This window comes from Hyla sarda, chromosome 6 (genome assembly GCF_029499605.1).
Source record: "Hyla sarda isolate aHylSar1 chromosome 6, aHylSar1.hap1, whole genome shotgun sequence".
Taxonomy (NCBI): domain Eukaryota; kingdom Metazoa; phylum Chordata; class Amphibia; order Anura; family Hylidae; genus Hyla; species Hyla sarda.
Window position 1 is genome coordinate 199,054,592 of NC_079194.1, and position 144,179 is coordinate 199,198,770.

General features: G+C 44.1%; 2 protein-coding genes across 10 annotated transcripts; one reads left to right on the forward strand and one right to left on the reverse strand.

The window, feature by feature from the left end:
• Positions 1-39,146: 39,146 nt before the first annotated feature.
• CMC2 (C-X9-C motif containing 2) lies at positions 39,147-62,759 on the reverse strand. 7 transcript variants are annotated; one of them, XM_056526148.1, is made up of 6 exons: positions 62,735-62,759; positions 56,752-56,782; positions 52,501-52,547; positions 49,504-49,574; positions 41,307-41,378; positions 39,147-39,341 (listed from the first exon to the last, which is right to left on the reverse strand). In XM_056526148.1, exons 1-6 carry the CDS (start codon positions 62,739-62,741, stop codon positions 39,258-39,260), a joined length of 312 nt encoding a protein of 103 aa, XP_056382123.1. In that variant the 5' UTR covers positions 62,742-62,759; the 3' UTR covers positions 39,147-39,257. The 7 variants fall into 7 exon arrangements, with proteins under 7 accessions (XP_056382123.1, XP_056382128.1, XP_056382124.1 ...); XM_056526153.1 differs by lacking the exon at positions 62,735-62,759 and adding an exon at positions 62,300-62,438 and having other exon boundaries at positions 49,504-49,601; positions 52,522-52,547; XM_056526149.1 differs by lacking the exon at positions 62,735-62,759 and adding an exon at positions 62,300-62,438.
• On the forward strand, positions 62,139-118,798 carry CENPN (centromere protein N). 3 transcript variants are annotated; one of them, XM_056526144.1, is made up of 12 exons: positions 62,537-62,621; positions 62,666-62,692; positions 73,303-73,483; positions 80,920-80,965; positions 96,744-96,803; positions 103,943-104,019; positions 106,621-106,791; positions 106,901-107,002; positions 114,547-114,604; positions 115,385-115,497; positions 115,721-115,838; positions 115,942-118,798. In XM_056526144.1, coding segments are annotated over exons 1-12 (1,068 nt in total). In that variant the 5' UTR covers positions 62,537-62,619; the 3' UTR covers positions 116,055-118,798. The 3 variants fall into 3 exon arrangements, with proteins under 3 accessions (XP_056382121.1, XP_056382119.1, XP_056382120.1); XM_056526146.1 differs by lacking the exons at positions 62,537-62,621; positions 62,666-62,692 and adding an exon at positions 62,139-62,229; XM_056526145.1 differs by having other exon boundaries at positions 62,557-62,692.
• Positions 118,799-144,179: the final 25,381 nt, after the last annotated feature.

Sequence of the window (144,179 nt, forward strand, 5' to 3'; positions counted from 1 at the left end):
AACTCAGGCCTCTCGCTGTGACTCCTGCTGCAGCCCCTAGTCTGCTGCGACTTCTGCCTCAAGGATTTAGGCCTCTGCCACTCCTCTGTGCACGTCCTGGCACTTCTCTGCCTGACATACATAGTGTGTATATGAGGGGAGTATAATACGCTACAATAGGCCCAAAAACTGTATTTTTTGGTAAAACACCAGCCAGTACTGTTGCTTGGACTTTCACAGTATGTAGGCCCTTGACAGATTAACAGGTAGAAAATGGTACACTACTTTATTTTTTTATTTACACAGTTTTTTTTTTTTTTTATGGGAAAAGTGGGGTGATACAAACTTTTATTAGGAAAGAGGTTAAATCATCTTTATTAACCTTTTTTTTCACTTTTTGTTTTGCAATGCTATAGCCCCCATAGGGGGCTATAACATGCAATACACTGATCTCTCACACTGATCAATGGATCTCCGGCACGGAGCAGTCATTTGGCAATCGGACGCTGAGGAGGGCCCCGAACAGCTCGACTGAGTTGCCGGGAGTGCATTTTTGTAACTTTAGACACGGTGATCGACTTTGATCGCCGCGTCTAAAGGGTTAATAGTGCGCGTCACAGTAATCAGTGACACCTGCTATTAGCCACGGGTCCCAGCCATTGTTAGAGTCTGGGCCCGACCCCCCCTGTGTCCATAAGGAGTTAAATGCACTCAGGTGTGTAGTGTGTTACTGATGGTAGCCTTTGTTATTTTGGTCCCAGCTCTCTGCAGGTCATTCACTAAATCCCCTGTGTGGTTCTGGGATTTTTGCTCTCCATTCTTCTAATCATTTTGACACCACCGGGTTAGATCTTGCATTAAGCCCCAGATCGAGGGAGAATATCAGTTGTCTTGTATGTCTTCCATTTTCTAATAATTGCTCCCACAGTTGATTTCTTCACACCAAGCTGCTTGCCTATTGCAGATTCAGTCTTCCCAGCCTGGTGCAGGTCTACAATTTTGTTTCTGGTGTCCTTCGACAGCTCTTTGGTCTTGGACATAGTGGAGTTTGGAGTGGGCCTGTTTGAGGTTGTGGCCAGGTGTCTTTTATACTGAAAACAAGTTCAAACAGGTGCCATTAATACAGGTAACAAGTGGAGGGCAGAGAATACTCTTAAAGAAGAAGTTTCAGGTCTGTGAGAGCCAGAAATCTTGCTTGTTTGTAGATGACCAAATTCTTATTTTCCACCATAATTTGCAAATAAATTCTTTAAAAATCAGACAATGTGATTTTTAGGGAATTTTTTTCTCATTATGTCTCTCATAGTTGAGGTATACCTATGATGAAAATGACAGGCCTCTTTCATCTTTATAAGTGTGAGAACTTGCACAATTGGTGGCTGACTAAATACTTTTTTCCCCACTGTACATGGATTACTGGAGCCATATCCAGTTGTATGATGAGACCACGATAAACTTATTTAGTTCAGATTGTGTCAAGCATGTGTGTTGCCTACAGTCAAGCATGATGGTGGGAGTGTTATGGTCTTGGGCTGCATGAGTGCTGCTGGCACTGGGAGCTACAGTTCATTGAGATCCATGAACGCCAACATGTACTGTGATATACTGAAGCAAAGCATGATCCCCCTCTCTTCAGAGACTGCGCTGAAGGGCAGTACTCCAACATCAAAAATGTCTCAAAACACACCTTCAAGATGGCCACTGCCATGCAAAAGAAGCTGAGGGTAAATGTGATGGACTGTCTAAGCATGTCTCCAGGCCTAAACTCTATTGAGCATCTATGGGAGATCCTAAACAAAAGGTAGGCGGAGCACCAGGGGGGGAATATTCAAAGATTTATGTTATATTAGCTCTTTATTTTATGCCTTAACGACCACGGATGTAAATGTATGTCCTGGTGTGGAGGTAACTACATTTACGCCCTGTACATGACAGTGAGCATCGGAGCGGTGCTCGCATCATGCACTGCAGGTCCTGGCTACTATGAGCAGCCAGGGACCCGACAGTAATGGCCGACATCCACGATCCCGTGGATCTCTAGCATTAATCCCTCAGATACCGTGATCAATACAGATCACAGCATCTGCGGCAATGTGCACATTTAAATGCATGATCAGATCGCCCGCATCACTGTCGCGGGAATCCGATCATCTAACATCACGGACAGAGGTCCCCTCACCTTCCTCCGTCCGTCTCCTGGGGTCTTCTGCTCTGGTCTGAGATTGAGCAGACCAGAGCAGATCGACGATAACACTGATTAGTGCTATGCCCTATGCCCTATCAAGTGATTGCTATAGATAGTTCCCTATGGGGACATAAGAAGTGTAAAAAAAAATAATACATTTATTATTTTTTTTTGAAAAATCCCCTCCCTCAATAAAAACATAAATTGTCCCTTTTTCCCCATTTTACCCCCAAAATTTTTATAAACATATTTGGTATCGCCGCGTGCACAAATGTCTGAACTAGAGATGAGCAAAGTTAAAGTGATTCGATTCGTCACAAACCTCGCTGCTCGGCAGTTGCTGACTTTAGCCTGCATAAATTAGTTCAGCTTTCAGGTGCTCCGGTGGGCTGGAAAAGGTAGATACAGTACTAGGAGACTCTGTGTACAGTGAACGGCGTAAACATAAAAAATAAAAGTCCAAAATTTATGCTTTTTTGTCACATTTTATTTAAAAAATAATAATAATAAAAGTGATTAAAGAGTTTCATATACGCAAATGTGGTATCAATAAAAAGTAAAGATCACAGCGCAGAAAATGAGCCCTCATACCACCCTGTATATCAAAAAATGAAAAAGTTACAGGTGGTAAAAATAGCACGATTTTAAACATACTGATTTTGTACGAAAAGTTTATTTTTTAAAAGCAATAGACTAATAGAAAAGTATGTAAAGATGGGTATCATTTTAATTGTATTGACCCACAAAATAAATAAATCATGTCATTTTCACTGTAACATGTACAGTGTGAAAACGAAACCCTCCAAAATTAGCAAAATTGTGGTTTTCATTAACATTTCCTCAATAAAAAAATATTTTTGGGGGTTCACAGTACATTTAATGGTAAAATGAGAGGCGTCATTACAAAGTACAATGGGTCACGTAAAAAAACATGCCCTCATATGGGTCTGGGATGGAAATATAAAATAGTTATGGATTTTAGAAGATAAGGAGGAAAAAACAAAAATGCAAAAAAAAAAAATTGGCCTGGTCCTTAAGGTCAAAACGTGTTAAAAAGTGTAAACTGTGCCTCATTTTCAGAAGTGTGTTTGGTCCTTTGGTGCAAAAAGCACAAATAGCAAATCATTTAATACCTGGTATACTTGGTATTAGCTGCAACACTTTGTGCGCCAGAAAGTAGTGCTAAACCTTTGAAAATAGGGTGCTAATAGCACAAAAATCCTAACTACGCCCCTTTTAAAAAATAAATTGGCTAACAGGACGCTACATCAGGTGCTAATTATCTGAATATGTGACACTAATAGTGTGCGCTACATTTTAAAATGTGGCACAGCTAAAGCAAAAAAAAAGTGGTGCTAAATTTGTTGAACACCCCCCCCCCCCTATGGTCTCTTACATCCACCATCTCTGTGATGTCTTCATGGAGAGGTGGAAGAGGACACCAGTGGTAACCTGTGAAGCTCTGGTAAACTCCAGGCAATGCTGTAAAATAATGGTGGCCACACAAAATATAGACACAAAGGGGAGATTTATCAGAACCTGTCCAGAGGAAAAATTGCTGAGTTGCCCAAAGCAACCAATCAGATCACTTCTTTCATTTTGCCGAGGCCTTGTTAAACATGAAAGAAGCAATCTGGTTGTTATGGGCAACTCAGCAACTTTTCCTCTGGACAGGTTTTGATAAATCTCTCCCTTTGGGCCCAATTTGGACATTTCCACTTATGGGTGTACTCACTTTTGTCGCCATTAATGGCTGTGTTGTTATTTTGAGAGAACACAACATTAAACACTGTTAGGGTGGGTTCACACTACGTTTTTTCCCATACGGGAACGCATACGGCAGGGGGGAGCTAAAACCTTGCGCTCCCGTATGTCATTCATTTCAATGAGCCGTCCGGAGTGAAACGTTCGGTCCGGTCGGCTCATTTTTGCGCTGTATGCGCTTTTTCCCCTGACCTAAAACTGTGGTCAACCACGGTTTGAGGTCCGGTTGTAAAAGCACATACGGCACAAAAATGAGCCGACGGGACCGAACATTTCACTCTGACCGGCTCATTGAAATGAATTACATACGGGAGCGCATACGAAGGCATACGGGAGCGCAAGGTTTTAGCTCCCCCCTGCCGTATGCGCTCCTGTATGGGAGAAAACGTAGTGTGAACCCAGCCTTATACAGTCTGTGCACTCACTACTTTACATTGTTGTGTCATTTCTTCAGTGTTGTCACATGAAAAGATGTAATAAAATATTTTCAAAAATGCGAGGCATACACACACTTATGTGAGATACTGTGTGTGTGTGTGTGTGTATAAATATATATATATATATATATATATATATATATATTTTTTTTTTATATATATATATAAATTGTTATATCACCATAGTGCAGATAACTGAACCTTCAGTCCATAAGTCTATCTAATTTGAAAACGCCCATAACAAACTTTCTGTGAGTACACATGGAGATACCGCATGAGATGGATGGTAACGTATGTGCACGTTATCGCAATATGTCAAAGCGGACCCACCTACTTTTCAGGCCTGACTGAAAGTTTTGTTATCTGCACTGCATGAATGATGCTCTGCGGGCAGTTAAGAAAAAAAGAACATCAACCGGAGCTGAATGCAGGAATGGCTACAGAACCGTTTTGCGGTCTCCCTCTTTCTCTGGCCTCTGCCACCTATTTCTTCCCACTGCCACCTCTTCTTATCGCGGTTCACCACATCCTGACACTGCAGACGTGATTGCAGGTCAGTACTGCTAGAAGTAACCTGCCTCCTGTCCCTGCAGACTGTTATTTACAAGTTAATTATCATACATAGAAAATTGTCATATAGCTATGTTACTATAACAAAGGAAAGCGCTCCATAGTGTGATAACCTAAACCAAAGTATGTAATGAACCAGAAGTTCTGGTGCTCACCAGCAATGGTTGTACTGGGCCGCGTACAACAATGGTAAACGCAAATAGAGTTGTAATGACCAGGATCCAGCAGCCGCTTCTGAGGCAAATTCAGCAGCCAAACAACCACCTCCAGGGAATTCTCAGGATCGAGCAGGTGCATGAATCTCATTCAAAAGGTAGGATAGTTTATTATCCACAAAGCAACGCATTTCGCGGACGACCGCTTCATCAGACATATGCGTGATGAAGCGGTCATCTGCGAAACACTTTGCATTGTGGGTAATAAGCTATCTTACCTTTTGAATGAGATTCATGCGCCTGCTTGATCCTGAGAATTCCCTGGAGGTGGTTATATAGCTATGTTGTCTTGGGGAAACATGTGTATATCTTGTATTTTTTGGGTGGGATGGGATCAAAATACCTGACCCTGGTTTATGACATATTTCGTGGTATGTCTGTGTGGTGATCCATGAAGACAACAATTGGTCTTTCTCCTGACTTGGAGACCCATCTGCAACATTTGTGTTAAGTTTTGTTGTACCTAAAGGAGAATAAACTTCATGCATTTTTTTTTTCAAAGGGCTTATCCAGGAATAGAAAAACAGAGTTATTTCTTCCATAAAATTGCTTCAGGTTGTGTGTGATATTACAACTTTACTTGATACACTTCAATTGAACAGAGCTGCGATAACTAACACAACCTGCGGACAAGTGTGGTGCTGTTTATTGACATAAACAGCTCCTGAAAAACCTCTATAAAGTTAATGTCTTCAGAAAATAACCTGTTTATTTTTGTCAAACATATTTAAGAATTTGTGGTGATTTTATTTTATTATTTTTTTTTTTCAATCTATATTATATACAATAGTCCCCAGACATACGATGGTCCTGACATAAAATCGTTTCAACATACGATGGCCTCTCAGAGCCAATCTTATGTTGATCTTATGTTGATGCTGCCTTCAGAGCCCATCTTATGTTGACGGGCCATCGCAAAAACGGCTATCCAGCAGCACTGACTGTTTCAGCAGCTGCCGGATAGCTGTTTAACCCCTTCCCTCTGGGGCCATTTTTCATTTTTGCACTTTAGTTTGTCATCTTCTGACCCCCTGAAACTTTTTTTTTTTTTCGCATACGGGGCGTTTTTTTGCGCCGTGATCTGAAGTTTATATCAGTACCATTTTTGTTTGGATGGGACTTTTTGATCGCTTTTTATAAAAAAAAAATTTTTTAGGGTATACAAAAATACGCAATTTTGGACTTTGGAATTTTTTTACGTATTGCCATTGGCCGTGCAGTTTAATTAACATTATATTTTTATAGTTCGGACATTTACGCACCCGGCGATATGTTTATTTTTTACATTTTTTTTTTATGGGAAAAGGGGGGTGATTCAAACTTGGGTTAAATCCCATTTATTAACTTTTTTTTACACTTTTTTTTTTTACACTTGTATAGCAACCATATGGGACTACATAATGCAATCTACTAATTGCAGACACTGATCAATGCTATAGCATAGCATTAATCAGTGTTATCCATGCTCCACTGCTTCTGCCTGGATTTCAGGCATGAAGCAATAGAGCAACGATAGGACAGCAGTGACTTTTTAATCACTTTTTATAAAAAAAAATTGTGAAGTGATTAATGTAATTTTATTGGGGGAGGGGCTTTTTGCATTTTTATTTTATTTTAATTTTTTACTTCAATATTTAACTCTCTTTTGTCCCCATAGGGGGACTATCTATAGCAATAATTAGATTGCTAATACATATGCATAGGCATAGCACTGATCAGTATTATCGGCAAACTTTTGCTCTGGTCTGCTGGAAGGCAGACCAGTGCAGAAGACCCCGGGAAAGGGGTCCCCTCACACGGAGGCCTCCCCCTGCCATCGTGGCTGATATGATTCCCACGGCCATGCCGAGGACGATCAGATCAGCCATTACAATCACTGCACTGCCACTATCTGTATTTATCACTACATCTGAGGGGTTAATGGCGGACATCAAAGCAATCGCTGACGTTCACCATTACTAGCAGGTCCCCGCATGCTGAGAGCAACTGCTAGAATCTGCCGTGCATGACGCGAACACTGCTCCAGTGCTCAGGTCATGCATAGGGCTTAAATGTACGTCCTGGTGTGTGAAGGACGTATCAGAACGTAAATTTTACATTGATTGTCGTTAGGGGGTTAAATTCAGGGACTTGGTCAAACACAACCAGTGGTCAGGACCCAAAGTAGGTACTTAGGAAAAGTTGAAGTCAGGATACTGGAAGCAGCGTAGTCAGGTTCAGGAGCCAGAGTTGATGTCAGCCAGGACAAAGTCATATGTGGAATCACAGGAACACTCTTGGAGATCACAGACCCCGCAAGGGCAGAGGCAGACTGAACTGTTGCAGTTTAATTAGCCAGGGCCCAGCAGGGAAGGGGCTGGCTAATTAGCAGGTAGCCAGGGAAACAAGGAGCTGCTTGTTAGTATCAGCTGAAGATTGCTGATCAAGTAGTTGCTTAGAATCAAAAAGTGGATCAGAAGTGTGGTAAAAACTTATTATTTGTGGCTTTTCTTTCCCCATGATGAGAAGGACTTTGATGAGAGGCCTTGTTTTGCACATCCAGGCTGGAGCAGCAGAGCGCCTTGAGATCCAGGCTGGAGCAGCAGAGCGCCGACAACACTGTTCAATGCTATGCTATGGCATAGCATTGAACAGTGTATGCAATCAGCAGATTGCATGTTATAGTCCCCTATGGGGGCAATACAAGTGTAAAAAACTAAAATGAAAAAAAAAAAGTTAATAAATGTGGTTTAACCACTACCCTAATAAAATTTTGAATAACCCCCCTTTTCCAATTAAGAAAAAAATATGTAAACAAAAATAAACATGTTTAACCTTTTGGGGATGCAGGGTGTATGAATACACGCTGCATCCCCGATCCTACCTGTACACCCTAAGCATTTCTGGTCCACGCTGTCAATTCAGACCGGGATGCCTGCTGAATAAATACAGACCGGCGATCTGCGGTGATTCTGGGTCACGATGACCTGGATAATGATGATGATCGGTGGTGCAATATACACCACCAATCATCATCCGTACAGTACTGGAAGGTGGCAGTGTTGCCCCCCCGGTCGTAGTGTATGAGGAGGGGAGGAGGAGAGCAGGAACATGTCTGTATGAGCCACCAGCCACTGTTCTGGCTGAGTGGCCAGACCCCACCACTGACTTCTGTGCTCCCTGCTACCACTAAGCGCTAATCAGTGTGCACACCACTGATTAGGTAAAAGCTTTTTTGGGTGCAGGGCTTTTTTTGCACTAGAAGTCTATTTTTAAAAAGAAGAGAGAATTTTTTCCTTTTTAGTTTATATTTTTTCTATTAGCGCAGGTTTAGTTAGGTTAGGGAGGTAGTATTGCACCACACGCAGCACACACGCCAATAAAGTTTTTCCCCCACACATATATATATACACTTCACCCCCCCCATTAGAGTAGGGAAATGGCCCGCATGGTGTTTTCAGAGGAGGAGGCATATGCCATACTTTCCTCCAACACTGGTCTGACGAAGTACGGAAGTACGACACAGCTGTTACCTGAACGCTGAGGCCCTCAGCGTTCCTACCCCTGCACCTCTCTGATACCGCCACCGTGTTTATAGAATAAAGGATTTTTGAAGCTACAATCCTGGGTGAGTGCCGTTCTCTTTTCTTATTACTTGGATTAATTTACAAATCTGTTTAACTTTCTGGAGCCAGTTGATATAAAAAAAATTTTTTTTTCCTGGAATACCCCTTTAAGTTAAGGGTGCCAATATATGTGTATAGCAAAACATGTGTTACTGCAATCCTTTTCTGTGAGAAATATTTCATTTTCTTGACAAACTTCAGGGGTGCCAACAATTACGGCCATGACTGTATTTTTAGAGTTCGGACATTTAACCCCTTAGGGACTCAGCCCATTTTCACCTTAAGGACTCAGCCCTTTTTTGCAATTCTGACTACTGTCACTTTATGCATTAATAACTGTGAGATGCTTTTACCTTTTATTCTGATTCCGAGATAGTTTTTTCGTGACATATTCTGCTTTAACATAGTGGTAAATTTGTCATTACTTGTATCCTTTCTTGGTGAAAAATCCCAAAAATGTCATGAAAATTTAGAAAATGTAGCATTTTTCTAAATTTGAAACTCTCTGCATGTCAGGAAAATGGATATTCCAAATAAATTATATATTGATTCACAAATGCAATATGTCTACTTTATGTTGGCATCATAAAGTTGACATGTTTTTACTCTTTGAAGACATTAGAGGGCTTCAAAGTATAGCAGCAATTTTCTAAATTTTTACAAAAATTTCAAAATCAGAATTTTTCAGGGACCAGTTAGGTTTTAAGTGGATTTGAGGGCCCTTTCTGTGAGAAATACCCCATAAATGACCCCATTATAGAAACTAAGCCCCTCAAAGTATTCAAAATGACATTCTGAAAGTTTAACGCTTTAGGCGTTTCACAAGAATAGCAGCAAAGTGGAGGATGAAAATCAAAATCTGCATTTTTACACTAACATGTTCTTGTAGCCCCTTTTTTTTTTCATTTTTAAAAGTGGTATAAGGAGAAAAAGCCCCACAAAATTTGTAGCCCAATTTCTCTTGAATATGGAAATACCTCATATGTTGACATAAAGGGCTCTGCGGGCTCACAACATGGCTCAAAAGGGAAAGAGCAACTGTGGGATTTTTTTAAAGGAAGCATTTAGGAAGCCCCCACGGTGCTAGAACAGCAAACAAAAAAAAAACACATGGCATACTATTTTGGAAACTATACCCCTCATGGAATGTAACAAGGGGTATCGTAAGCCTTAACACCTCACAGGTGTTTGACGATTTTGCGTCGAAGTTTGACGTGAAAATGAAAAATTAGATTTTTAACACTAAAATGTTGGTGTTACCCTAAATCTAACAGCTGTGTCGTACTTCCGTACTTTGTCAGACCATTAATGTCTGACGAAGTACGGAAGTACGACACAGCTGTTACCTGAACGCTGAGGCCCTCGGCATTCCTACCCCGGCACCTGTCTGACACCGCCACCGTGTTTATAGAATAAAGGATTTTTGAAGCTACTATCCTGGGTGAGTGCCGTTCTCTTTTCTTATTACTTGGATTATTGGATATATTTGCTTCATCTGGACTGAGCACCATATGGAATTGTTGTGGCTTCTGATAACCACCTGGCAGCTTTGCTAATTACCACATATACAGCAGTGCCGGATTCTGTTTCTACAACCCATAGATTTGTAAATTACTTCTATTAAAAAATCTTAATCCTTTCAATAATTATCAGCTGCTGAAGTTGAATTGTTGTTTTCTGTCTGGCAACAGTGCTCTCTGCTTACATCTCTGCTTGTCTCTGGAACTGCACAGAGTAGAAGAGGTTTGCTGTGGGGATTTGTTTCTATACTGGGCGGTTTCCGAGACACGTGTCATCAGAGAGCACTTAGACAGAAAAGAACAGCTCAACTTCAGCAGCTCATGAGTACTGAAAGGATTAAGATTTTTTTATAGAAGTAATTTACCAATCTGGTTAACATTCTGGAGCCAGTTGATATATGTAAAAAGTTTTTTTTCCTGGATAACCCCTTTAATATTTGGTTGCACACCCTTTGGAAAAAAAAAAACTTAAATCAGTCACTTCCTATAACCATCAATAAGCTTCTTACACCTCTCAGCCAGAATGTTGGACCACTCTTCCTTTGCAAACTGCTCCAGGTCTCTCTTATAAGAAGGGCGCCTTTAAGATTTCTCCACATGTGTTCAATGGGATTTAGATCTGGACTCATTGCTGGCCACTTCAGAACTCTACAGCGCTTTGGTGCCATCCATTACTGGGTGCTTTTTGATGTATGTTTGGGGTTATTGCGGGAGATTTATCAAAACCTGTCCAGAGGAAAAGTTGCTGAGTTGCCAATAGCAACCAATCAGATTGCGTCTTTCTTTTTTCACAGGCCTTTTCAAAAATTAAAGAAGCAATCTGATTGGTTGCTATGGACAACTCAGAAACTTTTCCTCTGGACAGGTTTTGATAAATCTCCCCCTCCTGGAAGACCCTCGGACGCAAACCCAGCTTTCTGACACTGGGCTGTACAGTGCGACCCAAAATCCTTTGGTAATCCTCAGATGTCATGATGCCTTGCACACCTTCAAGGCACCCAGTGCCAGAGGCAGCAAGACAACTCCAAAACATAATTGAACCTCCAAATATGTAAACCTACAATATGCTACAAAGAGCGTAAACCTTATGCCCCAATAATGAAATACAAGTAATATAAAAATATATATGTAAATTTTATTAAGTACAAAGACATAAATTAAAAATATATGATATAAAATAGGAAAAGAAAATTCATACACAGTTAATATAAATCCATAGATATAAGTTGATAAAAATTCATCTCAATTTACAACATGTAATAATTGATGATAATAAAAACAGGATAAAAAAGGTATATATAAAGGGAGAGTTGAGTCCGGTAGATGGATTAAAATGTATATATATGTATTAAATCTATATGTACATACAGGGGATAGGATTAAGTGTACAGAAGTAACAAAGAATAAAGTGCAAGTGCTAAAAAACTGTAAACACTTCTTACATAGTGAAAAATATCACACAGTAAATAACTAAGCAAAGTGCAACGTGCTAGGAAAGCAGTGGTGTTTAAGCAACATAACATGTGATGTGTTAAATACAAAAACAAAAGTGCACAATAGAAGTGACAGTTAGATAAAATAGAAGGCAGAGGACATATAGATACCGGACTGGACCCTACACCTGCTATGAGTCTACGACGCGTTTCGCCCGCAACCGGGCTTCCGGTACACTTAATCCTATCACCTGTATGTACATATAGATTTAATACATATATATACATTTTAATCCATCTACCGGACTCAACTCTCCCTTTATATATACCTTTTTTATCCTGCTTTTATTATCATCAATTATTACATGTTGTAAATTGAGATTAATTTTTATCAACTTATATCTATGGATTTATATTAACTGTGTATAAATTTTCTTTTCCTATTTTATATCATATATTTTTAATTTATGTCTTTGTACTTAATAAAATGTACATATATATTTTTATATTACTTGTATTTCATTATTGGGGCATAAGGTTTACGCTCTTTGTAGCGTATTGTAGGTTTACATATTTGGTCTTCTGTCTTTTTAGACCCCTTTTCCACTTATTTTGAGGAGCCATTTTTTTGGACTCTTTTTTAGGTTGTTGTTATAATTGAACCTCCGCCATATTTCACTGTAGGTACTGTGTTCTTTCCTTTGGAGGCCTCATTCCATTTTCTATCTTTTCCATTTTCTTTCTTAGTCTCATCTGTCCACAAGACATTTCCCATAAAGATTTTGGCTTACTCAAGTTCATTTTGGCAAAATGTAGTCTTGCTTTTTTATGTCTGTGTCAGCAGTGGGATCCTCCTGGGTCTCCTGCCATAGCGTTTCATTTCATTTAAATGTCGACGGATAGTTCGCACTGACACTGATGCTCCCTGAGCCTGCAGTCCAGCTTGAATATCTTTGGACCTTGTTTGGGGCTGCTTATCCACCATCCGGACTATCTTGCGTTGATACCTTTCATCAATTTTTCTCTTCCACCTACGCCCAGGGAGATTAGCTACAGTGCCATGGGTTGCAAACTTCTTGATAATGTTGCGCACTGTGGACAAAAGCAAATCTAGATCTCTGGAGATGGACTTGTAACTATGAGATTGTAAATATTTTTCCACAATTTTGGTTCTCAAGTCCTCAGACAGTTCTCTTCTTCTGTTTCTGTTGTCCATACTTAGTGTGGCACACACAGACACACAATGCAAAGAGTAAGTGAACTTTTTATCTGCTTTCTGGTGTGATTTTTATATTGCCCACACCTGTTACTTGCCCCAGGTGAGTTTAAAGGGGTATTCCAGGAAAAAAAACTTTTTTTTATGTATCAGAAAGTTAAACAGATTTGTAAATTAAAATGTAAGTCCCAAACAGACAGGTCATTTGGGGTCATCAAGCTTCTTTTAAACATGCATGAGAGAGCAGACGGAACAATGTGGGTGGGGGGGAGAGGGTTGGGCTGTCTTTATTGTCTGTTTGGGACTTACATTTGCGCTGTCTTGATGTGAGCACTAGGTCAGATACTGGAGAAGAGCATAGCGGATTAGTGGATTGCGAAGTAGGGGTGCCGGGTTTCTTCTGTTTGGGAATGTGTAGATTTTTAAATTACTTCTATTAAAAAATCTTAATCCTTCCAATAATTATCAGCTGCTAAAGTTGAGTTGTTGTTTTGTGTCTGGCAACAGTGCTCTCTGCTGACATCTCTGCTTGTCTCGGGAACTGCACAGAGTAGAAGAGGTTTGCTATGGGTATTTGCTTCTAATCTGGACAGTTCCCGAGACATGTGTCATCAGAGAGCACTTAGACAGAAAATAACTCAACTTCAGCAGCTCATAAGTACTGAAAGGATTAAGATTTTTTAATAGAAGCAATTTACAAATCTGCTTAACTTTCTGGAGCCAGTTGATATATATAAAATAGTTTTTTTCCCTGGATAACCCCTTTAAAGGAGCATCACATGCTTGAATCAATCTTATTTTTCCACAATTTTGAAAGGGTGCCAATAATTTTGTCCAGCCCTTTTTGGAGTTTGGTGTGACATTATGTCCAATCAGCTTTTTTTCCTCCCTTTTTTGGTTTAGTTCCAATAGACACAAATGGAGTAAACATGTGTATAGTAAAACATGTGTTACTGCAATCCTATTCTGTGAGAAATACTTAATTTTGTTGAAAACTTTCAGGGGTGCCAACATTTACAGCCATGACTGTATAATGTTAATTAGACCGCACGGTCAAATTCCCCCCACAAAGTCCAAAATTGCGTATGTTTGGTCACTTTGTATACCATAAAAAAATGTATAAAAAGCGATCAAAAAGTCCCATCAAAACAAAAATTGTACCGATAAAAACTTCAGATCACGACGCAAAAAATGTGCCCTCATACCCCCTGTATGCAGAAATATAAAAAAGTTAGGGGTCAGAAGAGGACAAATTTTAAACGTACTACCGTAATTTTCATGCAAACAGTAATAATTTTCACCAGAAGTAAAACAAAATCAAACCTATATAAGTTGGGTATCATTTTAATTCTTTGGACCTACAAATAAAGATAAGGTGTTATTTATACAGAAAGGTGCACTGCGTAAAAACGGAAGAAACTTTTTTTTTTTGTCTTAGATATTTAGGTAAAATGACTGATGTCATTACAAAGTACAATTGGGGGCGCAAAAAACAAGCCATCATATGGGTCTGTAGTAGAGATGAGCGAACTTAAAATGATTTGATTTCTCACAATCTTCTCGGCTCAGAAGTTGCTGACTTTAGCCTGCATGAATTAGTTCAGCTTTCAGGTGCTCCGGTGGGCTGGAAAAGGTGGATACAGTCCTAGGAGACCCTCTCCTAGGACTGTATCCACCTTTTCCAGCCCACCGGAGCACCTGAAAGCTGAACTAATTAATGCAGGCTAAAGTCAGCAAACGCCAAGTTTGCTCATCTCTAGTCTATAGGTACAAAACTGAAGAGGGTAATGATTTTTAAAAGGTGAGGAGGAAAAAACGAAAGTGCAAAAACGGAAAAACCCTGAGTCCTTAAGGGGTTAAGACGTACCTGACTATGGGAAATACCATGGCTTATACAACACAAAATAGGAAAAAATTTATACTAATTAAAAGTGCCCTGGTGGTCCAATGAACTGGAGATCTAGATTAATGTTTAGTATTTTATGCAAAATTTTAAGTACCGTATTTATCGGGGTATACCACGCACCGGCCTATAACACTCACCCTCATTTTACCAAGGATATTTGGGTAAAAAAAGTTTTTTACCCAAATATCCATGGTAAAATGAGGGTGCGTGTGTGCGCGTGTATACCCCGATATACCCCCAGGAAAGGCAGGGGGAGAGAGGCCGTCGCTGCCCGCTTCTCTCCCCCTGCCTTTCCTGGGGTCTAGAGCGCTGCTGTCAGCCCTTCTCACCCCCTGGTTATCGGCGCCGCTGCCCGTTCTGTCCCCTGACTATCGGTGCCGGCGCCGATAGCCAGGGGGAGAGAAGCGGCGCCGACAGCCAGGGGGAGAGAAGGGGCAGCGGCACCCATTGCCGGCGCCGCTGCCCCGTTGCCTCCCCCCATCCCCGGTGGCATAATTACCTGAGTCGGGTCCGCGCTGCTGCAGGCCTCCGTCGTGCGTCCCCAGCGTCGTTGCTATGCACGGCGCGGCGCACTGACGTCATGCGCCGCGCCGTTCAGCGCATAGCAACGACGCCGGGGACGCACGACAGAGGCCTGGAGCAGCGCGGACCCGACCAAGGTAATTATGCCACCGGGGATGGGGGGAGGCAACGGGGCAGCGGCGCCGGCAATGGGTGCCACTGCCCCTTCTCTCCCCCTGGCTGTCGGCGCCGGCACCGATAGTCAGGGGGACAGAACGGGCAGCGGCGCCGATAACCAGGGGGTGAGAAGGGCCGACAGCAGCGCTCTAGACCCCAGGAAAGGCAGGGGGAGAGAAGCGGGCAGCGACGGCCTCTCTCCCCCTGCCTTTCCTGGGGGTGTATCGGCGTATAACACGCACACAGACTTTAGGCTAAAAATTTTAGCCTAAAAAGTGCGTGTTATACGCCGATAAATACGGTATTTATTTCCTCTTTTTTGTTTACATTTTTTAGCTACTAAAAATCAGTTGTTCAATTAATGAAATGATACAGGATCAGTGATCAGGATACAGGATCAGGGATTACAGCAACAACTTGTAATGACCACACATCCTATGAACAACATACACAACACTACTACACTGAGTAACTACAACTACAAAAAAATGTCAAATCAACTGGTGCCAAAAAGTTTAACAGATTTGTAAATTACCGTATTTATCAGCATATAACACGCACCCCCATTTTAACAGGAAAATTTAAGTAAAAAAAATAAAATGTAAAATAAATGACTTGGACTAAATGCCACATCATCCCCCCAACTTCGTTTTCTTCTGCACCTCAGTTTGGCCCCGTCCCCTCCAGTGCCACATCATTCCTTCCCTTTTATCCGTCCCTGTGCCACATTTACCCCTCTCATCGCCCCCCCACCCATGTCTCATCATCCCCCCATGTCTCATCATTTCCCCCTGTCATAGACCACCACTAGCCATACAGACATTAAGCATGTAGTGCCTCCCCCCACCATCATTTCCCCCTGTCTCATCATCCCCCACCCTGTCTCATCATGTCGCCCCAACATTCCCCCCTCATCATTTCCCTCTGTCTCATCATCCCCCACCCTCTCTCATCATGTCCCCCATCATTCCCCCCTCATCATCCCCCCACCCTGTCTCATCATGTCCCCCATCATTCCCCCCTCATCATCCCCCCACCTTGTCTCATCATCCCCCCCCCAACCTGTCTCATCATCCCCACCAACCTGTCTCATCATGCCCCCCATCATCCCCCCCTCATCATTTCCCCCTGTCTCATCATCCCCCCATCATGTTCCTCCTATCTATGCTATTCTTCCCCTGTCTCATCATTCCCCCTTTTCCCTGCTTTTCATATTTTTTTTATTTTCCTTACCTGGCCGCGCTTCGGCTGTCTTGTGGGCTGCGGTCAGTGAAGCAGATGAGTGACGTCCTCTCCCGGCTCCTCTGCGCGGCATCAGGGATGTCACTTTTCGGCGGCGACTACAGGAAATGAAAAGTGATGTCACTGATGCCACGCAGAGAAGCCAGGAGAGGACGTCACTCATCTGCTTCACTGACCGCAGCCCACAAGAACCCCCCGCCTGACCTGACCTGCCAAAGCGCAGCCAGGTAAGGAAAATAAAAGAAATATATGAAAAGCAGGGAAAAGGGGGAATGATGAGGGAGGGGGAGGTAAGAAAAATTAAAAGTAAAACTGTCACTTGTTTTCTCCCGCACTATCCACAGGTACTGGTCGATAGTGCGGGAGACGCTGATTAAAGGCTAGGGCAGATCCGGACAAGGTAGGGCTCATTTTAATCAGCGTCTCCCGCACTATCCACCAGTACCTGTGCATAGTGCGGGAGCAAACAAGTGACAGTTTTCCAAAGCGGGGAGGAGAAGCCGCTGGTCACTGAGGAGTCCTATAAGACAGGAGAGAGTACAGAGGAGTCCTATCAGACAGCAGAGAGCACAGAAGAGTACTATCAGACAGGAGAGGGCACAGATGAATCCTATCAGACAGGAGAGGGCACAGATGAATCCTATCAGACAGGAGAGAGTACAGAGGAGTCCTATCAGACAGGAGAGAGTACAGAGGAGTCCTATCAGACAGGAGAGAGCACAGAGGAGTCCTATCAGACAGGAGAGAGCACAGAGGAGTCCTATCAGACAGGAGAGAGCACAGAGGAGTCCTATCAGACAGGAGAGAGCACAGAGGAGTCCTATCAGACAGGAGAGAGCACAGAGGAGTCCTATCAGACAGGAGAGCACAGAGGAGTCCTATCAGACAGGAGAGAATACAGAGAAGTCCTATCAGACAGGAGAGAGCACAGAAGAGTACTATCAGACAGGAGAGAGCACAGAGGAGTCCTATCAGACAAGAGAGAGGACAGAGGAGTACTATCAGACAGGAGAGGGCACAGAGGAGTACTATCAGACAGGAGAGGGCACAGAGGAGTACTATCAGAAAGGAGAGAGCACAGAGGAGTCCTATCAGACAGGAGAAAGCACAGAGGAGTGCTAGCCCACCCTCACTTACTGGACCTTGTCCATGCCTGTGCTTCAGCTTTGACAAAGCCATGATTTTATAAGCCATGATTTCTATAAAAATGAAATAAAATTTTCTAATGAAGTAAATTAGAAAAGTTAATGTTTTGCCAAGATATACAATATATAAAAAGTTTTTGAATCTGACAGTGCCCATTGACGGCCAATGTTATAACATGATTTATAAAAAGGGAACTAACAAAATAAAGAAAAAGTAGCAGGACTATAAAAAAATGTCCTGCGACATAAGTAAATATAACTAGACACAAAGTAGTATGCCAGATGTCCCGGGGAAGAGTAGGGAAACAAGAGCGTAAAAAGTGGGGGAAGATAAAATCCAAGTACTTCGAAAATTATGTATAACCTATCCTTAATAGTTTATAAATCTTTCAAAATATATTCATTTAAGGTACGGAGGTTCTAATATATGATATAGAGGAAAATTGGATAACAATAAGAAAAAAAAGAAGGGAGAATAGAAACCCTAATATCACCTAATGCCTCAACTGGTGAATTATTACTTATTGTAAACCCTAAGGCTCCATATTGACCCTGGCGGAGGGGGGGGGGGGGGGGGGGGTTGGTAATTACCCTAGAAGCCCTTATTTTTCCCTTAAGAGATCTAACCATAAAGCACCCACCCTAAAAAGGGCAACCTAGTCAGAAATCTTACACTATAGTTCCCTGGTAGTCCTTGCTCTTTTGTGGCAGATGATTACGGACCAATGCAAGGAAGAGGGGTGGGAGGGAAGAAAATATGGAGGGGGATAGAAATGGGAAAAAAAGGGGGACACTGGGCATACATTAGAGGGAGTAGCAGCAACAGATAGGAGGACCATAAATAAAAAAAATGGAAAAGAAAAACCGATCTGATCAATGACTAAAATGGGAGGGAAGGCAGTGGATTGACATCAATGCCTTTTAATGCTAGATCCCTATTAATAAAAGGTTGGAGTTAGGACCATTTGTGTACCAATAACCCTAAAGGCAGGAAAAGGTATCCAAGTACTTAGAACAAGAAGGTGGCAAAGGTTTGCTTAAAAAAAAGTGTAGTTTAGTCTCCCATTAAGGCCAACAGATTGTTATGAATGGAATTTATAGATCCAAGATGCCTCCTTGCACAATATTTTTCTGTCAAGAATACCCAGACCCAGGTCTGATGGAAGGACAAGCCTGGCAGCTAACACATCTGCCATGTTGCCAAGATGGCTCAGGTTCAGGACACATGTAATGACTGTGCACCAACCTATCATTTAAGCTCCTAACTTGACAAAAGTAACAGTTGGTTTCTCAATTTCTACCCTACAAATAGGTCAATATTTACCAAGGATATCATAGACCTGTTCAGAACAATTATCAAAGGCTCCAATAATTCTGATAAAGTTATTGTGTAGTCCTGTCATTTCTGAGTAAGGGCCAATTTATATGCCTGATTAAGTCATTTTTTCTCCTGTCTGTAAAATTCCCTATCAGAAAAATAAATGTGAAATATCTGAAAATATTGACTCTTTCGAATACTTCTACAAAGGGCTGGAGGAAAACTGTCCCCAAGTACAGTGACTCCCCGACCTACGATGGCCCCGACATATGATAATTTCAACATGCGATGGCCTCTCAGAGGCCATCGCATGTTGAAGGCAGCATCAACATACGATGCTTTTGTATGTCGGGGCCATCGCATAAACGGCTATCCGGCAGCGCTGACTGCTTCAGCTGCCGCCAGATAGCCGTTTACGGTGCCCCGTGTGGTCCGCTAACGATCACTTACCTGTCCTCGGGGCTCCGGTGCGTCCTCTTCGGGATCCCCTGCATCATCAGCGCTCTCCATCGTCGTCATCACGTCGCTGCGCACGCCGTCCCGTCATCCAATAGGAGCGGCGTGCGTAGCGACGTGGTGACGGAGAGCGAGGATGCCGGGGAAGCAGAGGCCTTGCCAGAGTGGCGACAGCGATGGAGGGCGACATCCAGGGCAGCGGTGACGGTCTAGATCGGCGAGGACAGGTGAGTACAACTTCCTATACCAGTGGTCTTCAACCTGCGGACCTCCAGATGTTGCAAAACTACAACTCCCAGCATGCCCGGACAGCCGTTGGCTGTCCGGGCATGCTGGGTGTTGTAGTTTTGCAACATCTGGAGGTCGGGAGGTTATAGACCACTGTCCTATACTTTACATTGCACGGATCACTCAACATACGATGGTTTCAACAAACGATGGTTCATTTGGAACGGATTACGATCATATGTTGAGGGACCACTGTATATTATTGGCCACAGATGGTTTGCGATAAAAGGTAGAAATTGTAGAGTGAGGCTGCCTGGGCCTTAGCGCACCTCTTCATACATTTCTGTCCTGTTAGTGGGGAGTTCTATGAAGTGAGCTGAGCTGCTGACACTCACCAGTAAGGCATCAGTGATCGCAGCTTTTAAAGGGGTTATCCAGGCAAAAACTTTTTTTTATATATATATCAACTGGCTCCGGAAAGTTAAACAGATTTGTAAATTACTTCTATTTAAAAATCTTAATCCTTCAAATAGTTATTACATAGTTACATAGTTAGTATGGTTGAAAAAAGACATACGTCCATCAAGTCCAACCAGGGAATTCAAGTGAAGGGTTCTGAAGTTTTCTGTCTAACTGCTCAATGATGATGTCACGTCCCGGGAGCTGTGCATGATGGGAGAATATCCCCATAGGAACTGCACAGCTCCCGGGACGTGAGTCATCAGAAAGCAGTTAGACAGAAAACAGCAACTCAACTTCAGAAGCTAAAAACTATTGGAAGCATTAAGATTTTTTAATAGAAGTAATTAACAAATCTGTTTAACTTTTCGGAGCCAGTTGATATATCTAAAAAAAAGTTTTTGCCTGGAATACCCCTTTAACGATGCAGGACGTATATTTACGTCCTGCGCCGGCTCCCACGATATGAAGCTGGGTCGCGCTGCGACCCCGCATCACATCGCGTCGGTCCCGGCACTCATCAACGGCCGGGACCCGCGGCTAATACCACACATCGCCGATCGTGGCGATGTGTGGTATTAACCCTTTAGAAGCGGCGGTCAAAGCTGCTTCTAAAGCGAAAGTATCCTGGCTAGTCAGTCGGGCTGTTCGGGACCGCCGCGGTGAAATCGCGGCGTCCCGAACAGCTTACAGGACACCAGGAGGGCCCTTACCTGCCTCCTCGGTGTCCGATCGACGAATGACTGCTCGGTGCCTGAGATCCAGGCAGGAGCAGTCAAGCGCCGATAACGCTGATCACAGGCGTGTTAATACACGCCAGTGATCAGAATAGGAGATCAGTGTGTGCAGTGTTATAGGTCCCTATGGGAGCTATAACACTGCAAAAAATAAGTTTAAAAAAGTGTTAATAAAGATCATTTAACCCCTTCCCTAATAAAAGTTTGAATCACCCCCCTTTTCCCATAAAAAAAAATAAAACAGTGTAAATAAAAATAAACATATGTGGTATCGCCGCGTGCGTAAATGTCCGAACTATAAAAAATATGTCATTAATTAAACCGCACGGTCAATGGCGTACGCGCAAAGAAATTCCAAAGTCCAAAAAAGCGTATTTTTGTCACTTTTTATACCATTAAAAAATGAATAAAAAGTGATCAAAAAGTCCGATCAAAACAAAACGATAAAAACTTCAGATCACGGCGCAAAAAATGAGCTCTCATACCGCCCTGTACGTGGAAAAATAAAAAAGTTATAGGGGTCAGAAGATGACATTTTTAAACGTATACATTTTCCTGCATGTACGACAAAATCAAACCTATATAAGTAGGGTATCATTTTAACCGTATGGACCTACAGAATAATGATAAGGTGTTATTTTTACCGAAATATGCACTGCGTAGAAACGGAAGCCCCTAAAAGTTACAAAATTGCGTTTTTTCTTCGATTTTGTCGCACAATGATTTTTTTTTCCGTTTCGTCATGAATTTTTGGGTAAAATGACTAATGTCACTGCAAAGTAGAATTGGTGATGCAAAAAATAAGCTATAATATGGATTTTTAGGTGGAAAATTGAAAGAGTCCTTAAGGGGTTAATAGCTCCTGTGACAGGATCGGCAGACCAGTTTCCATTGCAACTAAAGGCCTCTGCGCCTGATACACTGTGATCTGCTAATAGCCTGCCTCTAACTTTTAACGTGTCTCTGTAGCACGTCAATTGTTTTCTGAAATTACAGTTACAGTTTCTAAAAGACCCAACTATTGTAAAAAGTGAAAACATTCCTGTCACTCTGTATTCTGACTTAGGAGTAATAAGGATGTTTTTTTGGATTCATATATGGAAGTAAAAATTACCCATTATTTGCATACCTGTAATGTTTTCTGGTTACTATTGCACCTTAATTGCATGTATTTGCTGTACCGCCAGCAATAACTCTACAGCATAAGGACCCTGACAACAGCCTGAACATATGTCAGCGTATCATTTTTGTTCAAATTAAAGGAAAATGGTCATCCTGTTCACCTTCAGTCCGAAGATATGTCCAACCAAAGATCCCCTTCTATCTTCTCAAATTGGGTGCTGGAGGCGGGCCCACCGGGTAAATTTGGGTATTCATCGTAGCTGGTCACATGAGCGCTCAGTCGGCGCATGTGCTCACGTGACCAATGACTCCACATCACTAGGATGTAGAATCACAGACAATGAATATTTAAATTGACCCAGCGGGCACACCTCAGGCACGCAATTCAGAGAAGATAGAAGCGGATCTTCAGTGGGACACATCTTCGGACCTTTGGTCCGAAGATGTGTCCCACTGAAGATCCGCTTCTATCTTCTCTGAATTGCGTGCCTGAGGTGTGCCCGCTGCCCCCTTGGGTTTAGTGTGGGTGAACAGGATGACCGTTCTACCTTTCATTTTAATCCTGCCCCTCATAATGAGACAAATACTAAAAAGTGGTCTGTGCCTAGTTTAGAGGTCACTATAAACACAACAAGATTTCAGGTTTATTAAAAAAAAAAAGTAAAGTTGCAGAATGTCTAATGTTCCAGGAACTGGTGATTGAAGTGGCCTAACTGCTGATATGATGACTTTACTATACAGGTGCAGACAAAGCAGAAGTAATTCAAGAGTGCATGTTGCGAGACTTCTTTAGTCTCTAGTGAAAACAAAAGGATTTGGCATTAAAATTTAACCCGCTGGATCCTTCTACCAACATAATCTGTTGAACACTTTCCATATGGTGATGGGTCGCTCCCAACCTCGCTGCCTGCGTTGTGCTCGGGGTAGCGTCTCCCCTCCTTTGGTACGAGCAGCCAAAGAGCAATCTGGCACCAATGGCAGGTAAAAAAAGGTTCCACTTTATTGAAGCATATGTGTAAAATACAAGCTGGGCACTGTGGCCTACACGTTTCGGACAAGCATGTCCTTAGTCATGGCATAAAATTAGCAATAGCAAGTTCCTTCTTATATATCCAATTTTCAGTCACATGGTATTGCTGTCTGGAAAGAGCTAAAAAATGAGACCTGGAATCCTGGAGCGGGACTTCCCTTGAATAAGTCAGGAAGCTAAAGAGCTGATTGCAGTATGTCCATATGTGTATAGTACAGTTCCACAATACCAGTCCTGGACTGACCTGTTGATACAGGTTAAGACTATATAGAGTATCTAATAGATCACATTTTTTTTTTACTTTTCCCATTAATCACTCTTATAGATCTCAAAACACAATATCAAATCATATAGGGACATGAATACAATGTTAGATCATATAGGGATACACACATGCACTTATTTACTAATGCACAAACATAATCTGTTGGGCGACAGTCAGAGGGCCCTATATATATATATATATATATATATATATATATATTAGATAATCGGCCAATCTTTCAGAAACTGGTGGGCTCAGCCAACTTTTCCTTAATTTGTATGGCCTTAAAGGGATACTCCACTGCCCCAGCGTCCGGAAGAACATTTAGTTCAGAAGGCTGGGTGTGGGCTGCGCCGGTCATGATGTCACGGCCACGCCCCCAGGGCTTGGCCGTGACATCACGACCCCGCAGCCCACACCCAGCATTCGGAACTAAATTATCCGATCGCTGGGGCAGGGGAGTACCCCTTTAAGGCCTGCTGCTTTCCCAAGTCCATATGCTCTGTTCATTATAGTGGAAGAAGTAGAGGGAGACAAAATAATAAATTCAGGGAAATGTATAGTATATTTCCCTTTACCTTCCTCCCACTGGGATTACAATTTAAAAATAACTTGATCATTAAACATGGAGATGTAATGGTGCCGTTTGCTTTTTGTTGTGTTCCTTTTAAATTAGATGTGTTGTATAAAGATATCCCATAGTATGAAGAATGTAATAATTTGGCAGGGCCTTTCTCTACATCTACAGTATTATCAGAATTTTTTTTACAACAGTGTTCATGGAACAAGCTAAATAATAAACATGGAGATATATATGACTGTATGATGTCAGTTCCTTCTCATTTTTCATTTTCTTCCACACATGGTCCTAAGGGAGAAGGGTCTGTATTGTCTCTATTTCAGACGGGTACATGTTGATCGTATAATTACTCCTACTCAATAATACTCTTATGTGTGTTAGGACTACATCTGTCCTAAGGGTACTGTCGTTGGTATCTCAAGGAACTCATCAATTCATCTCATGTAATTACAAAGTATCCAAACCTCCAAAGTCCAACGGAAAATAAGTATTTCTCTCTATTTAGGATGAGATTTTTATTTTATTTCATTTGTGTAAAAAGCGTAGTTAAAAAGCATTCAGAGCATTTGTGTTTAATATCTTGTATAGAAATAACATCTGATTTCTAAATTCAAGTTCCCCGGGAGAATACCATCTGAGAGTCCAATTTCAGTAGACAATTATCTAAGTAAAGATGGTTAATTGCAGGTGGCGTTGACTCCCTATGGGGTCCTTTTTTCATGCACCCTGCTGTTTTGCTTGTATTCTAGCTAAATAATAGACCAAAATCCCCACTGGGAATTTTTGTAAAGCGTTCTTAGAAATATAAGAACAGATATATAAAAACAGGAGGCAGTCTGCAAAGTAATTTACAGCAGACTCCTCTCCTTAGAGCACTGTGCCCACTTGTGGCAGGGCAGCTATACCTGCCGATTAGGAGATCTCTGCATCAGTTTGTTGTTGAGCATCTATATTAGGCTAAATAATATGATGTAATGGCTTATAGAATTCCATTAAATGTATGACTGGAAGGACACCTCCTGTAAAATGTTACACTAAACTATTTGTTGTATATAACTATTTGTAGTTGAACATGGTCATTGTGGTAACTGGTTCTTCATCAGTTGGATTCTGTTATAGGAAGTCTATGGAGCCTGTCTCTTGCAGCAAGGAGAGGGATGGAAGGAGAGAAGAGCCCAGCTGAACATTCTAGCAATTGGTGGGGGTCTTGGCTCCCATATCTTCACTGATCAAAACTTTTGACATTTAAAGGGGTATTCAAGGAAAAAACTTTTTTTTATATATCAACTGGTTCCAGCAAGATAGATTTGTAAATTACTTCTATTAAAAAATCTTAATCCTTTCAGTACTTATGAGCTTCTGAAGTTAAGGTTGTTCTTTTCTGTCTAAGTGCTCTCTGATGACACGTGTCTCGGGAAACGCCCAGGTTAGAAGCAAATTCCCATAGCAAACCTCTTCTAAACTGGGCGGTTCCCGAGACACGTGTCATCAGAGATTACTTAGACAGAAAAGAACAACCTAAACTTCAGAAGCTCATAAGTACTGAAAGGATTAAGATTTTTTAATAGAAGTAATTTACAAATCTGTTTAACTTTCTGGAGCCAGTTGATATATATATATATATATATATATATAAAAAAAGTTTTTTCCTGGATAACCCTTTTAAGTCACATTGATACTTTAACATCTATCCATTCGTATCAGGAGTATTATCTTCCATGTTCAGGATCTAATTGGGTTCCAGATGGAACCTTTAGAACAGCTTTTTGCACAAAGTGAAGCAAAAAACGTTATTTTCTAAGTGCTTGTTCTTGTGATAATAAGCAAATATTATTTTTTTTAAAAACATTTTATGTAAGATAATAAAAATGGAAACATTTTAAATGGCTTCTCTGCTAACAAAAAAGGATTGTTCACAGCAAAGTCCCCAGACAATAAGATGTAAATATATGGAAATAAAGGAATTAATTTCCCTGCAGCACCACTACAGGAAATATTAAGGGTATGTTCAGACTGCTGAATCTCTGCTCGTGGAATTCCGCGAGTGGTGATTCCGTCTAGCGGCCGCCGCCAAAAATACTTCAGCAGTAGGACCGTGCGGCACTGTTGACGGCTATGCAGTGCTCGTGTAATTCCGCGCAAAGAAAGAACATGTTCTTTCTTTGCGCAGAACAATTTCTACGGCGGAATCATCCGCCGCTAAAATTCCTCAATGTGAACGGGTCTCGCGGAAGACCCATTCACACTGATGGTAATGTTCCCTTGAAATCAATAAACTATTTGTTTATTGCAAGGAAAGGCTGAGTCCTCAAATGCATAAACCACTTCTGTTCTAGTAAGATGAGGATAATAAAGGAGACGCCTATTAATTCTGAATCCCCTAATATAGTATTTGAAGACTATTTTCCAAAACCACCACTTTAAGTCAACTTCAGTTATATTTTACAGATTTTATTATAGGAAATCTGTCTATGCGTTATGAGTGGGTTAGGTTGCCATGGAAATAGAACACTATGTGATAGAACTCTGCTATGTTCTACAATGATGTTGAGTTATCTCTTGGTATTTTCATTTGTCATTATTAATGTTCTTTTGTTTTGCTGAAAGCGCTAAAGAGATCATGTGACATGTTCACCTCTACACTACTGTAAAACTGGAGTCATGGAGACATTTGTCTGAAAGAATACTAATTACAATTAGGAATAACACTTCAGACGAAAATTTTACATGATGAGGTCAGGTTCAGTCAGTCAAGTTATCCAAAGATTAAAAGCCATCCCTTATTCCCATAGTCAATCGGTGGGGGGCTGAAATTGGGGTCATTTTTGCAACTCAGTCCAGTTAAAGTGAATTGGGATGGGTTGCAAATACCACACATAGCCCAAGAGTGTTACTGTTTATTTTTTTTCTTATCTCAGACAGCCACTTAAAGGGGTACTCCAGCGCTAAGACATCTTATCCCCTATCCAAAGCATAGGGGATAAGATGCCTGATCGTGGGGGTCCCACTGCTGGGGACCCCCGTGATCTTCCACGCCGCACCCCGTTAGAATCAGCCCCGGGAGCGTGCTCGCTCCAGGTCTGATTGCTGGCAATCACGGCGACGGAGCATAGTGACGTCACCTGTGTGATGTCACGCTCCGCCGCCCTCAATGCAAGCCTATGGGAGGGGGCGTGACAGCTGTCACGCCCCACCCCCTCAATGCAAGCCTATGCTCCGTCCCCGTGATCGACAGTAATCAGTCCTGGAGCGAACACGCTCCGGGGACTGATTCTAATGGGGTGCGGCATGGGGGATCACAGGGGTCCCCAGCGGTGGGACCCCCGCGATCAGGCATCTTATCCCCTATCCTTTGGATAGGGGATAAGATGTCTTAGTGCCGGAGTACCCCTTTAAAGGGGTATTCCGGGCAAAAACATTTTATCCCTTATCCAAAGGATAGGGGATATGGTGTCTGATTGCAGTAGGCCTGCTGCTGAGACCCCCCGCGATCTCCCTGCAGCACCCGCATTCTATGCGAATTCTATGGGAACCTCCGGGTTTCTGGGACTGGGGACGTGACGTTACGCCACGCCCCCTCCATTCATGTCTATGGGAGGGGGCGTGACAGCCGCCACGCCCCCTCCCATAGACATGAATGGAGGGGGCGTGACGTCACGTCCCCAGTCCCGGAAACCTGGAGGTTTCAGAAACTGGAGATTCAGCACCTGCATAGAATGCGGGTGCTGCAGGGAGATCGCGGGGGGTCTCAGCAGCAGGAACCCCCGCGATCAGACACCTTATCCTCTATCCTTTGTATAGGGAATAAAATATTTTTGCCCGGAATACCCCCTTTAAACTAAAACTATGAGATCTCCAAGGAGAAACTTTAAGTCCACTAAGAAGAACTAATGACCAAAGTGTAGTTGTGTAGATTCTGCCATAAGAGGAAACTAGGATTGAGCATGTTGGATTTTCCCTAGTAGATGAGCACTGCCAGAAGAATGGCCAGCTCTAGTAACATCCACCAGCAAGTCAGTCATAGTTGGGTTCAGTGCAGATGCAGCTGACATTTTCTGCTAATGATTTCCTATTGCAAAGGGAAACATTTGCATTAAAATGTACAAAACTATTTTGTACATGAAATACCATGCTCTCGTTTGTTTTGTCCTACATGTCAAATTGGTTCTGAAAACCCTATCCACATATATTGTACTGTAAATTCGTGCATATTTACTTTTTACTGTGGGTATAGTAATGTAACAACTCTAGCATGTCTTTCAGTTTGTTCTATCTGTGTAGTATGTAAACACCTCTACAGATGCTACATGAAAAAAGTTTAAATCTGTCATCAGCATCACCCGCACTAACCTGTTGGTACAGACAGTAGTGCGGGTGACACTGATGGCAAGGGGGTTAACCCTTTTGCGCTTCATGGCTCCGTTCTGTTATGCATGCTGGCTGGGTGCACTCAGGGCGTTCTCAAGCCCCAAGTGTACCCTGACATCTAGCCCACTCCCTCCTCCGCCTGCCCCGACATATGAATATTCATAACTCTTCTCCTGTGAAATCTCTTGTGAGAGGAGAGAAAAGAGAGCACAAGAACAAATGCAGCAGTGAAAAAATAGGGAGCGCTTCTACCCTGACACCAAACACATGATGGTGATGAGAAACAAAACACAACTCACCCGGTGTATGTGGAGGTTGGTGTAACAAATGCATACAACCTACCACAAAATGTATCCAATGCCAGTGGGAACAAAGTGATGCAAGGGCCATAATGTAAGTTGTATAAATAGTAACATTATTTGAAAGTTTGTTATGCTTGAGAAAGGAGGATAGTTAAGACCTCCGAAATGCGTTGCATGTACTGTACCTTAAAACTTTAATAAAAATAACCTGTATTGGATACATGAGGACAGCAAAATACATAGGGTTGTTCCACATGAGAAGAAAGGTAAAGACCCACTGGGTGCCTATGGGTGGAACTGTATGATAGCTCTTGGAGAGTTTCTTATGAAACCATAAGAAAAGGTTGTTCTTTTGTCCCTCCAAAGTAAGTTGGAAACCGGATATATAACATAATTTTTGTATAGTATTCTACTCCTTCTCTGAGCGCTGGTTTTGGATTTTCTTTGTTTTTATACATCGTCAGAGGAGAGATTTTTCTTTCTGCCCCCTTTTCGGCGAGTAATGTGCATCCACCACTTTCAGTACACATGCGCAGTACTTGCCAAAAGGAGGCAACAGGGCCGCCATCAGGGGGTACCACCAATACCCCTGTAAGGGGTCCGGACCCCAAGGGGGCCCGGCCGGTTCCGGAATTTTTTTCATTTTCTTTCAATGTCAGTGAGTGATTGTCACTCACTGACTGCTGGGGGCTACATATTATACACTGACTGATTGACTGACTGTACTCTGTACAGTCAGTCAAATCAGTCTCAGATCACACACAGCAGCGGCGACGTACCTCCGGGGCTCTGCAAGCTGACACCGGCTCTGATGTCACGTGACCGCAGAAGCGCTGTGGCGGAGTCCAAAAGAGGAGGCCAGCACAGTGGTGTGGAGCAGCAGTCTGTCTGACAGAGCGGAGCAGTGCAAAGGAAGAGCCTGCCCTGAGGAGGACTGCGAGCCGGCACAGTCGCACAGAGCAGAGGTTAAGTTAAAAAAAAAAAGGATAAAAAAATGTATAACTGGAGCTGGGGCAGAACTATGTGGTGGGGCCTGCAGTCTGGGGGGCAAGGAATGAGGCCTACAACTATATGAGGGCAACAATTAGCAGCAGAGAGGGGCCTACAACAACTATATGGGGGCAAGTTGCCCCCATATAGTTTTTGTAGGCCTTTTTTAGCTAATAGTTGCCCGCTGATATAGTTGTACGCCCCTTTGAAAGGGGCCTACAACAACCATATGGGGGCAACCTAAACATGGGGGCCTACCCAAACTATTTTGGGCCCCCATAAAGTTTGCGTAGGCCCCTCTTCTAATAACTGCCCCACCATAAAGTTTAGGTAGGCCCCTCTGTTAATAGTTGCCTCCATAATGGGGGAAACTATTAAAGGAGTACTCTAGCGCCGACCATTCCTCCTCCGTTGTGCACGGGCAGAAAAAAAAATTTAAATAAACTTTCACACCCCTTCCTCCGCTCTCCAGGAGCACTGCTACAGCTGATCGGTCCTCCGGTGCCGTCTTCTTTGTGTGCATGGATCGTCCCATGGCGCTCAGTCTATCACCGGCCGAGGTGGGACATCGCTGTGGCCAGTGATAGGCTGAGCTAAGTGTGACAATCTGTGCACAGGAAGAAGATTGGACCGGAGGACTATCCGGAGGAAGGTGAGTGAATTTTTTTTAGCTCGTGTTTCAGCTTGTGCACAATGGAGGAGGAATAGTTGGCACTAGAGTACTCCTTTAACAGAGGGGCCTACCCAAACAATATGAAGGCCTTGCCCTAACATTTCTGATGGCAGCCCTGGGAGGCAAAAAGTAAAGTCTCTCCTTTCACAAGGAGGAATGTCATCTTTTATTCTCTTTTCCCTGGAATTGTGAATGTTAGATATCTGGTGGAATCTGTCTCACAAAAAGAGGATATTTTTGTGCTTTAGTAATGATAAAAAACTAAAATATTATTACAAATCTTTGTCAGATCATGAGCAGACAAAATGTTTTCAAAATTGTCTTACCCTGTTGGATAAGCCTGTGATTTTCCCATTAACGACCATGGACGAAAATGTACGTCCTGATTTGGCGGTACTTCGCGCACCAGGGCGTACATTTACGTCCTGTGTATGACCGCGAGCAGCCGGGGACCCGCCGGTAATGGCCGACATCCGCAATCATGCGGATGTCTGCCATTAACCCCTCAGATGCCGTGATCAGTACAGATCTGCGGCAATGCACATGTTAAAATAGATTATCGGATTGCCCGCAGGGCTGCCGCGGCGATCCGATCATCTGTAATGGTGGACGGAGGTCCCCTCACCTGCCTCCATCCGTCTCCCGCTCTGGTCTGAGATCGAGCAGACCAGAGCAGAAGATAACCGATAACACTGATTAGTGCTATGCTATATGCATAGCACTGAACAGAATTAGCAATCAAATGATTGCAATAGATAGTCCCCTATGGGGACTTAAAAAGTGTAAAAAAAAAAGTTGAAAAAATGTAAAAATAAAAAAAAAGTAAAATTGTCAGTTTTTCCCATTTTTTTCCCCCCAAAAAGCGTAATTTTTTTTTTATAAACATATTTGGTATCGCTGCATGCGATATCAAAATAAAATGTTAATGATCCGGTACGGTGAACGGCGTAAACATAAAAAATAAAAAGAAAGTCCAATAATGCTGCTTTTTTGTTACAAAAAAATTAATAAAAAATTATCTAAAAGTTTTCTATATGCAAATGTGATACCGATAAAAAGGACAGATGACGGCGCAAAAAATGAGCCCTCATACCACCCTATATACGGAAAAATGAAAAAGTTATAGGTGGTCAAAATAGGGTGATTTTAGATTACTGATATTGTACAAAAAGTTTTAGATTTTTTTTGAACGGTACAAAAATATAAAAGTATCTAGCCATGGGTATCATTTTAATCATATTGACCCACAGAATAAAGAACACATAATTTTACCATAAATTGTACAGTGTGAAAACAAAACCCTCCAAAATGTGCAAAATGGTGGTTTTCATTTAAATTTCCTCCCTAAAAAAATATTTTTTGGGCTTTGCCGTACATTTTATGGTAAAATGAGAGGTTTCATTACAAAGTACAATTGGTCACGCAAAAAACAAGCCATTATATGGATCTGTAGATATATATAAGAGTTATGGATTTTAGAGGGCGAGGAGGAAAAAACAAAAATGCTAAAATAAAATTGGCCTGGTCCTTAAGGTTAAAATGGGCTTGGTCCTTAAAGGGTTATAGGGGGTAATATTTGGAATTTCAATAAAGGTACCGCAGAGGTGGAGATTACATCAAGAGGTGTAAACTGAAGGTTTTGCCATGGCCTTCACAATCTACTGACCTCAACATAATTGAAAATCTATGGATAGACCTTAAAAGAGCAGTGTGTGACAGACAGCCCAGAAATCTCAAAGAACTGGAAGACTTTTGTAAGGAAGAATGGGCAAAGATACCTCAAACAAGAATTGAAAGACTCTTGGCTGGCTACAAAAAGCATTTACAAGCTGTGATACTTGCCAAAGGGGGTAGTGCATGCTATAAATTCTGCAGGGTGCCCAAACTTTTGCAGACGCCATTTTTTGTTTTCTGTTATTTTGAAAGTGTAAATGATGGCAATAAAATCTAACTTTTGTTGACATATTATAAGAATGTCTAATCTGTAATTTGATGCCTTTTGGAGATTTTTCCATCTTTCCTTGGCTTCTTTATGCACATTAATACAAATTTTTACCTGGGGTGCCCAAACTTTTGATCCCCACTGTATCTCAAAAGAAACTTTAACCCCTTAAGGACACATGACGTACTGGAACGTCATGTGTCCGCTCCCGATCTATAACGCGGGGCCATAGTGGGTCGGGCCCGGCCTCTAACAACGGCCGGGACCCGTGGCTAATAGCGTGCGGCATTGATCGCGGTGCCGCGCGCTATTAACCCTTTAAAGGCTGCGTTCAAAGTTGAATGCTGCGTCGAAAGTGAAAGTATGCCGGTTAGCTCAGTGGGCTGTTCGGGATAGCCGCGGCGAAATCGCAGCATCCCGAACAGCTTACAGGACAGCAGGAGGGTCCCTACCTGCCTCCTCGCTGTCCGATTGCTGAATGACTGCTCAGTGCCTGAGATCCAGGCATGAGCAGTCTAGCGGCAGAATCATCGATCACTGGTTTCCTATGAGAAACCAGTGATCAATGTAATAGATCAGTGTGTGCAGCGTTATAGGTCCCTATGGGAGCTATAACACTGCAAAAAAAAAAAGTGAATAAAGATCATTTAACCCCTTCCCTATTAAAAGTTTGAATCACCCCCCTTTTCCCATAAAAAAAAACACTGTGTAAATAAAAATAAACATATATGGTATCGCCGCATGCGGAAATGTCCGAATTATAAAAATATATCGTTAACTAAACCGCACGATCAATGGCGTACGTGCAAAAAAATTCAAAAGTCCAAAATAGTGCATTTTTGGTCACTTTATATATCATGAAAAATGAATAAAAAGTGAGCAATAAGTCCTATCAATGCAAAAATGGTACCGCTAAAAACTTCAGATCACGGCGCAAAAAATACCGCCTAGATAGGGTTGCCCTCAAGTCATTTTCTGGAAATTCTGCATCTAGGAATGATTTGGTGCAGCCCTTTTGCTGATTTTGACAGAGAATCCTGTAAGAGGGGCTCTGTGCTGTTGTCCATGAAGAAGGCCATTATTATCCTGATTTTAAAACAGGAGAAAGATCCTTTGGATGTAGAGGCCTATTTTCCTATTTATTTATTTATTTAATACCGATGTAAAGATATTCTTAAAGGCTCTAGCATTGTGACTCAAAGGGTGCCTGAATGATATTATTCACCCTAATCAGTGTGGATCACTGTCCGGAAAGAATGTCCTTGATATTACCCACAGAATTTATGCTTCATTTAAATAGGAGAGGGGGTTCCCGCTTCATCCTGTCTTTGGATGCCAAGGTCTTCAACATGGTTGAGTGGGAATTCCTTTGGTAGACTTTAGAGAAGTTTGCCATTGGCCGTGGCTTTCTAAACATGGTTTGAACACTCTATTGCAGTCCTAAGGTAAGAGTCACAATTAATGGAGTGAATGTTAATGGGGGAGAAAAAACCCGGGGATACTTTCAGGCGCAATCCAGCCAAAGTAACTCACATCAGAACGGGGAATTGAAGCATAAGGTTTATTTAGCCAAAACAAAAACGTGTTTCAAGGTGTGCTACCTCTTTCTCAATGTGAGCATGGAACCAAAGTCCCTATAAAGTAAAATATATATATATATATTAATGGGGTATCTTCAGATTGCTTTGAGCTCTCTCAGGGGATGTAGCAGGGTTTTCCCCTTTTCATTATTTATAGAGCCTCTGTTGGTATACATTAGAAAAGATGTGTCATATGAAGGGTTTAGGTTAGAATGTGATGAAAATATAGTCTGCTATGCCGATGACATTTTGCTATTTTTCAAAAAGCCTCAGGAGAGATTTGGGACATTATTCAGTCTTGCAATTAAATGGATTAAACTGTGCCTCCTTCTCCTTGATTATATTATCAATGGTCCAATAGGTTTCATAGTACGGTTGGAAGAAGACATATGTCCACTGAGTTCCACCATGGAATTGAAGGGAAGGGGTATGGTTGGATAAAGGGGAAGGGATGTGATTGTATATTTCTGCATAAGCATTAATGTTATTTTTTTTCTAGGAATGTATCTAGCTATTTTGAGGCTCTCCACTCTTCCTGCTGTGACCAGTTCCTGAGGTAGACAATTCCATAAATTCACAGTTCTTATGTTAAAGAATGGGTGTCACCCCTTGAGACTAAACCTTTTTTCTCCAGACAGGAGGAGTCCCCTTGTTCTTTGAGGAGGTTTAACCTGGATCAGTTTTCCCCCTTATTTCTGTATGGGCCATTTATATACGTTGATCATATTCCACCTTAAATGTCTCTTTTCTAACAAACAAGACAAGACTAAACAAATGTAATTTTTCTAATCTTTCCTCATAGCTTAAATGTTTCATGCCCCTTAATAGTTTAGTTGCATGTCTCTGTACCCTTGCAAGGTCCAGAACTTCCCTTTTAAGAGCTGGTGCCCAAAACTGACCAGCATATTTCAGGTGAGACTGTACAATGCTTTATAAAGTGGTAATATTATGTCCCTGTCCCTCGAGTCCATGCCTCTTCTGATACGTGACAATATCCTGCTAACCTTAGAAGCAGCAGCCTGACATTGCATGCTATTCTGCAGTCTATGATCTACAAATACACTCAGATCCTTCTCTACCAGTGCTTTCCCCCTCCCCCAAAGACATATTATGCATGCAGGTTTTTTTGTACCCAGATGCATAACATTAAATATATCCACATTTGCCAAGTGGATGCCCAGACACTCAGTCTGTCCAAGTCATCTTGTAACTTATGCACATCCTCTATAGACTGTACCGTGCTACAAAGCTTGGTGTCATCTGCCAAAATAAAAACAGGGCTGTGAATCCCATCCTCTATATCATTAATAAATAAATTAAACAAGAGCGGGCCCAGTACTGAACCTTGGGGACTATAACCAGGGAGCAATCAGAGTACGAATCATTGACCCCCACTCTTTGGGTATGATCCTTAAATGGGCACTGTCAGATACAAAAACTTTTCATATGTTATAAAGCGTGTAAAACCCATAGGTTTTGCAATTGCTTTCATCAGAAAATTTTCTGTATTTCATACTGAAAAAGCCAGTCAAACAACTGCCCCCCCCTGCCGGCTTGGACACATACTAGTCCTGCTGTGTCCATGCGTCATCACCTATGTCAAGGACACTTCCTTGATTGACAGCTGTGAGTGCAGGGCTCACAGCTGGAGGAAAAATCCTCCCACTGTCAGCTTGTGTCCCGCTACTGTCAGTGAGGACAAGCTGGGAGTTGTAGTTTTGCTAATGCTAGTGGAGATGTGAGCAGACAGCATACTGAGGGCGGGGGCGGAGACCTGCACAGTGAGGAATTCAGACTAGTGAGCTAAATTAAATGTGTAATAAAAAAAAAAAATAAAGGTGCTAGACACATAAAAATTAAATGTACATGATCAGGATTAGGTACTGAGTGATATATAAAAAAAAGTTTTTTGTTGGATCTGATGGGTACGCTTTAAGCCAGTTTTCAATCCAGTTACAGCCCAGAAGACAGCCCAGCACCAACAGGCACATAAACAATAGTGAAGCCACAAAAAAAAAAAAGAAAGTGCATGGAGCTGTATTACTATGGGCGTTTCTTTTTTTTTTTTTTTTTTAAGGAAAAATGTTAGTGCCACGTCTGGGTTATTTACGTAGTCTGTAAAAATTATTACACAATTATTTTGTGCCTTATTCTATTTTAACACAACATTAATTTTAAAATTTAGTGAATACGCCAGCATGTACGTGTCCTAAAATTAACAAGGTGTGCAGTGTGTATTTTCAACCTTAAAATTAATAGTTATATAATTAATTTTTTCAATCATTAACATTAATGTAGTAGCTTTGTTTCATGATGCAGAACAAGAGTAGTTGTTAAAGTGGGTGTTAATGCACTTTCTGTAAGCCAGGTTGGACCTGGAATACATATGCAACTTTTAGATGGAGATGCGACTTTTCTTCATAAATAGCGACTATCGCATTTGATAAATACATGACCACTGCAAAGTTAAAAAAGAATGAAAATTACTACGTGAGCAGATTTCAGAAATGTGCTTTGGAATAAGCAAAAATCTAAAAGTAATTTTCCTGTTACCAGACAATGATGCATTGTGGAAGCTCAGATGACCCATAAGCAGAAATAAACCAGTTTGGTTCCAAGGGTGACAAGCAGAATGTAAAAAAACAATTTTCTTTATGATTGGAGAAAAAGACATGAAATTGAAAAATGGGATAAGTGAAAGTGTTTGCCTACCTTAACGACACGGACGTATATTTACTTCCTGCGGCCGGCTCCCGATCTGTGAAGCGCAATCAGAAGCTGAGCGCGCTTCGTGTCTGCGGAGTCCCGGTTGCTATCAGCAATCAGGACCCGCGGCTAATAGCGGACATCGCCGATTGGGCTGATGTCCGGTATTAACCCTTTAGGCACCACAATCAAAGTTGATCGCGGCGTCTAAAACGTGAGAATACACTGCCGGTTAGCTCACCAGAGCTGTTCGGGATCGCCGTGGTGAAATCGCGGCATCCCGAACAGCTGACAGGACAGTGGGATGGGTCTTACCTTGCTCCTGGCTGTCCGATCGGCATTTGATTGCTCCAAACCTGAAATCCAGGCTTGAGCAATCAAGCGCAGAAAACACTGATCAATGTATTCCTATTAGAGATCAACCGATATCGTTTTTTTTAGGACCGATACCGATAATCGGTGGAGGTTAGGGCCGATAGCCGATAACTTATACCGGAATATCGGTATAAGTTATCGGCTATTTATCCCCCCCCCCCCCCCCCCCCGCGACACCGCTGCAGATCATTGATTTAAAGCGGGCGCTTTAAATCAATGCACTGCAGTGGCTTTTGCGGTGCCATGGGCTGCCGCCGCCACCAGCTTCTCTCCGCCTGCCTGTCCGGGGGTCCTGAGTCCTATTTAACCGCACCCACGAACTGCAACGCGTCGCACCCCCCACCGCCCTGGCCCCATTGCCTCCCCCTATCCCCGGTTTTATAATTACCTGTTCCCGGGGCCCAGGGTCCACTCTACATCTGGCTCCGGTGGCGTCCTCCTGAGCTGTCACTGTGCGCACTGACGGTGACGTCACATTGCGTACGTCACGTCACTCGTCATTGCGCACAGCGTAACGCAGGACGCAGCAGGAGCCAGAAGTAGCGTGGACCCCGGGAATAAAATCGGGGATAGGGGAGGCAATGGGGCCAGGGCGGTGCGGTGGAGGGTGCAACGCGGTGCGGCGGGTCGGGGGCGGTCGCCGTGCGGGCGGGTCATTATCGGCAAGGTAATTGCTGATACCGATAATGCCCAAAATCTTGATTATCGGCCGAGTATATCGGCCAAACCAATAATCGGTCGATCCCTAATTCCTATGGCAATGCATTGAACAGTGTAAGAGATCAGAGCATGCAATTTTATAGCCACTAGAGGGGGCTATAACACTGCATGAAAAAGGGAATGTGATTTAACCCCTTTCCTAAAAATCAGAATCACCCCCCTTTTCCCATTTTGTGTAAATAAAAACATACATATGTTATATCGCCACGTGCGTAGATGTCCGAACAATAAAAATATATTGTTAATTAAACCACACAGTCAATGGCGTACGCACAAAAAAATTCCTAAGTCCAAAATAGCATCTTTTTGGTCACTTTTTATACCATAAAAAAAAAAGAAAAAAAAAAAGTGATTAAAAAGTCCATTTAAAACAAAAATGATACCAATAAAAACTGCAGATCATGGCACAAAAAATTTGCCTTAATATCGCACCGTTCGTGGAAAAATTAAAAAGTTATTGGGGGCAGAAGATGATAATTTTAAACATAAATTGTCGTGCATGTAGTTATGATTTTTTCCAGAAGTACGACAAAATCAAACCTATATAAATAGGGTATCAATTTAATCGTATGGACCTATAGAATAAAGATAAGGTGTAATGTTTTACCGAAAAATGTACTGTGTAGTAACGGAAGCCTCCAAAAGTTACAAAATGGCGTTTTTTCTTCAATTTTGTCACACAATTATTTTTTTTCCCCATTTCACTGTAGATTTTTGGGTAAAATGACTGATGTCATTACAAAGTAGAATGGGTGGCGCAAAAATAAAAAAGCCATCATATGGATTTTTATGTGCAAAATTTAAAGGGTTATGATTTTTAAAATGGGAAAAAATGAAAGTGCAAAAAACTGAAAAACGCTTGGTCCTTAAGGGGTTAAAGAAGAAGTCCCATGCCCGATCAATACAGAAAAACTGCGGATAGGGCATATGTTTTAGATCGCGGGGGGGTCGTAGTTCTGTGGCCCACGCGATCGTCTGTACGGAGCCCCGGCTCTCCCACAGAGTGGTGCATCACAACCCCCTCCATATATCTCTATGGGTTAGCCGAACATCTCTCCCATAGAGATAGAAGGAGGGGGGTTTGGTACAGGAGATCGCAGGGGGCCACAGCACTCAGACCCCCCACGATCTAAAACTTATTCCCTATCCTGCAGATAGGGGACACGTTTTTATGTACAGATCAGACATGGGATTTCTCCTTTAATGTGTTATATAAAGTGGAGTTGTGTTTCTAGCAATAATGTTATGTGTAGTGTCTGAGGTGACAGTGGATCTCATGCATTTGGTATTACAGTGTATCAACTGTGTTACTTTAAGAAGACAAAAAAAGTTAATGCACTGATAGGGTCCTGAGAAATTTCTTTGAGACACATTACAGAAATATGTAAAAACTTTGTTTAAAAAAAAAAAAATCAGCTGTTTTATTTAGGCAATTAAATAAATACAGTGTTCTTGGCAAGGCTTCAGATGAATATCAGTTTCCTCAATGTTTTGCAAGTCAGGGTCATCTCTCAATCTTCCACCTTACTGGCCTCTAATATTTTCTTTTTTACCCTTTCTGACCTAGCGCGGCTTTCAGCTCTCTTGTCCTCATACTGAAAAGACAAAAAGAAAATCATAGCTTAACAGGAGTAGTAGCAGCGGTGATAATAAACACTATAACTTATAATTACACAATACATGGGACTTTTTGATCACTTAATTTTTTTCTGGTATATAAAGTGACCAAAAATCATCAATTCTGGACTTTATATTTTTTGTGTGTGTGTGTGTTTATGCTATTAACCATGCAGTTCATTAACATTATATTTTAATAGCTATGACATTTCTGCATGTGGTAATACCACACGTTTATTTTTGTTTACATTAAAAAAAAATTTTTTAAATAAAATAATGTAAAGAGAAAAAGGGGGTGATTCAAACTTTAGTTGGGTGGGATAAGGGTTTATTCACATTTATTACATTACTTTAAAAAAAAATAATTGGTCCCCATAGGAAGCGATAACCTGAAACGTTAGATTGCTAACAGGTATCAGTGTTAGCGGTGCCCTGCTTCGCCAGCCTGCAAAAATAATTCATATCGGACAGCAGAGGCAGGTAGGGACCCTCTAGCAGTCATGTCTGCTGAGGTGGTGGTGGTCCCGATCAGCTGCAGTAAAGGACTGGCACCAGTATTTTACTGGTTTTAGGTTTTGCAGGAATGGTTAATCACCTGCAGCCACCCCTGGCTATCGATACCAGCTGTGGCCAGACAGCTATAATGAAGGATCACTTCAGAATCCTGCTTCAAAGATGCCCCCCAGGATTTACCCATTTGCTCAGGGAAGGGAATGGGTAAACGGCCAAAATAATGCTGGTGGTGGGGGTTTAAAAAAGTAAAAAAATTAAATAAAATATGAAATAAAGAACTGAAAAAAATGACAAAGTCTACAAAAAATTTATTTAGCAATAATTTCCAACAAGGAATACTATGGAGAACTCTAAACTGACATGCCCCCTTTTCTTAAACATGATTATTCCTATTGGTTCCTTATGTGCTATGGTTTATAAAGCAAAAACAAAGTTATCAAGGGAAGAAACATTTTTCTTTGTGACTTCGATCTTACCCTCAGTGTACCGGGAGGTGGTCGTATACTATGGCGGTCAAGTATATAGAACCTGTATTAATGACCATAGCGGTGGACCTGTGAAGGGATTGTCCTTTTTAGGGTTAATTGTATCGCTGGTCTCTAGATTGCTTTACTACGGTTATTGGTTTAGTGGCATCTTATTTGGATTGTATCTAGGATTTCATTTATACTTTGAATACCTTGTTTGATGGTCCTCGTTTGCAACACAAGTATATTGATCTGATGGGTCTTATATCGACTGTACCTATTGTTGGATTGTACCCAGTGTTGGACTGATGGTGTCCATTGCTTCTCTTTCTCTTCTATTCGAAGGAGGTGAATTAATGAGATGTTATCCCTAGTTCATTATTGGAAGTAGGTGATCATCACATAGAAATTTGGCTCACATTGACCCCTTACGTAACACCACATGTATGGGTTTGGGACACTTTTCTTACCATATCAAGGTTAAAACAACATAAGAGAGGCAACACAAGAGAGATCAATGTATTGTATTGTTAGCCTAGCTTCATGTGCTTTTATGTTGTCATGCTTTATTTATGCTTTTTTTTAATGTATTGATGTCCTCTGTTGCCACATTTGTCCTCTCTCTCTCCCTATTTTTATAGTGGAAGGGAGTGATATATGCTACTTTATAATTATTTGACCGTATTGACGTATTTGACGTATACACATTCTGTTTAAACCCCTGATGAACCGTACTATTAATCTGGGTACGGGGAAACGCGTTGGGTATAGGTGTATATATAGGGATTGACCTCACTGTATCTGAATGTATTTATAACCGGTGCAATTTTTTTACTTTGTTTGTGTTTTTTTGCATTTTGTAAGAAAGAATTAATTTTAGCTTTGTTTTATGGTTTTTGGAATTTGAGAATAGCTTTAATAGAGATATCTATATAGTCTGTGATAGAGTGACTTCGATCTTACCTCTGTTTTTAGGCACTTTCTCATCTGTCTGTCAATATCATTGCAATGTCCCAAAAATTTCAAAAACTTGTTCTGAAATGATTAAAAAAAAAAAATCCTTGATTTTGCAGCAAAATATTAATGGTAATTCACAGAAAGCTGAACTTGTATCCTTCCATAGAACTGTAGGTATACCTACAACATTTGAATAACTTTGCACAGAAAACTAATGAAAGTTCGGCTATATCTGCAATGTGAGAAATCTAATATTAAAAATAAAGATCAGGAAGAACCCTTTATCCTGTCCACAGACAACTGAGCAAACGCACCACATCTGCTGTGTTGCCTCTAAGGTACATAACAATCCCATGGATAAGGGAGTAATAGCCGATAACTTATACTGGAATATCGGTATAGGTTATCGGCCTCAAAGTTCACAGATTATCAGTATTGGCCCTAAAAAAAAAAAAAAAATCAATAATCGGTCGATCCCTACCCAATACCATTTTTTTAAAGACCAAGTACGAGTACAGATACTTTTTCTTAAGTACTCGCCGATACCAGTTACCGATACTTTTTTCAATGTCAAGTGACAAAGTTTTTTTTTTTCACTTAAGGGTATGTTCACACATGCGGATCGGCCGCTGAAGGACCGCTACATGTTGCCATTTAGATGTTCCTGCTCGGAGCGACAATACGAGCAGACACTGAAGCGATGTGCGCGGCGACTCACACATCGCTTCAGTGTGTCATAGATGTGCCGATCCGAGCAGGCACATCTAAAGGCAACAAGTAGCGGTCCTTCAGCTGCATAAAATACGCTGTGGATCCATCCGTGTGAACGTATACTTAACCCCTTCCCGCAGAATGACTTATATAAAAGTCATGTTATGCTGGTAGTTCGTGCATCATGACGTTTATATAAGTCAGTTAACCTGGTGATGCGGGCAGAGCGGGGGAAGAGGATCCCAAGAGCTGCGGGGGGCACTGGGGCACATACCTGGGACTGGCAGCAGGTACAGGAGGCGGCAGGCAAGTGGAGAAGGCAGCGGCGGCATGAGAGGCAGCAGTGAAGATCGCTGTAAAGTGATCTTCATTGCTGCTTCTAGGAGTTTCAAAACTACAACTCCCAGCATGCCCAGACAGCCTTTAGCTGTCCGGGCATAATGGGAGTTGTAGTTTTGCAACATCTGGAGGGCCACACTTTGGAGACCACTGTGCAGTGGTCTCCAATCTGTGCTCTTCCAGATGTTGCAAAACTACAAATCTCAGCATGCCCAGACAGTCCAGGCATGCTGGGAGTTGTAGTTCTGTAACATCTTGCCCTAAGATGTTGCTAAACTACAACTCCCAGCATGCCTAGGCAGTCTGGGCATGCTTGGAGTTGAAGTTTTGCAACATCTGGAGGGCTACAGTTTGGACACCACTACACAGTGGTCTCCAAACTGTTCTCCTCCAGTTTTTGCAAAACTACAGCTGTCTGGGCATGCTGGGAGTTGTAGGTTTTCAACTCAATCTAACACTTATCCCCTATACTTAGTCCCAGAAGATTAGAAAGAAAGTCATACACAAGCATGTTAAAAGGTAAAGGATGTAAGATCATCCTTAACCCCTTAAGGACACAGCCCATTTTCACCTCTAGGACGCAGCCCTTTTTTGCACATCTGACCACTGTCACTTTAAACATTAATAACTCTGGAATGCTTTTACTTATCAATCTGATTCCGAGATTATTTTTTCGTGACATATTCTACTTTAACATAGTGGTAAATTTTTGTGGTAACTTGCATCCTTTCTTGGTGAAAAATCCCAAAATTTGATGAAAAAATTTAAAATTTAGCATTTTTCTAACTTTGAAGCTCTCTGTTTGTAAGGAAAATGGATATTCCAAATATTATTTTTTTTGGATTCACATATACAATATGTCTACTTTATATTTTCATCATAAAATTGACAAGTGTTTACTTTTGGAAGACACCAGAGGGCTTCAAAGTTCAGCAGCAATTTTACAATTTTTCACAAAATTTTCAAACTCGCTATTTTTCATGGACCAGTTCAGGTTTGAAGTGGATTTGAAGGATCTTCATATTAGAAATACCCCATAAATGACCCCATTACAAAAACTGCACCCCCCAAAGTATTCAAAATGACATTCAGTAAGTGTTTTAACCCTTTAGGTGTTTCACAGGAAAAGCAGCAAAGTGAAGGAGAAAATTCAAAATCTTCATTTTTTACACTTGCATGTTCTTGTAGACCCAATTTTTGAATTTTTACAAGGGGTAAAAGGATAAAATTTATACTTGAATTTGTAGCCCAATTTCTCTCGAGTAAGCACATACCTCATATGTCTATGTAAATTGTTCGGCGGGCGCAGTAGAGGGCTCAGAAGCGAAGGAGCGACAAGGGGATTTTGGAGAGTACGTTTTTCTGAAATGGTTTTTTGGGGGCATGTTGCATTTAGGAAGCCCCTATGGTGCCAAAACAGCAAATAAAAAAAACATGGCATACCATTTTGGAAACTAGACCCCTTGAGGAACGTAAAAAGGAATTAAGTGAGCCTTAATACCCCACAGGTGTTTCATGACTTTTGCATATGTAAAAAAAATAATAATAATTTTTCACTAAAATGTGTGTTTCCCCCCAAATTTCACATTTTTGCAAGGGTTAATAGCAGAAAATACCCCCCAAAATGTGTAACCCCATCTCTTCTGAGTATGGAGGTACCCCATAAGTTGACCTGAAGTGCATTACGGGCGAACTACAATGCTCAGAAGAGAAGGAGTCATATTTGGCTTTTTGAGAGCAAATTTTGCTCGGGGGGCATGTCGCATTTAGGAAGCCCCTATGGTGCCAAAACAGCAAATAAAAAAAACATGGCATACCATTTTGGAAACTAGACCCCTTGAGGAACGTAAAAAGGAATTAAGTGAGCCTTAATACCCCACAGGTGTTTCATGACTTTTGCATATGTAAAAAAAATAATAATAATTTTTCACTAAAATGTGTGTTTCCCCCCAAATTTTACATTTTTACAAGGGATAATAGCAGAAAATACCCCCCAAAATTTGTAACCCCATCTCTTCTGAGTATGGAAATACCCAATAAGTGGACGTGAAGTTCACTGGGGGCGAACTACAATGCTCAGAAGAGAAGGAGCATCATTGAGCTTTTGGAGAGAGAATTTGGCCATGTGCATTTCCAAAGCCCCCCGTGGTGCCAGAACAGTGGACCCCCCACATGTGACCCCATTTTTAAAACTACACCCCTCACGGAAGGTAATAAGGGGTGCAGGGAGAATTTACACCCCACTGGCATTTGACGGATCTTTGGAACAGTGGGCTGTGTAAATTAAAAATTTTATTTTTCATTTTCACAGACCCCTGTTTCAAAGATCTGTCAGACACCTGTGGGGCGTAAATGCTCACTGTACCCCTTATTACATTACATGAGGGGTGTAGTTTCCAAAATGGGGTCATATGTGGGTATTTATTGTTTTGCACTTATGTCAGAACCGCTGTAAAATCAGCCACCCCTGTGCAAATCACCAATTTAAACCTCAAATTTACATGGTGCACTCTCCCTTCTGAGCCTTGTTGTGCGTCCCCAGAACACTTTGCGCCCACATATGGGGTATCTCCGTCCTCAGGAGAAAATGCGTTACAAATTTTGGAGGCTTTTTTTCTTTTACCGCCTGTGAAATTTTAAAGTATGGGGCAACACCAGTATGGTAGTGTACAAAAATGTTTTTTTTTTTTACACTAACATGCTGGTGTAGACCCCAACTTTACCTTTTCATAAGGGGTAAAAGGAGAAAAAGCCCCCCAAAATTTGTAACACAATTTCTCCCGAGTACGGCAATACCCCATATGTGACCCTAAACTGTTGCCTTGAAATACGCCAGGGCTCCAAAGTGAGCGCGCCATGCGCATTTGAGGCCTAAATTAGGGATTTGCATAGGGGTGGACATAGGGGTATTTTACACCAGTGATTCTCAAACAGGGTGCCTCCAGCTGTTGCTAAACTCCCAGCATGCTTGGACAGTCAATGGCTGTCCGGAAATGCTGGGAGTTTTTGTTTTGCAACAGCTGGAGGCTCCGTTTTGGAAACACTGCTGTAGGATACGTTTTTCATTTTTATTGGGGGGGAAGGGGTGGTGGTGGGGGGGGGGGCAGTGTACGTGTGTATATGTAGTGTTTTACTCTTTATTTTATGTTAGTGTAGTGTAGTGTTTTTAGGTTACATTCACACTGACGGCGGATTACACTGAGTCTCCCGCTAGGAGTTTGAGCTGCGGCTGCTGCAGCTCAAACCTGAAGCAGGGAATTCACTGTAATCCGCCGCCAGTGTGAATGTAACCTGCACATTCACATGGGAGGGGGGGGGGGGGGGGGGAACTACAACTCCCAGCATGCACTGACAGAAGGTGCATGCTGGGAGTTGTAGTTTTGCAACAGCTGGAGGCACACTGGTTGGAAAATACTGAGTTAGGTAATAGAACCTATTACCTAACTCGGTATTTCCCAACCAGTGTGCCTCCAGCTGTTGCAGAACTACAACTCTCAGCATGTACTGATTGCCAAAGAGAATGCTGGGAGATGTAGTTATGCAACAGCTGGATGCACGCAAGTACAACTCCCAGCATGCCGAGACAGCCATTTGCTGTTCCTGAATGCTGGGAGTTGTAGTTTTGCAAGATTTAGAGGGGTTCAGGCTAGAGATCACTGACAGTGGTCTCTAAACTGTGGCCCTCCAGATGTTGCAAAACTACAAATCTCAGCATGCTAAGACAGCAAACTGCTGTCTGGGCATGCTGGGAGTTGTAGTTTTGTAATATCTGGAGGGCTACAGTTTAGAGACCACTGTCAGTGATCTCTAGCCTGAACCCCTCTAAATCTTGCAAAACTACAACTCCCAGCATGCCAACACAGCAAACAGCTGTTAAGGCATGGTGGGAGTTGTAGTTTTGCAACATCTGGAGGGCGACAGTTTAGAGACCACTCTCTAAACTGTCGCCCTGCAGATGTTGCTAGGCAACAGACTCTGGACACGCGGCGTCATACTTACCTCCACCGCCGCCGTGATCACAGCCGCCGCCGCCGCCGGGTAAGTGATCGCCGCCGCCGCCGCCGCTACTACACGGTTCCCCCCGCTGTGCCCGGACACCGATGGGCGAGCATAGCGCGGGGAACCGAACTTTAACCCCCCCGCCCCCAGTCTACTATTGGTCGGCCGCTCCGCCGATCAATAGCAGGGATAGGAGGGGTGGCAACCCTGCCACCTCACTCCTATCTCTTCAAGGGGGATCGAGGGTGTCTTGGACACCCCCGATCCCCCTTATTTTATCGCGGCGCCGCGATTGATGGGCAGGGGGAGAGCGCTCCCCCTGCAAACACCATAGATGCCATGATCAGACTGATCACGGCATCTATGGGGTTAATGCTGCCGGGACCGGCGCGATCGCGGCCCCGGCAGCTGCGGTGGGACTCCGGCTGTGATTGACAGCTGAGTCCCACCCGCGATCTCCTGCGCTGCCCGCGGCAGAGCAGGAGATCGCTTGGACGTATGCATACGTCCATTTGCGCGAACGTGTAATTCGCCTGGACGTATGCATACGTCCAATAGCGGGAAGGGGTTAAGCAACTTAAACATAGAAACATAGAATGTGTCGGCAGATAAGAACCATTTGGGCCATCTAGTCTGCCCAATAATCTGAGTACTATGAATAGTCCCTGGCCCTATCTTATATGGAGGATAACCTTTTGCTTATCCCATGCATGTTTAAACTCCTTCACTGTATTTGCAGCGACCACTTCTGATGGAAGGCTATTCCATGCATCCACTACTCTCTCAGTAAAGTAATACTTCCTGATATTACTTTTAAACCTTTGCCCCTCTAATTTAAAACGATGTCCTCTTGTGGTAGTTTTTCTTCTTTTAAATATGCTCTCCTCCTTTACCGTGTTGATTCCCTTTATGTATTTAAAAGTCTATCCCCTCTGTCTCTTCTTTCTTCCAAGCTATACATGTTAAGGTCCTTTAACCTTTCCTGGTAAGTTTTATCCTTCTGTACAGTGGCATGAGCACTTCTCACTTTCTACTGCTTATACCTCTCCCTATACATCCAAGCATTCTGCTAGCATTTCCTGCTGCTCTATTACATTGTCTTCCTACCTTTAAGTCTTCTGAAATAATTACTCCTAAATCCCTCTCCTCAGATACTGAGGTCAGGACTGTGTCAAATAATCTATATTCTGCCTGAGGATTTTTACGCCCCAGGTGCATTATCTTGCACTTATCCACATTAAATTTCAGTTGCCATAGTTCTGACCATTCTTCTAGTTTGCCCAAATCCTTTTCCATTTGGCGTATCCCTCCAGGAACATCAACCTTATTACATATCTTTGTGTCATCAGCAAAAAGACATACCTTACCATGGAGACCTTCTGTAATATCACTAATGAAGATATTAAACAATATTGGTCCCAGTACAGATCCCTGAGGTATCCCACTGGTGACAAGACCGTGCACTGAATATTCTCCATTGACTACAACCCTCTGTTGTCTGTTACTCAGCCACTGCCTAATCCACTCAACAATATTGGAGTCCAAGCTCAATGACTGTAGTTTATTGATAACTCTTCTATGTGGGACAGTGTCAAAAGCTTTACTAAAATCTAGATATTCAATGTCTACTGCCCCTCCGCCATCTATTATTTTAGTCACCCAGTCAAAAAAATCAATAAGATTTGTTTGACATGATCTCCCTGAAGTGAACCCATGTTGTTTTTCATCTTGCAATCCATGGGATTTTAGATGTTCCTATGACTACAGTTGCACATATTATACAGAAGTTTAAAGGTCCACAGGACTGTAGCCAACCTCCCTGGATGTGGCCACAAGAGAAAAATTCATGACAAATCCAAAAGACTGAGTTTGAAAGGTAACCAAAAATCCGCCACTGCTTGAGCCAAAGTGGACTTAAAGGATAACTCCAGGAACAACTTATCCCCTATCCCAAGGATAGGGCATAAGTGTTAGATCATGGGGTCCAACCGCTAGTTCAGGAGATTACGAGTGAGTCCTGTGGATAGAGAGTTACTTTTCGCTGCAGTACCCCTTTAATTTTGATTTAAAAAAAAAAAAAAAAAAAAAGACAAAGGTGATAATTAAAGTTATTTCAAGGAGCAAAGTGGGTTTTTCTGTCTTTAACGGAAGGGTACCAACAATTTTGTACATGTTTGTATGTTACTATGTATGTTTCATGAAAGCTAGAACCTATTAAACACAGTTTTGTGTAATATGTGTTTTGTGTATTGCTAGAAAGGTTAAAATAAATAAATAGCTGTGTAAACATCCTCTTAGGCCATGTTCACACAGCAGAATTCCAACGGGATTCAGCTGCACTGTGCACGAGGCAGAATATTCGCACACACATTCATTCTTTGTTTGGAGTCCGCACAGAATGCATCTTTGAGATGGCGCATTCCTGTGTGGTCCTAGCGCCGGCATATTATGCCAGTGCCCTGCAGTGTCTGGAATCTCCGCACAGAGTTTCTCCATGTGGACATGCTGTCACGTGAATATAGCCTTACTGTGGGGATTACATTATTTTTTCCAGCCTCAGAGATAAAAGGATAAGGATTCCGGAACTTGACGACACCATTCTTATACAAGTGAATGCTCAAATTGATATATTCAAAAAGAGCTGAAGTTTTCTGTATCAGATGTGTTTCAAGACTGGACTGTTTCTCAATGATCAATGCAGATAATATATATGTCACTGTTCATTGAGAAAGAGACAGTTCAATCTTGAAAGGGTCTGATATGGCAAATAAAAATCGGATGTTTTCCGATATCGTTCTGAGCATTCACTTGTAAGCTGTTGGCGCTGTCAAGTCCCGGAATGTTTTTCCTTTTATCTCTGAGGCTACGACCGTTTGGCTAGAAACAACACCAATCTGACCTCAGGGAGGCTGCACCATAACACTTACCACTACATGCTGCTATGGTTGTTGTGTCTAATACACAAAATGTATTCACAATACAGTGTATTTTGTGACATGTGCCGTTCAATGAGAAGCTCTGCTTTTTTTCTTGCCTTAGACATACAATTTTTGCCACATAAGATAAACAGAATTTATGTATGTCATGGACAATGCCATGTACGGTCCTCTCTTTTGTCATTCTTAAACCATCCTCTATTTGAAGTAACACTTACGTCTAGGTGACATTGCTTCAGCAAATTAATGACCACGTTGCATTCATCCGTGTGTAGGTGAGGAGACAGGTCTGGATGCATCTTACATTAAGGAACAACTGTGTAGTTCAAGCACAGAAGAAAATGCAAAGCAATGAAACTGGCGTAAAGATTGAGTAAGTCATATACATAATGCTAAATATTAATTATCCAGACAGTCAGCAATTACTAGGTCTTTTCACTACAACAGTCGTGAGACTCAAGGTACTTTAAAGAATTTCACTATAATGTGCTTTCATCACAATTAAACCATATCATTTCATCACAATTTCGAGCTCTATACCTGCTGTCAATTCATTTTTTTTTGCTCTAGAAGTTGACATTTTTAAAAAAGTTTTCCCATCTACTGAATTGTAACAAAAACTGCACCAAAACTACATCTACATGTGACTTGTGTTGTACTTTTGAAGTGTTTACAAAAAAATTATAATAAACACCCTTACATAAAAAATAGGTCCTCATAATAAGACGTGTACACAAATTATTAGACACAAAAAAAATTATAAGAAATTATTGTAAGAAATTATTAGACATAAAAGTAGCATCACAATGGTCTAGATTTACTAATCTGCATTAAATTACTGTCCATAATAACCAATCACAGCTCAGCTTTCATTTTACCAGAGCTCATTAAAGGGGGTACTCCGCTGCTCAGCGTTTGGAACAAAATGTTCCGAATGCTTAGAGCCAGCAGCCCGTGACGTCATAGCCCCGTCCCCTCATGAAGGCACACCCCGCCCCCTCAATGCAAGTCTATGGGAGGGGGCGTGACGGCAGTCACGCCCCCTCCCATAGACTTGCATTGAGGGGGCGTGTTGTGACTTCATGAGGGGGGGGGGGCTATGACAATACGAGCTGACGGCGCCGGCTCTATGCATTCGGAACATTTTGTTCCAAACACTGAGCAGCGGAGTACCCCCTTTAGGCTATGAAAGCTGACATGTGATTGGTTGCTAGGGGAAAAACCAGACAGCATTGGTTTCAGGCAGATTGAAATATCTGGGCCATCCTGTCTACCAATTGCAGTAAAAAAAAACAACATGCATTGTAAGTGGTGCACTAAAAAAAAAAAAATAAATTATAATAATAATAATAATAATAAATTTGTGGTCCGAATTTTTGTAATATCTATAGACATCGTGAGATCTTACTTCACTATTCTAGTGAAGAATATAATTCAAATAAAGCAGTTTTATTTCTTAAGTTTACCAGTTAAAGGGGAACTGACAGGAGGGTACAGGTAGATAGTGCGGGGGATGCTGATTAAAACGCTTCACCAGTGCAGCCGTTCAGGAGATATTCATCTTGTTGCTCATATGGTATTTTCTTTTTAAAGGGGTACTCCTCTGCTCAGCGTTTGGAACAAACAGTTTTGAACGCTGGAGTCTGCGCTAGGAGCTTGTGATGTCATAGCCACGCCCTCTCATGACGTCACACCCCGCCCCCTCAGTGCAAGTCTATGGGAGGGGGTGTGACAGGCGGGGCTATGACATCACAAGCTCCCGGCTCCAGTGTTCAGAACAGTTTGTTCCAAACGCTGAGCAGCGGAGTACTCCTTTAACTGCACTGGAGGCTGCTACACTATGTGCAATGCTTTTTCTGTTTGTTTCAGCTGATAACCCCACCCCCCTTCACGGACATGTAGGGGGTTAGGGGTTAATATTTATAAAGGGGTGGGATTATAGATCAAAGGGGGCAGGGCTAAAGGGAGAAAACATTGCACATACAGCAGAAGCCGCCTCCCAATGCAGTTTAGAAGTAAAAAACCATTCTAGCAACAAGATGAATATCTCCTGAATGGCTGCACTGGCTTTAACCTGGTAAAAAGCGTTTGAATCAAGATCAACCGTATCACCAGCATCTACCTATATATTAAGATTAGTGCGGGTGACACTTCTGGCACCAATTCTCAGAAGCGGACTCCTAACCGGTTACTTGAGCTCCTGTCATGCAACATACCAGTCTGTTTCAATGTTGGGTATTACAAGCAGCACTAGCAGGGCAAGTTCTGTACAAGCAGTGAAACAGCAGTGGCTTCAGACTGACAAGAGAACAGGGAGGCAGCAGAAGTGTGAATGCAGCTCTGGAGGTTAATACTATATCTGCAAAATTACTAAACACTTATTTTCACCTTGAAATGCTGATTTATAAGCAGATCTTTACTGAAATGCTTTAAACTTTCCAGGAAGATCATTTCTTTTACAGTTGATATTTGTTCTTTTGGATGATGCACCACATAATGCTGGTGTGGTTTTGCCAGGGAGATGTGTTCAAGTAAAAACAATTAGGGTATGTTCAAACTATGGATTTGTAGCTGAATCTCCGCTAACGGAATTCAGCGAGCTGAGATAAAGTCTGGCAGCCAGCGGCGGGGGTAGGACCGCACGGCACTGCGCCATCACCATTGACGGCTAAGCAGTGCTCGCGTACTTCCGCGCAAAGAATGAACATGTTCTTTCTTTGTGCAAAACAATTTCAGCGGCAAAATTGTCCGCCGCTGAAACTCTGCAGTGTAAACGGGTCTCGCGGAAGTCCCATTCACACAGATGCTGACAATCACTGTGCGGAATTTCACTCGCGGAATTCCGCTCACGGCAGAATTTCCACACATCCGCACCAATTCTGCTTTCGCATGCATTTGGTTGGTTTCTGGCTTGTGCGGAATCTACATGCGGAAATTCAGAAGTGTGAATGGGAGTGCGGAATCCCCTAGAAGTCTATTAGGCTTTAATGTGATGCAGAATCTGTGCGGAATTCCACATGCGGAAATTCTGCCGTGTGAATAGACCCTTAGGCTAAGGCTATATTGTGATTTCTGGTTGCAAGACCAAAAAAAACAAAAACAAATCGAAACTCATGCAAGTGAACGGGTTACATGGTGACCCACAAGTGTCCACGACACTAAAATAAATCCATTGCCTTTGTAAAACCTATTTAATATAGACACTTAAAGGATACCAGCTCCTCCCCAAGACATACCATCACTGGATGTCATGTTGTGCCAACTAAAGGGACAAAAAAAAAAAAACATAAATTAATCTAGTGTTTGATATATTGTCATGAAGCATATTGTAAAGTGTTGTTTACTACAGTCAGGCACACTTGGGGAAATAACTTGTGCTTGGTTTTGCACCAATTGATTACTAAACCGGCAATAGTGTATATTTTAAGCGATACCAGAAGGATCATTGACTTAGTAGCCACTGCAGGGCTATGTGATTATCAAGTGGACATTGATCTCCCAATACGAGCTACACTCACACAAGATCTTCTGGCTATCAGTTTTAAACTATTGTTGTTGGGATTACATATCATTTTTAATAAAAAGAAGTAAAAGTTACATTTTAGGGGTATGAAATAGGGGTTTCACACCCCCGGCTTAGGCCTTGGGGTTTAGTAATCAATAGTTTTTTCGGCCCCTTACTACCCTTGGGTAGTTTGCTCAGCTAAATAGTTTTTCACCAAAACATGCACTATAAAAACAGAAAACCAAATGTCCCAGTTATAACCCGAATGCCCAACAAAATTAAAACTAATGGAGATTTAAAAAAAAAAAAAAAAACACACGGATTTCTTGGAGCAAAAATAAGCACTTAACTGCTGAATAAAAAAAAAAATAAATAAATAAAAAGATTTTGGCGCAGACTTAATCTATTGTCCCCATGTGTTACATAAGGGCTGGACAAATTTAATTTGAATCTAAGAGCCAGCAAAAAAAAAAAAAGTTAGGAGACAGGATTTTTGTTAAAATAACAAACTTAATTTATAACTACAGTTAACCCTACTAGTAGTTATAAAGGCTTTTTTGTACAGGAACCTATATTTTGGTGGGGCAGGAATACAGGAAATAATTTTTCATTTTTTCAAGCCACACCTTATACCTTATGTAAATTTGAGGCAAAGTCAATTGTAATCCTAGCCTATAGACATTTCATGAAGACCAAAAATAAATAAATGATTTAGTTCTCCTTGCAGAACTGCACTAAGTAAAATGTTTGCGTTTATGCGGTTGAACGCTCAGGCTCAGGAATGTGATAGTTCTGCACGTAGTCATACCGAAATAGGTTTATTTTTATTTAGAAAACTGGAAAATGGGTGATTAACTTTTTATTAGGGATAGGGAGATTATTTATACTTTCCAATAAACTGCCATTTAACATGGTTCACATGCTGTATATGATTTAGTATTTTTTAGCTAAAACCAGAGGTGGAACAGATACAGAGTAATTTGAATGCAAAGATTTGCACCTTTTTTTCTGTGTTTTGGCTAAAACCTACTGTTAAAAAGATATGTAATAAAAAAGAGGAAAAATGTATGGAGGCACCTATCAAAAAAAGCCTAAATACCCCAAAAAAATCACTGCCAAGGAAGTCCCATGAAATCACAATCCAAAATATAAAACTGTTAAACAGCAGTGGTGCTCGAAAAAAAAAAAGCAGAAGAAAACAAAATACCAGCATAAATGAAGGAATCCTGCAACTCACCGCATAAACAGACTGTCATGGAGATCCGGGAGTGTCAGCCTCTGAGCCCCCCGTGACACTACCGGATCTCCATGATGGTCTCTTTATGCTGAATTACAGACATGCGGTGAGTTGCAGGATTCCTTTATTTATGCTGGTATACTGTTAAAAAGTACTGTGAGTAGAGCTGGGCAGTATGACCACATATGTGTATCACAGTATTTTTGTTACTTATGGCGGTTCCAGGGTTTATAACTGTATCCCCCCCCCCCCAATCATATGACCCGCGAGCGCTGTTCTGCTTCTCCCCCCCCCCCCCCCCCCCAAATTAATTATCAGCCCAGCGCTGTCCCCATCGGGGAACTACTCACATGTCACCCGCAAGTGCTGCCCTCCTCGTCCTCCTGTTTGTTGCGGTCCACCAGCGCTGGAACTCTGTACTGTATGTTGTATCCCTATGCCCAGGCTGCAAAAGATAAACAAAATAAACTTTAACGCACCTTCCTACGATCCCCCGTCAGTCGGAGAGCCGTCAGCCTATCACCGGCCGCAGCGATGTTCTGCCTCGGCCAGTGATAGGCTGAGCCCACTGTCATGTAAGAAGCCATCCGGCTTCTTACAGGACAGTGGGCTCAACCTATCACCAGCCGAGGCGGAACATTGCTGCGGCCGGTGATAGGCTGATGGCTCTCCGACGTTCCCGTCCCCAGGAAGCAGGTCCGGACCGGCGGGGGATCGTAGGAAGGTGCGTTAAAGTTTATTTTGTTTATCTTTTGCAGCCCGGGCATAGGGATACAACGTACAGTACAGATTTCCAGTGCCCGCGGCCCGCGACAAACAGGAGGACAAGGAGGGCATTGCTTACAGGTGATATGTGAGTAGTTTCCAGATGATAATTAATTTGGGGGGGGGGGGCAGAACAGCGCTCGCGGGTCACATATGATTAGTTCCCCGATGACATCGGGGACAGCGCAGCGTTGATAATTAATTCCCGAGGGGGAGGGGCCCAAACAGTATTGCGGTATGGGAAAAATTCATATCGTGCAGCACAAAAATTTTGGTATTCGGTATGAACCGGTATACCGCCCAGCACTAACTGAGTGAACCCAGCCTGAGACTATGTTTTCACGGCGGAATAATTCAGACGGAATTTCTGTCAAAATTTACTGCACATTGTGGGAGATTTATCAAAGTGTGTGAGAGAAAAAGTGGACTGATTTTCCCACAACAACCAATCACAGCTCAATAATGAGCTGTGGTAAAGTGAAAGCTGAGCTGTGATTGGTTGCTGTGGGAAAATCACTCCACTTTTTCTCTCACACACTTTGATAAATCTGGGCCAATGATTGTGTTCGATGGGATTTCGCTGTCCCATTCACACTTCGCATTCCAGGTCTTTAATTTTGCAGAATCCCATTAAAGTCAACAGGGCTTTAAGTTTCTGTGTTTTGAGCGCACGGAAATTCTGCCAGAATTCCGGTCAAATTCCGCAAAACTGCGGAAAAAAATCCCCAGTCTGCTCATTGTTTCAGCAGAAAATACATTGCTGTCTATGGGGACAGCAATGTATGCAATCTACTAGCGGTCCTAGCATCCTGGCCAAGGTCGGAATCTCTGTCCAGAATTTACCTAGCCTTACGCTGAAAGTAGTGGCGCTACACAGACACTATTTATTTCTTTTAGCAGACGCAGTATATGCCAGATCACTAAAGGCCCATTCACACTAGGGAATCTCAATGGTCCAGATTTATCAAACTGTGTGAGAGAAAAAGTGGAGAGATTTTTCCACAGCAACCAATCACAGCTCAGCTAACAAGCTGTGGTAAAGTGAAAGCTGAGCTGTGATTGGTTGCTGGGGGAAAATCTCTCCACTTTTTCTCTCACAGTTTGATAAATCTGGGCCAATGGGATTCTGCTGCTCACTGCACACTACTGAAGTTCTGTAGCAGAACATCCGATGCAGAATTGGATTCCGTCACAAGATTGAACAGATTCAATCTTACGATGGAATCAACCAGAGAAGTCCCGGAACTACGCTGTGGTGAACACGACTGCGCTTACTGTACATGGCAAATTCCTTTGGACATTAAATGCAGATTCTGGGGGGTGGCTGCCGTATGCTAAATTCCCTTTTGGAAATTCCAGGCGGCGTTTCCATAGTGTAAACAGTGCCTTAGAATCCCTTTGTCCTGTGTTAAATCTCCCACCTACTCTCCCAAAAGAGTTTCTGCAGCAGCTTTGGTATGCCTGAAATGTCATAACATACCCTCTACTTTAAATGAAAGAAAATTAGGGAAAAACAACCCTGTAACCTGTATAAATATTCTCAGCAAGGGGCCTCAAGCTTTTATATGGTCACTGAACTGGTGGCGTCTAATATTCTTATACTTTACAGTAGGGGGCAGCAACAGCCCATAATATATATATATATATATATATATATATATATATATATATATATATATATATATATATATATATATATATATATATATATATATATATAGATAATGACATTACTAGGTGATTTCCCTACAGAGATAGAGGCCTCACACTAATACCAATGCAGCCATATATAGAGGGGCACCGATGCCCACTAGATGTTGCAAAACTACAATTCCCAGCATGTCCGGACAGCCGTTGGCTGTCCGGGCATGCTGGGAGTTGTGTTTTTTTTTTTTTTTCAAAAGCTTGAGGACCACTGCTCTATATGTATAAGCATTTGAGACCTAATGCTTACATTACCTCACAGCCTGTGGAAATCTCCTTTCTCTGGCTAAAGGAAACAAAATAAAAATTAATTTGCAGACTTTGAATGTCACAAAAGTTGCGATGTGACCCATGAGATGGTGGGGGTAAAGCATGAACATAGGTATTGCACAGGGGCGGACACAGACAACAGAGGGCCCCTGTGCAAAGAATGTGCCTGGGCCCCCCCCCCCCAAAAAAAAAAAGTAAAATGCCATAAAATTGCACTGCAACTCACATTAATTTGCATTAGATAGGCAGCAGTTCCCCCACATTAGGTAGCATAGATTCCCCACATTAGGTAGCATAGTTTCCCCACATTATGTAGCATATATTCCCCACATTAGGTAGCATTGCATAGTTTCCCCACATTAGGTAACGTAGCATAATTTCCCCACATTAGGCAGCGTAGCATATATTCCCCACATTAGGTAGCGCAGCATATATTCCCCACATTAGGTAGCGTAGCATAGATTCCCTACATTAGGTAGCGTAGCCCCACATTAGGTAGCGTAGCATAGCATATATTCCCCACATTAGGTAGCATGGCATAGATTCCCCACATTAGGTAGCGTAGCATATATTCCCCACATTAGGTAGTGTAGCAAAGATTCCCCACATTAGGTAGCATAGCATATATTCCCCACATTAGGTAGCATAGATTCCCCACATTAGGTAGCATAGCATATATTCCCCACATTAGGTAGCATAGATTCCCCACATTAGGTAGCATAGCATATATTCCCCACATTAGGTAGCATAGATTCCCCACATAAGGTAGCGTAGCATAACCCCAACAAACACACACACACTCTCACTCACCCACACACTCTTACCTGGCCTGCACTACTTACATTTGCCCATGGGGACTTCCTGGCAGAGGTGCGTGCTATAAGTGACATCATCGCACGCTCTGCGCTGGACGTCAGCGTCCAGGTGCTTGCGATGACGTCACTCACTGCACGCACCTCAGCCAGGAAGTCCCCATGGGCAGATGTAAGTAGCAGTTTAGTGACTGGGCAAGACTGGTTTCCCTGTCATATGTGCACTGGCAGGGCTGCCATCAGAAATTTCGGGGCCCCTTACACAACTCAAGGCCTGAGACCCCCACCGATCACCTCGGTTGAAGTGGTTCTCCAGCTGTTGGAAAGCTAAAACTCCCATCATGTCTGGAGAGCCTCAGGCAATGGGAGTTGTAGTTTTGTAACAGCTGAAGAGACACAGATTGGACACAGTTTTACCCATCATCACTGCAGAACTTACAAGTGACTACAGCTCTGATGGGACAGTCATAAGAACACACAATGATGTCAGTGACCTGAGTGACGTCTTCTTTTCTTCTTCATCTCGTCCAGAGACCAGGTCTTCCCCCAGCTCCATCTTCTCTGCAGAGTCTGACATCCAGACATCATTGGCTCCTCACTGTCAGCAGATCCTCATCCTCTGCATGAAGACAGTAATCATTATAACCTTGCCAGAAAGTGTAACCTAAATAAAATACTGCCCCACACTGTACCCTGAATATAATTCTGCTATACACTGTACCCACTAAATATAATACTGCCACACACTGTACCCTGAATATAATCCTGCCACACACTGTACCCTGAATATAATACTGCCACACACTGTACCATGAATAGCATACTGCCATACACTGTACCCACTAAATAAAATACTGCTATTCACTGTACCCACTAAATATAATACTGCCCCACACAGTACCCTAAATAAAATGCTGTCACACACTGTACCCTAAATAAAATACTGCCCCACACTGTACCCTAAATATAATATTGCCAGACATTGTACCCTGAATACAATACTGCTGTACACTGTACCCACTAAATATAATACTGCTATACACTGTATCCACTAAATATAATCCTGCTACACACTGTAACCTGAATATAATACTGCCACACACTGTACTCCGAATATAATACTGCCACACATTGTACCCACTAAATATAATACTGCCACACACTGTACCCTGAATATAATACTGCTATACACTGTACCCTGAATATAATAATACTATACACTGTACCCTGAATATAATACTGCTACACACTGTGCCCACTAAATATAATCCTGCCACACACCGTACCCTGAATATAATAATGCTATACACTGTAACCTGAGTATAATACTGCTATACACTGTACCCACTAAATATAATCCTGCCACACACTGTACCCTGAATATAATAATGCTATACACTGTAACCTGAATATAATACTGCTATACACTGTACCCACTAAATATAATCCTGCCACACACTATACCCACTAAATATAATACCTCTTATCCTCTGTGTCCTCATCATTCCTCATCACCCCCATAACCCCTGCCAAACCTCTCCTCAACACTACTATAACCACCCCCGCACCTCTCCTCATCACTACTATAACCCCCCCGCACCTCTCCTCATCACTACTATAACCCCCCCCGCACCTCTCCTCATCACTACTATAACCCCCCCACACACCTCTCCTCATCACTACTATAACCCCCCCACACACCTCTCCTCATCACTACTATAACCCCCGCACCTCTCCTCATCACTACTATAACCCCCGCACCTCTCCTCATCACTACTATAACCCCCGCACCTCTCCTCATCACTATTATAATGCCCCCTGCATCTCTCACCACCCCCATAACACCCCCCTGCACCTCTCTTCACCCCCATAACACCCTCCTGCACCTCTTATCACCCCCATAACCCCCCCTGCACCTCTCATCACCCCATAACACCCCCCCTCTCATCACCCCCATAACACCCCCTGCATCTCTCATCACTCCCATAACACCCCCTGCATCTCTCATCACTCCCATAACACCCCCTGCATCTCTCATCACTCCCATAACACCCCCTGCATCTCTCATCACCCCCATAACACCCCCTGCATCTCTCATCACCCCCATAACCCCCCTGCACCTCTCATCACCCCCATAACCTCCCCATGCACCTTTCATCCCCCCATAACACCCCCTGCACCTCTCATCCCCCCATAACACCCCCTGCACCTCTCATTACCCCCATAACACCCCCCTGCACCTCTCATTACCCCCATAACCCCCTGCACCTCTCATCACCCCCATAACCTCCCCATGCACCTTTCATCCCCCCATAACACCCCCTGCACCTCTCATCCCCCCATAACACCCCCTGCACCTCTCATTACCCCCATAACACCCCCCTGCACCTCTCATTACCCCCATAACCCCCTGCACCTCTCATCACCCCCATAACCTCCCCATGCACCTTTCATCCCCCCATAACACCCCCTGCACCTCTCATCCCCCCATAACACCCCCTGCACCACTCATTACCCCCATAACCCCCCCTCTCATCACCCCTATAACACCCCAAGCAAAAGTTCCCCTGCACCTCTCATCACCATTGTAGTCTGCACTACTATAACCCCCCCACACACCTCTCCTCATCACTACTATAACCCCCGCACCTCTCCTCATCACTACTATAACCCCCGCACCTCTCCTCATCACTACTATAACCCCCGCACCTCTCCTCATCACTATTATAATGCCCCCTGCATCTCTCACCACCCCCATAACACCCCCCTGCACCTCTCTTCACCCCCATAACACCCTCCTGCACCTCTTATCACCCCCATAACCCCCCCTGCACCTCTCATCACCCCATAACACCCCCCCTCTCATCACCCCCATAACACCCCCTGCATCTCTCATCACTCCCATAACACCCCCTGCATCTCTCATCACTCCCATAACACCCCCTGCATCTCTCATCACTCCCATAACACCCCCTGCATCTCTCATCACCCCCATAACACCCCCTGCATCTCTCATCACCCCCATAACCCCCCTGCACCTCTCATCACCCCCATAACCTCCCCATGCACCTTTCATCCCCCCATAACACCCCCTGCACCTCTCATCCCCCCATAACACCCCCTGCACCTCTCATTACCCCCATAACACCCCCCTGCACCTCTCATTACCCCCATAACCCCCTGCACCTCTCATCACCCCCATAACCTCCCCATGCACCTTTCATCCCCCCATAACACCCCCTGCACCTCTCATCCCCCCATAACACCCCCTGCACCTCTCATTACCCCCATAACACCCCCCTGCACCTCTCATTACCCCCATAACCCCCTGCACCTCTCATCACCCCCATAACCTCCCCATGCACCTTTCATCCCCCCACAACACACCCTGCACCTCTCATCACCCCATAACACGCCCTGCACCACTCATTACCCCCATAACCCCCCCTCTCATCACCCCTATAACACCCCAAGCAAAAGTTCCCCTGCACCTCTCATCACCATTGTAATCTGCAAACAACATAGCCCCCATCCAACCCCCCGCCCCCGGTTCACTTACCCTGCCGGGGTTCTGTGCAGCTGCTGCTCCTGTCACAGTGTTCCACTGCACGGGGAGGATCCGTCGGGAGGCTGCTGGACTGGAGATCGCGCCGGGACAGGTCAGGTGACTGGAGTAGACTTGCGTGCCTGCGCGGGGCACGTCGACTCCCATCAGCCCCTGGCCTGTCCGGCCCTGCCGTACTTCTTAAGGGGCCCGCGCCCTAGAAAGAGCGGGCCTCATAGTCCTGCGGGCCCCCCAGACTATGAGGCCCGGTCATAGTTCTGACAGGTACCCAGCCAGGAGTCAGTGAGTGACAGTCGCAGTCACTCACTGACTAGCCGGAAAAAAAAAAGTACAGGGACGTCCGGGCCTCCCTGAAGCTCCGGGCCCCATACAAGTGTATGGGTTTACCCCCTGATGGCGGCCCTGTCCACTGGGTCCGATGGTAGGACCGGCCCAGCGTGTGAGGGCGGGCCCCCTCCCACGCTGGGCCCCTGTGCAGCTGAACCGGCTGCACAGGCGATATGTCCGCCCCTGGTATTGCATCAGATCTACTCCCATCATCATGGCTTCCAAACTGTGGCCCTCCAGATGTTGCAAAACTACAACTCCCAGCATGCCAAGATAACCTTCAACATGGGCTACCAAATTAAAGGCTGTCCAGGCATGCTGGGAGTTGTAGTTTTGCACGAGCTAGAGAGAAACACAACTTGGGGAACCCTCCTCTAGATTCTACAGCAGGATTTCCCTGTCTAGCTGCTGCAAAACTACAACTTCCAGCATGCCCAGACATCCTTTATATGATAGACCATGTTAAGGGTTATCTGGGCATGCTGGGAGTTGTAGTTTTGTAACAGTTACAGGTTAGGTGGGGTCACTGATCCAGTGGTGTAAACATGTAGTCAGGACTGAACCAGTGACATCATCATCCTCCTTTATCATTATATAAGTTATGACCTTGGAACAGAGGGCAGGACATGACCTCACATGTCTCTGAGAAGAAGGGCAATGGGACACGTAAGGCTGCTGTGGCACTACATGTATGAGAATGCCAGCCTATGGGGTATGCTGGCACTTGTAGTTCCACAACAGCTGGCTGGTGATCTATAGGTAACCAAGCTTGTGAATAATCACTAACACATAACAAAAGAAGGCAAGATATATAAATTCCTCCGCTTACCTTTACAATGACCCTCTAACCACTTCAGCGACTTCTTTTTACATAACACCTAAAGAGCCGCATTCTTACTGGTTACAAAACCTGTCCATCATGGCTCATCCAGCCAATGAGGCAACAAATACATTTAAGAGGCGGGACCCTAAACACAACCAATGGCTAATAATTGGGCGGGGCGACAGACATCCAATCAATGGAAACTGTGTACGGTCTCAGGGGCGGGGTAACGTTTGGTCACCAGGCGACGTAGAAACTAGATGCGGGGCTGTTGTGATGGAGGCGCTATCACATGACGTCAACACAAGGGGACACGGAGTCGGGCTATGATTGGTGAAGACACCGGTAGTTAGCGCCGGTTTCGACGCCCGCGAGTGCCGAGATGTCGAAGCGGCAAAGGTGAGGATATAAAGGGAATCGGGGAGGCAGCTGCAGGCTTACATGTCATGGTATAACGCGCATGATCACGGCGGTAGAAGGCGGCGAAGTGTGTGTGTGGTGACTACTGCAGCTTTTCCCGCCTTTTTTACGATCATGGTAAATTTAAATTTGAAAGGCTAGAACAATCTGCAGCAGTCACCGTGGTATCAACTAAAACAGTATTTTCCAAACGGTGCCTCCAGCTGTTGCAAAACTACAACTCCCAGCATGCCCGGACAGCCTTTGGCTGTCCGGGCATGCTGGGAGTTGTAGTTTTGTAACAGTGGGTGATACACTGTTGGGGGAAAAAAACTGCACTACAGAGATCTCTAAAGTTGTATACTCTATACGTCCTCTACCAAAACAAATTCACTCATAAAAAACAATATGTACTTTGTTTATTACTCATTAAAAAGATACAAATAAAACAGTAAATGATGGTATTCACATACAGACAGCTAGTGTCCCCAATATCCATATTACTGTATATTAGCCATAGTATGTGTATCCCTTGTGGAGATAGCAATTGCAACCCCTGTGCATATGACTTAAAGCGTACCTGTCAGATCACTCAAAAAAAACAAAATACTGTTGCTCAGTATCTCATCCTGATCATGTACTTTGTATGTGTCTGTGACCTACATTTCTCTCAGAATTTAGCTTTATTTCTGAAATACCTTAACCCCTTAAGGACCCAGCCATTTTACACCTCAGGACCCGGCCATTTTTTGCAATTCTGACCACTGTCACTTTAAACATTACTAACTCTGGAATGCTTTTAGTTATCATTCTGATTCCGAGATTGTTTTTTCGTGACATATTCTACTTTAACATAGTGGTAACATTTTGTGGTAACTTGCATCATTTCATGGTGAAAAATCCCAACATTTTATGAAAAATTTGAAAATTTTGCATTTTTTTAACTTTGAAGCTCTCTGCTTGTAAGGAAAATGGATATTCCAAATCATTTTTTTTTTATTCACATATACAATATGTCTACTTTATGTTTGCATCATAAAATTGACGTGTTTTTACTTTTGAAAGACACCAGAGGGCTTCAAAGTTCAGCAGCAATTTTCCAATTTTTCACAAAATTTCCAAACTCACAATTTTTCATGGACCAGTTCAGGTTTGAAGTGGATTTGAAGGGTCTTCATATTAGAAATACCCCACAAATTACCCCATTATAAAAACTGCACCCCCCAGAGTATTCAAAATGACATTCAGTCCGCGTTTTAACCCTTTAGGTGTTTCACAGGAATAACAGCAAAGTGAAGGAGAAAATTCACAATCTCCATTTTTTACACTCGCATGTTCTTGTAGACCCAATGTTTGAATTTTTACAAGGGGAAAAAGGAGAAAATGTATACTTATATTTGTAGCCCAATTTCTCTCGAGTAAGCACATACCTCATATGTCTATGTAAAGTGTTCGGCGGGCGCAGTAGAGGGCTCAGAAGGGAAGGAGCGACAAGGGGATTTTGGAGAGTACGTTTTTTTGAAATGGTTTTTGGGAGGCATGTTGCATTTAAGAAGCCCCTATGGTGCCAGAACAGCAAAAATCCCCCACATGGCATACCATTTTGGAAACTAGACCCCTTGAGGTACGTAACAAGGAATAAAGTGAACCTTAATACCCCACAGGGGTTTCACGACTTTTGCATATGTAAAAAAATAAAAATAAAATTTCACTAAAATGTGTGTTTCCCCCCAAATTTCACATTTTTGCAAGGGTTAATAGCAGAAAATACCCCCCAAACATTGTAACCCCATCTCTTCTGAGTATGGAGGTACCCCATAAGTTGACCTGAGGTGTACTATGAGTGAACTACAATGCTCAGAAGAGAAGGAGTCATATTTAGCTTTTTGAGAGCAAATTTTGCTCGGGGGCATGTCGCATTTAGGAAGCCCCTATGGTGCCAGGACAGCAAAAAAAAACCACATGGCATACTATTTTGGAAACTAGACCCCTTGTGGAACGTAACAAGAAATAAAGTGAGCCTTAATACCCCACAGGGGTTTCACGACTTTTGCATACGTAAAAAAAAAAAAAAAAAAATCACTAAAATGTGTTTCCCCCCAAATTTCACATTTTTACAAGGGTTAATAGCAGAAAATACCCCCCAAAATTTGTAACCACATCTCTTCTGAGTATGGAGGTACCCCATAAGTTGACCTGAAGTGCACTACGGGCGAACTACAATGCTCAGAAGAGAAGGAGTCATATTTGGCTTTTTGAGAGCAAATTTTGCTCGGGGGGCATGTCGCATTTAGGAAGCCCATATGGTGCCAGGACAGCAAAATAACCCCCACATGGCATATCATTTTGGAAACTAGACCCCTTGAGGAACGTAACAAGGCATAAAATGAGCATTTACCCCCCACTGGTGTCTGTCAAATCTTTGGAACAGTGGGCTGTACAACATTTTTAATTTGCACAGCCCACTGTTCCAAAGATCTGTCAGACACCAGTGGGGTGTAAATTCTCACTGCACCCCTCATTACATTCCGTGAGGGGTCTAGTTTCCGAAATGGGGTCACATGTGGGGTTTTTTTTTTTTTGCGTTTGTCAAAACCGCTGTAACAATCAGCCACCCCTGTGCAAATCACCTCAAATGTACATGGTGCACTCTCCCTTCTGGGCCTTGTTGTGCGCCCCCAGAGCAGTTTGTGCCCACATATGGGGTATCTCCGTAGTCGGGAGAAATTGCGTTACAAATTTTGTGGGGCTTTTTTCCCCTTTACCTCTTGTCAAAATGAAAAGTATGGGTCAACACCAGCATGTTAGTGTAAAAAGTTTATTTTTTTTACACTAACATGCTGGTGTAGACCCCAACTTCACCTTTTCATAAGGGGTGAAAGGAGAAAAAGACCCCCAAGATTTGTAAGGCAATTTCTCCCGAGTACGGCGATACCCCATATGTGGCCCTAAACTGTTGCCCTGAAATACGACAGGGCTCCAAAGTGAGAGCGCCATGCGCATTTGAGGCCTAAATTAGGGACTTGCATAGGGGTGGACATAGGGGTATTCTACGCCAGTGATTCCCAAACAGGGTGCCTCCAGCTGTTGTAAAACTCCCAGCATGCCTGGACAGTCAACGGCTGTCTGGCAATACTGGGAGTTGTTGTTTTGCAACAGCTGGAGGCTCCATTTTGGAAAGAGTGGCGCACCAGACGTTTTTCATTTTTATTGGGGAGGGAGGGGGGCTGTGTAGGGGTATGTGTATATGTAGTGTTTTTTACTTTTTATTTTATTTTGTGTTAGTGTAGTGTAGTGTAGTGTTTTTAGGGTACAGTCACACGGGCGGGGGATTACAGCAAGTTTGAGCTGCCGCGCAAAATTTGCTGCATCGCAAACTTGCAGCCTGATACTCACTGTAAGCCCCCTGCCCATGTGAATGTACCCTGTACATTCACAGGGGGGGGACCTCCAGCTGTTGCAAAACTACAACTCCCAGCATGCCTGAGAATGTTTGGGAGTTGTGGTTTTGCAACAGCTGGAGGCACACGGGTTGGGAAACACCGAGTTAGGAAACAATGTTTCCCAACCAGTGTGCCTCCAGCTGTTGCAAAACCACAACTCCCAAACATTCTCAGGCATGCTGGGAGTAGTAGTTCGGCAACATCTTTAGAGCCAGATGTTGCCGAACTACAACTCCCAGCATGCTTGGAGTTGTAGTTTTGCAACATCTGGAGGACTATAGTTTGCAGACCACTAATACAGGGGTTCCCAATCTGTGCCCTTCCAGATGTTGCAAAACTACAACTCCCAGTATGCCAAAACTGTCCAGGCATGCTGGGAGTTGTAGTTCTGCAACATCTGAAGGGCCAGATGTTACAGAACTACAACTCCCAGCATGCCTGGACAGTAAGGGCATGCTGAGGATGTGTAGTTTTGCAACATCTGGAAGGGCACAGTGGTCTCCAAACTGTGGACCTCCAGATGTTGCAAAACTGCAACTCCCAGCATGCCCAGACGCCAAGGGCTGTCTGGGCATGCTGGGAGTTGTAGTTTACAGGGTCCTATTACAGCAATGCATGTCGCTTTACGGCGACGTGCATTGCTGTAAAGGGCCCGACCGCGGCTGAAGATCTACTCACCTGTCGCCGCCGCCGCCATCTTCCTCGCCGGGATCCGGGTCTTCAGGGACGAGGTAAGTACCGGGGCCGGTCCCCAGCACTCCCCCGTCCCCCGCCGCGTCCTCCGGTCTTCCTCCCGTCCTCTCCGGACTTTCAGGGGCCGGGCAGGACGGGAGGAAGTAACCGCCCCCCTCCTGCGATTGGTCGGCTTGCCACCTCGCTCCGATACTCCAGCATGGTCCTGGCTGTCTGTGACAGCCGGGATCATGCGAAATTACCGGGCGGTCGGGTCCCAGAGACCCGATCAGCCCGGTATCGCCGCAGATCGCAAGGGCGATTTCCCTTGCGATTAGCGGCGATCGCCGACATGGGGGGCCTACATGGCCCCCCTCGGCGTTTGCCCTGGATGCCTGCTGAAGGATTTCAGCAGGCATCCAGTTCCGATCTCTGCCCGGCGAGCGGCAGAGACCGGAAAACGCCATGACGTATGCATACGTCATGGGTCCTTAAGACCCAGGGTGTGAAGACGTATGCATACGTCATGGGTCCTGAACAGGTTAAAGGAGATGTCCGGCGCCGACTTTTTCTATTCCGGGCTGCAAAAAAAGACAAAAGAAACTTTCACTTACCCCCATTTTGTGGTATCCCGGTACCGTATCCTATCCGGTACCTCTTTATTATAGGTCCCCATAGCCAGAGTCCCTAGGATGTCGGGGTCTTTATTGTCTAGTTCACCCCTAGTCACACCTCATCCATATAGTAGTTATCCTGTAACCATTTGGGATTTATATATTTGTATAAATGTAAATAAATAGTTGATTACCTGTCCATAGCATAGCAGGACCTGCAGGTCGCGTGATCAGGTGAACTCTATGGTATTTCTGCTTAAAGGAGTAGTCTAGTGGTGAACAACTTATCCTCTATCCTAAGGATAGGGGATAAGTTTGAGATCGCGGGGGGTCCGGCTGCTGGGGCCCCCTGCGATCTCCTGTACGGAGCCCCGACAGCCCGCGGGAAGGGGGCGTGTCGACCTCAGCACGAAGCGGCTGCCGACACGCCCACTCAATACAACTCTATGGCATAGCCGGAGCGCTGCCTTTGGCAATCTCCGGCTCTGCCATTGAGATGCATTGAGGGGGCGTGTCGGCCGCCGCTTCGTGCGGGGGTCGACACCCGCTATCTGGCCGGAGAGCCTGGCCCACTTACAGAGAGATCGCAGGGGGCCCCAGCGGTCTGACCCCCCGCAATCTCTAACTTATCCCCTATCCTTAGGATAGGGGATATGTTTTTCACCACTGGACTACCCCTTTAAGGACCTTTTGGAGGTCCCTGTGACGTAGTTAATCCCATCACACTGTGTAACAGTGAATGACAGATGTTCGGACCAGATTCACCCAGCCCCTGCCCATATAAGGGAGCGGCGGCCATTGCTCGCTCTCTTGTTCCCAGGCTGTCAATTGAGCAGGATCTGCGCAGCTGTCTACCGCAGTGAGTTAGGCCCGAGCCTTGCGGCAACGGCTGATCTATTCAGGATTGCGAGTGTATCAATCCTTAAAGGGGTAGTCCAGTGGTGAAAAACTTATCCCCTATCCTAAGGATAGGGGATAAGTTTGAGATCGCGGGGGGTCCGACCGCTGGGGCCCCCTGCGATCTCTCTGTACGGGGCCCCGGCTCTCCGCCGAGATAGCGGGTGTCGACCCCCGCACGAGGCGGCGGCCGACACGCCCCCTCAATACATCTCTATGGCAGAGCCGGAGATTGCCGAAGGCAGCGCTTCGGCTCTGCCATAGAGTTGTATTGAGGGGGCGTGTCGGCTGCCGCCTCGTGCGGAGGTCGACACGCCCCCTTCCAGCGGGCTGTCGGGGCTCCGTACAGGAGATCCCGGGGACCCCAGGGGTCGGACCCCCCGCGATCTGCAACTTATCCCCTATCCTTAGGATAGGGGATAAGTTGCTCACCACTGAATCACCACTGGACTACTCCTTTAAGCACTCTGCAAGATCACCGGACCTTATGTATCCCCTAAATCCGGACGGATCTGCAATAATTACCCTCAATTCAGAGACTTTCAATATCATTCAAGGTCCACAACAACTGTCAGTCATTGAGATATATAGAGACTGTTTGCCTGAGACTGTTATTGTTCATTGGATGTACCGCAAGCATCTAAGTAAAGTTCTCCAAGTTAAAGTTCAACTACTTTGTGGATCTTCAGTCATTTTATTACATGAACCTATCGTTACTGGGAAGGGCTGCGATAGGCCGGAGAATTACCTCAGCATACTAGCCCTCAGCCTGGCGTCACAAATTAACGGGTTAACATTAACACCTCATTTACCTAAACACCCCAGCTACCATACACCCCCCAAGGGCTACCACAGTATGTTCTCCCGGAGCTTCGCAACATCTGATCGGTCGGCCGGGCTTTTGCCTTCCTACTTCCTTTAGCCTGGTACGTCACACGGCGCTTCAGCCTATCACTGGCCGAGGCGGGACATCGCTGCGGCCGGTGATAGGCTGAAGCACCGTGTGACGTACCGGGCTAAAGGAAGTAGGAAGCCAAAAGCCCGGCCGACTGATCATCTGTTGCGGAGCTCTGGGAGAACATATGGAGGTAAGTGAAAGTTTGTTTTGTCTTTTTTTGCAGCCCAGGCAGGACGGAATAGAAAAAGTATGTGTCGGACATCTCCTTTAATTCTGTTCACCAGAAGCAGGGGGGCGGGTCCCTCACTGTGATAACCACTCCCCCTCCCTCACTCTCCTCAGTCCAGTGCTTCCCAACCAGGGTGCCTCCAGCTGTTGCAAAACTACTGCTCTTAGCATGCCCACACATCATTTGGCTGTGCAGGCATGCTGGGAGTTTTAGTTTTGCAACAGCTGGAGGCATATGTTTGTAGTCCCCCTTTATTATACAAACACACACACACACACACACACACATTAGATAGACACACTGATATACACACATACACATATATCAACACACACTTACTTTTTAAACAAATCCTCTATTCACTGTCTGCAATGTGTTTCCGCCTCTCTCCCCACGAGCCACAAGCAGACAAGTAAACACAGGCAGCTGGGAGCAGAGCAACTTGCTGTCAATCATGAAATACGACCAGTGACGTTAGGACGAAGCAGTGTACACAGTAGGACTGAATGCATCCCGGGGGGGGGGGGGGCAGTTCTTTGACTAGCTTTTTTCAGTATGAAATACTGAAAATGTTCTAATGAAAACAATTGCAAAACCTATTGGTCATACATGCTTTACAACATATCAAAAGTATTTATATCTGACATTGCCTATTTAACCCCTTAACCTCTTAAGGACGCAGGGCGTAACTGTAAGCCCTGTGCCCGGTCCCGGTATTTAAAACGGGGTCATGCCCTGACCCCGCGTCATACCGGGTCGGTCCCGGCGGCTTATGATAGCCAGGACCCTGGGCTAATAGCGTGCGTCACAGATTGTTGTCCCGTGCGCTATTAACCCTTCAGATGCGGCGATCAAAGTTGATCGACGCGTCTAAAACTAAAGTTAACGCTTCCCGGCAGCTCAGTTGGGCTGATCAGGACTATCACGATAAAATCACGATGTCCTGATCAGCTAGGACATGAGCGGAGACCCCCTTACCTTGCTTCGTCGCGTCCAATCGGCGTTTGATTGCTCCAAGCCTGAGCTACAGGCTTGAGCAATCAACCCCCTATTACAATGATCCATGCAAAGCTATGGCTTTGCAGGGATCAATGTAAAAGATCAGTGTGTGCAGTGTTATAGCCCCTTATGGGAGCTATAACACTGCAAAAAAAAAAAAAGTTAATAAAGGTCATTTAACCCCTTCCCTAATAAAAGTTTGAATCACCCTCCTTTTCCCATAAAAAAAAACTGTAAATAAAAATAAACATGTGGTATTATTGCGTGCGGAAATGTCCGAACTATAAAAATATTAAACCGCACGATCAATGTCGTACGCGCAAAAAAATTCCAAAGTCCAAAATAGCGTAGTTTGTCACTTTTCATATAATGAAAAAATGAATAAAAAGCGATCAAATAGTCCGATCAATACAAAAATGATACCGCTAAAAACTTCAGAACACGGCGCAAAAAATTAGCCCTCGTACTGGCCCGTACGCGGAAAAATAAAAAAAGTTAAAGGGGTCAGAAGATGAGAATTTTTTACGTATACATTTTCCTGCATGTAGTTATGATTTTTTTCAGAAGTACGATAAAATCAAACCTATATAAGTAGGGTATCATTTTATCCGTACGGACCTACAGAATAAAGATAAGGTAGGTCCGTACCGAAAAATGCACTGCGTAGAAACGGAAGCCCCCAAAAGTTACAAAATTACAATTTTTCTTCAATTTTGTCGCACAATAAAAAAAATTTCCGTTTCGCCGTGGATTTTTTTGTAAAATGACTGTCACTGCAAAGTAGGATTGGTGCAAAAAATAAGCCATCATTATGGAATTTTATTTGCAAAATTGAAAGCGTTATGATTTTTTGAAGGGGATGAGGAAAAAATGAAAATGGAAAAACGCTGAGTCCTTAAGGGGTTAAGGACGCAGCCAATTTTATTTTTGCATATACAGTCCATGTAGAAAAAAGCATGATCGCACTCACCCAGTAAAGATAAAAGCAGGGCTGTGGAGTCGGACGAAATTTTGGGTACCTGGAGTCGGCAAACAATTCACCGACTCCTACTAAATTTAGATTGGAATAAAAAAAAAAAGCAAGTTTTAAATGTCCCAATTCACAAAAAGTTATAATTAATGACTTCTCTACTGTAAGAATAAAGACCAATGCATTCAGTGCCTCACGTAACCGCAAAACGAACACGTTAAGTGACTGTGAAGAAGCATGCTTTTCATGTGCTTTACTATATGGCACACAACGCACAACTAGGAGCGGCAATACTTATACTTTCCATAGTGTTGTGTTCTGCTGTTATGTTTTTTGCAGGACTAGAGACACTTGTATAAGTGAAGGGAATGGAGGGTCAACAGTTCAAGACTGAAGCTGTAAACCATTGGAAAAACTGCTGCCATTCAGCTAAGGCTATAAAAACTTGTAAACTCTGATTGTTAGCTTAAACTTTATACATGACTATGAGATTCTACTAGGGAAATCCTGTTTTATAATAACTGCCCCCTTCCTGGATCCTCCCACTGCCCTATCTTCAGCAGCAGATCAGCACACAAAAAGGAGAAGGCAGCAGCTTCTGCCCAACTACCTCTCTCTGCTAGAAGAGCTTAGAAGAACTTGGTGGAACAGCTCCTTGGATTCAACTGTGTTTATAAATACATTTGCATATTAATACAGAGGAGTCGGAAGTACAAAAAACTGTGGCGTCGGAACATTTATCTACGGACTCCACAGCCCTGGATAAGGGTCCTCTTTATTGAAACACTTCTTAAACCATTCCGTGGCTCGGCTAGAGAGACGTGGTCAGCATCCGCTGACTGACCGGCCGAGGCGAGGCAACGTTCCTTTCACGGTTCAGCCGTTTTCTCAAGCCTCAGGAAAAGAACACAGTACCTGCAGTGAAATATGGTGGAGGTTCAATGATGTTTTGGGGTTGTTTTGCTGCCTCTGGCACTGGGTGCCTTGAACGTGTGCAAGGCATCATGAAATCTGAGGATTACCAACAGATTTTGGGTCGCACTGTACAGCCCAGTGTCAGAAAGATGGGTTTGCATCCGAGATCTTGGGTCTTCTAGCAGGACAATGTCCCAACCATACATCAAAAATCACCCAGAAATGGATGGCAGCAAAGCGCTGGAGAGTTCTGAAGTGGCAGCAATGCATCCAGATCTAAATCCCATTGAACACCGTGGAGAGATCTTAAAATTGCTGTTGGGAAAAGGCGCCTTCCAATAAGAGACCTGGAGCAGTTTGCAAAGGAAGAGTGGTCCAACATTCCGGCTGAGAGGTGTAAGAAGCTTATTGATGATTGTAGAAAGCGACTGATTTCAGTTATTTTTTCCAAAGGGTGTGCAACCAAATATTAAGTTAAGGGTGCCAATAATTTTGTCTTTGTCCAGACCATTTTTGGAGTTTGTTGTGACGTTATGTCCAATTAGTTTTTTTTTCCTCCTTTTTGGTTTAGTTCCAATACACACAAAGGAAATAAACATGTGTTACTGCAATCCTTTTCTGTGAGAAATACTTTACTTTTTTGAAAAATTTCAGGGGTGCCAAGATTTACGGCCATGACTGTGTGTGTGTGTGTGTGTGTATATATAATTTATTATAACATCTATGGGAGCACCAAATACAGTGATTCGTTGTATCCAGTACCCCTGTAGACAATGCATGGAGCACATGCCAACACCCTGCTCCATGCCGCGGAGAGAGCCGTGATCGAAGGGGTCCCAGCGCTTGGATCTCTGTTTGTGTGAATTTGTTATATATGAAGCAGAGGAATTCAGGAAGTTTTAAATGGTATAGTTTTTTATTTTATTATTTTTTTTGCAATACCAATAATTTTCTTTGCACTATTCCCCCCCAGTATTTCTACAATGGACGAATGCCTTGCCGAATTTATAAAACGGATGATTTTACGAATGCCTCGAGTCGAACTCATGCCCACACTGAAGGAATGGGGGTTTTTAACAGAAAGGGAGCTTCAGTCACTAGATCTGATACGGGTAAAGGACATTCTAGCAGTGGAAGTTGTCAATATCTGTGAGGTAAGTTGCTTTTAGAGAATGCAAATGAAGTTATTTTTGTCTATATTTATTATTCAGGATTTTTTCTTTTCTTAAGTACTCCAGTGAAATGTGTTAGGCTCCCTTTACAAATGTGCGTTGTCTGTTTGTTTTCCCTCCGGGGCTGCAGAAAATTCACCAGAGGGAAAATGAAGCAAGAACTAATCCCATTCATTGAATGGGACCGTTCAAAATCATCGGGCGTCTCAGTTTGGACACAGAATGATTAGACTCGCCAGACCGGTACAGACAGGGGAATGCATCACAAACAATGGACACCGGATGATACACAGCTGATGCACTTCTGGCATCAATTGTGGCAATTTTCGCCCAGTTTCGCCAGAGCCGGTCACTGCATATATGTAACTCTAGCCTTATAAATCCATTGTGCCTAGACTGTAATTGTAAAAGAACAAACTTTAAGTCCCCTTGCTGTGCCAATATCACAATTTTGTCTTCTGGGCCCGGTCTTCTTCCGCATCCTAGTGCCTGACGTGTCGCACTGCGCTCAGATTGTCACCAGCCATACCTAAGCGCAGTGTTATGTTATTGGCCCAGGTAGCGGGAGAAGGTGGGATCCAGGCTCTTTTGATACACTGAGCAAAATGTCATGTAAAGTTTACATGACATTTTGTTCATTGTATCACCTGCCAAGATGGAACTTCGCTGCGGCCATTGATAAACTGAGCACATTGTGACGCGTCGGGCTCCAGTATATAGAAGAATACCTGGCAAGACAAGAGCGATACCGGCACACACCGGATGAGCTGCGGGGAGTTAAAGTTTATTTTACTTTTTGCACCCCAGGCACAATGGAAAGATTAAACATTTCACTGGAGTTTTCCTTTTAAAGGTGTTGTCCAGGAGTAGAAAAACATGGCTGCTTTCTTCATTTCTTACCACTCTTGTCCTAAGGTTGTGTGTGGTATTAAAACTTTGTTCCATTCACTGGGAACAATGTAACTGACCTACAATTCCGATGAGATTTGAAACAAATCAGTTGTGTTTTTCTAATCCTGGATAGCCCATTTTTAATAGAACCTACATCCTCTGCTTACCTTCACACATCAGCAGCTAGACATTTTCTTTGCAATCAGACCCCCACCAATCAGCTAGTTGTCACCTATTCACAAGATAGGTAATAACTTTTAATCAGCCGCCGATCGCAGTTATGCCCGGCATTACCCCTTAGACGCTGCATTCAAAGTTGATTGCGACGTCCAAAATGAAGAGACATCCAAACCAAAATGAAAAAAAATTTAAAACCGTGGTGCTGAGAGGAGGACTGGAGGGCCCCTATCTACCTCCTTGCTGTCTGATTAGTGCTCTGATGCTCCAGGAGGCCTCAGCAGCCTGGAGCAGTCGAGCACTGATAACACTGATCAATGCTATGCTATGGCATAAAAGTGGAAATCACTCCCCTTTTGCCATTTAAAATATTTTTATTAACAAAAAATAAACATATGTTGTATCACCGCATGTTTAAATGTCCGAACTATAAAAATACAACATTTAATTACCCCTTAAGGACTCAGCCCATTTTCACCTTAACCCCTTGGGGATGGAGTCCATTATAACCCTAAGGACTGGAGCATTTTTTTGCAATTCTGACCACTGTCACTTTAAGCATTAATAACTCTGGGATGCTTTTAATTTTCATTCTGATTCCGAGATAGTTTCTTCGTGACATATTCTACTTTTCTTGGTGAAAAATTCCAAAATTTGATGAAAAAATTGAAAATTTAGCATTTTTCTAACTTTGAAGCTCTGTGCTTGTAAGGAAAATAGACATTCCAAATACATTATATATTGTTTCACATATACAATATGTCTACTTTATGTTTGCATCATAAAGTTGACATGTTTTTACTTTTTGAAGACACCAGAGGGCTTCAAAGTTCAGCAGCAATTTTCAAATTTTTCACAAAATTTTCTAAATCAGAATTGTTCAGAGACCAGTTCAGTTTTGAAGTGGATTTGAAGGGCCTTCATATTAGAAATACCCCATAAATGACCCCATTATAAAAACTGCACCCCCCTAAGTATTCAAAATGGCATTCAGAAAGTCTGTTAACCCTTTAGGTGTTTCACAGGAATGGCAGCAAAGTGAAGGAGAAAATTCTAAATCTTAATTTTTTACACACTCATGTTCTTGGAGACCCAGTTTTTGAATTTTTACAAGGGGTAATAGGAGAAAAAGTCCCCCAAGGAAATACCTCATGTGTATGTGAAGTGCTCGGCGAGCGCAGTAGAGGGCTCAGAAGGGAAGGAGCAACAATGGGATTTTGGAGAGTGCAGTTTCCCCCCCCCCCCCAAATTTACCATTTTTTTTCATCTGAGAATGGAAATACCCCATGACGCAAAAAAGGCATACTATTTTGGAAACTACACCCCTCAAGGCACGTAACAAGGGGTCCAGTGATCCTTAACACCCCACAGGTGTTTGACGACTTTTCGTTAAAGTTGGATGTGTAAATGACTTTAATTTTTTTTTTCACTAAAATGCTAGTTTTTCCCATCGCCATGACAGCACCACCTGAGAGAGGGACTCCGCCCCTAGGGACAGGAAACCTTGGAGAATAAAAGGAAGTCCACTCCTCTCCATCCTCAGTGGTTTCCTGTCCCTATGGGAAGCCTGGAGAAGCCCCAGTCTCTGGGGGACTTTAGGAATGGCTGAGGGATTTCTTTATGCTGGGCCCCTCGGTGTAGGTGGTGAGGAATCCCTTATGGTCCCTAATGGGGGATCCCAGCCGAGCTCACATTTTCCTCAAATTTAAATCTCCCGCCCTCCCCCCACTCTCCTCCGTCGGAAGCCGGTGTTAACTCACAAATTTATTGTGTCTGCTGTCGCTGGTTGCGGCGGGCTCAGGCGGAGGATCCCGGCGTCTGAGCGCGGACGACTGAGGATAGCTGCGGCAAGCATATGGGGCGGGGATTAGCACCGTCACTGCTGTGCAAGTGACAATGCAAGAGGAAGCTGGAGGTCAGAAGGGGCGGATGTGACGTCACGAGCCGGGCCTCCGGCGCTCAGGAGGTGGCAGATTCAAAAGGAGTTTTCATTCTGCCATTCTTCTTCCTGTGGTGAGCTGGCCAGCCATTCATACCTGTCCAGCTTTGGAGTGGGGGATTTTTCCGTTGTTCCAGCATGAGTACCAGTGGTGACAACCTGAGGCGTACTCCATCTGACTCATCTGCAAAGATGCCATCTTCGGTACCGGCAGTTTCTGAGTGAGTGTATTCTTTCTATGTTTTTGGTATTTTTTTTTACTAAGTTGTGGTCTTTTTGGTTATTTTCAGCATGGTGATGATGCACCTAGGAAACCTTCCAAAAAGACAAAAAATTGTGAATGTAATATGTGTAGAGGAATATTACCTCCTGAATATGGAAAGGCATCATGTCAGTACTGTATTGATAGGCTGATAACTTCAGAAGTTCCAGCCTTAGTTCTGTCTCTTCTGGCACAAATGCAGGATCTTATTAGAAAGGAGATCCAGTCATCCATTCAGAGTTTAACAGCTGCTGCTAATCCTGTGGTTACTGATTCCACACCTCTTCCCACTGCTTCTACGGTTATTACTACTCCAGTGGTCTTAAATCAATCTGATTCTGATGAAGAGGGTATTATTGTGCCAGATGGGTCGGACTCAGGAGAAGAGTCAGAGGAAGACTCCTCAGGGGAAGCGTTTCTTTCCCCTGAGGACACTGACCAGTTGGTGAAGGCTGTTCGTTCCGCTCTGAATATGGAAGAGCCCAGAGAACCAAGGTCAATCCAAGACATTCTAAAAAACATAGTGTGTTCCCTATACACAAAATTATTTCAAAAGTTATCCTTAAAGAATGGGAGAACCCTGACAGTCTTTTTTGCCTAAGGTTTTAAAAAGAAAATATCCATTCGCTGACACTGAAACTAAAACTTGGGATCACCCACCAAAAATTGACGTGTCTATCTCTAAAATCTCTAGGAAGGGATCTCTTCCATTTGAAGACCTTGGGACCCTTAAGGATCCAATGGACAAAAGAATGGAAATGTTTCTTAAAAGAACATGGGAAGCATCAGGGGCAGCCTTGAAACCTAATGTGGCAGGGACCTCTGTAGCCAGATCCGTTTTAGTTTGGTTGGATCAGTTAACCTCGAACATACAAAATAAGGTACCAAGGGAACAGCTTTTAGCCTCCATCTCTACTATCCGTAAGGGGGTGGCCTTCTTAGCTGACTCCACCTCAGATGCACTAAGGTTATCTGCCCTGTCCCAGTACTGGAAGTGGAGTCTGAGCTATGCCTTCCCCCCACTAGCATTAATACCACAAGTTCTAAAAAAGATTTGAGAGGACAGAGCGAGGGTCATTCTCATAGCTCCATTCTGGCCCCGCAGGGCCTGGTTTTCATGCCTTCGGGAGATGTCATTAACAGACCCTTGGGTCTTACCGGAACAACCGGATCTTTTGTTTCAGTGTCCTGTATTCCATCCAGATACCCAGTCTGCACCTAACTGCATGACATTTTAAAGGGTAATTCTGAGGATCAAAGGTTTATCTGATTCAGTCTTCTCTACATTACAGTCAAGTAGGAAGTCTGTTACCTCAGCAATATACTTCAAGATCTGGAAGGCTTACTTTAAGTTTATAGACCCAATAGCAGGGATAGGAGGGGTGGCACCCCTGCCACCTCACTCCTATCCCTTCGGGAGGATCGTGGGTGTCTTGGACAACCCCGATCCCCCTTATTTTCCGGGTCACCATAGACCCGTACGACCCAGAATAGCCGCAAATCGCCGGATTGAATTCTTCGGCGATTTGCGGCGATCGCCGACATGGGGGGGGGGGGGGGGATCTCAGGACCCCCCTGGGCGTTGGCACGGGATGCCTGCTGAATGATTTCAGCAGTCATCCCGGTCCGATCACCACCCGGCGGGCGGCATTGATCGGAAATGCGGAGGGCGTACAGGTATACGCCATACGCCCTCCGTCTCCATCGAGTTAAGGACTTAAAAAATTTTTGTTATTGCACTTTCATTTGTTCCTCCTCATCAAAAATCATAATGCTTTCAATTTTGCACCTCCAGACCCATATAAGGGCTTGTTTTTTGTGTCACAAATTGTACTTTGTAATGACATCACTTATTTTATAACATAATCTGCGGCAAAAAAAAAAAAAAAATTATTTGTGGGGTGAAATATAAAAAAAAACTTGGAACTTTTTAGGGCTTCCGTTTCTACGCAGTGCACTTTTTGGTAAAAATGACACCTTATCTTTATTCTGTAGGTCCATACTGTTACAGGGATACTAAATTTATATAGGTTTTATTTGATTTTACTACTTAAATATTTTTTTATTGTCATCTTCTGACCCCTATTACTTTTTTATTTTTCCATGTACGGGACAATATGAGGGCTCATTTTTTTTTGCACTGTGGTCTGTAGTTTTTATCGGTACCGTTTTTGTTTCGATGGGACTTTTTGATCGCTTTTTATTAATATTTGGTACTTTGGTATTTTTTTTTTTTACGTGTACGCCATTGACCGTGTGGTTTAACTAACCTTATATTTTAATAGTTCTGACGTTTAGGCAAGCGGTGGTACCACATATATTAGATAGATAGATAGATAGATATTAGGGCTGCACGATATGGGAAAAATGTGCGATTGCGATTTTGGGCCTAAATATTGCGATTGCGATATCCTAAAAAAAAAAAAAAAAAAAAAATGGTGAAATCCCGCCCCCCCCCCCCCACACACACACATTTCATGTCAAATCGCCTCCATTTCACATCTACCTACCCATTTTATGCCCACCGCCCATTTCACATCTCCACCGTCAAATTTTCCCCCGTGTCACATTCCCCCCCCTCTGTCACTTTCTTGCATTCTTGTATTGCAGCAATACACTGGGTTTCCTGGGTGGATTTCAAATCTTCCGCGGGACCCGGGAAACCTAGTGTATTACTGCAGTACAAGACCTTTCCCCATCAGCCAATCAGTGGCTTGACACGCGACACCACTGCGGCCAGTGATTGGCTGAAAAAGGAAAGGCCCTACACACTGTACTAAGAAGAGAGGAAACTCCGGAGCGCACGGTGACGAATCTGCAGGGACCTGATTTTTTTTATTTTTCTCCCTGCACCCTTAGCTCAGTGTTTTTCTAGCAGGGTGCCTCCAACTGTTGTGAAACTACTACTCCCCGCATGCCCGGACAGAGTTGTAGTTTTGCAACAACTGGAGGTCTCCTGTTGGGAAACACTGACTTTTAGTAATTATTTTTTACCTGCTCTGGCCGGCCCCCGCCACGGGAGCCAGCCCGAGCAGATAATTGCATGTTTTCCCGGGGGGCCATATCGCAAAAAGCAAAAATCACGATTCGATTGCTTTTGCAATATCTCGTGCAGCCCTAATAGATAGATAAATAGATATATATATATATATATAGATATAGATATATATATATATTAGAGAGAGATATATATATGTATGTATGTATATATATATATATATGTTTTTTTATTACATTATTTTACATAATTATGAAAAATACGAAAAGGGGGGGGGTGATTCAAACTTTTAATAGGGGAGGGGCTTATTCGCTTTAAAAAAAAAAAAATAAAAAAAAAAATTGCCCCCACAGGGGACTATACCATGCAGCCACTGATCACTGCTATTCCTTAGCAATGCATTGATCAGTGTTATCGGCACTCTGCTGCTTCAGCCTGCTGAGCAGGCTTGGAGCAGTAGATCGCCAATCAGACGAGGAGGAGGCAGGTGAGGACCCTCCTGTCTTCCAGTAAGGTGATAAGGACATCGTGATTCTGTCGCAATGATCCCGATCAGCTCTGCTGAGCTGCCGTGATAGTTTTACTTTCACTTTAGACACTGCAATCAACTTTGATCATGGCGTCTAAAGGGTTATTGCCGGGCATCGGCCCGAATCGGCAGTGCCTGGCATTAACCCTGGGTCCTGGCTGCTGATAGCAGTCATGACCCACAAGGTTTGAAGCTTTCTCCGCTCGTGAGAACCCTTTAAACCCCAGTAACGGGACTCAGAACAGAGTCCCTAAAGGTACGCGCTGAGTCCTTAAGATGTTAAACCACTCGGTCAATGGCGTATGTGTAATAAAGTATAAAAAGCGATTAAGGGCCCTTAAGGGGTTGTCCATGAGTCCTGCCGTAAGGCGTAAATATTAACTAAATGCTATTGAAAGCAGCTTAGTTCACGTAAGGCAAGATGGCAGTCCTCGTAATAGTGCACAAACAATTTAACAAAAAAATATACAAACAAAGTAGAAACAGAATAGAAAAAAGAACATGTTTCAGCATTTTTTCCTAATGAGAAAAATCAAGTTGAAACATTCCCTCGACGTACTGTACTACTGCAGTGTTGTAATTGTTTTTTATTTATTTTTTTGTTTGTTTTTTTTCCTCCTAGAGTCGGAAAGCTTCAATGAAACATGCAGCTGACCTGGACATTATATGTAAGTTAATCAGTTTTATTTTGCATATAGTTGCACTAGTAGAAGTACAAATATAGGTTTATAATGATACTTTCTCTAATAATTTGCATGATTTTAGGGAGTTTTAAAGGGTACCTGTCATATCACAGAAAAATGATGCTTAAATATTTTACTCACTAGGTCATGCAGATGCTTTACATGCATTTGTCATGTGTCTAGCTTCTGTATTTGGCTCTTAAATTCCTCTCCGGGTGATTACTCATTGTGACATCCACTGCTCAAAGGGGTGTGTCTGTGGCAAGCACTGAACCTGCCCTCACTCACCATAGTAACATAAAGTTGAAAAAAGACCAGAGTCCATCAAGTTCAACCTATAACCCTAATGAGTCCCTACTGAGTTGATCCAGAGGAAGGATACTCATACTTGAGGTAAAAATTCCTTCCCGACTCCAGATATGGCAGTCAGAATAAGTTCCTGGATCAACCTTTTGTCCCTATAGATCTAGAATCGATAACCTGTAATGTTGTAATTCTCCAAAAATGCATCCAGACCCCTTTTGAACTCTTTAACAGAGTTAACCATGACCTCCTCAGGCAGAGAATTCCACAGTCTTTCTGCTCTTACAGTAAAGAACCCCCATCTGTGCTGGTGTAGAAACCTTCTTTTCTCTAGACGTAGAGGATGCCCTCTTGTGAGATATATGCAAAGCAGCTCATTACATCACCTTTTCAGGTAATGTTCCCTGATATCAGCTTAGCTCCTGTTAAGGAATATAAAAAGCTGATCGGGATTTTATGCCAAGCCAGACTACTCCCCAAAAGGGAAGTTTCTACCCAACTGCAGACAGCTGTTTCGTGTTTTTTGCCACTCATCGGTACAGAGCATATATATGTGTGTATATGTATATGTGTTTATATATATATATATATATATATAATATATATATATATATATATATATATATATATATATATATATATATATATATATATATATATATATATATATATATATATATGGGGTGTGAATCGCCATGAATTTGGCGATTCGAATCGCGATACCAGTGTGGCGATTCGATATATCCCGATATATCGCGAGACCGTCTAGGTGACGATACATCGCGATATATCCCGATTCTGTCTAAAAAACAATGTCTTTTACACTTTTATTAAAACTTTTTTATTTTTTTTATACACTTTATTAGTCTTTTAGGAATCATTAGATTCCTCAGACAGATGAATATAGTTCTATTGAACTCCATTTATCTGCGATCCATTGATAGAGCCTGGTCCAGCCAGGCTCTATCAATGACAGAGCCACGGAGAGCAGGGAAGCAGAGGTAAGCCCTCCGGCTACCTCCACAGTGGATCGCCCGCGATCGCGCTGCGGGGGGGGGCGATCTAGCCCACCAGGGAGCATACACATGTCCCTTTAGACGCCGCTGTCAGCTTTGACAGCGGCGATCTAAAGGGTTAATAGCCAGCCGCGGCGATCGCCGCATGCTGGCTATTAGCGGCGGCCCCCGGCTACTGAGAACAGCCGGGGGCTGCAGAGTATGGAGCGGGCACGAGTCGGGAGCCCGCTCCATACACACTGCAGAGCACCGCATGCTGGATATTAGCGGCGGTGATGCATCAGCGGCCCCCGGCTACTGAAATCAGCCGGGGGCCGCAGAGTATGGAGCGGGCACGAGTCGGAGCCCGCTCCGTACACCCAAAGCGCCGCCGCGTCAGATCCGACTGACAAAATGTGGAACTTGTAGCTCCTGATGCCTGGGACATGCTGTTCCGGGGATCAGGAGATACAAATTCCACATCACTAAAAGAATCGATTCAAAAAATATTTTGAATCGATTCAGTATCGGCAAGTGAAAAATCGCGATAATCGCGGGAATCGATTTTTTTACTTACATCCCTAATAAATATATGTATATATATATATATATATATATATATATATATATATATATATATATATATATATATATATATATATATATATATAATATATATATATATATAATATATATATATATATAATATTTTTTTTTTATTTTTAATATTTATATATTTTTTTTTTATTATAGTCCTGGGTATAAATAGATTAAGGGAGAGATATCTGCATGGTCCCCTGATATATTTAGACATAGTTATTAGGTCTCCCCTAAGCCTCCTTTTTTTCTAAACTAAATAACCCTAATTCTGATAATCTTTCTGGGTACTGTAGTCCTCCCATTCCCCTTATTACTCCATTGCCCGTCTTTGAACCCTCTCCAGCTCCACTCTATCTTTCTTCTACACTGATGCCCAGTACTGTACACAGTATTCCATGTGTGGTCTGACTAGTGATTTGTACAGTGGTAGAATTATTTCATTGTCGTGGGCATCTATGCCCCTATTAATGCACCCCATGATTTTATTTGCCTTGGCAACAGCTGCCCGACACTGGTCACTACAGCTAAATTTACTGTTAATGAAAACTCCTAAATCCTTTTCTACGTCAGTCGTCCCAAGTGTTCTCCCATTTAATACATAATCCCAGCCCGGATTTTTACTTTTGTTCCCATAAGGTATATACATCTTACAGTGAGCATTTAAGATATTTTGAAGTCAGTATTCTTGTTTTTGAGGACATTATCCCAATTTATATTAGGGCTGGGCGGTATACCAGTTCATACCGAATACCAAAATTTTTGTCCTGCACGATATGAATTTTTCCCCATACCGCAATACCGGTTTGGCCCCTCCCTCTCGGGAATGAATGAGTTATCTGCCCAGCTCTGCGCTGTCCCCAACTAATCATATGTGACCCGCGAGCGCTGTTTCCCCCCCCCCCCCCCCAAATTAATTATTAGCCCAGTTCTGCTCTGTCCCCATCGGGATAAATACTCACATATCACCCGCAAGCGCTGCCCTCCTCGTCCTCCTGTTTGTTGCGGGCCGCGGGCGCTGACATTCTATACTGTGCCGTATCCCTATGCCCAGGCTGCAAAAGGTAAACAAAATAAACTTTAACTCACCTTCCCCGTCAGTCAGGACCTGCTTCCTAGGGAATGGAACGTCGGAGAGCCGTCAGCCTATCACCGGCCGCAGCGATGTTCCACCTTGGCCGGTGATGGGTTGAGCGCACTGTCATGTAAGAAGCTGGCTTCTTACATAACAGTGGGCTCAGCCTATCACCGGCCGAGGCAGAACATCACTGTGGCCGGTGATAGGCTGACGGCTCTCCGACGTTTCAATCCTTAGGAAGAGCGTAAGGTTGACGTAGGAACATGCGCTAAAGTTTATTTTGTTTACCTTTTGCAGCTCGGGCATGGGGAGGACAAGGAGGGCAGCACTTGTGGGTGAAATGTGAGTATTTACCCCGATGGGGACAGCGCAGCACTGGGCTAATAATTAATTGGGGGGGGGGGGCAAATACCGTTTATATACCGTGGAACCGCCATAAGTTACAAAAATACTTATTTGGTCATACCGCCCAGCCCTAATTCATATTGTTAAGGGTTTCTGAGTTGATCGAACTTTGCCTTCCTAAAGTTCATTGTTTTTGTGGCCCCTCGAGAGATTTCCTTATTACAGAACAAGTTCTAATGTGTTATATTATGATCAGTATTTACTAGGTGTCCTACCTGCACATTAGTTACTCTATCAGGTTTGTTGGTTAATATTAAGTCCAGTAGGGCGCCCCCTCTGGTCGGGCCCTGCACCATTTGGGACAGAAAATTGTCTTTAGCTATAGTCAGAAACCTGTTTCCTTTATAAGATTCACAGGTCTCAGTCTCCCAGTTTATATTAGGATAAAGTCCCCCATTATTATCACCTCATTCTGATTTGCTGCCTTGTTTATTTGCCTCAGTAATTGATCTTCTGCCTCTTCCATTAGGTTTGGTTTCTCAGAATATTTTTTTTTATCTCCATATATTTCTACCCATATTTATGGACATTTATCAACGGGTTTAGTCAGGTTTTCTTTACTATAATTGTCGCAACTGCGACTACGCGATTTTTCGTGCGACATTTTGACTGAAAAGCGAGAAAAGCAAGTTTTCCAAAAATTAACTACGTAGTAATAATTTTAAAATGGACTACAGGTAGTCAGGTATTTATTAACTGCGACAGTCGCAACTGCACAAAAAAAAGTCGTAAGGGTTAAAAATTTACTAAATTTACTCCAGCTCAAACATGGAGCAGAAAAAGCTACTACCAAAATAAAAAAGTAAAAATTGCTTACGTGAAAGAAAATTATCAACAGGCTGAAACCAGTTTATAAATAAGTCACACATAAGCAAAAAAAAAAAGTAAGCAAAAAATTACTAAAAAGAATACATAAGCAAACATTGATAAATGTCCCTCATTGACTCCACATTATCGTTTCCCTCCCGTATATCCTCCCGCAGTGCAGCCTTCAGACTCGTATTCACATAAAGACAAACTCCTCCCCTTTCTGTTTTGTCCGATCCTTCCTGAATAGATTATAACCCTGTATGTTGTCCGCCCAGTCACAGCTATCGTCCAACCAAGTCTCTGTTATACCCACTATGTCATAATTCTCCTTAGACATCATTAACTCCAGTTCCTCTGTTTTATTGGACAGACTTTTGGCTTTAGTCAACATGCAATTAATTCAAAGGTGTTTTTTTTTTTTTGTTTTTTTTTTCCTTCCCTATGACGCCTATCCCTATTAACTATTCTAACCCCTCCCTCTGCTTCACCCCCAGGAACATTAATAAGTTCCCCTCTCTCTATCTACACTATCTTCCCCCTCTCTTCGTTGTAGGTTCCCTCCGTCCCTCGTTTAACCCCTTGGACGATGCCCTTATAACCCTAAGGACGGGAGCGTTTTTTGCAATTCTGTTCTTTCACTTTAAGCATGAATAAATCTGGGATGATTTTACTTTTCATTCTGATTCCGAGATTGTGTTTTTTTTGTGACACCTTCTACTTTATGTTAGTGGTAGATTTTTGTCGATACTTGCATAATTTCTTGGTGAAAAATTCCAAAATTTGATGGAAAATTAGAAAATTTAGCATTTTTCTAACTTTCAAGCTCTGTGCTTTGTAAGGAAAATTGACATTCCAAATAAATGATATATTGATTCACATATACAATATGTCTACTTTATGTTTGCATCATAAAGTTGACATGTTTTTACTTTGGGAAGACATCAGAGGGCTTCAAAGTTCAGCAGCAATTTTAAAATTTTTCTCAAAATCAGAATTTCTCCATTAGGGGGACACAGACCATGGGTGTATGCTGCTGTCACTAGGAGGCTTGACACTATGGCAACAAGAAAAGTCGTCTCCTCCCAGCAGGGTATACCCGCCCACAGGCACTTGAGGTAATCGGTTTTAGCTTAGTGTCTTAAGGAGGTCGACATGGTCTGGAATTCTCCAGACCAGGTCTTATGTTTTATTTTCCTACATTTAGGGATGTTAGTTTCTTATTCCGTTTGCTTACTGAAAGCTTCATAGAAGACTTCATTAGGTAAGTTCTTCTGACTGAGGTGAGTATTTTTCCCTTTCTCCCTTAGGTGCAGATTTGCAACCTCTGGAGACCCTCAGTTTTCGTCACACCTTTCTCAGGGTCTAATGGGGCTGGCCTGGACAGGGGGTCTCTTTATTACTGGGGTGAGCAGTGGCATTTTGGATGGGGCACCGCTTACTTCACATTTCATTAAAGCAGATGTGGGTGTTTTACTTAAGCGTCTGACAGCCGCGGCGTTCTTCTATGCAGGCTCACGGAGCACCGGCTTACTTTCACTTTCGGCAGCAGGCTGCTGCTGGCGGCGTCTCGCCCGCTCAGTTCCCCGCGAGCGCATATGCGAATGACATGTGCGCTCGGGGCAAGGAGCGGGCACCATTACTGTGTTTCTTGTTGAAATTTTGGCGGCCGGGGCGCTTTAGCTCCGCCACCAAGGACCGCCGGAGCGTGTAGGGGCGCGAACTGACCACCAATCAGCGCTGTGCACGCGATTATGGGTGGCAAGGGCAAATCAGCAGTGCCCCTGTTTCTGGCACGCCCCTCTCTTGCTATTGGCCGACATTTCGCCCTTCTCTATCTACACTAGAGCAGAGTTCTCCTCACAGCAGCTGCCCTGGGGACACAGACTTGGATGAGAGAGTTCTTTTTTCAGTATGTCCGTGCACAGAACTGTTCCTCCCTCTAATTAGACAACTGGAACGTTAGTTTCCCATTTTGTCTGTAAAAGCTGTAACTCCAAAATGCCCGCTTCTGCTGAACCCACTTGCTCTGCCTGCTCTACTGCTCCCCCAGACCCCCCCCCTGCTATTCTACCCTGGTTGTCTTCCAGACCCGGTGGGTTCGGCCGCCCCTCCAGCCTGGGTTGTCTCCCTCCCCCAGTCTATATCCGACTTGGCTCAGTTCTCCCGTTATGTGGTGACTGCATTGGAGAGGCCCTCCGGAGGGTCCCGCTCTCCCCCTATACTGACGCTCTCGCAGCGTCGTAGGGGTGTTTTTCATCTGACTCATCCTCCAAGTCTTCTGGCAGGCATGGGCGTTCCCCTCACAGGCATCGCCCCGTTACTCCGCCCTGTAGCAAGCGTCGCTCCCCTAGAGGACGCTCCCATCGTCGCCGCTCTGGCTCTCCAGACCCGCATACCAGGGCCGTCTCCCTCTCTTCCAGGGCCCCCTCACACGTTCCCATTCACCTGGAGAACTTGTGGATGAAGTTTCCTATTCGGCCTCTTATTCAGGGGACTGCACGGATATGTCGGATATGGTGCACTCATTGGTCTCGGCCATAAGAGACACCTTCCATCTAGATGTCCCAGGAACTTTGGACGTGGCTCCAGAAGTTTCCTTTCATTGTGCCCAACCTCCAGGGCTGCCTCACCTCGTTCCCATTCACCCGGAGAACTTGTGGATGAGGTTTCTGATTCGGCCTCCGACTCAGAGGACCGCACGGATATGCCTGATGTGGTGTACTCCTTGGTTTCGGCCATAAGAGACACCTTCCAGCTAAAGGACCCAGGAAGTTCAGACGTGGTCCAAAAGTTTCCTTTCATTGTGCCCGACCTCTTCCAGGGCTGCCTCACCTTGTTCCCATTCACCTGGAGAACTTGTGGATGAGGTTTCTGATTCGGCCTCCGACTCAAAGGAACACACGGATGCCTGATGTGGTGTACTCATTGGTTCGACCATAAGAGACACCTTCCATCTAAAGGACCCAGGAACTTCGGATGAGGCTCCAGAAGTCTCCTTTTTTTCGTGCCCAACCGGCACCCAAGACCTTCAGCTCTTACTCCAAATTTTACGTCCTGCTGATATCTGCCTGTAGGCACCCTGACAAGAAGTTTCAGGAAACGAAAAAGGTTCAAGCGCGGTATCCCTTCGCCAAGGACCTCTTTGCTCAGTGGACCTCCTATTCAACTGTGGATCTGCCGGTCTCCCGCCTCTCTAAGGCGCCTATCTGGCCGTGTGCTGATACGGCTGCCTTCAAGGATCCAGCGGACATGAAGGTGGAGACTTTGGCGAACTTTGCCTTTGAGACAGCAGGATCTTCCTGCTTTTGCTTCGGCCTGGGTGTCAAGGGCCCTTTCTGTATGGTCTCTAATCTCCGCCAGGGTAGTCTTCAAGATCCCTCTGGAGGATTTATTTAATCTAGCTCTCCGGTGCTCCGCAGCTGGAGATTTTCTGTGTTGTTCTTCCATGCGCAGCCACTGTGCTGCCTTTGCCACAAGCTACCTGGTAGCCACCGTCCCTCCATGTGGCTTAAAGCCTGGAATGTGGATGCCGCCTTCAGGAAGTGAGGCGACGGGCGGAAAAGAGTTCTTTATTACCTCTGGATAAAACTCACAGAACCGCTTTCCGTCGTAAGTCCTCCTTCGGGTTCTGCGGACCTTTGGTGTCACCAAAGGGTACCAACAAAGGGTCCAGACAGGTGCCTTCACGGGAAGAGGGCTTCCTCCTTCCGGACCTGTCCCTCCCGGAGGTCGGCTGTCCGTTCCGGCCGTTTTGCGGCCCCATTAGGCACCCGTAGGCCTTCCTCGGTCTGAGGGGTCGCCCCCACCCGCCGACCTTTCTCAGGTAGTTGGTCGCCTCTTACTCTTCTGGGATGCCCGGATCACGCACATTCAGGATCCAGCTCCTTTTTTATCCAGAGAGTAATTGTCCTGGTTCCTTCAGGGGAACATTTTCGAGGTTTATTCCAACCTCTTTGTGGTCCCCAAGAAAGGCGTTTCTGTTTGCCCAATCTTGGTTCTCGAGTATCTCAGCCAGCATTTTCTGCTTTCCCATCCCGAGTGGAGTCTCTCCATTCGGTGCTGGCGTCCCTGGTTCATGGGGAATTTTCGTTCCTCGGTGGACATCAAGGATGCCTGCCTCTACATCTCATTGTTTCCCGGTCATCAGCGGTACCTCCGCTTTGCAGTTCCGGAAGGTCATTTTCTATTGTGGCTCTCCATTTCAGTCTGAACACTTCTCCGCGGACCTTTACCAAAGTCCTGGCGCCTGTGATAGCCCTTTTACGGACAACAGTTGTTTCAGTGATTCCTTACTTGGACGACTTCCTGATCAGAGCTCCAGCCAGGGCCCAGATCCTGGAGAGTCTTAGTCTCAACCTGCAGACCATGTCTCACTTCGGTTGGATGGTCAATCGGGACAAGTCAACCCGCTCTCCTGGGCCTCCAGTACGACGCGGCCTCTGCCCGCTTTCGACTCTGCCAACCAATCGGCTGACTCTCTTTTCTAGAGTCCGATGACTTCGGCACCCTGCTCCAGTTTCCATTCGCTTTTGCATAGATGTCCTGGGTCGGTTAGCGGCAGCCGTGGAGGCCGTGCCATTTGCCCAGTTTCATCACCGACCTCTTCATCTGGCGATTCTCTTCCGGTGGGACAGGTCTCCATTGTCTCTCGACCGCAAGATCGTTCTCTCTCGACAGTCTTGTCGGTCCCTTCTATGGTGGCTTCGTTTCAGGGGTGCTCCTTCCTGTCCCTCCCTGCCAGTCTGTCGGGCTGGGGAGGTGTTTTCAAGGACTGGCCGGTCTGGGACCTTGGTCCTTCGAGAAGCCCTTTTCCCCTTCTACATGTTGGGGCCTAGGGTAATCCTTTCTTTGCTTGCTTCTTGGAAAATTCCCTTCTGGGCGGAACTCAGGTTTCCGGCCATCTCAGCGCTCTTCATGCCGGGCGTCTCTGGGATGTGATCTTTCTCAGCCGGTCCTCAGCCGTCCAAGGCGAGTGGTCCCTACATCCGGAGGTGTTTGCAGTGATCTGCAACCTCTGGGGCGCTCCAGGCATGAACCTCTGCACGTCCCGCCGCAACCAAGCGTTCCTCTCTCTTGGTTGGGCTTTGCCCTACCTTATCTGTTTCCTCCCCTTCCTCTCTTTTCGGGGTCCTGAGGAAACTCGCAACAGAGGGCGTTCCCGCCATTCTCATTGCCCAAACTGGCGTGGTACGTCGTTGTGGTCAGGCTCCTGAAATACTTACCTCTGCACCTTCCCTATCTTCCAGACCTCCTATATAAGGTCTCCTGTGCCACCCCAATTTGCCGTCTCTGCTTTTGACGGCTTGGTGGTTGAGACGGCGGTTCTGAGGACCCACGGTTTCTCTTCCCAAGTGGTTTGCACCATTCTGAGGGCTCACAAGCCTTCCTCTGCAAATATTTACCACCATACCTGGCGGTCTTATTTCTGTTGGTGTGAAACTCAGCCTTTTTCTCCGGTCGTGGTTGGCTTTCAGCTCCCTTAGGGGTCAAAGGTTCGGCCGTTTCCATTCTTTTTCAACGTTCTCTGGTGTTCAATTATCATGTCCGAACCTAGTTCAGGGAGTGGCACAAGCTGTCCCTCCTTATCAGTCCCCTTTTTTTCCCTTGGGACTTGCACTTGGTCTTAGATGCCCTACAAGGCCCCCCTTTTTGAACCTCTCAGGGACATTTCTCCTCGCCTTCTTTCCCGGAAGGTGGCGTTCCTTATTACTCTTCCCTCTGTTAGGAGGGTGTCAGAGCTGGCAGCTCTCTCCTGCCGTTCTCACTTCCTGGTTGTATACAAGGACAAGTTGTTTGGTTTTCCGTCCAGGTCCGTCCTTCATACTTGATATGGTTTTGGCTTTTTCATCTCAATGAGAACATCGTCCTACCGTCCTTTTGTCCAGCCCCTTCTCATCCCTGGAAGCGTTTGTTCCACAACCTGTTATGGTCGTTGGACAAGACAACCATTTTGGGAGCTTACCGCTGCAAGGGGAAGATCCCACCCTTCAGGGTTTTGGCTCATTCCACCCGTTTTTCGGGGAATCCTGGGCCCTCCGCTATGTGGCTTCGGCCTTGCAGTTCTGTAAGGCGTCCGCGTGGTCGTCTTTGCACTCTTTCTCAAGGTGATACCAGATTCATACCTTTGCATCAGTTGATGCTACTCTGGGCTGTAAAATGTTGCAGACGGCGGTGGTCCACCTGTCTGATTCCTTACCCACCCAAGGGACGGCTTTGGTACATCCCATGGTCTGTGTCCCCCAATGGAGCCGATAGAGAGAAGATTTTTTTATGCATACCGTAAAATCTCTTTCTCAAAGGATCCATTGGGGGACACAGCTCCCACCCTTTTTTCTGGTGTTCCTATTTCAGTTATCTGTCCGAAGGTGTGTTCAGTTGCCTTTTCTTCTGATTGCTCGGACAGTTTGTGGTTTTCTCTTGACCTGTCTGTCTTCTCCTATTGCTCTGGGACTAAAACTGATTACCTCAGGTGCCTGTGGGCGGGTATACCCTGCTGGGAGGAGCCGACTTTTCTTGTTGCCATAGTGTCAAGCCTCCTAGTGACAGCAGCATACACCCATGGTCTGTGTCCCCCAATGGATCCTTCAAGAAAGAGATTTTATGGTAAGCATAAAAAATCTCCTTTTTTTCAGGGATCAGTTCAGTTTTGAAGTGGATTTGAAGGGCCTTAATATTAGAAATACCCCATAAATGACCCATTATAAAAACTGTACCCCTCAAATTATTCAAAATAACATTCAGAAAGTTTAACCCTTTAGGTGTTTCACATGAACAGCAGCAAAGTGAAGGAGAAATCGCATGTTCTTGTAGACCCAGTTTTATAGGAGAAAAAGCCCCCCCAAAATTTGTAACACAATTTCTCTCGAGTAAGGAAATACCTCATGTGTATGTGAAGTGCTCGGCGAGCACAGTAGAGGGCTCAGAAGGGAAGGAGCGACAATGGGAAATTGGAGAGTGAGTTTTTCTGAAATGGTTTTTGAGGGGCATGTCACATTTTAGGAAGCCCCTATGATGCCAGAACAGCAAAAAAAAAAAAAAAATCATTACATACCATTTTGGAAACTACACCCCTCAAGGCACGTAACAAGGGGTCCAGTGAGCCTTAACAACCCACAGGTGTTTGACGACTTTTCGGCAAAGTCGGATGTGTAAATGAAGAAAAAAATTTTTTTTCGCTAAAGTGCATTCCCCCCCCAGATTTACAATTTTTACAAATGGTAATGGGGGGAAATGCCCCCCAAAATTTGTAACCCCATCTCTTCTGAGTATGGAAATACCCCATGTTAGGATGTAAAATGCTCTGCGGGCGAACTACAATGCTCAGAAGAGGAGGAGTCACATTTTGGCTTTTGGAAAGCAAATTTTGCTGAAATGGTTTTTGGGGGGCATGTCACATTTAGGAAGCCCCTATGGTGCCAGAACAACAAAAAAACGAACACATGGCCTACTATTTTGGAAACTACACCTTGCAAGGAACGTAACAAGGGGTACAGTGAGCCTTAACACCCCACAGGTGATTGACGAACTTTCGTTAAAGTGGGACGTGAAAATGAAAAATTTGATTTTTAACACTAAAATGCTGGTGTTACCCCAAACTTTTCATTTTCACAAGGAGTAATAGGAGAAAATGCCCCCCCCCCCTAATTTTTAACCCCATTTCCCTTGAGTAATTAAATACCTCATATGTGGATGTAAAGTGATCTGTGGGTGCACTAGAGGGCTCAGAAGGGAAGGAGCGACAGTGGGCTTTTGGAGAGCGGATTTTGCTGAAATGGTTTTTGGGGGCATGTCGCATTTAGGAAGCTCCCATGATGCCAGAACAGTTAAAAAAAAAAATAAATAAATTTAAAAATGGCATACTATTTTGGAAACTGCACCCCTCACAGAATTTATTAAGGGGTGCAGTGAGCATTTATACCCCACTGGCATTTAACAGATCTTTGGAACCGTGGGCTGTGCAAATGAAAAATTACATTTATTTTTTATTTTTTCATTTTAACAGACGACTGTTCAAAAAAAATCTGTCAGACACCTGTGGGGTCTAAATGCTCACTGCACGCATTCCGTGAGGGGTGTAGTTTCCAAAATGGGGTCACATGGGGGGGGGGGGGGGTCCACTGTTCTGGCACCATGGGGGCTTTATAAACACACACAGCCTTCACTTCCAGCCTAATTCTCTCTAAAAAAAAAAAAAAAAAACACATTTTTTATTTTCATGTCCAACTTTAACGAAAATTTGTCAAAGGCCCGTGGGATGTGAAGGCTCACTATACCCCTTGTTACGTTCCGTGAGGGGTGTAGTTTCCAAAATGGGGTCACATGTGGGTGTGTTTTTTTTTTTTGTGTGTTCATGTCCAATCCGCTGTAACGATGAGCCACCCCTGTGCAAATCGCCAATTTAGGCCTCAAATGTACATGGCGCTCTCTCACTCCTGAGCCTTGTTGTGCGCCCGCAGAGCATTTTACATACACGTATGGGGTATTTCCGTACTCAGAAGTAATTGTGTTAGAAATTTTGTGGTCTTTTTCTCCTTTTACCTCTTGTTAAAATGAAAAGTATGGGGCAACACCAGCATGTTAGTGTAAAAATTTAATTTTTTTTTTACACTAACATGCTGGTGTAGCCCTCCACTTTACCTGTTCATAAGGGGTAAAAGGAGAAATATCCCCCCAAATTTGTAACGCAATTTCTCCTGAGTACGGAAATGCCCTAAACTGTTGCCTTGAAATACGACAGGGCTCTGAAGTGAGAGAGCGACATGCGCATTTGAGGCCTAAATAAGGAATTTGCAATAGGGGCGGACCCGGTTACAAGGATGGGGCTTGTCTCCATTAAATCCCCTACAGCAGTGTTTCCCAAACAGGGTGCCTCCAGCTGTTGCAAGACTCACAGCCTGCCAGGATAGTCTATGGCTGTCCGGCAATACTGGGAGTTGTGGTTTTGCAACAGCTGGAGGCTCCGTTAGGAAACCCTTCCGTATGAGACGTTTTTCATTTTTATTGGGGGGGGGGGAAGACGTGTAAGGGGGTGTATATGTAGTGTTTCACTTTTTTTATTTGGTAGTGTAGTGTTTTTAGGGTACATTCACACAGGTGGGGGTTCACAGTAAGTTTTCTGCTGGGAGTTTGAGCTGCGGCGGAAAATTTGCCGCAGCTCAAACTTGTAGAAGGAAATCCACTGTAAACCCGCCCATGTGAATGTACCCTGTACATTCACATAGGGGGCACCCCAAACCTTCAGCTGTGGCAAAATGACAACTCCCAGAAAGCACAGAAAACTGTAGGCACACTGGTGGGGAACCACTGAGTTAGAAAACAGACTAGCTCAGTTATTCTGAGCCGTGTACCTCCAGCTGTTGCAAAACTACAACTCCCAGCATGTACGGTCTGTCAGTGCATTCTGGGAGTTGTAGTTTTGCAACAGCTGGAGCCACACGGGTTGGAATCATTGAGTTTGGAAACAGACTCTAGCTCTACAATTCAGGGATGCTGGGCGTGTAGTTCTGCAATATCTGGCCCTTCAGATGTTGCAGAACTACAACTCCCAGCATGCCGGGACAGTCTGAGCATGCTAGGTGTTGTAGTTATGCAACAACGAGGAAGAACAGTTTGGAGACCGCTAAGTAGTGGTCTCCAAACTGTGGCCCTCCAGATGTTGCAAAACTACAACTCCAAGCATGGCCAGACTGTCCAGGCATGCTGGGAGTTGTAGTTCTGCAACATGTGAAGGACCAGATATTGCAGAACTACACGCCCAGCATCCCTGTCTGTCTGGCCATGCTGGGAATTGTACTTTTGCAACATCTGGAGGGCTACAGTTTGGAGACCACTGTATAGTGGTCTCCAAACTGTGCCACTTCAGATGTTGCAAAGCTAAATCTCCCAGCATGCCCAGACAGTCAGTGCATGCTGAAAGTTGTACTTTTGCAACATCTGGAGGACCACAGTTTAGAGACCACTACACAGTGGTCTCCAAACTGTTACCCTCCAGATGTTGCAAAACTACAACTCCCAGCATGCCCAGACAGCCTCTGGTTGTGTGGGCTTGCTGGGAGTTGTAGTTTTGCAGCTTTTAGAAGGCCACAGTGAAGATCACTTACCGCGATCTTCGCTGCAGCCTTCTCCACGCCGCACCTTCTGGCTTGCCTCCTCCTGCTGCCGCCGCTGCTCCAGGATGCCGCCTCTGTCGGTCCGGTAAGCCAGTCATGTTTCCCCCCCCCCGCTCTGCCCAGACTTCGATCGGTGGGAAGAGCGGGGGAAATGAACTCTAAAGCCCCCCCGCCCCTTGCAATTTGTCCTTAAAGGGAACCAATCATCAGATTTTACCCTAACACCTGGCAAAGCATTATATAGGGTAAAATCTTTATTTTCGCCATTCCCGGGGGATGCTGCTGCCCCCAGGGATGGTGAAGATATGAAGTTATAAACTAGTCACCGCCGCCGCCGTAAGTAGTCACCTGGGTGGGGAGCTCTTCTGATCTACTCCCGTTCTTCGGCCGGCAGCGACGCTCCCTCCGCTTGATTGATGGGCCGTGTCATCGTTCCGCTCACTGAACAGACGGAGCAGAGTGATGATGCGGCCCGTCAATCAAGCGGAGGGGGCGTCGCTGCCGGCTGAAGAACGGGAGTAGATGAGAAGAGCTCCCCGCCCAGGTGACTACTTACGGCGGCGGCGGTGACTAGTTTATGACTTCATATCCTCGCCATCCTTGGGGGCAGGAGCGTCCCCCGGGAATGGTGAAAATAAAGATTTTACCCTATATAACGCTTTAAGCGTTAAATAGGGTAAAATCTGATGATTGGTTCCCTTTAAGTGACGGGACGTGAGGGCATATGCATACGTCCTCCGTCCCCAAGGAGTTAAACACTCCTCCACCCTTCTAGCCATCTTCTCCCCAAGCACAGCTGCACCCTTCCCATTGAGTTGCAGCCCATCCCTACGGTAGAGCCGATATCAGACAGCAAAGTCCGCCCAGTTCTCCAAGAACCCAAACCCCTTGTTCCTACACCAGCTTCTGAGCCACTTGTTTAGCTCCCTAATCTCCCGCTGCCTCTCTTTTGTGGCTCGTGGTACAGGTAATATTTCTGCTGGGACAAAGATGATGCAGCAGCAGCCGGACAGGGTTATGTTCTGGATAGTATGAGGACCCCCTAGTGGACTTTTTTTTTCTGAGCCATGATTTCTATAAAAAGGAAATACAATGTTCTTATGTACTATAATAGGTTAATGTTTGTTCAAGATGTAAAACTTCCAACAGTGCCCATTTAGGATCTTTTACCCAAATACAGACTGCCTTGTGCTAAAGCTTTCACAACAGTGATTACATATCTATGGCTCACCAGCTCCTGCAAACTTACAACTTCTACCATGAAAAAGATTGGATCCACAGGTTGGAGATCACTGCTCTAAAAGCTTAAGGACAGAGGGGGGTTGTTTGCTGATTGAGCTTTAGTGTAACTTCATAGCCCTTGTACTTTGAAGTCTTCAGTCTACAATATAGGTTTAAAATTAGTGTGATGGGCCTGGTATATTGTCAATGAAGTCAATTTTCTTGTTCCTTATTTCTTTAAACAGATACCCATGGCAACTCGAAAAGAAAAAACTGGGAAGTGTATCAAATGTCTATACAGTCAGGTAACATATACGTATCACTTAGATCTCCAGCTGTTAAGTACAATAAAGAAGCACACCCTTTCAGCCCATGCAGTTTTCCGATAACCGATCACATCTCAGGGTTAGACGAAGTGGCGTGTGCCACAAAAAGGAGAGTTTTATTTATTTATTTATTTATTTTTTTTTTTTTTTGTACTCACCGTAAAATCTCTTTCTCATAGCCTTCCTTGGGGGACGCAGAGACCATGGGTATATGTTCTTGCCACTAGGAGGCGCTGACACTAGGGAAAACAAAGTCAGCTCCTCCCTGGCAGGATATACCCGCCCACTGGAAGTGAGGTAATCAGTTTTGTCACAAAGCAGTAGGAGAAGCCAACAAAGAGAAGTCCAAAAGACCCTAGAAAGGAATCCCGAAGAAACACTCAAGAACCGGAAAAGGCTATCCGGACAAGAACGAAGACAGGGGTTGGGGGCTGTGTCCCCCAATGATGGCTACGAGAATGAGATTTTACGGTGAGTACAAAAAAAATCTCCTTTTATTGGTCGCTCTTCGTTGGGGGACACAGAGACCATGGGACATACCAAAGCAGTCCATGAGGTGGGAAGAACACCACCAGAAGAAGGTAGTCCGGAGACTGAACCCCAGGAGGCTTTAAGACTCATGGACGAGACCCTGAGCTAAAAGGCAACCGAGGCCTGGAACTGAGCGTCCGGCAGTTTCCACTGACCATGGAGATAGACTAGGACGCCAAGGAAGGGACCGTCCTTAGAAGAGACTCTAAACCAACGGGCCATAGAGAGCGACAAGAAGGGGGCGATGCAGAGACCCGATTGGCCGAACCAACCTGGAAGGAGGTAGGAAACCAACTCCAAGAAGTACAGAACCAGACAGAGGGAGAGCCCGGTTGGGAACAAAAAAGGGAACAACAAGAGAACCCCATACAGAGGATCAACCGAAACCAGAGAACATGGCAAGAAAACACCAGGGAGAACCGAAGGCGAATCAGTCAAGGTGAAGACCAGAAACTTCTGGAAAAGAGAGATGGGAACCGTCTCCAGAGAGGCATAGTGCAGAAGATCTGAACCAAAAAGCTGTAGGTGCCAAAAAACACTGTCTCAGGGGCACAGCATGAGCACTCTGAGAGGACGCCTGACTGGTACAACCCGGTAGACAGACTTGCCATCCAACCCCGGACCCCGAAGGAGGAAAAGGAAAGTAATGGTTGACATGGAACTGGAGACTCTTGAGACACCGGGAGGTGCCCCTCCTGTAGGGGGAGCAAAACCAACAACCGCGAAAGGCTCCGGGAAACATACTGCCATGTCAGGACAAGAAGAAGAGCAGTACAGAACGACCGCCCCACAATGGAATCGTGGAGAAGCCTGGGCAGGGGCACTTTACGTGCCTGGGACCGCAATCATCATGAAGGCCAGAAGGACTAGGATGACCGACCCAATAAGTAATGTACGCCACAGCAGTCTGGGAGAGAGCTCAAAACAAGGATTAATTGGTCTTGGACCCAGCGGTCGGTGTGAACCAGAGCACTCCCAGCAATGTCTCGTTAGGACGGAAATGGAGGGAAAAGCAAAAGGGGACCCAGCTGGGACTTCCAGGCTCTGGGCACAAGAAGGTTACTCCAAAAGATCAGAGTGGCAATGTAGCTCCATTGACACTGACAAAGGGAAGGATGAGCACACCCTTCTGGGATATTGCGCCAAGGAAGGAAGAGAGCAATGGCAGACTAGCGGTCGCTGAGCTATACAAGATTGCTTCCGCACACTTCTCCCCTATGAGTCGGTTTGGGTTAGGGACCTTGGCTTCACCCCAGCACGGCGGATTGGGAAATCTCATTCCTGCTTTGCCAGAAGCTGAGCTCGGTTCATAAATGTTTGGTGTTTGCTTAAATGACGCTGATGGTGGGGATTTAAAGAGGATCAGTAAACTATATACAGTAAAATCTCCCTTAGTGGATACCTCCCAATAGGGAACACCTCCCAATAGCGGACAGTTTTTAATTTCCCTGCAGAGTCCCATTAGCCTTAATGTATTTGCCCCCTCTGAGTAGGGGACACTCCCAGTAGCGGACATGGACACTCCCAATAGGGGGACAAAATACTCCCATTAGGGGAGAAAACACTCCCAATAGGGGACAACCAGGCTTAATGTGCCGGTCCTAACTTGTACACAGGGCCGCCGTCAGGGGGTACCGCCAATACCTCAGTAAGGAGCCCCCGTTGCACCCCTCTTCAGCAGCCCCAGCACAGAAGCAGAAGACCGATGTTTAAACAGTGGTCTCCTGCTTCTGTACGTCCGCTGGCCACATCATACACCTCCCTCCTTCCCTGATTCCCCCCCCCCCCCAATGCCACTTTGTTCCTCTGTGCCAAATCAATCCTCACCCCCAGTGGAGGAGGGATCAAGGGTAAATGATGTGGCACAGGGGAGTAAAGGGGGGATAATTTGGCACAAGGCACAGGGGGAATAAGATGGCACGGGTTATAAAAGGGAGGATGAAATTATACTGGGTGGGGGGGATAAGGGTAGATTAAATAATACTGGGAGATTCTACTGTAATACTATTTTTTGTCATGTTTTATAGGTAGTTACACTCTGGAGTGAGTACAGTAATCCATCATTTTAGGAAGAATTTTGAGCCTTTTGCCACAATAAGGGACATCTCTCAATAGTGGACCCTTTTTTTTTTTTTTTTTTTTTTTTTTTTAATTTTTTCCCTTGAGTGTCCGCTATTGGGAGATTCTACTGTTTATATTTGCTATATCCACATGGGGAAATGTTCAAACTATAAAAATATAATGTTATTGAAACAGCAGTGTAAACAAAAAAAATAAAACTCCAAAATTGCTCATAAATTAGAAAAAGTGGAGGAAAAAGCATTCAAAAAGTCCCATATACTCCAAACGGAACCCATAAAAACTACACATCTTGGCACAAAAAGTGAGCCATAAGGATATGGCTAAACAGTGGAAATTCCGCCCTGCAGCAGAATTTCCACAGCGCTTTGTCACTTGATTTTGCTTGGAAATTCGGCCATGTAAATGAGGCCTAATACAGCCCTGTAGATTGGGGGGGGGGTCAGAAGTGTGCAATTTTGGAGCATATTTATTCTTAAAATAAGTTACATTTTTTTACAGTAGAAAAGACAATTTGCCATGTAAATTGGAATTTGCGGTAAACATTCTGCTGACAAATAAAATAGGGAAGAAGTGCACTGTGTAAAAACAAAAGCCCCCAAAATTTTAAAGGAAATCTGTCGTCAATGTCACCTGCAGTAACCTGTGAGTACAGGCATGTAGTGCGGGTAATACTGATAAGATACTTACCACATGCCAATCCATGGCTCTGTTTGCACATTATCCTTATTACCGTATATACTCGAGTATAAGCCGAGTTTTTCAGCACGATTTTTCGTGCTGAAAACACCCCCCTCGGCTTATACTCGAGTGAACTCCCCCACCCGCAGTGGTCTTCAACCTGCGGACTTCCAGAGGTTTCAAAACTACAACTCCCAGCAAGCCAGGGCAGCCATCGGCTGTCCGGGCTTGCTGGGAGTTGTAGTTTTGAAACCTCCGGAGGTCCGCAGGTTGAAGACCACTGCGGCCTTCAACATCATCCAGCCCCCTCTCACCCCCTTTAGTTCTGAGTACTCACCTCCGCTCGGCGCTGGTCCGGTCCTGCAGGGCTGTCCGGTAAGGAGGTGGTCCGGTGAGGAGGTGGTCCGGGCTGCTATCTTCACCGGGGAGGCCTCTTCTAAGCGCTTCGGGCCCGGCCTCAGAATAGTCACGTTGCCTTGACAACGACGCAGATACGTCGTTGTCAAGGCAACGGCTCTATTCCGGGCCGGAAGCGCGGAGAAGAGGCGCCCCCGGTGAAGATAGCAGCCCGGACCACCTCCTCACCGGACCACCTCCTTACCGGACAGCCCTGCAGGACCGGACCAGCGCCGAGCGGAGGTGAGTACTCAGAACTAAAGGGGGTGAGAGGGGGCTGGATGATGTTGAAGGCCGCAGTGGTCTTCAACCTGCGGACCTCCGGAGGTTTCAAAACTACAACTCCCAGCAAGCCCGGACAGCCGATGGCTGCCCGGGCTTGCTGGGAGTTGTAGTTTTGAAACCTCTGGAGGTCCGCATGTTGAAGGCCGCAGTGGTCTTCAACCTGCGGACCTCCGGAGGTTTCAAAACTACAACTCCCAGCAAGCCCGGACAGCCGATGGCTGCCCGGGCTTGCTGGGAGTTGTAGTTTTGAAACCTCTGGAGGTCCGCAGGTTGAAGACCACTGAGGGCGAATGATGAGAAGAGGATGATGAAGGGGGGGGGTGTGGGGATGATGAAGGGGGGTGGGGATGATGAAGGGGGGGGTGTGGGATGATTACAAGGGGATGTGTGGGATGATGACAAGGGGATGATGAAGGGGGGATGTGTGGGATGATGACAAGGGGATGATGAAGGGGGGATGTGTGGGATAAGGGGATGTGTGGGATGATGACAAGGGGATGATGAAGGGGGGATGTGTGGGATAAGGGGATGTGTGGGATGATGACAAGGGGATGATGAAGGGGGGATGTGTGGGATGATGACAAGGGGATGATGAAGGGGGGATGTGTGGGATGATAAGGGGATGTGTGGGATGATGACAAGGGGATGATGAAGGGGGGATGTGTGGGATGATGACAAGGGGATGATGAGGATTTTAATGACGGGTCTGGATGATGACAGGGGGGGATGAGGTATTTCCCACCCTAGGCTTATACTCGAGTCAATAACTTTTCCTGGGATTTTGGGTTGAAATTAGGGGTCTCGGCTTATACTCGGGTCGGCTTATACTCGAGTATATACGGTACATTTATGTAAATGACCCAGCATTGTGCACAGGCGTAGTCCTCCAGCCTCCAAAAGCACACTGTCACTTCTGCCTGCCTGCTCATCAATATTTATAATTCTACCTCAGCCAGCTCGCTCCGTTACTCGTTTCCAGCAGAGTGAGGAAGAAGCAATGACTTCTGTGTGCTTTTACTCCGCATGTGCCAATATTTAACCCCTTAAGGACAAAGCTCATTTTGACCTAAAAGGGGTATTCCAGGAAAAAATATCAACTGGCTCCAGAAAGTTAAACAGATTTGTAAATTACTTCTATTAAAAAATCTTAATCCTCTCAGTGCTTATGAGCTTCTGAAGTTAAGGTTGTTCTTTTCTGTCTAAGTGCTCTCTGATGACACATGTTTCGGGAAATGCCCAGTTTAGAAGATGTTTGCTATGGGGGTTTACTTCTAAACTGGGCGTTTCCTGAGACACGTGACATCAGAGAGCACTTAGACAGAAAAGAGCAACATTAAAGGAGAACTCCGGTATGGGTGAAAAAAAAAAACGTATCCCCTATCCTAAGCATAAGGGATAAGTATTAGATCGCGGGGGCGTTTGACAGCTGGGGCCCCCTGCGATCTCCTGTACGGGGACCCGCCTCACTCCTGCTCAGTGCAGGAGCCGAGCGTTTTCGACCACAGCCGAAGCTGCTGCCGACACTCCCCCTCCATTCACTTCTATGGCAGGGCCGGAGTTTGCCAAAGGAATTATACGTACTAATTTGGTTAAAAAGTAAAAGTGTGTTATCATGGGTATCATTTTAATCGTATTGACCCAAAGAATAAAGAACACATGTAATTTTTACCGTAAATTGTAAAAGCCTCATACTAGTCTGTGGATGAAAATATAAGAGTTATGATTTTTTGAAGGCGAGGAGGAAAAAAAGAAAACGTAAAAATAAAAGGGGTTAAGAAAAAAAATTGCTTTGCTTTTGCATTGCTTTTATGACCCCTATACCTCTTTTATTTTTCGGTTTACAGGGATGTATAAGGGCTAATTTTTTGCGCCGAGATCTGTAGTCTTCATCTGTACCCTTTTTGCTTTGATGTGACTTTTTTAAAATGCTTTTTATAATTTTGTTTGATTTATGATGTGATTAAAAATCATCAGAATTTTTGGTGTTTGATATATTTTTTTACGTTTATGCCGTTTACCGTACGGGATCCTAATCATATTTTAATAGTTTGGACATTTACGCAATCGGCTATATTAGTTTAATATTTAACTTTTTTCCTTTTGAAATGGGAAAATAAGGATCATTAAAACATTTTTATTAAGGGAGGGGGTTTTATATAATTTCAGAAACTCTTTTTATTTTTTATTTTTTTAAGTCCCCATAGGGGACTTTGATATGCAATCATTAGATTGCATTTACTGTATAATGCTACGCCTATGGCATAGCATTACACAGTCAGGCTATATCAGTGGATCACTGATCACATTAAGTCAGGCTGCATCAGTGAATCAGAGGCAGGCAAGTGGACCCTCCTACACCTTGTTAGCTCCCGGAACCACCATGATCACGTTGTAGGGGTTCCGTGAGCCCCTCTGAACTACTGAAGACTTTTAGTTTCACTTTAGACGTCATGATAGGCATTGCTTATGGCGTCTAAGGGGTTGATTAATGGCATGAGTAGCCAACACTCACTGTTCTGAAGAGAGTGCAGCTCCTGTGCTCGCTTCAAAGCTGCTTAGGGATTAAGGGCATACACGTACATCCTTGGTCTTTAAGTACTAGGATGCAAGGGCGTACCTGTACGCCCTTCATCCTTAACAGTTTAATAGTAAAAATGAAATTTGTCATTATAAATTACAATTGGTCATGCAAAAAAAAACAAATCCTAATATGGCTCTTTGGCTAGAAAAATAAGAGTTGTCTCTTACAAGGTAAGGAGGAGGAAACAAAAATGCAAAAACAAGAATTGGCCCAATTGTTAAGGCCTTGTCTGAGTAAATATTTGTATATGGGGAGGGGAGCGGGAATTAAACAATAGTGCTGCCTCCACCCTTTCCAGTTTTCTATCCAGACATTTACACTTCTTTGGGTCACAAGTGGTGCATGAGCAGCAATTGAGTACATGTAAATACAAAAAAATATTTATTTGGACAACCGTCTTATGTTTCTAGATGTGTTAGAAAAACCATATTCTCTGGAATAATGTAGTAAATTCCAGAGGAAGAAAAAGAGCTGTAAATGAGAGTAGAGAGAGAAAAAATTATGGTGTGGATGTGTTCTGGAATCAGGGAATATTCAATTTTAGCAGATTATCTTCTCTTCACAGATTCTGAGGCGAACCTTGCAGATGTCTGGAAAATCAAAGTGCACTTCAAAAAAACTGTCCAGTCAGTACTTAAAAATGTAAGAACTTATTTCTGTGTAAAATTATCGTTACAATAAATGTTTTAAAAGTTTTATGTCCAACTTTTGGTGACTTTTTGAAAGCAAAGAGCCCTGTGAGCATACCTCTTTTGGTATCCTGCACAGATTTGATGCCGCAGATTTCAGAGTACACTAAATGGCTGAACACAGACTTAAATCTGTAGTATCAAATATGCGCAGGCTACTGTATGTGTGACTACACCTTTTTAGGGTGTAGTCGTACGTACAGTATCCTACGCCTATTTGATGCACAGGATTTGAAGCTGCATATTTTATGCTGCAGAGTTCGATGTAAACTAAATGACTGAACACAGCTTCAAATCCTGTGCATCAAATATGCGCAGGATACTGTACGTGTGAATACACCCTTGGGGTGTATTCAAAAGTTCAGTATTTTGCGCTTATGTTATGCTGCAGATTTCTAGTCTACAGCATAAAATACGTAGCTTCACTGTTAACTAAATGATTGAACACAGCATTAAATTTGCACAGAATGCTGTATGTGGAATAGACCACATGACTGCCTTAAAAAATGGGGGACAACTGCACAAAACTGCAGCATTTTTCCCAAAACACCAAAGACCCCAGCCTTAAAGATATTGGCATTTCACAGGAATTACCACCAATGGCTGATTGGTAGGGGTCTGAACACCAAACCTCCTTATCCATGGTACTAAAACAGGAGCTCAATCTACTTGTCTACCTGGTACACAAAATAATTTTAACAAACGTCCCCTCATCCGGTAGAAAGGCAGATAGGCCTCCCCCAGTAGGTAAATAGGGCCCCAGATAGATATGTTCCCCATCAGGTGATATGATTTCCACAACTCTGTAAATGCCTTGGTAAGTATGCATAATGTTAATGGTATAGAACGTGTGTGTGGTGTAAAATGACTTTTATGTTCAGTACAGTGGTATGCTTGTATATGTTGCATATAAAACCAATCCGCTCTGACTCGTGAATGGTGTGTCTGTGGGGGACGTTACTTCAAGGAATGCTTATTCGTATAGAGATCCATATAGCAGGTATACACATACCTCCTAAACAGCAAAGCCTAGGAGCCAGAGAGAGGAGCTTGGCTTGAGGAGCCAGCCCCATGTAGCAGGGCAGCCCAGCTGATAACTGCTGCACTCAGCCCCTGACTCTCCACTGCTGCCGCACACAGAGGGCCATAAAAGAGGGTAAACACTCTGACGGGCAGGAAGGGGTGTTCCTAGTGGAGCAAGAGAGGGAGCACTGCGTCTGGTACTCCAGAACACCTCGGTCTTGATGGAGGTGCACACAATGGCCCTCATTTACTATTGCAAAGCCGACCTGTTTTGTCGGGTTGTGCGCCAGATTCTGTCGCATAGCGCCAGAAATTCTGTCTCCGCCAGATTTTGCTCCAGAATTGAAAAAAAACCGACTAACTCCATTTTGCTTAGAAAACCCAGAAAAGGGGCGTGGTCTCTGAAAAGGGGCATGTTCCCGACATTTTCACAAAAAACCAACATATTTACTAAGGTTTCCACATAAAATGTGTTGGATTTGAGGTGAGGAAAACCCTACAGATCAGAGCATGTGTAAAAAAAAAAAAAAAAAAAAAAAAAAAATGTAGGGAATTAAAAACCACAAAGAAACCTACACTCCTCTCTTAGTAAATAAGGGCCAATGAGTGAAGTGATCGTACGTACCTACGCCGGGACACTGATCTCCTGCGCGTCTCGCTTATGGACTACAGCATACAGCTGCGGTCTACAGGAGCTTAGTGAAGGGGGAAGAGTGATTGCCCATCATATGTGAATTCTTCATGCATGCAGACCTAATTGCCTTAAGAATTCATGTGCCAGGGCGTCATGCATGTCCTGGGCATTGGGTGTTACGATTTCAAAACCACTGTTAACGGTTTCCACTGGACAACCCCTTTAATTGCTATATAGCTCCATAAGTGGCTAAGCATTGCCAGCAGGATTAGGTTTATAAGGCCACATTGTTTGTTTAATGTTTTTTTTTTATTATTTTTTTTTTTTTTCACACATTGTTGCATAACCTGTGACCAGATGCCAGAATATAAAATTGAATGGGATCATAAAGTCCATGGATGCTACGAATACTTTTACAATTTTGCTGTAATGTCCCCTTGTATCAACTCATGACAGAAGTTGAAACTACCCGTCAATAGGGTATAAGTATCAGATCGCTAGAATTGTGTAGCGGCTGGGACCTACTGCTGTCTCCAGAACAGGGCCTCGGGGTCTATGAAATGAATGGAGCGGTGGTGAGTCTTGCATGCAAGCTGCTGCTCCATTAATGGTCTATGCGGAAGATAGAGTACAACGCTCTGCTATCTTCAGCAGCTGCAGTAGAGAATCATTGTGAATTGGCAGAGCGCATGTGCAACTTACCGCTTCATTCACAGTGAAGATCCAAGGACCCAATCTGGAGATTGCAGGGGCTCACACTGGACCCGCACCCACCCTCAAAACTCTTATACCCTATCCTAGAGGTTAAGTAATTTTAACTTGGAATACCCCTTTAAATTAAACAGTTTTGTTGCTCACACCACCAACCCACCTATAAAATATATTTTTTGATTTCAGGTAACCATTCACTTCAAAGAATTCGGAGATGCCTTGTGGATCAGAATTGCTTGGGGAAGGGACTGTGTTAATCCTAATCAGTACAAGCCTACATTTGCTATGTACCATGCGCAGACTCCTTATGTTTTTGTCACAGGCCTTGCAAAAACCCACCGGCAACTGTTTTATCAGGTAATTACTGGGATGAGCCCATGAAGAATCACAGTATAAAGATGTACGAAAGAGCATTTCAAATATTGCTAATGTTTGCTGTAAACCATCCTGATTATTTTTCTCCCAGGGGCTTTTATCAGCCACAGGATACGGTCATATACAGGAGATGGAACTGAAAAGTCGATGTTTGGATTCCTTAAAGGAAATAGTATTCAAGCAGTTTAGTCAGGTGAGGAGATACCTGTAAAATGTGTATTAATATACAGCTCTGGTTTGTAGCAACATTACAAAAAGAGGACCAGTCAACTCTCCTGCCCTTTCTATTTTAGTACATGCTTTCCCTGTTATTACCTCTGGAAACGTATGAATGGATTGGAAGTTGAGTTACCATTACCCTTAACCCCTTGATGATGTAGTACATTTTTGTTTTTTTCCTCCTCTTAGGAGCCATAACTCACTTAAATTTTACATCTACAAGTCCATATTAAGGCTTGTTTTATGCACCAATTGTACTCATTTTACTGCAAAACGTACCGTAAAAAAATTTGAATGTGGGGGGTTAAATTAAAAAACAAACATTTTGCAATTTCTGGGAATTTTTTTCTTCACGCAGTGCACTTTACAGCAAAAATGACATGTTATCTTTATTCACTAGGTCAATACAATTACTGTAGCCAAATTATGTAGGTTTTGTTTTATTTTACTACTTTTAAGAAATTTTAAAAGGAAAAAAAGCAGCCGTTACTTTGTTCCTGAGCTTTCTACATATTGGGCAATATGTACACAAAGTCAGTTTATATTTCCAGCGTTTTGTCAAGGGATTAATAGTGTGCCCCCATGCAGTCATGTGCTATTGTTCGCAATGACTAAACCGTGTTACAGATTCCTTATTCACAAGGGACATGCAGTTGTCATTCTATTTCCATTAGGAATATGGATGAATGTAAGAAAATATTCTCCAGACTTATATAATGGGGGGAGTAAAAGTACTTGCTAATACATACATGTCAGGATAGCTGGGTAGTCCTCTTCAAATATGATGTTTAGGAACTAAACTATAAGTAATTGCCTAGTATTTTTTTCAGAATTGCCTACCGTATATACTTTTAGTATAAACCGACCCGAATATAAGCCGAGACCCCTAATTTTACCCCAAAAACCCAGGAAAAGTTATTGACTCGACTATAAGCCTAGGGTGGGAAATACATCATCCCCCCCCCCCCCCATATAATCATCCAGACCCCCGTCGTCATCCCCGCCCTTCATCATCACCGCCTGTCAATCCCTTCATCAGTGGTCTTCAACCTGCGGACCTCCAGAGGTTTCAAAACTACAACTCCCAGCATGCCCGGACAGCCATCTGGACAGACCTGGAGGTCCGCAGGTTGAAGACTACTCCTCCCTTTTGTTTTGTACTCACCTCCCCTAGGCAGGAAGTTAGGGTGAGCTGGGGAGGATTAGTCGTTGCGGGCTGTCCATTTTCACCGGGGGGGCCTCTTCTCCGCGCTTCGGGTCCGGCCCCGGACTAATGACGTTGCCTTGACGACGACGCACAGGGACGTTGTGCATGAACGTCCCTGTGCGTCGTCGGCAAGGCAACGTCACACACCGGGCCCGAAGCGCGGAGAAGAGGCCCCCCTGGTGAAAATGGACAGCCCGCAATGAGTAATCCTCCCCACCGGGTGGTCCCTGCTGCATAGATGGCCCGGACCAGCTCACCCTAACTTCCCGCCGAGGGGAGGGGAGTACAAAACAAAAGGGGGGGGGGGGGGGGGTTGGATGATGACGAAGGCTGCAGTGGTCTTCAACCGGCAGACTTCCAGAAGTTTCAAAACTACAACACCCAGCATGCCTGGCATGCTGGGAGTTGTAGTTTTGCAACCTCTGGATGTCCACAGGTTGAAGACCACTGTTGAAGGGATTGACAGGCGGAGAGTTCACTCGAGTATAAGAGGGGAAAGTTTTCAGCACGAAAAATCATGCTGGAAAAACCCGGCTTATACTCGAGTATTTTTTTTTTTTTTTTTTTTTTTTTTTTTTCACAGCAAAAATATTAATACACCTGCAAAACTGTATTTCCTGCCAACAGCTCTAGTCCATTCACAGAGTACGGATTGCAATGAACATTTCCTGATGATAAACATTGAAAGAATGAAGGTTATTATTGGAATCATGTGAAAGCAAATGATACAAAAAATAATAGCAATCACAAAATTTGGAAACACTAATTTTAGTTTCTTATTTCATGGGTTTACTTGTTTGAAGTAACATAGATGGCTTGGAATGCTGGGAGTTGTAGTTTTGCAGCAGCTGGAGGCGCACAGGTTGGGAAATGCTGTTTTAGATTCTTCAAAGTAGCCCCCATTGGCTTTGACAGCTTAGTACACTCTTGGAATTCTCTCACTCCGCTTCATGAGATAGTCACCTCTAATTGTTTTCTAACATCCTTGAACAAGTTCCCAGAGATTTGGAGTAACTTTTATCTGCTTTTCCTTAAGTCTGCAGTCCAACTCAATCCAATCCATCTCGGTTGGGTTTAGGACAGGTGATTGTGGAGGCCATGTCAACTGACACAGCACTTAATCGCTGACATTCTTGGTGAAATAGCCCTTATGTAGCCTGGAGGTGTCCTAGGGGCATTGTCCTGCTGAGAACAAATGATGGTTCCACTAAGCTAAACAAACGATATGGGCTGGCATGTCACTGCAGATTGCTATGGTAGTCATGCTGGTTTAATGTTGACAGAATTGACAACAGTGTCACCAGCAAAGCACCATTACTTTCCTATTCACATGAATTGGAAACGTCACTGGCCATTGTCTGTGAGGAAGTGGGATGCTGATTTGTGAGTAACAACTATTGTGTGTACCGATTATCGGTATGGCCGATAATCACGATTTTTGGCAATATCGGTATCGGCAATTACCTTGCCGATAAGCCGTTAATTCCCCGCACCGCTCCCATCGCACCGCAACCGCCCCACCACACCGTGTCGAACCCCCCACCATAGTGCTTGGCGGTATACCGGTATGAAACGGATACCATTTTTTTTTTCCTCCCACGGTATGGATTTTTGCCCATACCGCTATACCGGTCGGGCCCCTCCCCCACCCTCCGAGTCAATAAAAAAATTAAACTTACCCGTAATGGGGGTGGTCCGGGACATCCATTCTTCCTTCCTGTAGTGTCCGGCGGCATTTCGGGTGGAGGGTGAACCGGTCCGGGCTGTCCTTCTCCGGGGGTCCTCTTCTCCACTCCGGGCAGGCTCCAGCCTAGTACGCTGCATAGACGCTGTGACGTCATGTGCGTCACTGCCCAGCGGCGTCTATGCAGCGTTACTAGGCCGGAGCCTGCCCGGAGTGGAGAAGAGGACCACCGGAGAAGGACAGCCAGGACCGGTTCACCCTCCACCCGGAATGCCGCCGGACACTACAGGAAGGATGGATGGATGGCCCGGACCACCCTCCCTGGACGGTCCCTGCAGCAACTGGGAAGGTGAGTCAGGGTTCTGGGATGGACAGGGGTCTGTATAATATACTATACCTACAGTAGCCCCTCCAGCTGTTGCAAAACTACAACTCCCAGCATGCCCGGACAGCCATGCTGGGAGTAGTAATTTTGCAACAGCTGGAGGCACCCCTAGGCGCGGCGCGGTGCAGTGCGGTGGGGGGAGGGGTGGCGGTGATAGGTCTCAGGACCCCCGGACAGGCAGTGGGAGAGAAACGGGTGGTGGCGGCGGCCTATGGCACCGCAAAAGCCACTGCAGTGCATTGATTTAAAGCGCCCGCTTTAAATCAATGATCTGCAGCGGTGTTGCGGGGGGGAAAAATAGCCGATAACTTATATCGGAATATCGGTATAAGTTATCGGCTATCGGCCCTAACCTCCACCGATTATCGGTATCGGCCCTAAAAAAAACTATATCTGTCGATCCCTAGTACCGATGTTATCTATATTCTGTTTTCACTTTTTACTGTATTGAGGCTTTTTACTACCTGAAGGGCACTGCTGTGGAGTAATCTCTACAGAACAGGAATTCTTGGATAAGTTTTAGGTGTAATGGGAAAAGTGTTAACATTCAGGGTCATTAAAATCTAGGTAGTAAAATGGAAATTGAGAAAATAAAATAACCCACAAAAGTCTTATGGTTAATGTAAACCCTTTTATATTTAAACGATTTTCTGATGCCACTTCCCCTTTTAAGGTGGACATATACATTCAATAACGTTTGCTCTACAGTTATCTCTTCCTCATATACATGAACAATATGCAGGGAGGGGTAAGCCACAACTGCTCTGGCATCATCTTATCCCTTTCAGAATAGGGACTGGTGGAGAAAATTCAACAATCCAGACACCTTTACTCCAACATCATCTGTCAGCGGAGAGTCAGAATGCCACCATACACCTTTGAGTCGCCTGAACCCATTGGTGACTGCATCTTCGGACAACTTTAGTGTAAGGGATAGGCACGTTTTGCGCTTACTTTTCCGGGGGACCTTCTTCAGGAATCTAATTGATAACGTCAAGAATATGTAAATCTGTCAAAGCGAAAGGTGGCTTCTTGACAAATCAAAATGATAAAACCTATTCTGGTTTAACACGTCACCCGGCCCCACACCCTTCAACATGTTCTTTCCTTCTACATATCTACCACACATTTCCAGCTCTATAAGCAGATATGGTGCAGAAACACAGTGAGGGTTGGTTTAATGGTGGTAATAATGTTAAATGGTGCAGATTGTTAGAGGTTTCTACAGATTTAGACTGCTTGCATTATACATTGTACACCGGTGTTTTCTGTAAGGATGACTGACAACACATGCTGTTCATATGAATCTGATGAACTGCTTACAGTGAAGTATGTGTAATTAGTGCATCCTTCTTAGGTACAGTTGTAAAGTATTTTTAATGCAACATGTTTATACATGGTTGTATTAATGTGTGTTCCATGAAGAAAAAAATATAGGAATTAGCATATAATCTGTTGCACTATTAGATTTGTTTCTGAAACCAGTTTTGGTTTTTCCTTTTTTCAGGCCTGGTTCTAAACGTCTTCAGCAGGTGGGAAAAGTCCTCAGGAAATCCTGAACTTGTAGCACTGTATCATGCACAGCTGTTTGATAAGGTAAACACCAGTATATGGATTTCTTTCCCACCTTCTGTAAAACTATAGAATCACTTCTGAACATTCATACACAAGGGTTTTCATTCAGACATGTGACGGATTAACTCTACCATAGGCTCAGGGCTGATCAAAATCTTGTTTAAAGTCAGCAGTGGCATGTTTTAGTTTAAAGAGTAGCTCCCACCATGTATATATATATTTTTTTCTGTCCCTACCTATTGCTTATCTATCCCTAACCCCCTCCCTGCCTTTCAAAAAATGTTTTCCTGCCTTCTAAACAGCTACTCTTATGCTGCTCACTCTTGCTGAACAGGAAGCAGACTTCCCCTGCAGGGGCCACGTCACTGATGCCTGCTGGGCGCCAACTTCCGCCCTCACCTCATCTATGCTGTGCTCCTGTTGGGAGCGCACATAGATGAGCAGCCAGTAGCACAGCAGGTTGCTCCGGGGTCTCCTTCTCCCTATTCAGCAGTTCATGTGCTACCCAGGGAGGAGTATAGGAGCATCGCCGACATAGAAATCATCCCCAGTCTGAGATTTATTCCCCAGCCCCTGCAGTCTATAAATCCCCAACTTTGTCATCCTCCCGTTCAGTGAACACAGGCAGAGCTCAGGGAGGAGATGAGAGAGACGTGTATGTCCTCTCTCTCTCCCCTGCTTTGTGTTCTTTCTACCGTGCAGACCTGCATCCTCCAAAGGCAGAGCAGAGGGAGGGGAGATGAGGGGGGCGTGTACGTCTTCGCTCTGCCCTCCCACCCAGCTCTAGCTTTGGAAATCTTCGGAGAGTTGAGGGGAGAAGCGGACGCAAGTCTGCACGGGGCGCAAATTTCCACCTCAATCCGTGCAAGATATCCCTACAGTCTGATTGTCAGGCAGGGAGAGAGCGCAAGCTGACTGAATTCGGACAGATTGCCCGGCCGGGATCATTCCGAATTCAGCTGGGACATCACAGCAGGCTGCAGCCGGCCACTAGGAGGGACACCCCTAGTGGCCGGATTTCAAATAGAAAATATATTTTAAACACAAATAAAATTGGATGTGTATCAGATGTTTTAGTACATAAGTACTACCACATATCAAAAAGAAAAGTTCATGACTGCCCATTTAAACATTTAAGTAATGCAAGTGATCCAAAAAGAAAATGTCCTAAAATATAATTGGATTTATTTTTATCCAGGGGACCACCACACTGCCTGAATATTTCCACACACTGTTATTGTGTACAAAACACTATACAGTGGTCCCTCAACATACGATGGTAATCCATTCCAAATGAACCATTGTTTGTTGAAACCATCGTATGTTGAGGGATCCGTGCAATGTAAAGTATAGGAAGTTGAACTCGCCTGTCACCACTGCCCTGGACGTCACTCCATCGCTGTCGCCGCGTCCCCATGATGTCCCAGTCGCTCTCACGTCGCCGTCACTACGCACGCCCCCCTCTATTGAAGGTACGGCGTGCGCGGCGACGTGACGGCGATGAAGGGGATCCCGAAGAGGACGCTCCAGAGCCCAGAGGACAAGTAGGAGACTATTACCGGAGCACACGGGGCACTGTAAACTGCTATCTGGCGGCAGCAGAAGCAGTCAGCGCTGCCGGATAGCCGTTTATGCGATGGTCCCGACATACAAAAGCATCGTATGTTGATGCTGCCTTCAACATGCAATGGCCTCTGAGAGGCCATTGCATGTTGAAATTATCGTATGTTGGGGCCATCGTAGGTCGTGGGGTTCGCTGTACTAAAATAGTGACTACAGTGCAGTAGTTACATTCAGTGACTTGCAGATGATGTCTTCTCCGATTGCAGCTTTTCTTTTCCATCCACCCAGACCACCATGATATGACTTCTTCCAGCCACAACTCATATTTGAAGAATCTGCCTGACAAACATCTTTAGCTTAGGATTTTTCCAGCCTATTCCCCAACACCATACAAAGGTATCCATACTGCCCTAAACAATGGTAATGCCCCTTCTTGTTTCTCACAGATTAGGTGACCCTACAACAGTGTGACCCTCATCTGGTACAGCAGCCTCCCTTTGTCTTTAATGGAATTCTGCTGCAAATTCCATGAAAAGAATAAACATGTTCATTTTTTCGGTGGAATACGACGCTTTGGGGATGGCGTGTGACCATGCTGTCATAGTGGAGATTCATTATGGCGACAGCAGCTTCACATAGAATGCCTACCTGAAATTTTTTATGGGTGAAAATTCTGTAGTGTGCATGGACCCTAACCTCTCCTAGCTCACACAGTGCAGTTCCCATTCTTGCTGGACGTGCCCAGCTCAGACAGCATGATGACTCTTGTGTGTGACAATTCTTCTGGTTCTGTATTGGTTCACTTATCTTAGGGACTTCTGTGGATACAAATCACTTATTCCAGTCAAATTCCACTCATATACACTCATACCTGCTGCTATTCAAGCCCCAAAATGGTGAGATTTTTTCATAAGATTTCATGATTTTGGTAGACAGATTAACTTTTAGTTTGTCTTGTTGAAAAATGCTAATATGCATTCTTGGAGCTGCTGCCATTTTTAGGTTTTAAAACTTTTCATTTCTACCACAATCATAAGAAAATAGAATTTTGACTATTGCACATGGAGAATATTATACTTAGGTTGTTTGTTTCTTTTCATACAGCCATTTCAATCTTATCAGTCAAGATCAGTTCCAGAAAAAAGTTTTACTCCAACAATTGGTAAGAACTATCCTAATGTAATTATGACTTAGATGGTAGACAGTTTAAGGGCTTGTTTACACCAGCAGATTTACTTTTAAACTTGCAGCATGTTTCCCGCTGCAAATTTGAAAGGGCACGGGCTGTCCTCAGCAGTCTTTTGTCTGCGGATTTCCTCTGTTGAAAATCCGGCACAGCCCCAATTGACTTCAATGGGGTCTGCAGCTGACTTTCAGGCAGTGGAGTTTCTGCTGCAGAAAATTTGCAGTGGAAAGCCTGCCCCCTTTCAAACCCGCAGCAGGAAACGTGCTGTTAGTTTGATAGTTAATCCACTTGTGTGAACGATCCCATAGGGTAGGGTCACATGTGTGCCGTATTTAAGCTGCCTATTTGCTGCTGCGATTTTCCTACTCATTGTAGTCAACGTGTAGCAAAATACTAAGCTGATTTTGCCACCCTTTGACTTCAATGGATAGAAAAATAGGCAACAGCAAATAATGGCACGTGTGTGACCCTACCCTGAAGGTTTATTCTAATCTAATAGTGATGCTATACTTTTTTTTTTTTTTTACTTTCATGGATACCATGAAAAGTTACATTTCTTCTACTGAAGACATTACAAAGTAAATGTGTGACTGTATTTACAATGTTATTTACTTTCCTTGCTGTCTCTATTTTGCATTCAATAATCACCTCTTACCTTTTGCCTATACATGTGCATGTGCTTTTATTTTTAGCATGATCGAGAGTATATTAGAATGTTAAGATTTTTTATTTTTTTTATTTTTTTTTTCTTACCAGTGGATACAAAAGTAGTTTATGAAAATATTAAGGAAAAGGAGCGGGTTCATCATGTGATGCTTGAATCATTTGGAGAAGGTCCTCTTCCAAAGCTGGAATATGCAGTATATAAGGTATGCATATTCAGTAACGTTAACTATGTTGAATACAGATAAAGAAACAATGTTTTTATTATGAAGATTGATGGCAGAAAAAGACGACATGAACCATTTAATGTGTCTGTATGTTTATATTCACATACTGTTGATTTACCAGCCACACAGGTTTGTTCCATGTGACTGCACCATTATCACTATATTGTATAAACGTATTATCAATTTAATATTTATTCTATAGCTGGAGACCTCATTTAAAGGAGAAACTAGTATTGCCAATAAAATCGAACCCTTCAGATGCATTGTCAAATTCTCCAGTCCTCATCTTCTGGAATCCTTCCGCACCCTAGCACCATCAGGTAAACTAGTTGAAATGTATAGTTTTTGTGTAACTGTGTGTACATATGTATATGTTGTGTAATACATATATTTACAATGTATTAATATTGTTTCTATTCACAGGTTTAGCAGAAGCCCCAATTTCAAACCTGCTGACTTGTATACCCCATAGAGGCAGGAATCTATTCAAAATCTCTGAGAAGAAACAACCAAGTAGCAGCCAAGCTGTCCACTAGAGATTATAGCAATAAATATGGATACAACAGAGTTTGTACAGACAAGCTATCCACGAGAGTTATCCATAGTTGTTACCTAGAATCTGTACAGTTTTTCACGTCTCTACAATGTTGCATACCTTACAAAGTACAGAACAAGCTGTGAAGCAAGATTGAGGAGTATTGTACCAATTCTGACATCTGTGATCATCCTTCCATGATCTCTGACATGCACCTTGCCGCAGGTCCCTTATTGTTCCCATGTCTGAAAACATCCCTGAGAGAGATGAAGTGCAACTGGTAACTAGAAGTGCTATTAACTGACGGATCATAGTGGCCATGAATACACTGGAGAGCGTTTGGAACAGGAAATGATGTATATAGGAAAACAATAGTTGTTCTTAGGTTGACCTCCTGCTCTTGTTCACTGCCATTTTAATGTATATGTTTGGCATTAAGAGAAAATATTTTCTTGTTGTAGGTCTTCCAGTGAATATATATATTTTTTTCTCTATGAAATTTTATTATTTTTGTTGACTGATTAAAATTTTTAGGGTTAATAATGTAATTTTTCCATCAAGAAAGTCTTAGATTTTGTTCACACTTGCCACAAGGCTTCAATGTTTTGCAAGAGCCACAACCTATATGTTGAACCTTTTTTTCCAACCAACGCTCGATGGACCCTATTGGCTTTAGTGGGGTCCGTCAGGGTTCCAGTATTCTTTACAGCAAGGACTGCATTGCAGACTGATTTAATTTACCTGGAAGCTTTATGGAAGCCACATTAATGTATGTGTGAACTCAGCCTTATTTTGCATAAGAAATAATGATCTACATAATGCTTATTGGGGTGCAGCCTTCCAGCTGATATTATATATTTTAAATGGTGCCTCTACTTTTGTCACTTCCCTGGATTTGTCCTTAGAGTTATGTCAAGGGAAATAATTTTAAGGCTCTGTTTAATACCCTGTGTAGGTGGTAACAAAATATTTATCCTTTGTGGGGAAAAAATAGCTTTGGGTTCACATTACAATTCCTGCCTCTGATGCACAGATAAGATTTCTAAAGTTCTATCGGCTGAAATCACATCTGTGCACGAGCAGGCACTGAACAGATGGGGACCTGATCATAGTCAGCTAGTGACCTATGATCAGGTAATTTTCAGAACGCATCCTACTTTTGACTTGGACTGAAAATCGTGGTCTGCCACGATTTTCAGTTAGTCAAAAGTTGAATGCGATCAGAAAATGACCCGATTGTAGTCAATTTAATAGTCAGGTTAATGCGTCCGCACCTGTCCAGTGCCTGCCTGTGCACAGATACAATTTCAGCCAATATGAGCTTTAGAAATCGTATCTGTGTATCGAAGATAGGAATCGTGAGGTGAACCCAGCCCAACTAGTTACCATGAAATCGACAGCATGTCAATTTGTTATACTGTTGCACGTTACGCTTGTACTTTATGATGAATTTTATTTTTTGTGTTGTGAAGTGTTTATTACAGTAGTAATCACCATGTAAACACTATTAGAATTTTAATGCACAAGGATTGCTCCTGGGATATTTTCAGTTTTCTGCACCAGTTGGTGGCTAGTAGGGGGTTACTGATTTTAAATATTTTTGTGCACTTATTTGAGTATTTATGGTTTCAAATGTCAGTGAATTGGGTACTAGGCACAAACTGTGTTTTTGTTGAATTGTGAGAACTGAATTTTTTATGTATTCTATTTTATCATCTTGAGACCACTGTCATACAAGATTTCCATCCAGTTTGCAAATCAGTATGATGATTAGCCCACTAAGATGCCTTGTCAGATTTACTAGCCTAATTAAAAAATCTCTTCTTTTGTATTCCATAGAGGGCAATTCTGTATGTCAGGCAATTTAATGGACTAGATGAAATTGCTAGTTTGGTCGATATAACCTTACAACTGTTCCAAGGCTTGTACTTGTGCAGTGGTAGAGAAAGTTGTTAATATGAGGCAAGGCAAACATGGTGCTGGGTGATATGGGCTGGACGTGCCTCCTCTTATCACAGTGTAGTAGTGGCAACCAGATGATTGTTTGTATACACCGCAACTGATAGTCTGCCCTATGGATGAGCATAATTTCCTAATCTGCTGTTATTTTATATAGAAGACTAAAGCTTTTTATATATTTTGCAATACATCCATGAATTTTAGGTAATGAATGTGTGTGTACTTTTTTATGCGTTGTCTTAAAGTATTTCTTCCTGTTAATTTGAAGTTAACTTTTAATTAAAGTTTTTATTTATGAACTGCAGGCATCTGCATACAGTCTCAAGCAGTTGACAAGCAAATTGTATGTGTCTCTAAAGCCTGAGAGCATGAATTTCTTTTCCAACCTAGACTCTTTTATTTCTTTTTGAAACTTTAAAGGTAATCTGTCAGCCCTATATCATGCTCAGAGCTGCATACATGGAAAGATAGCTGATAGGTAGGTAAAACAAATACATGCATGTAAGCTGATGGCTGTGGTCATCTTACTATTAGGTATCTTAAAGGAGTTATCCATCATAAGGTAATTTTAGTACGTACCTGCCAGACAGTAATAGACATGCTTAGGAAGGATCTGCGCTTGTCTTGAGGCTAAATGGCTATGTTGTGAGATTACATAACACTGTGGCTAGCATTTTGTGAACTGGTATTTCCTGTCTGTTTTCTTTTTTGCCTACAAATCCCATAATTCCATTTTCCTCCCTCCCACACATCAGCCACTCCACCCATTGAAACATAAATAAACTACATCCATACAAAAGACCTGTGGTTTTAAATCAGGGTGCCTACAGCTGTTGCATTAGTTGCAGATTGATCTCTCTCCCACAAAGCGATTTCTCCACCCATTGAAGCAGACAAGCTCCCTGTCATCAGTTAACTAGTGAGTCAGGTCTCGGCCGCATTGCAACCTGGGAAAAATCTGAGACAACGGTCATTTTGTATGCTGTTAAAAATAAATATTGGGGTGAAAATAACAGAAGAATTGTGAGAAAACTATCACACACAGGTACAGAGACTATATTATGAACTACACTAACTGTACAGCCCCTGTAGCATAGTCAAATAACATAAAAATCCTGGACTACCCCTTTAAAGCTGCAGGCTGAACAAGTTGAAACTAATTGACTGTCCTCACACTAAGGGACTTCCAAACATTGAGTCCCATTAATCAGCTTATCCTGTGGAAATGGGAAAATCTGTATTTCTCGCTCATTCTTCATTGGGGGACACAGACACTGATGGGTATATGCTCTTGCCACCAGGAGGCGTTTACACTAGGAATAAAAAAAAGTCTGATCCTTCCTGGCAAGATATACCCACCCACTGGAAGTGAGGTAATCAGTTTTATCTAGTGTCAGTAGGAGGCAAGACACAGTTCTGGGAGCTCCCCTGGCCTGGTCTTTTTTTTAATTATATTCTAATAAGAGTTGTTAGGTTTTTTTCCTTTCCTCCCTTTTCTCAGTTTCAGGTGGAGGTTCAGGAGCATTGCGCTACCTGTTTCCCCATATGCGACAAAGGGGCACAGACGTATGTACTGTTAACAGCCAGCACCTGGAGGTTGTATCATGGGTCCGGGTCCCCCACTGCCCCTGCTCGCCCTCAACATACAGTGGTAATCCGTTCCAAATGAACTATCGTTTGTTGAAACCATCGTATGTTGAGGGATCCGTGCAATGTAAAGTATAGGAAGTTATACTCGCCTGTCCCCGCCGCTCCGGACCTTTCAACGCTGCCCTGGATGTCGCCCTCCATCGCTGTCCCAGGGTGTCCCCGACGCTCCGGACTGTCTCTGCTGGCCGGGAATGTCTGTCTTCGTCGCCGCCATCCCGTCATTACGCACGTCACTCCTATTGGATGGCGTGTGCGGCGACATGATGATGATGATGGAGAGTGCCGGCGGTGCAAGGGATCCCGAAGAGGATGCTCCGGAGCCCCGAGGACAGGTAAGAGACCATAACCGGAGCACACAGGGCACCGTAAACGGCTATCCTGCGGCAGCTGGAGCAGTCTGCGCTGCCGGATAGCCGTTTATGCGATGGCCCCTACATACAAAAGCATCGTATGTTGATGCTGCCTTCAACATGCAATGGCCTCTGAGAGGCCATCGCATGTTGAAATTATCGTATGTCGGGGGGTCACTGTATTTGGAATTTATTCAGTTGGGTTTCTCCCACCGCCGGACACCCATTACACGTACACTGAACCTGCTGCTAGAGTTCCAGTATACCATGTTTGGGTGAGGTTTGTGGGTGCCAGGACCCTTATACCAATAGGCCAGACCATGGTCTGTGTGGTACCCCCCCTCCACCAATCACATTTATATTTCTCATCAGCTGCATTCCATTACCCCTCTTCCAATTGGCCAAGCAGTGGGCTGTGCGGCCCTATTCCAGTAAGCCAGATGGTGGTCTACAGTATATACTATGGACTCTATGCCAATAAGCCAGACAGTGGTCTGTGTGGTTTCCAGCATATACATTGGGCCCTATACCAGTAAGCCAGACGGTGGTTTGCGTGGTCATCCACATATCTATGGACCCCCATACCAGTTAACCAGACAATGATCTGTGTGGTCTCCAGCATATCCAATAGACCCTATACCAGTAAGCCAGACAGTGTTCTGCATGGTTTTTCAGCTGCTGTTCTCCCATCACGAGGCTGCTGCTCACAGAGCTGGAGTTCCCGAACCTCACTTATCATGTGAGGTGTCTAGAGGGGTGTCCTTGCATGCACTGGACCCTATACCAGTTAGCTAACCATTTGTCTGCATGGTTTCCTATACCGATATGCCATCCATCGTATATCTGCCGCAGTCCAGTGCCCCACCGTCAGTGTAAGGTACCCGTAAGGTGTGGACTTGTTGGTTTCCTGGGCTCTATACCAGTCAGCCATACCGTGGTCTGCATGGTTTCTCACTCCACTGGGTCACCTACCACATTCAGTTCACCCACTTCATACCTGCCATACCACAGCTGAGGTCCTGGTATTCCTCCATCGATGTGAGGTGTCTGGATGAGTCACCTTATGTGTTCCAGGAATTCCTAGAACAGTGAGCCAGATGGTCATCTGCACGGCTTCCTAATCTACCAGGTCACCTGCCCCATACCTTCCGCTCTCGGGGCTGCAGTCCGGTAACCCGCCTTCAGTGTGCGGTTCCGAAAAAGGGACTCTGTGTTTTCCTTGTCCTTTTCCAAGTAAGCCAGACTGCGTCTGCATGTTTTCCTGCACCACATGCAACCTAAATCAGTCATCTGGGTCTGCAGCTCTGGTGCCTTCTACGGCGTGCCGTTACGTGGTAAAATTTAGGCGTTTTCTGGAGGTTCGTTGGGCCTTTGCAGAAACATCGGCTATCACTGTTCTCCTTTCACAGAGGGCATGCTGTTGGTCTGCCACCAGCATCGTTCTGGCACACTGGGAGGTGCTCTGTCTGTTTCACTACCTCCAGCCATCTGTTCTACATCTGCTGTTTTGCATAGCTGCTTCCTGGTTCCCCACTGCCATGGTGAGGTACCAGTCTCTGGGTCCCTACGTATGCTGTGGACACTCTGCTCATATGGCACCCACCTCCCCCCTTTTCAGGGGGTGTACATGAGGCCTTCATGGGGTTGCATTTCCGCACTTCTGCTGCGGCTGGCTGCCTCTATTTTAGAATGGGGCATGAAAGAGTGACACTGTGTGTTCAACAGCTCCCTAATACCTTCAGTCAGGAGTCAGGATTGCTCAAGGGATTTGGCATCATACTTCTGTTCTAAGGTTTCATCCCATTGGGGATGTACCTCTTGCAGCTTTATGCTGATACATATGCACCTTACTTTCATTCGTAGTGACATTTTTGCCCATCATGTGTCCCGGGTTTGGATCCCTCAAGGACACAGATGACTTCTCCATTCCTCTGTATGTTTTCACAGAGTTCATGGGTTTTATGTTGTCACCCGGTATGTTCTCCCATTACTGTGGGGAGGTGTTTAGCATGCTCATATGGTACCTGGCGTACCATTTCTAATCCCCCGGGGGGTGTAGCGATCAGGGGGCTCAGCACGGACAGTGCCGGAGTTACCCATGACTGCCTCTTGGTTCTCCCTCCAATGGGGAACTGCCAGTATGGAGCTCTCACACTTTATAGGTGTGGGGCTTCCAGGAGACCTGAGAGCCTCCAGTTCCCATGTCCGGTCACTCCAGTGTTCCGGGATGCTCTTCTCAGAACTTTCAAGTCCTTGACTGTCCGGTTTACTTCCTTCTTCGGGATCCATGTACTCCCAGCACGGAGGGCGTTCAGGTCAGCCGGGTTTCGCCAGTCGGGTCAACTTGACCTTATGCATGGACATCGTTCCCTCGTTGCACTTTTTACCACTGTTCCGGCTCTTTGTCATACTCTGGGTCTGCTCTTCCTCCCCGATTCTCGCGGTAACCCTGAGACTGGGATCTGGATCTTGAAGCTTGTCAGTCCGGGTCATCGGTTAGGTGCACCATGTCTCTTGGGACGGTTTCGTCTCTCTTCCTTTTTCTTTTCCAGAGGTTTCTGGTCCCCATTTTCTGTGCTCTCATTCTTCCTGGTGTATGTTTATCTCCCTGGCATTTTCTCACCATATTCTCTTCAATCGGCTGGATTGGATTCTCATGTTGCCCCCTTTTTCTCTGTGTTTACCAGTCAGGCTAGTCCTCTGTCTGATTCCGTAGTTTCCTTGGAATTGGTTTCCTGTATCCTTCCTGGTTGGTTTCAGGCCTCAGAGATGTCAATTTTTTTGTTTTGTTTTCTTTGTCTCTCTGCAGACTTTCGATCTCCGGTCTCTACCTTTTGGCTTCCTGGCCCTTCTCCATGGGGGGGGTGGAGCTTCCAGACGCTCAGTTTCCGGGCCCCGTTTATCTCTCGGCTCTTATTTCTCGGCTGAGGGTCTTGCCCTCAAGCCTTGCAGGTGGAATGGGGTTCAGTCTCTGGACTGTGTCCCCTCTGGCGGTTATTTCCCACCCAGGGACTGCTTTGGTACATCCCATCAGTGTCTGTGTCCCCCAATGAAGAGCGCCCACCCATTTCTTAATTTCTGGTCCGGATAATCTTTTCAGGTTCTTGTGTTTTTATCCGGGATTCCTTTCTAGGGTCCTTCGGACATATTTCTTGTTAGCTTCTCCTACTGCTTTGTGACAAAACTGATTACCTCACTTCCAGTGGGTGGGTATATCCTGCCAGGGAGAAGCCGACTTTTTTTTTTTTTTATACTAGTGTCAGCGTCTCCTAGTGGCAAGAGCATATACCCATCAGTGTCTGTGTCCCCCAATGAAAGCTATGAGGGAGATTTTACAGTGAGTACAAAAAAAAATCTTTTTGGGAATACCAGACTGTACAATAAGGGAAATTTGATCCAGCCTCGTGCAGTGACCTAAAAACTACCACTGGATGTCAGTATATTAACATGTAATTATCCTGCTTTGTGTGCCTTGGAAGACAGCAAATGAGCTCCTTCCAAAGGAAGAAAATGATTGGAATACAGCCAAATGGATTTTGGTGCAGGTTTTTTTTTTTTTTTTTGAGAAATATGTTAATTACATTTAAAAACATATGGGCAGAAATAACAATCATTTCTCATTCTTGGTGTAAGGCTTTGTTCATATCTGAATAAGAGGATCCATTTGAGGCCTTTGTCACAGATTCGGTTAAGTTAAGAAAAACTGAGTCGAAAATAGCTGTGGAAATTTCACTTATGAGACACGCTGCGATTGTGAGTTCTTACCCGGGAAAGTGGGCAGCATTGCGCTCCACTCCCAACCAGCCGAGAGATCCATCCACTTTTCTGCATAGAAGTCTATGCAGAGTAATATACAGATCTCTTGGCCTGCCAGGGAGCTGATCACCATTCTGCCCACTTCCCCAGCTAATAACAATCGCAGCGGGTCTCAGGTGCGATCAACAATATATGACATGTTTTTAATGACAATCACACTTTAGGGTGTATTAACACATATACAGTATCCTGTACATATTTGATGCGCTAAAAATGAAGCTTTAGATTTGAAGATGTTCAGTCATTTAGTTTACATTGAAAGCTGCAGCAGAAAATCTCTAGCTTCAAATCCTTTGCACAACATATGCACAGATTCTGTACGTGTGAATAGAACCTTAAGTTGCTGGTTTTGTTTAGCTGCACTGGGAAAAGAAAATAGGTAACAAATGCACTTTTAAATAGCACTGTAACTTTAGTATTTGTTTTCTTGCTTTTGCACTAAGCCACATCCCTTTGTCAAGAAAGATTAAAAAAAACACTCACATTAAATATGGTGCAAGGAATGTATCCATTTTTTTGTTGTTGTTGTAAATTGCACCACAATTATGGTTTGTGTGCAAGAGTTTATATCACCCAATATTTTTCCAGAGATGTGATGGTAGGTATGTACTGCTTGCGAAGCTACTTAAAATGTTATGTACACTAATTATATGTAAACACTAAAATGGTAGTTAGTGGGGGATTTATATCAATACTCCCTTATACTGTTCTACTGTAAAATCTCCTTTAGCGGACATCTCCAATAGTGGACAGTTTTTTTTTTTTATTCCCCGGTAGAGTCCCATAAGACTTAGAGGCACTGTCATTGTTAAAAACTTTTCATATATTGCAGGACTCATGATAATATGACATTTCACAATATACACCTGTTAAAAAAAAAATTACATTTTCACCTGAAATTCAAGCTCAAAATAGCCACCACTAGGGGTCGCCTGTCTTTTAGCCAGACAGACTAGTCTAGATTTTACAGCATACTGGATACCGGCCGTAAAGTATACCGGTATCCAGTATAGGAGATTTCTATTGTGTATGCAAAACTACAGATAAAGGATGTGTGGACATGCTGGGAGCTGTAGTTTTAAAACAGCTGGAGGTAACACTGCTCTAACACAATTATTTACAAACATTGCAGCTTCAGTTGTTACTAAACTACAACTCCCAGCATGCTGAAATAGTCCAAGCTTTCTCGGACTCCTGAATGACAAAAAAGTTGATTAGACATTGAGTCTGTGAAAGATGAATGACACATAGTGACAGCTATGCTGATTAGCATCCAGCTTTACTAGGAGAAGATAAAACAGAACATGTATTCATAAAAATGTTTTATGTACTTTTATCTAAAAAATCCTTGCACTAATTTTATAAAGATCTTTTCTTATATTTATACATTTTATCCTGTTAGGAATTCACCATAATGTCTTATGATTACTGCAGGCAAGCTCCAAGCATCTTCCTCTGACACATGACACAGCATAAAACCAGAGAGGAAAGGGTTACAGAGTAGAGAGTACTGATTGGCTGACTGCACAGGCTTGCTCCTGTGAGGGAGACAGACTGACACGCCCCCTCCAGCCCGCACAATGAAAAAGTAACTCACCAGCAGATAAATGCTTATATCTCTGGATATATAGGTCCGAGACACATAAAAATTATATGCACATGATCCGGATTGGGTCTTGAGTAACAGATCACTTTTTTTTTTTGCACTATGACAGACACGCTTCAATGTATTTGCACCATGCTGCATCCATTACTACTGTATCTGTCGTTTCCGCCAGCTTTGTTTACATTGCTGCAGTGATGATATTCCCATATATCCATGAAACTTCTACAGCCAATCACTGACCTTACTGGTCTTATGCTGTGCTGAGGCCATTGCTTGGCTGCAGTGACAAAAAAAGGCATACAGGCACATCATTTCTGCATGCAATGAATAATATATATAAAAAAAAATCCTTTTTTTTTTTTTTTTTTTGCACAATCCAAGAGCTGGGCTGTGTAAATGAGCCAGACAACCCCCTTAGAGAACTTGCCTTCTTTCCAGATATGACTGTTATAGTAAATACTTAAAAACAGTATTCTCATCTCAATATGTTATACTCTATTTAAAGGATAGGGGGATAACAAATTGATAAGTGTAGTTTTGACCTCTACCATCCCCACTGTTGTCAACATCAGGGACAAAACTGTCCCTTAAATGATTAGCGTACTTAAGCAGCCAGCCACCATTTTTTGAGTTCAGCAATTGGAAGTGGTTGGTGGGGCCCCATAAAGAATGAATTTAGCACTGCACTGCAACAGTCAGGGCAATCTTGCCCCTGTACTTGGGATAGGTGGGAGTCCCAGGTGACAGAATCCCCATCAATGAGCTTGTCATCACCCTATCTCACGCCAGTGCTTGAATCAAACCCTAGACTTCTCAATACTGTTCCATAATGTCCTCCATGATTCTGTTCTTAGAGTTTGTAATGAGACCGGATCTCCTTCCTGATGTGTGTGCCATGTATGACTGAGTTTACACGGCCACAAATGCGTGGAATGTCCGTCCGGAAAACACAGGTGAACATTCTACACGTTTGTATAACCTGAGGAGCACTAGGACCACTCAGAAATGTGCTGTCACATAGACAACGATATTCTTTTTGTCTACATCGGAATCAGGGTTTCCACAGCAGAACCATCTGCCGCAGAAATGTCACCATTAGAGATGAGCGAACTTACAGTAAATTCGATTCGTCACAAACTTCTCGGCTCGGCAGTTGATGCCTTATCCTGCGTCAAATTAGTTCAGCCTTCTTGCTCCGGTGGGCTGGAAAAGGTGGATACATTCCTAGGAAAGAGTCTCCTAGGACTGTATCCACGTTTTCCAGCCCACCGGAGCACCGGAAAGCTGAACTAATTTATGCAGGAAAAGTCATCAACTGCCGAGCCCAGAAGTTTGTGACGAATCGAATTTACTGTAAATTCGCTCATCTCTAGTCACCATGTTCACAGTGCAGCATGAACATAATTCATGATGCTATTTTTCCCTATAGCTCATTTAGAGCTTAAAAAGAAAAAAAAATACAAATGGAGCCTACAGAGCGGGGAATCTGATGAAAATTTTATATAATGATCAGAAACAATGCTAATCCTCATATACACAGACATGACAGCTTATCCTGAAAAGTAGGTCAATGTACAACAGGAATGTTAAATTCCTGAACATACGCTTTTTTTTTTGTCTATATGTCTATATTGGCCATTACAGCCCATCAAACCTGCATTACATCATCAGTGATACCAAGCAAAGGATAAAGAACATTTTAGGAGTGTTATGTATCATTTCAGGAGTCGAAATGGCCAACTTAAATTCAGATTAAGGTTTGTCATTAGTTGGTTAATGTTCATTGTTAATTTTAATCTGAAAAAAAAGTAAAATTTTCCATATTCATCAATTTAAAGTGGACCTGGCGGCAGTTTGTTAGGGTATAATGGAGGGACATGATTTATAGGGCTTTTGACCCTGAATCTGTATAAATTATTTACTCTCTCATTATTTACTGACCCCAAACCCATCCCCCCCTTCCAGTGCAGAGATACAGCTTAAAAAGAAATGGAAATTAGACTTTGGAGCCCACTGGGCATTCCCTCTAAAAGCCTAATTTGCATATTTTTCAGAGGGCTTAAAGGGGTATTCCAGGCAAAAACATCTTATCCTCTATCGAAAGGATAGGGGCTAAGATGTCTGATTGCGGGGCCCTCATTCTATGCGTAGCTGTGTCTGAAGTTTCAGAAACTGCCGGGCTTCCGAGACGGGGACGTGACGTAACGCCACACCTCCTCCATTCATTTCTATGGGAGGGGGTGTAACGGCCGCAATGCCCCCTCCCATACCCATGCGGGCTGCTGCAGGGAGATCGCGGGGGTCGCAGTGGCGGCCCCCCCGCGATCAGACATCTTATCCCCTACTCTATCGGTAGGGGATAAGATGTTTTTTCCCGGAATACCCCTTTCATGGGTTATTCCAGGATTTTTTTTTTTTTTTAACTATGCTACAGGCGCTGAAGTTAATGTAGTTCATAATATAGTGTCTATACTTGTGTTTGTTGGCTTGTCTCGCAATTCGTATGTGATCTATGCCATGATGTTTATTTTTAAAAGCATATAAAATGAGTGTCTCAGGTTTTCCAGATTGCAGTGCTGCCTGAGACATTACATCACTAGTCAGCTGTTGAAAGGGAGCCTGTCTGCTTCTATGGGTGAAGCGACCACTAAGGGGGGTGTGATCAATCTCCACAGGGCTTCAGTGAATTGTCCCAGCTGTGCTTCAATGAGTGGGGTGGCTGATGTGTAGGAGGGAGAAAAGTAACCTCACACTTACAAACAAGGGATCCTGGGACTTGTAGTTGGAGGGAGAGAACGCCAACAGGAAATAGCTATTTAACAAAAAGAAAGCAGCAGCTTATGGTGGACTCCCAACACAGCCATTTAGCCCCAGGACAAGCGTGGATCCTTTCAATGCATTTCCATTACTGTCTGGCAGGTAAGTACTAAAATCACCTTATGGTGTAGAACCCTTTTAAAGGTAGGCACACAATGTCATAGAGCAGCAGGAAATGCTAGCAGAATGATTGGGTGTATAGGGAGAGGTAAAAAGCAGTAGAAAGATCTCAAGAAGGATATAGATATTTTGGAGAGAGTTCAGAGAAGAGCTACTAAACTAGTACATGGGTGGCAGGATAAAACCAGGAAAGGTTAAAGGACCTTAACATGTATAGCTTGGAAGAAAGACGAGACAGAGGGGATAGAATACAGGAAGGGAATGACCTAAAGTGAAACCTATAAGCATTGCATTGTCAAGAATTATATAATATTCAACACCTGGTGATAGCAGTAGAATGCAGGCTTTGTTTACCATGCTTGGATGAAACCATTGGAGAACAATAAAAGTTAGTTATACACATGGTATAGCTGTCAGCCGAACGGTAGTATTTTTATTTCAAACCTCAGTCCTCAAGATCATTTTCTCTTTTCCTTGGGGTTATTATATGACGGAAGGCATAAAGAGAAAAAGACAACTGCACTCACTATCCAGTGATTAGCATTTCTTTACTGTAGTCCGCAAGGCATAGACAGTACAAATGTGACAAGGAGCCGGAGGCAGAGGTGATAGCGGGACATAACTGTTTTGCACATTCAACGTGCTTCCACTAGCCGACACCTGGCGTCTCTCTATGCGCAAGCGCATCATATACAAGAGATACCGGAAAGGAGGAGGACAGGTAAGTCATGTGATTGCAATAGGTATACATAACAAATACATCGAATATAATACCAAACATTAAAATCATTCATGGGGTACATATATCTAGAACATATACAACAAAATATATATAAGACAAGCAGGTATTATAAGAAAGGGCTGAATTCATTTTGATCATTAAAACCTAGAGCTCCCGTTGCCTCTAGTTTAATAATCCAGCGTGCTTCCTTCTGAAGCAGTACTGCATGTCTATCACTGCCTTAAGATGATGGATACACTCTCTCTAATCCTGCAAATTAATACAGTAACATCGCTATTGTGAACTTTTCTCGTGTGAAATTAGACGAGGGGCTCCGATCCCAGTTCTGATGGATCGGAAATGTTCGTGAATGCGAACCTGTAGCTGGCGAATGGTTTTGTCTACATGAAAAAAAGCCACACGGGCAAATTAATGCATAAACCACATATGTGGTGCGACAAGTTATAAGCTGGTTGACTGTGTGTGTATAGCTACCTAATTTGATTTGTCTGCTAGCCCAGCTGTTAGTACAAAAAGAACAGTTTTTGCATGGAAAATTACCTTTCAACGAATAACCTGACAACCATGTAGAATGGGCTGATTTCTCTTTGATGTTATTAAGTTTTTTAAGGCGATCGCCTATAGTTAAATTTTTTCTGAATGTGATCAAAGGTTTATTTCTAGTTGCTTCTTTGAGGTCTTCATCGGTTCCTAGCATACACCAATGCCGATGTATTGCTCCGATTACTGTTTGATTAAGAGTTACCAAGGGAGAACACAAACCGTTTGGTGGTACCCAGATTTTTATGCTTGATTTTAGGTTTAAACAATTCAGATCTGTCCAGTTTCCTAGCTTTATCCAGAGCATCATCGATTATTGATAATGGATAGTCTCTGGCTAAAAAGTGTGTTTTGAGCTATTTTGCTTGTTGTTCAAAAATCTCATTATTTTTATTATTGGTGCATTTTAGTTGTAAAAATTGGGAGTATGGGATGCCGTGCATAGTGTGTGGGGGATGGGAGCTTTGAAAATGGAGAAGTGAGTTACTAGCAATAGGTTTGTAGTAACCCATCTTTACCAGAGAATCGTCTATAATCTTCAACTTGACGTCCAAAAATTCTAGCTCCGATACCCCAAACACACAAGTGAACAGCATGTTTTCCTTATTTATGGTATTAAGATATAGTATGAAGTCGGCAAATTCTTTTCCTGGGCCATCCCAAACAACTTGGACGTCGTTCACAAATCGTAAGAATAGTTTTATATATTTGACATCAGTGTTTAAGTTAGAAAAGATGTACCGGCGTTCAAAGGTGGCGAGGAAGAGGTTGGCATAGGTGCGGGAGACCGGCATGCCCATCGCAGTGTCGGTCTCCTATCTATACCAACTCTCTCCCTCCTTGAACTCTTTGTGTGAAAGTACAAAAAGCAGGGCATCGCATACAAAATAAATAAATAATTCAGTTTTGTCTGTTTCAGAGAGGATCTCGCGGATTGCCTGTACACCCGCATCCCAAGGGATGCGGGTGTACAGGCTTTCAATGTCAATGGAGGCTAATTGATAACCAGGCTGCCATTATTATATGATGAATCTGACAGATATCAACTTGCTAAATTACTAGCTGAACCCCTAGGTAGCAACTTGCTAGCTTTTTTGTCTTTGAGAGGCAGGTAGACCAATGGGGGTGTACTGTGCTGACGTTCATAATGAAAGGATCCAGCATTAGGATGGTAAGAAGTAGAGGAAAAAAAATGGACTTGCAGCGCAAACCACTTATATAGCAATTGAGAGTAAGATTCTTTTTTATGACAGCCAAACAACAACGCGTTTCGAGGCTACACCGCCTCTTTGTCAGGTCACTGCAGGCCGGGCTTCCTGTGCGGCAGTGGCTCTGCGGAGGCTGTCAGCACAGGAGGCAGAGCGAAGAGGAGAGAACAGGAGTTGCAGGGGAAAGAGGCAGAGGTGAGTGTTTTTTTTTTTTAACTATATATGGGGGCCATGTGAGGGGGGCATTACTTATATGGGAGCAAAGTGAGGGGGCATTACTTATATGAGAGCAAAGTGAGGGGGGCATTACTTATATGGGGGCATAGTGAGGGGGCTTTACTTATATGGGGGCAAAGTGAGGGGGCATTACTTATATGGGGGCAAAGTGAGGGGGGCATTACTTATATGCGGGCAAAGTGATGGGGGGCATCACTTATATGGGGCAAAGTGAGGGGGGGTATTACTTATAAGTAATGCCCCCTACTTTTCCCCCATATAAGTAATGCCGCCCCCCACTTTGCCCCCACACATAATAATGCCCCCTCACATGGCCCTTATACATAATAATGCCCCCTCACATGGCCCCCATATATAGTAATGCCCCCAAAGACAAGTGAAGAAGTGGCACTCCAAGATAAAGTAATGGCTGTGTTTATTCACCCATCTTGTGCAAAATGCGACGTTTCACCCTCACAATGAGGCTTTTCTCAAAAAGTGCTGCTTCTTCACTTGTCTTTGGATTTCGTGGTTTGGGGTCAAAACCAGAGGAGCAGAGCACCCACTTGTGAGCTAGAAGCTCATTTATACAGTGCCGATTTTCCACCTTGGATTACTAGTAATGCCCCCATATATAGGTAATGCCCCCTCACATGGCCCCATATAGGGGGGCATTGTGAGGGGGCATTATATATAAATATATATATATATATATATATGTATGTATGGGGGGGCCACGTGAGGGGGCATTATTATGTATGGGGGGCCACGTGAGGGGGGCATTATTATGTATGGGGGGCCACGTGAGGGGGGCATTATTATGTATGGGGGGCCACGTGAGGGGGCATTATTATGTATGGGGGGCCACGTTGGGGGGCCACGTGAGGCGGCATTATTATGTATGGGGGGGCCACGTGAGGCGGCATTATTATGTATGGGGGCCCACGTGAGGCGGCATTATTATGTATGGGGGGGCCACGTGAGGCAGCATTATTATGTATGGGGGGCCACGTGAGGCAGCATTATTATGTATGGGGCCACGAGAGGGGGCATTATTATGTATGGGGGCCACGAGAGGGGGGCATTATTATGTATGGGGGCCACGTGAGGGGGGCATTATTATGTATGGGGGATGTGTACGGGGACATTATATTATATGGGGGCAATGTGAGGGAGTATTATAATGTATGAGAACAATGTTGGGGCCTTATACTCTACAGGGCACAGAAGGGACTACTATATGGGGCAGTGTAATACATATAGGGAGTTTGTATAGAGGTGATGACTTTGCTGTAGCGAGAATCCTAAAATCTTTCTCTGGCAGATTCGATGAAGACGAGTTCTGATTGGGAGAAATCTGCATGATGAACCAGGACAGATGGAGAAGAAAGAGAAAAGTCAACGACTCAGATCAGAGAAGACGCCCCTGTGAGTATGTAACTATAATGACTTATAGGGTCTGCAGCACCTGTGTACAGCTCAAATCTACTCCTATATACGGATTATTGATCTTTTGTATAGTGGTTTTTATTCAATAACAATATAGCCTTTTGGCTTTGGCTTAAATATTGCAGTGGCAGTTTAAAAAAAAGTTCTTTGGAAAACTGCCTTTGCAGTTTTTAAACCAAAGCCAGAAGTGAATCCATGAGGAAGAATTATAGTTCTTTATATTTCCCTCTAGCTGTTACTCATGCACTGCAGGGGCAATGTTCAAAAAACTGCTGTGTGTGACACAAGCATTAGATCAGTTCACACAGTCATATTACAGACACAAGTCCTTATCTGACCATTAGTCTGATAACCAGAATTGACAGGTGTCAGTAGTAGCAAAGTTAGTCCAGTTGCTGATAAACTTTGCTTACCAAACTTTGATGGCTGGGATCAAATTTGTCTTTCTTTTAACTTTTTGCAGCTTACAAAATTCTTATCAGGAAACTCACTGTAAACTCCTAAATATGTGAATGTATCCTGTACTTTTTTTTTGGAGACTAGGGACGAGCGGGTGCCAGTCAGGAGCCCTGATTGATTGGCCCGTCCCGGACGACAAATCATGGTGATCGTGAGGTGGCAGCAGTGCCACCTCACTCTTGCTGGGCAAAGGTGATTGGAGCTGTCTCGGACAGCACCTTTTTTTTTCAGGGCCACTGGGTCACTAGAGACCTAATTGGCCAGAAACGCATGAATCATGATGATCAATGACTGGGGAGGGGGGGGGGGGATGCCTGCTGAACGATTTCAGCAAGCATCCCATTCCGACCACCACCCGGTGCGTGGCGTTGACCGGAAAACCAGAGGGCGTACAGCTATTAAGTGGTCCTTTAGCACTGGAACGCAAGGACTTCCCTGTACATCCTTTGTCCTGAAGATGTAACAACTTCATAGATCATAACATAACTTCACAGATAATGTAGCTGGGTCATTTGTCCCTTTATTCTTTTTGCTGGATGCTGTAAAAAAGACAGTATATACAGTCATGGCCGTAAATGTTGGCACCCCTGAAATTTTTCAAGAAAATGAAGTATTTCTCACAGAAAAGGATTGCAGTGACACATGTTTTGCTATAAACATGTTTATTCCCTTTGTGTGTATTGGAACTAAACCAAAAAAGGGAGGGAAAAAAGCAAATTGGACATAATGTCACCAAACTCCAAAAATGGGCTGGACAAAATTATTGGTGCCCTTTTAAAATTGTGGAAAAATAACATTGTTTCATGCATGTGATGCTCCTTTAAACTCACCTGGGGCAAGTTAGTCTTTGCATTGTGTGTCTGTGTGTACCACACTAAGCATGGACAACAGAAAGAGGAGAAGAGAACTGTCTGAGGACTTGTAACCTTGAGATTGTTGATATTTTTCCACAATTTTGGTTCTCAAGTCCATAGATCTAGATTTGCCTTTTATCACTGTGCACAACATTATCAAGAAGTTTGCAACCCATGGCACTGTAGCTAATCTCCCTGAGCATGGACGGAAGAGAAAAATTGATGAAAGGTGTCAACGCAGGATAGTCTGGATGGTGGATAAGCAGCCCCAAACAAGTTCCAAAGAAATTCAAGCCGTCCTACAGGCTCAGGGAGCATCAGTGTCAGCGCAAACTATCTGTCGACATTTAAATGAAATGAAATGCTATGGCAGGAGACCCAGGAGGACCCCACTGCTGGCACAGAGACCTAAAAAAGCCAGACTACATTTTGCCAAAATGAACTTGAGTAAGCCAAAATCCTTCTGGGAAAACATCTTGTGGACAGATGAGACCAAGATAGAGTTTTTGGTAAAGCACATGATTCTACTGTTTACAAAAAATGGCATGAGGCCTACAAAGAAAAGAACACAGTACCTACAGTGAAATATGGTGGAGGTTGAATGATGTTTTGGGGTTGTTTTGCTGCCTCTGGCAGTGGGTGCCTTGAATGTGGGCAAGGCATCATGAAATCTGAGGATTACCAATGGATTTTAAGTCGCACTGTACAGCCCAGTGTCAGAAAGCTGGGTTTGGGTCCGAGATCTTGGGTCTTCCAGCAGGACAATGACCCCAAACATACATCAAAAAGCACCCAGAAATGGATGGCAACAAAGCGCTGGAGAGTTCTGAAGTGGCAGCAATGAGTCCAGATCTAAATCCCATTGAACACCTGTGGAGAGATCTTAAAATTGCTGTTGGGAAAAGGCGCCCTTCCAATAAGAGAGACCTGGAGCAGTCTGCAAAGGAAGAGTGGTCCAACATTCCAGCTGAAAGGTGTAAGAAGCTTATTGATGGTTATAGGAAGCAACTGATTTCAGTTATTTTTTCCAAAGGGTGTGCAACCAAATATTAAGTTAAGATTGCCAATAATTTTGTCCAGCCCATTTTTGGAGTTTGGTGTGACATTATGTCCAATTTGCTTTTTTTCCTCCCTTTTTTTTTTGTTTAGTTCCAATACACACAAAGGGAATAAACATGTGTATAGCAAAACATGTGTTACTGCAATCCTTTTCTGTGAGAAATACTTAATTTTCTTGAAAAATTTCAGGGGTGCCAACATTTACGGCCATGACTGTATGTATCATTTACCATAATGCTCTTATAGGAGGGAGATTTATGAAAATCTGTACAGATGAGGAGGAAAAGATGGCCAGTTGCCATAGCAAACAATCAGATTGTTCTTTCATTCTTAAAAGGCCTCTAAAAATGAAATAAGCAATCAAATTGGTTGCTATGGGCAACTGGTCAACATTTACTCTGCACAGGTTTTGATAGCCTTTTCCAGCAGTTAGGTCACTGCAGATGTTTTGGACTACATTCTGATGCTTTTTCAGTATTTTGTCTGTAAGAGCATCATGGGAGATCTAGTCCAAAACAGGTTGAAGGTTGCCTAAGCCAGGATTAAGTTATCAGTGGTGTAGCAGGCGTAACCAGGTCTCATTCCCTGGAAAGGCACCCTGGTACATGAAAATAATGGCCCTGGTATGGGATGCCTGTGAGGGCCCAAAGGTATCTCGGCCACATATTAGGTAGGGGGCACTTTTAGAGGAAGCATGAGGTGTGTAAACTTGATCTTTTTCAGTCTTTGGAATTAATACTTTGTTTCAAGATTATGTATAAATAAAAAGCTTTTATAACTACAATCAGGATCTAAAATACTTTTATGACTTTTGCAATCCAGAGATAATGATCTATTTTCGGACTTGTGCTTTACCTTGTGTTTGGAGCTCTGGCGTTTATTAGCATATTTTATTCAGAGGTGAATCACTATATGACATATCACGTGGATAGCTATTCACTGATGCATTTAGAACCTTGAGCTTTGTCCCACTATTTTTACCACATAATACTTGTCTAGAGCAACAGAGTGAGGGATGAATATTAGCCATGCAGTAGTAACACTAGTTTTATGTATTTCATACATCCTAGGATGATAACCACAAGGAAACAAAATGACAATCAATGTGCAAGCATTTTTGTAAAAATGTACTATATAAATCAGGGATCGAACTATATCGATTTCTTAAGGCCAATACCGATAATCTGTGGACTTTAAGGCTTATAGCCGATAACTTATACCGAAGTTCCGGTATAAGTTATCGGCTATTTCAGCACTAAGAGTCCAACCACCGCCGCTGCCCCCCCCCCCCCTGCCTATCCTCTGGCCAGAGACCGCTGCCGCCCGCTTCTCTCCCCCTGCCGGTCCTTAGTCCAACCACCGCCACTGCCCCATTGCCTCCCCCATCCCCGGTTTTATAATTACCGGGGTCCATGCTACTTCTGGCTCCAGCGGCGTCCTGAGCTGTCACTGCGCACTGACGGTGACGTCGCATTGAGAACGTTACTCGTCATTGCGCAGTGCACAGCGTAATGCAGGACACAGCAGGAGCCAGAAGTAGCGCGGACCCAGGCCTCGGGAGCAGGTCATTATAAAACCGGGGATGGGGGAGGCAATGGGGCAGCGGCGGTCTCTGGCCGGTGCGGTGCGGGGCATTATCGGATTATTGGCAAGGTAATTGCGAATACCGTTAACGTCCAAAATCGGGAATATCGGCCAATAATATCGGCCAAACCGATAATCGGTCAATCCCTTATATAAATATACAGTGGTCTCTCAACTTACAATGGCCTCAGGTTACAATATTTTCAACATATAATGGCCTTTTCTGGACCATTGTAACTTGAGACCAACATACAATGCTATGGACAGTCCAGATCTGCGAAACGTGCCATTGGCTGGAAGAACTGACCAATCAAATTGAGCTTTTCACTGGTAAAAAAAAAACTATATTACTGAAATGCATGCACTGACCGGCTGTCTGGTAGCACCTTCCTACAGTACTGGGAGGTATTACATGTTCTTTACTACTTTTTTTTATTTATTTTTTATATTTATTTTTTTATTTTTTTCCTCACTAGAGAAACAAATACAGACAATACAAACATAATTAACATAACCACCTGGAAAACAGGAAAACACAAAACAAGAAAATAATTCATACTCTCATTCATATCATCTCTTACATGACTACTAGTCCCTATTTTTTATGACCAGAGGTTAGTGGGTATATCTGCTTCTTTCTAAGTCTATCATTACAGCATAGCTTATTACCATCATGGGTAACCAGTGAAGTACATCTATATAGTTTCCATAGTCTCCAATTCTGTTCATATATTTTATGTAGAAAATGTTGTGCTATCAAGCCCTCCATCTTGTAATTCCTATGTACAATATTCTCTAGCGCAACAATATTTGGAATATTTTCTGTTTTCCATCTCTTGGCTATTTGGGTACGTGCCACGAATAAAATATGTGTTATTACTGTTCGTTCTGGAGTCAATGAAGTGTTTTTTGTTAATAAAAGTAATGCCACTTCCGGCCCCCATTTACATCGACCAATAATCTTAACAATTAATACAAAGACCTGATTCCAAAACTCACCACAATTCCGCCATATAAGACGAAAGGAGTCCACTTCCGTTTTACATCTCCAACAATATTTGAGAATTCAGGTGAGAATTGATTGAGCAGTAGTGGGACCCAATGCCCAATTCTTTACTACTCTTTACCTGTGCCAGAGTTAGCTCCTTCCTTGGACACCAGTTGAAGGTGGCTCCATTTAGTTTTTTCGGGTCACTGTAAGAATCTTCTGTCCTCTACACAGACTCTTTCTTACTTTTCTATGTATGGATTTGTTTTATCTATAATAGTTATCTTCTTATTTTTCTTTAATTCTCACTTTTTCCTATTTTTGGATGACATTTTGGGCTTTAGAACCAATTGTCAGATTTCCATCCATTATAGTTTCAACATACAATGGTCCTCCTGGAACAAATTAATATTATAACTTGAAAGACTACTGTATATAAATTAGGTATCGACCGATTATCGGTATGGCCGATATTATCGGCCGATAATCACGATTTTGGGCATTATTGGTATCTGCAATTACCTTGCCGATAAGCCGATAATGCCCCGCCCCGCCCCCACCGCACCGCTAACGCCCCCCCCCCCGACCCGCCGCACCGCGACCGCCCCCCGACCCACCGCATCGTGTCCCACCCCCCACCGTAGTGCTGGGCGGTATACCGGTTTTTTTTCTCCCCCGGTATGGATTTTTGCCCATACCGCTATACCGATCGGGCCCCTCCCTCACCCTTCGGGTCAATAAAGAAAATTAAACTTACCCGTAATGGGGGTGGTCCGGGCCATCCATCCTTCATGTAGAGTCCGGCGGCATTCCGGGTGGAGGGTGAACCGGTCCGGGCTGTACTTCTTCTCCGTGGGTCCTCTTCTCCACTCCGGGCAGGCTCCGGCCTAGTAGGATGCATAGACGCCGCTACGCCGTGACGTCAGGTGCGTCACTGCGCACGGGCGTCACTGCGCAGCGGCCTCTATGCTGCGTTACTAGGCCAGAGCCTGCCCAGAGTGGAGAAGAGGACCCCCGGAGAAGAAGTACAGCCCGGACCGGTTCACCCTCCACCTGGAATACCGCCGGACACTACAGGAAAGATGGATGGCCCGGACCACCCTGACAGGTAGGGGGAGAGAAGCGGGTGGCGGCGGCCTATGGCACCGCAAAAGCCACTGCAGTGCATTGATTTAAAGCGCCCGCTTTCAATCAATGATCTGCAGCGGTGTCGCGGGGGGATAAATAGCAGATAACTTATACCGGAATATTGGTATAAGTTATCGGCTATCGGCCCTAACCTCCACTGATTATCGGTATCTGTATCGGCCCTAAAAAAACGATATTGGTCGATCCCTAATATAGATGTTAAAAAATGTGTATATATATATATATATATATATATATATATATATAATCCCCATGTGCTTGCTTTGTTTTGCCATGTTTCCCTCAGTTACAACCATTTACTCGAGTCGACACACATACTTCAGCTACATATTGCTTGTTTGTCTGTACTGTGTATGCAAACAAGGGGGATTGTGGGAATGTGTGTGTTCTGTTGCCTGGCAACAGCCGGGTCACAGTTGAAAGAGGAAACCAGGAACTTGTTAAATTCATGGGGGGGGAAACAGTACAGTCATAAAGGGATGGGTATCGTGTATAGTTCATTTTACCTAAAAAGAAAAAAAAATATTAGCACATTTTTACTCCTTTACACATCTGTCACTTCTGTAATCTCAGATTCAGGCCACTTTATTAGGTATGCCCTGCAAGTTCCGAGTTTGACCCCCTTTTACCTTCAGAACTGCATTCATTTTTGTGGCAAACATTCTACAAGGTGCTGGAAATATTCCTCAAATATTTTGGTCCGTGTGGACACGCTGGCAACACGCAGTTGCTGCTGATTTGTTGGCTGCACATTCCTGATGTGAATATCGCTTTCTACCACAGCCTAAAGGTGCTGTATTGGATTGAGATCGGGTGACTGTAAAGGCCATTGCAGTACATGTTCAAGAGAGCAGTTTGAGAGCGAACTTACAGTGAATTCGATTTGTCACGAACTTCTCGGCTCGGCAGTTGATGACTTATCCTGCATAAATTAGTTCAGCTTTCAGGTGCTCCCGTGGGCTGGAAAAGGTGGATACAGTGCTAGTTTGCTCATCTCTAGAAGGAACTATCAGAAGATAATTTCACTGTGGTCATAAAAGGATGGACATGGTATGCAACAATACCCAGGTAGGCCGTCCTGTTTAAACAATGCTCAATTAGTACCAAGGGGCCCGAAGTGTGCCAAGAAAATGTTCCCCCCTCTCCCCCCAAACTATTACACCTCCACCACCAACCCGAATTGTTGATACAAAGCAGGATGGATCTATGCTTTTATCTTGTTTACATCAAATGCTGGCCCTGCCATCTGAATGAAGCAGCTGGAATTGATACCATAATAATAATAATAATAAAGACCATGTAACGATCTTCCAGTATTGACAATTTCTGGTGAGCCTGTGTAAATTGTAAGCTCAGTTTCTTGCTCTTATCCGACAGGAGTGGTGCCTGGTGTGGTCTTCTGCTGCTGTAGCTCATCTGCTTTAAGGTTTGATGTGTCGTGCATTCAGAAATTGTATTCCGCATAACTTGGTTATAACAAGTGGTTATTCGACTTACTTTTGCCTGTCATCTCAAACAAGTCTGCCCATTCACCTCTGACATCAGCAAGGCATTTTCCCCCCGGTGCCAGAAAGTTAAACAGATTTGCAAATTACTTGTATTAAAAAAATCTTAATCCTTTCAGTACTTATTAGCTGCTGAAAAGAGGAAATTCTTTTCTTTTTGGAACACAGAGCTCTCTGCTGACATCACGAGCGCAGTGCTCTCTGCTGACATCTCTGTCCATTTTAAGAACTGTCCAGAGTAGGAGAAAATCCCCATAGCAAACATATGCTGCTCTGGACAGTTCCTAAAATATACAGAGATGTCAGCAGAAAGTACTGTGCTCGTTATGTCAGCAGAGAGCTCTGTGCTCCAAAAAGAAAATAATTTCCTCTGTAGTATTCAGCAGCTAATAAGTACTGGAAGGATTAATATTGTTTAAAGTAATCTACAAATCTGTTTAACTTTCTGGCACCAGTTGATTAAAAAAAAAAAAAAAATTCCACCAGAGTACTCCTTTAATATATGGAATTTACCACACAGAGAACTCAGAAACAAAACGTTGCATAAAATTGCATTTTTTACCCACTTGACCCCATAAATACTTACCCTTATACAGCTCTGTTGATGGAAAAAACAGAAAAGTCATGGATTTGAGCATGTGAGAAGGAAAAAACTAAAGCAAAAAATACAAAGATTCCAGTTAAAAGGGGTTAAAGGGGTACTCCACCCCTAGACATCTTATTCCCTATCCAAAGGACAGGGGATAAGATGTCAGATCACCGGGGTCCTGCTGCTGGGGACCCCCGGGATCTCCCACCCAGCACCCTGCTATCATTACTGCACAGAGCAGACTCGCTCCGTGTAATGACGGGCAATACAGGGGCCAGAGCATTGTTACGTCACGGCTCCGCACCCTCATTAAGTAACGGCCCCTCCCATAGGCTTGCATTAGGGGGGCGGGCTGTGACATCATGAGGGGCGGAGCCGTGACGTCATGATGCTCCGGCCTCTGTATCGCTGGTCATTACGCACGGAGCAAGTCTGCTCTGTGCAGTAATTATAGCGGGGTGCTGCAGCCGAGATCCCGGGGGTCCCCAGCAGCAGGAGGGGCGGAGTACCCCTTTAATGTTAGAGCATGTAACTACCCTGTAGTGTGTGTACTTCTAACTTTGCATTAGGCCCCAGTTTTATTAGGGTAAGTGTCACGATTCGGCTTCCAGGTAGTGGATCCTCTGTGCCAGAGAGGGATTGGCGTGGACCGTGCTAGTGGACCGGTTCTAAGCCACTACTGGTTTTCACCAGAGCCCGCCGCAAAGCGGGATGGTCTTGCTGCGGCGGTAGTGACCAGGTCGTATCCACTAGCAACGGCTCACCTCTCTGGCTGCTGAAGATAGGCGCGGTACAAGGGAGTAGGCAGAAGCAAGGTCAGACGTAGCAGAAGGTCGGGGGCAGGCGGCAAGGTTCGTAGTCAGGATGGGTAGCAGAAGTTCAGGTACACAGGCTTTGGACACACTAAACGCTTTCACTGGCACAAGGCAACAAGATCCGGCAAGGGAGTGCAAGGGAGGAGACTAGATATAGCCAGGGAACAGGTGGGAGCCAATTAAGCTAATTGGGCCAGGCACCAATCATTGGTGCACTGGCCCTTTAAGTCTCAGAGAGCTGGCGCGCGCGCGCCCTAGAGAGCGGAGCCGCGCGCGCCAGCACAAGACAGCAGGGGACCGGGACGGGTAAGTGACCTGGGATGCGATTCGCGAGCGGGCGCGTCCCGCTGTGCGGATCGCATCCCCAACGGCCATGACAGTGCGGCGCTCCCGGTCAGCGGGACCGACCGGAGCGCTGCAGGGAGAAAGACGCCGTGAGCGCTCCGGGGAGGAGCGGGGACCCGGAGCGCTAGGCGTAACAGTACCCCCCCCCTTAGGTCTCCCCTTCTCTTTGTCCAGTAACTGCCTCCCCTGGGATGAGGACACCGGGAAAGAATGGAGGGTTTCCTCAACGGCAGGCAGTACAGCAGGAGTGGGAATGGGGAGGGAGGGCAGAGGGCGAGGCCTGGCACGGGGCAGTGTGACACCAGGACGGGGGCCATGGGGTGGCACAGAGGCTTGCCTGACGGGACTGGGAGGGGGGGAGAGGCACTTCCTGTGGCAGGCAGAGTCCCAGTTCCTGATCTCCCCGGTGGTCCAATCAATGGTGGGGGAATGAAGCCGGAGCCAAGGCAGACCGAGGAGAACCTCAGAGGTACAGTTGGGGAGAATGAAGAATTCAATCCTCTCAAGGTGGGGTCCAATAGACATGAGGAGGGGCTCTGTGCGGTAACGCACGGTGCAGTCCAATCTGGCTCCGTTGACCGCGGAAATGTAGAGCGGCTTGACGAGACGGGTCACCGGGATGCTGAATTTATTAACAAACGACTCCAAAATAAAATTTCCTGAGGCACCGGAGTCCAAGCAGGCCACGGCTGAGAGGGAGGAGCAGGCTGAAGAAGAAATCCGCACGGGTACCGTGAGACGTGGAGGAGCAGACATAGAACCAAGAGACGCCACACCCACGTGAGCTGGGTGCGTGCGTGCGTTTCCCAGGCGTGGAGGACGGATAGGGCAATCCACCAAGAAATGCTCGGTACTGGCACAGTAAAGACAGAGATTTTCTTCCCTGCGGCGATTCCTCTCTTCCTGGGTCAGGCGAGACTTATCCACTTGCATGGCCTCCTCGGCGGGAGGCCCAGGCGTAGATTGCAACGGATACTGTGGGAGAGGTGCCCAGAGATCTAAGTCTTTTTCCTGGCGGAGCTCTTGGTGTCGCTCAGAAAAACGCATGTCAATGCGGGTAGCTAGATGAATGAGTTCTTGCAGATTGGCAGGAATCTCTCGTGCGGCCAGCACATCCTTGATGCGACTGGATAGGCCTTTTTTAAAGGTCGCGCAGAGAGCCTCGTTATTCCAGGATAATTCTGAAGCAAGAGTACGGAATTGTACGGCATACTCGCCAACGGAAGAATTACCCTGGACCAGGTTCAACAGGACAGTCTCGGCAGAAGAAGCTCGGGCTGGCTCCTCGAAAACACTCCGGAGTTCAGTGAAGAAGGACTGGACTGTGGCTGTGGCAGGATCATTGCGGTCCCAGAGCGGTGTGGCCCAAGACAAGGCCTTTCCTGAAAGAAGGCTTACTACGAACGCCACCTTAGACCGTTCTGAAGGAAACAAGTCCGACATCATCTCCATATGCAGGGAACACTGAGACAAAAATCCACGGCAGAGTCTGGAGTCCCCATCAAATTTGTCCGGCAGGGACAAGCGGAGGCTAGGAGCGGCCACTCGCTGCGGAGGAGGTGCAGGAGCTGGCGGAGGAGATGGTTGCTGCTGTAGCAGAGGCAGAAGTTGCTGTAACATGGCGGTCAACTGCGACAGCTGCTGTCCTTGTTGGGCAATCTGCTGCGATTGCTGAGCGACCACCGTGGGAAGATCAGCGAGACTTGGCAGCGGCACCTCAGCGGGATCCATGGCCGGATCTACTGTCACGATTCGGCTTCCAGGTAGTGGATCCTCTGTGCCAGAGAGGGATTGGCGTGGACCGTGCTAGTGGACCGGTTCTAAGCCACTACTGGTTTTCACCAGAGCCCGCCGCAAAGCGGGATGGTCTTGCTGCGGCGGTAGTGACCAGGTCGTATCCACTAGCAACGGCTCACCTCTCTGGCTGCTGAAGATAGGCGCGGTACAAGGGAGTAGGCAGAAGCAAGGTCAGACGTAGCAGAAGGTCGGGGGCAGGCGGCAAGGTTCGTAGTCAGGATGGGTAGCAGAAGTTCAGGTACACAGGCTTTGGACACACTAAACGCTTTCACTGGCACAAGGCAACAAGATCCGGCAAGGGAGTGCAAGGGAGGAGACTAGATATAGCCAGGGAACAGGTGGGAGCCAATTAAGCTAATTGGGCCAGGCACCAATCATTGGTGCACTGGCCCTTTAAGTCTCAGAGAGCTGGCGCGCGCGCGCCCTAGAGAGCGGAGCCGCGCGCGCCAGCACAAGACAGCAGGGGACCGGGACGGGTAAGTGACCTGGGATGCGATTCGCGAGCGGGC

What these genes read in the sequence shown, in the direction of transcription:
- CMC2 (XM_056526147.1), bottom strand. Translation starts at nt 62,098, where the DNA reads ATGTCCTGCCCTCTGTTCCAAG. An exon ending in AGATTTCCACAGGCTGTGAG is followed by an intron (nt 52,548 to 56,751) that starts GTAATGTAAGCA and finishes TTGTCCCTTTAG; the next exon opens with TTGGCACAACATGACATCCA. An exon ending in TATGTCTTGGGGAGGAGCTG is followed by an intron (nt 49,575 to 52,500) that starts GTATCCTTTAAG and finishes AGATGCATCCAG; the next exon opens with ACCTGTCTCCTCACCTACAC.
- CENPN (XM_056526144.1), top strand. An exon ending in GAGATGTCGAAGCGGCAAAG is followed by an intron (nt 62,693 to 73,302) that starts GTGAGGATATAA and finishes ATTCCCCCCCAG; the next exon opens with TATTTCTACAATGGACGAAT. An exon ending in AGCTGACCTGGACATTATAT is followed by an intron (nt 80,966 to 96,743) that starts GTAAGTTAATCA and finishes TTCTTTAAACAG; the next exon opens with ATACCCATGGCAACTCGAAA.